The sequence below is a fragment of the Equus przewalskii genome, chromosome 26 (assembly GCF_037783145.1).
Source record: "Equus przewalskii isolate Varuska chromosome 26, EquPr2, whole genome shotgun sequence".
Lineage (NCBI taxonomy): Eukaryota > Metazoa > Chordata > Mammalia > Perissodactyla > Equidae > Equus > Equus przewalskii.
The window spans coordinates 22622585-22766763 of NC_091856.1; the positions used below are offsets into that span (position 1 = coordinate 22622585).

The 144179-nt window shown below is 38.0% G+C and overlaps 2 long non-coding RNA genes across 8 annotated transcripts; one reads left to right on the plus strand and one right to left on the minus strand.

The window, feature by feature from the left end:
* Positions 1-7966: 7966 nt before the first annotated feature.
* LOC139079725 (uncharacterized) lies at positions 7967-93044 on the minus strand. Of its 7 annotated transcripts, none has more exons than XR_011533610.1 (7): positions 92887-93044; positions 90650-90831; positions 49376-49575; positions 47702-47782; positions 45947-46212; positions 42138-42240; positions 7967-8540 (listed from the first exon to the last, which is right to left on the minus strand). It is a non-coding gene; the product is annotated as an uncharacterized lncRNA (long non-coding RNA). The 7 variants fall into 7 exon arrangements; XR_011533609.1 differs by lacking the exon at positions 7967-8540 and adding an exon at positions 29687-29838; XR_011533606.1 differs by lacking the exons at positions 45947-46212; positions 47702-47782 and adding an exon at positions 29751-29838 and having other exon boundaries at positions 7972-8540.
* LOC139079727 (uncharacterized) lies at positions 29743-96242 on the plus strand. The gene is made up of 5 exons (XR_011533613.1): positions 29743-29903; positions 40334-40463; positions 68002-68112; positions 91049-91161; positions 95419-96242. It is a non-coding gene; the product is annotated as an uncharacterized lncRNA (long non-coding RNA).
* The last annotated feature ends 47937 nt before the right edge of the window (positions 96243-144179 follow it).

The window sequence follows — 144179 nt, forward strand, 5'->3', positions numbered from 1 at the left end:
TGGGAGAGTTCTTCCCCATTTACTCTCACAAGCATTTCCCCTCATAAATTTCTTACATGTTTAATTCTATCTTAGCATCTGCTTCCTAATAGGCTCAGTCTAAGACAGGGTCAATCCGTTAAGGTAGAAAGCAAGATCTCTAAGAGGAAGTAATTTAAAAATACATATATATAATAATAAGGCAGTTGTATAAAGGTCCAGGGGAAAAATATTCCAAGAAGAGGGAAGAGCTAGTGCAAATGCCCTCAGAAAACACTCTCAAGTGGTGGAAAGGAGGCCGGTGTAGCTGGAGCACAGTGGGAGTCGAGGAAGGTAAATTCAGATGAAAGTGATTCTGGGAGGTGCATATGAGCAGATGGCTGCAGCATCTTCTGCTCTCTGAAAGCAAACTCCTTTTTGAAGTCAGATGCTTGTTCTTACATTATTTAGTTTTCGAATTCTAAACTTTTAGGAAAGACAAATCTGAGCCAGAGGAAAGAGAGGTGACTGACAAACTATGAGAAAAACTGCAGTTCAGAGTCTGTGGTCAAGCTTGGTGGTGGAGCTCCTGACAGCAGCTGAAGGGAGTCCCAGGGTGTTTTACATGCATTGGCTCTCCTCTGATCATCCTCATCTCTCTGTTAATTAATTGCAGTCTCACCTCTGGGGTTGCAATTCTGGGGCTACGACCTGAGCATGGCTGTTCCTCTCTATCCACTGCAGTCTATCATTAAACCAGCCTTTGATTAATATCGGGAATTGGAGGCTGGCACAATCATAAGATGAAGCTGTAATTTCAGGACTCCATGTAGATCACTAGGTAGATAAACAAGCAGAAGATCGGTTTCCTCCTCTATATGTTCTGGACTTTAATTGTTTGAGCATCAGATGTAAGTGCTGGAGGATCAGTCAGGGAAATGAAGTATAATGGGGTGTGTGTCTGCAAATCTGCATTTGCATATACTCAGGGCTTTATTTTTTTGCAGGAGAAGGACATCCTCCACTTATTACATTCAAGGCTTGGTTTTCTCTTCTGTAAAATGAAGCAGTAATAATGCCAGATACACTTGTGTCAAAGTTGTTGGGATATTTGATGGAGCTTAAATAATAGACTAAATTACAAATGCTTACCAACTCCCTTTCCCTAACTTCAAAAGAAAAATATGTTTCCCCACTCATTTTCTTACATATTTTCACTCTCTAAGGTGAACTTTGTCTTTGTTGGCCCTTTTCCTACTATTAATCCTGGTATGTTTCCTGGTATCATGATGAATTTGGATTGGAGGCAGCTAAAATTTTACCCAGGACAGGGATAAAATAATGAAAGGAAAAATAATAAGAAAGATAAAACCTGTGCAGGCTGGAAGAAAGAAAATTCCCTTTGATCTTCTTTGAGGTCCTCCAGGAAATCTTTTAAATTGTGTAATTATCTATCATTACTATACTATATTTCTTTGAATGCAGTGCTGTGTCAAGATTGCATCATGTAAATTCCAGTTTGATGAGTCACAAATAAAATTACAAAACAGATGGGACATTATTTTAGTATTATAAGAACAAAAGCCATGGCTAGCTTGAGGAGCTAGTATGTTTGATGGTAAATTGTAGACTTTGGATCAGATAACAAGTTCAAATCCTCCACTTAATCATTTTGGAAACTTGACCACCATGAGGATTTTCCATGAGAAAACTGAATCACCAGTTTCCTCATGAAAGAGCAAATAATATAAAATTTGCCTACTTCCCAAGTTTGTTATGAAGATCGTAACACTATAAGAGTTGCTTTGAGATTGTCAGTCACTGTGAGGATGTGAGCTACACACATAGACACATTCATAAAACCCTCAAAATATTCTTACTTTACATATTTCTTAAAGAGTTAAATAATGTTTTGTGTTTTTCTGTGCTAGTTTAATTTATTTACTATTTCCTTATCTTTGTTATATATTCAAAACTACATACAAAGTTGATAAGTGATCGGCATTTACACACTCACACATCTGTAGCTCCTACAAACATGTCTCAGGTCTTTTATCTATTTATTTATTTATTTATTTATTTTTTGTGAGGAAGATTGGCCCTGATAAAGCATCTGTTGCCAATCTTCCTCTTTTTGCTTGAGGAAGATTGTCGCTGAGCTAACATCTATGCCAATCTTCCTCTATTTTATGTGGAATGTCACCACAGCGAGCCTTGATGAATGGTGTTAGGTCCATGCCCAGGGTTCCCAATCTGTGAACCCCAGGCCACTGAAGCAGAGAGTACGAGCTTAACTACTACACCACTGGGCCGGCCCCCCTAAGGTGTTTTATTTTGTAGTTAGAAAAGGAGAAAGATCAATTCAATTAAGAAAGGAGCTGAAGAGAGCTATTGGAAAGAAAACCAAAAACATGTAAAGTGATGGAAAGTTGGGCATCCTCCAGGATTTGAACTACACTGAGCTCAAAGCATTAATGCTTTGCACACCAGGTCCTATAGGTTGTTTGTGTCCCTCAAAAATCATATGTTGAAATCCTAATGTCCAATGTGATGGTATTAGGAGATGGGTCCTTTGGGAGGTGTTTAAATGATGAGAGTTGAGCCCTTGTGAATGAGATTAGTGCCCTTATAATACTCCATAGAGCTTGCTGGCCCCTTCTGCTATGTTAGTATGCAATGAGAATTCTGCGACCCTGAACCGGGCACTCTGATCTTGGACTTCCACCCTCCAGAACTATAAAATAAATAAATAAATTTCTGTTGTTTATAAGCCACCCAATCTGTGGCATTGTGTTATAGCAGCCCAAACAGACTAAAATAACAGGAGCCAAAATTTGGTGCAGAACTTGGGAAGAAGGTCTCTATCCTTCCACCCCAGTCCTTCAATATCTGTTCTCTACTTGTGGTTCAAAGAACCAAGCTTCTGTCAGCAACACAGGGATTGACAGCTTTGGGAGAACGTGGAGACACTAGCCTTGGCAAGAACACTGGCAGTCCCTTGGTGGAAAATGACAGCAGAAAGCAGGTCTTCTCCTAGTGCAGGTAGCGGGAGAGACACTCAAGAGTCTGAGCAGGAAAGAAAGACCATGGAAGGTAAATTATGGGAGTGAATGCATCTCACGGGCAACTCTGTGTATTTACGTGAGGCACCCCTTTGAGAACCCATTTCGAGAGTGCAGTCTTAATACTAATACTACTTGGGTGATATTTATCAATGCCGTAGACGTCAAGGCTACACTGCAGTATAATGTCTATGAGAAGTGATGCACATGAGAGATGGAAAGAGATAGAGGGAGGGAGGGACAGGAAGAGAGAGACGGAGTGAGAAAACTGTGGAAATTCAAAAGAGTGAGAAATGAAAGGTCAATGACAATAGCAAATACTCCCTATTTACCAAGTGTCATGCACTGTCCTATGTATATGTGTGTGGCTGTGTGTGTCTACATAAACAGATAAACATAAACGCACATATAGACACACATACACAATCATCTATTTTTCACACCACCCTGAGGTAGGTGTACTAGTATCCACATGATATCTTGCCTCTAGAAAGTGGAAACAAAGAGAGGTTAAGTAACTTGCCTAAGGTCACACTGTTAGTAAGTAGGGAAGCTGGAATCTAAATGCCAGAAGTCTTTCTCTTAGGTTCACACTGGAAATCATTATATTCTGCTGCCTGGGTTCAAGAAGAGAGTTTTTTTTTTTTTAAGCTGGATCTTAAAAGATGAGAAATGGAGTGATGAGGGGTTCATTAAGCAGAAGAAAGACTATGAGCAGAAGTATGGAGGTGGACAGCTTGGTACATATAATAGAATAGTGGAAGATAATGATAAGTGGTTACATATAGGCTACACAGGACAAATGGTTTGAAAACTCAGGATCTTTTTTCTTAGCCTGTCATCTAAGGCTCAAGGGGTTATGTCACTTGGCCATAGGGTAGTTGAAATTCCAATGATGAAAAATTTCATCCGTCCCTACTTTAATTACAAATGATGAGTTTGGGAGCCAAAGGGCCTCTCAGCAGAAGTAGTCATCTGTGATAGTTGTTACTCTGAAGTTGTATCTGCTCACATTTGAATTCCCCATGGCAGTGGCTCTGGGCAGAGTTGGAGTGCCCAGACAGTGAGGGTACCTTCCAATATCTGAGATTTCCTGGGAGATCAAAGTCTTATCTAGCATCACCTCTCTTCTGCCTGCTGCTCTGAGGATTCCCTGCCATCATTTGTCCTTGATCAGAGGGTGGATCATCTTTTCTCTCATTCCCTAAGCACAGGGCACAGGACTCTAAGGCAATATGACAACATGTGAGTTGCCAAGTTTCCAAATGGCCCCTCTCTGTGGACTCCTTGTTCTCACAGTTTCTGGGCTTGAAATGTCTCTCCTTTGCAAGGGCAGATGCCAAAGACTCAATTTCCTGCCAACTTAGTTAACAAGCACTTATTGATCACTTACTGAGTACAGAATGCTAAATAAGTTATATTGGAAGTTGCAAAAGAAACAGCAAACATGGTACCTGCAGAAATATAGACATTAATGGGAGCAGAAATCACTCTAGGAACCAAAGTAGGATGGTTATAATTCAACAAGATGCAAATGCAAAATGCTTTATTATATTTCTTTATATTTCTGTGCCATTTGTAATGATGAGACTACAGGGGATTGTGATAATTAATGCTTTCTAAATGCTGCTCTTGGGCTAGTAAACATCCACCACACAGCCACTACGGCCAAGAGCATAATATGACCTGTGGTAACATCAATGTAAGCTTGATCAGAGTAAGCACGTTTGCCTTTCTGAACTGTGGGAAGAGGTAATCATTCCCGCATCATCCATGGCTCAGACTTTAAGTTTAATGATTCCTGACGCAAGTCTTCTAGGAGGAAAATCCATAGTTTTATTTTAAAGTCGAGATTAGCAGAACTTTTAGGAAAAGTCTAAAATGTTCAGTTGAGTGCTTGTGTAGAATGTATGTATGTGGAGCAATGCAGTATATACATGATTGGGGTAGTGTTGATCACGGGCAGCTTCTTGGAAAAAGTGTGTTTTGCGTTCCTTCCTGTAAGTAGTGAAGGGTGTACAATAACCCAAAGGTGGGAGGACATTCCAGGAAAAATTCCCGAAAATCTTGGATTCCCTACAGGCTGATTTGGCTACAGAGAAGGGTTAGCAGGTTTAAATATGGAGGCAATAAAAATTATCTATAAAATATGTGTAATTGGCAGATGAAGGAAGACCTTGGATGTTTGGATGATATTTCCCAATTAATCATATTTACAAAAGTAGATAGTTATGCAGAAATTAACCCTGGTTCCAAAGTAATTTAGAATGACAAAGTGAGATTTGTTTAATTAATAGATATGAAATTGTTCTGATCTCTTCTGTCAGATCAGAAGAGAGAGAGGGAGAGTTAAAGAATAAGGCTGTTTTTAAATAATCACAAAACAATTGCTATCTTTTATGTTGAACCAGAGGAATTAGATTTCCCAGTTAAAGAGGGAGAAAAAAAGTAAGACAAAATGGTGAGGGAAAGAAATGGAAAATGCAGGAGAAAGAGAAGAAGGTTTGAAAGAAGATATAGATGGTAGAGGAGGAAAAGGACAAAGGAGAGTGAAGTGGGGCAGAGGTAAGGACACGTTTAGAGATAAGCTTTGAAAAGAAGACCTTTGTTTCAAGGAATTGTGAGTGAACCTGAGCTATCTCATCTAGAGAAGTCACATGTGGCATTTTGGATATGTTGAAGACTTTTTTGGAAAGCAGCAGAGAAGCTATGAATTGAGAGGCATGTGTTGGCTATACACACTGTTTCTCCTTTTAAATTCACCATTTAAATAATCCATTTTTCCTTCTGTTGGGAGAATGAGTCAGCGGCTGAGAGAGAGGTCATGAAGTGGTGCTAGTGGAAGGCCTTCCATGGACAGATCCAAGAACAAGAAAATGGAGACTCTGCTAACAACTCTGTCTTGCGAAGCCGTTCTAACAATGAGTTGATCACCTTCACTCACCATTTGCTCTATTGGTTTGAGGTGGAAGGAAATGGGAACCAGGACCAAACCCTAAGAACTTCAGGCATTATGGCCTCAGGTGCAACAAGAAGTTAAAATAAAAGCGTGGACACAAGAAAATTTAATTTTGTCACCTTTCCAGTCCTAGGTTCATGCTGTTCTTTGTTCTTCATTCTTCTAGAAATTAATTATGTGAAGTGCCTGCTACAGAATGCTCATCACAGACACAGAAGCATCTAATCCACATTCTACAGGATGCTAGGAGATTGATATTGAGACCTAGGCATCACCCTTGACTCCCAACTTCCACAACAAAACAGTCCCTAGGTTTATCCTACTTTCAAACTATTTGGATTTGTTCAGTTATCTCCATCTTTAATACCTGTGTTCTTGTCCACACCATCATTATCACTCACCTGGATCACTGCAAATGCCTCTTAAGTGGTCTTTTTACCTCTACTGCCAATTCCCACCCCCAATCCCATTTCTATAATCTCTGATCTTTCTGCAGCCAGAATCTTCCAAAATACAAATCTGATCACATCCTTCCTCTGCTTTGCTAACCATCATTGGATGGTTCTCCATTGCCTTCACACGTAGACTTCAAGTACCTTATAATGGGCCTATAAAACCTAGCCCCTGCTCAATTCTCTAATTGAGAATTTTTTAACTCTGTAGCTTATCCTTCCCTTTGCAATCTGTACTCCAGCAATGTTCAATTTCTCTCATTTCCTTGAATACACAAGGCCTTGTTTCCTGTCTACGTTTTTGCACATTCTGTTTCCTCCTCTTGGAACACACTCCTTCATTTTCCTCTTACCTTGCCTTGCTTCTATTTATCTCCACCATTTCCTTCCAAAAATCTCCCCTGCCCCCAGGTCTGGATTAATTGTCCCTATAATGTTTTCACATTTTTGCTCTGTCACTTCTTCTCTATTTGTTTTGTCTCTATCTTTTCTACATGCTCATATCTTTCAGTTAATTCCAAAGTAACAGACTGTATTTGACTTATTCATCATCATGTGTCAGAATTTAGTACAGTGTCTAGCACAAAGTAAGAAATTAACGCTTATACATGGATTTAATACATTTCAACCGGTCATTTCACAAATTCTCTAATGTCTTGAAGATAAGCAAGGATTGTATGTCTAGATTAATAACTAGTTGAGTTGCTATCCCTTAAGAAAAGAACTTTCCAGAAAAAAAAAGGGCCAGCCCAGTGGCATAGTGGTTAAGTTCATATGCTCTGGTTCAGAAGCCCCAGGACTCCCAGGTTCAGATCCTAGGTGTAAACCCACACACTGTTCATCAAGCCATGCTGTGGAGACATTCCACATACAAAATAGAAGAAGATGGGCACAAATGCTAGCTCAGTGGCAATATTCCTCAAGCAAAAAGAGGAAGGTTGGCAACAGTTTTAGCGCAGAGCCAATCTTCCTCACCAAAAAAAAAAAAAAAAAGTATATATGTGTATATATCTACATATATAGATAGATAGATAGATAGATAGATATACATATAGATATATATATATATATATGAAAACTCCCAAAAGCCAAAGATCATTGTAAATGATGGTGGCTTTAAACATATCTTGAATGTAGGATATCATTATCTTATAGAGTAGATGAGCTGTGGTTTATGGCAGTCAAAATATCATGTTATCTGTGGGGGAGGGATAGAGTAATCATTTAGCAATATAGAAACAAGTTTCCGTTGGTGCATTTATCTCATTACCACTACATAAACCCAAATAAATAGAAAAAAGGGGGTCTGAGTGATTTTGGAGTCACTCAGACCCAGACTGAAATCCTATGTTTGATACATATATCCTGGCAAAACCTCAGCTAAGTCTTTTTAAACTTGCTCAGTTTCAGTTTCCTTATATGTTAATGGGAGTGAAAGCACTTCCTCAAAGATCTAGGGGAAATATGTATCTCCTACAACAGTACTTGGCACATAGAATTTTTAAATTAAATAAATATTCTAAATGAAAGTGGATGGAAGTGATGGAACAGAGCTTAATTTTTATTCAACACATTTTTACCAGGTTTGTATTTTGTGATAGGGACTTGACTAGTCTGGAATACAAAAATAACTGTGTAGTTCCACCCATACAAACACAAGCTAAAAGGAATGACAGAGTGGTGACCTGATAACATGAAGTGCTGTATGATGTATGTGCCATAATGTGGAAAGGGCACTGAGAAAAAGTCAAAGCTCGATAATGGCAAATGTTGCCAGGGATATGGGGATATGAAGCAGCCATGCACTGCTGGTTGTGGAATAGATGTGTACAGGCATTCTGGAGAACAGACCAGCTATACCTAGTCAAATTAAGTATTGGAATAGTCTTGTCCGACAAGTTTATTCTCTGGGTATATGTTCGAAAGGAATTTTCATATATGTATATAAAGGGATGAGTAAGAGAGTGTTTATTGCAGGGTTGGGTACAAGGAGTGTAAGAGACCCTCTTGGGAGCTCTAGGTAGGTAAAATGTGGCAGCTGCACATCGTGGGGCACCAGAAGGTCATGCAACACAGCATACTAGGTGTGCAAAAGCAACACGGGTGGATCTGGAAAACAGAAGAAACATAACAAAATTTTACTTATATGCATTAAAAATATATTAACCACAAAGTGACAACATACATACAAGAACTCATGTAAACAAAATGGTGCTGGTTAAACACATTAGACTAATTGCCTATGATGTGAGGAAGAAAATGGGGATAAGAGAAAATAAAATAAATAAAACAAGAGCGGTCCTTGTGTGGACAAATCATAATAATTTGTCTTGAATTGAGGAGTATGAGTGAGCCAACCCTATCCACTGAGGGGGAGAAAAGTGATAAGAAGCACATAAGGATTCTTAGAGTAAAGAGAAAAATACCATAGAACAGCGTTCATTCTTTTAACAAATTTTTATTTTTGTGCCAAGCATTATTTGCTAAGAAAAAGCAGAGAACCAAACAATCCAAATCCCTGAACCTAATGGAGCTTAGGGTTTTTTAGTGAGGAGGCAGAGTGTAAAGAAGTACACACAGGAATACACACTGGGATTTCACATGGCAGAAACTCTATGAAGAAAGATAAGTCAAGGTAAGGCGTTAGTGAATGTACGGAAGAGCAGGGGATACTCAGAATAAGGAGGCCAAGGAAGGTCTGCCTGAGAAGGTGACATTTCAGCAGAGATATAAATAAAATCAGAGAGACCCATCTGAAAATCCAGGTGGGGGAATAAAGGGGTTCTGGTATCAATTCCAATGTGGATTGGAGGCTTCCCCCACACCAATAAGCGATGCTCAGACACCAGTTGGTTGTCCTACAATTCAACTTAATTCTGACCCTATCCACCCAGAGACAGCATCAGATTCCACAGGTTAAGGAGTCAGTCCTATAAGACTGCCCCCTCCCCCTTCAAATTCAGTTGCGAGCCCAGGTTGTCACCTATGGTTCTGACAAACCCGGGTGTAGATCGAACTGGCTATAGATGGCAGGTTCCCATACCCACACCGCCCCTGGGTTTCAGATGCCAGTCACAAGTCCAAGTTGTCATTTGTGCTTCTGACCAACTGGCTATAAATCAGAGGTTCCCCCCCTTGGGTTCAATAAATTTGCTAGAGTGGCTCACAGAATTCAAAGAAACATGTTACTTACTGGATTACTGGTGTATTCTAAAAGGATAAACACAGGAACAGCCAGATGGAAGAGATACATAGAGCAAGGTCTGGAAGGGTGCGGAGCTTCCTTGCCCTCTCCAGGCATGCCACTCTCCCCAAATTGCCACGAATTCACCAATGTGGAAGCTCTCCAAACTTGGTCTTTTTGCATTTTTATTTTTGGAAACTGTAGTGTTTTATTATTAAGGAATCCACTTCTATGACTGACACGAAGCCCAGGCTGGGTTAACAGTGATGAGTTATGGAGACGCAACACACCACTCTGGACTTTCTGGTTATCACTGTCCTCTCTCAAATGAACGCTCAGACTTATGAGGCCTCCATCCTTGCCCTCCTATTTCCTGGAAGACGCCAAAGCCAACTATCTAGGAGGATTTTTCAGACGAGAAGACGGCTTGGTCTTCCCAGAAGATAAACCCTCTATTTTGCCTTATGAGGCAGATAGCGACCTCAAACCACCCACAGAGTGGGAGTTGTGGAGGCCTCACCCGTTTGAGCTTTTATGGAGGCTTCATTGATTAAATCACTGACATGATTGATTAAATCATTGGCCATTGGTGACTGAGCCCCTCTTTTCTTCCAGGAGATTGAGGGGTGGGACTGACATTTTAACCTTCTAATCACAGGGTTGATTCTGCTGGCAACCAGCCCCGAGCTTAGGTGCTTCCCAAAAGTCCAAGTCACCTCATTAACACAACAAAAGGCACCTTTTTTTTTTTAAGGTTTTTTTTATTTTTTCTTGAGGAAGATTAGCCCTGAGCTAACTACTGCCAGTCCTCCTCTTTTTGCTGAGGAAGCCTGGCCCTGAGCTAACATCGTGCCCATCTTCCTCTACTTTATATGTTGGACACCTACCACAGCGTGGCATGCCAAGCAGTGCCATGTCCACACCGGGTATCCGAACCGGCGAACCCTGGGCCACCAAGAAGCGGAACGTGTGAACTTAACCACTGCGCCACCAGGCCAGCTCCCGAAAGACACCTTTATCACTCTCTTCATTTAAGAAATTCCAAGGGTTTTAGGAGTTCTGTGCCAGAAACAGTATGAAGACCAAGTATATGTTTCTTTTTGTAAATCACAATATCACAGGGATTGATTGCCAAGGCAATGATAGTTGAACAAGAAGTGAGCTCATGATCTTGATGCAGAAAGAAGGCCAGCATGGCTGAGGTGAAGGAAGAAGTGGTGTGTGGAAGGGAAGGTCAAATGCATGGCAGGAGCCAGACCATGTAAGATCTCAGAGAGCAAGGTGAGGGGTTTTGATAATATTCTGAGTATGATGAAAAGCCAGTCACAGGGTTTGAGCCGGGCCATGACGTGATTTGACTTCCTTTTAAACAAGTTCCCTTGGTCCGCTGTCGGGGACTCTTTGGGGAGGGCAGGATCAAGAACAGAATCAGAAACATCAGGCAAGGGACTATTTCAATCATCCAAGCAAGAGATGATGGTACCTTGGTTTGGGTGTGATCAAGGCTTCAATGGAATATTTACTTTTTTTCAGCAGACAGGGTCAGGAAAGGACATTTTAAGATGAGGAACATAATTAGAACTGGCTCAGAGATGTGAACTTTCCAGGCGATTCAGGGCATGTGGTAAATGAGGAAGAGAGGAAAATACAGATGCAGGAAAGACTGAGGCCAGATTAGGAAGTGCTGGATTAATTAACTAAGGGGTTTGGTCTCTTTCCTCCAGAATATGGGACCACCAGGGGAATGGGCTCATGCAACCTCAGCTTTTGTAAGCTAACTACAGGAGCCTTGTAAATGATGGTTTAGAAGAGGCAAAAAGCAAGAAGTGAGCAAAACTTAGACTAAAATCATGGTGTTTGCAAGGATAAGAAAAGACATGTTCATGTAATTAAGTATGTAAGGTCCTTAAATGTTCTGCGCAATGGATATGGTAATTATTCCTACCACATTGGTTTCTTGTAACGCTATGTGAATTCGTGCAAGAAAGGTGCTTGGAATAGGATCTGACACATAGTAATCCCTCAAGAACTATTAACGATTATTTATATATGATAAGTAGTAGCAGTATAATTTCTATGTTCTACTCTATGTTTAGTACTAGTTCTGTGTACTAGTACTAATTCTATGTGCTTGGCCTGCAGGAGATACACAGAATATATAATTGTCTGTCATTTGGTTGGAGCAGAAATTATTGAAGAAACTAGCGTCCCAACTAACTATAACTCACGGCAGACCTAAATGCCAGACTGGTGGCACATATACATACACAGGGCTTGGGGAGGCTCTGGAGAGGAGAGAGTAATTTAGAATAGGTTATGTAGAATGTTTTTGATGGGGAAGAGAAGGATTTGAGAGGGAACTGGATGAACATGAGTAGGTAGGCGCTTTGAGAGGGCAAGATGTGATGTGATTTAAAGTGAAAACATGGACTTTGAAATCTGCCGGTTGTGACTGAATCATGACTGTGCCATGTTAGAGCTTGGTGATTTTTGTCTATGTTCTCCCTCTAACCCTCAGTATCCTTGTCTTGAAAATTATATTGAAAATCGTATGCATCTCAATGAGAAATCTTATGATCCATGATGAAAGAACAAGACGATGCAGGTAAAATGGTTAGCCTGGTGCCTAGTAAACTTTAAGAGAACAATCAATGTTGCTATTATATTTTGCTTATTATTGTGATTCAACCGACTCATATGCAGAGCACTGCCAGCTTCCACCCACTGATTTCTGTTTTCCTTGAATGCTAAGTCCTTCCCTCTGTGTGAAGGGCAAATTCTGGCCTGACATTGCATTTTATTCTCTTGGTTTCCTCCGTGCCTTTGCCTGGATATCACGGAAATCTCCCTTTCAAATTAAGGAGAAATTTAATGTTTTTAAGCATAGCTGCCCTCTCTTGCTTTGAGTGTGGCCTTTTGATGTGATTTGCAGGCTTTCAGAATGGAAGATGCTCTATAGCATTAGTGCAATATCCAGCACTCATGTGGCAATGATTCGGTGTCAATGTCCCAAACCACTAATGAGTCAGAACATCTGCATCATACGTCGAGATGTTCAGAAATTCTACTGTGCAGGTGTGTATGAGGAACACATGGTGAAATGGAGATTTGTTTTTGAGGTAACAAAATCAACTTCCTTTCCCCACCCCTCTGTCGTCTCACATTAAGGTGGAGTCAGAGCACATCTCTGCCCAAAGGAACATTCCTATGTGGCTATTTAATGGGATGTTAAGAACTATAACCACAGAAGTTTGGAGGGAGCTTGAAAATATTTAATTCAACTCCTACACATTATTGTGCAGTGTAACTTTAAAAGACCCCTAGAGTGAAAAGCTTACCACCTTCTGAGGCCTCCCATCCCATTTTTGGACAGCTCTGATTGCTCAAATTTTCTTTCGTTTTTATATTGTTCTTAAAATGTGTCTCCCTATAGCCTATACCTATTTGATGGGACCCCAAGTTCTAAGCCCCTCAAATATTTTTAATAATTGAGCACATTGTCCTGAGTCTGCCCTGTCTTAGGTTTCCTGCTTGGCTTCTCTTAGTCAACCATTTTGTTATTCTCCTCCAAAATTCTCACTGACTGTGTATTTGGGCACTTATTGTGGACACTGAACTGAGTGACTCTCAGGTGACACTCATTTACTTCTTTCAGTTACTCAGAGTAGATAAGGAAGTAGAGACAGAGACAGGTTAAGTAGCCTGTGTAAGCTAATACAACTAGTAAGAGTGTATATGGGATTCGAGTTCAGGTCTACCTGACCTCAGAGTGCACACTGCTGACAGATATACCAGACTTCCTTCTCATGCTCCCTTTGATTGAAACTAATTATGCAAAATTCAAAACAGAAATACTGGAACAGTAATAATACTAGTCTTACTATTATGACTAATAATAATCGCTAAGATTTATTGAGAACTAACTGTTTTAGCACCTTGACTCTACTAACTCTTTCAATCTTCACAGCAACCTTGAGCTAAGTTCTCATTTTACAGATGAGGAAACCAAGGCACAGAAAGATTGAGTAACTTCCCCAAAGTTATGCAGCTGCTAAGTGGCAGAACTAAAATTCCAAGCTTGAAAGTCACCTCAAGAGCCTAAACTCCAAAGTATTATACTGTATCTCTGTGTTCCTAAATCTTGAGTTATACCTCTTAATGGAGTCCAAGTCAAGAAACATTTGTGTCAGCAATATCAATATCTCATTCATGATTCCTTTTGAAGCATCAATGAAATTTGTGTGTGTGCTTTGTTTTACAGGAAAAAGTCTCATGCTGTTAAGCCCTATCTTTCCCGTACTGTAATTGTTCAGGGGAAATTTTTGCAGGCCTACCATTTATCCCTATTAAAGGCCAGATTTAGGGATTCAGTCCATTGACTCAGCCTGATGAGACTTGTTTTATTCCCTCATTGATCATTCTGTACCCACTTTTCAAACTTTTGTGCCAATTACTAAAATGATAAACACGTCGTCAAGCCTTCATCTAAGTCATTAACAAAATCTTTTGCACAAGATTGAACTTATATATTCAGAGAGGAGGGCTGCTTAAACTTCTAGGAGGATCGTCATTCTTTAAACATATGACAGGTATTTACTAAGCAACCATAATGCAGCAGACATCATACGAGCCAAGGCAAATGCAAGTTTCGGAAAAAATAAACTATTTCTTCATGGCATTTTCAGCTTCAAGTGGAAGAAACATATTAATCAGATAATGCCATGAATTAATGCTAAGTATCTTGAAAGAGCTATACAGGGTCAATGGGTTGAAAATTGAAAATGGTTGTTCCTCTGAAGAAGTGGTGGTTGCACGGAGATCTAAACAATGAGTTGGACTAAGTAAGTAAACAGGAGGGAGAGACACTGACCAGCCTTTGTAACAGATACTCTTTGGCTATAGGTGACTGTAAATTGTTTGAGCCATTGTCTTAATATACGTGAAATTAACAAAGACAAAATGTTAGTGTTAGAATAAACATTAGCCAATATTCTAGTCCACAGCTACCCAAATTTGGTGTTTGTGTGATGCAGAGATATGTCATAAATAAATAGTGCCCTGTTTTTAAAAATTTCTTGTAAGTAAACAACTTGGAAAATCCTGATTGAACCAAAGTTAAACTAATTTGTTAACTATAGAATTTTCCAGATTCTTTATAACGTTTAAATATATTGTGAATCTTTAAGAGGGAGTTATGGAATATGGTGTTTCCTAAATTTATTTGAATAGTATTTTTTTTTTCTGTACCACAGCTCTTAATTTTCTTCCAGTTTCCAGAATATATTTTGAGAAACAATGATCTAGTTTAACCCACCCCTTAAACCCCAATGCGTGAAGTTTCTCTAAAACATTCCTATAAAATTACTATTTAGTCCTTTTTTGGAATAGCCTCAATGAATGAGAAATATACTCAATGATATTTTCAAATAAATGAAATTGTTAGGACTCTGCACAATTATCTTTGCTTTTTGAACTTATATCAATTGCCTTTGCTTAGTTGCTTGGTACCCAGAAGCATACAACTTGTAATTGTATTTTATGATCCAGAAGAAGAACTGTATATTCCAGAGGTGAACACTAGGTTGAAGCAGAACCATTGGTGCCTGGATTAGTCATATTTTATTTTATAAGAAAGCCACTTGATGATCTACAAGAACCATTTTCTAAACTTCATTAATAAATAAAAAATAAAGAGCCTGTATATGAATAAATGATGAAAGTACCTCCCTTGGTAATTTTTTTAAGTTTCTGAAAATAGTTCCCATCTTCATCTACAAAGTTAATGCAGTTAGAAGAGCCACTGAGAATGTCATTATGTTGCACGTTTCTTGGTAGAAGTGGAGAGACAGGGAACGCCATCCTTAAGATATAAGACATCTTTGAATATGTAGATCACTTATGCAATGCAAATTATTTACAGTATTTTTCTTGATTGTTCTGGATTGTGTAATGTCAAAAAGGGGCAAAATTTATAGGCAAATTGTACTGAAGAATCAGATGGCCTTCTGGAGTGGAGCTGATCACTTTAATACGCTAATATATCATCACCGTTCTTAGGATATGCCTCTGTTATTACTCATATATCACATTAAATTGTTTACATGCCATTCTCACTACTAGCATGAGAATCTTTTTTTTCTAGGTCAGGACCATGTCTGACTTCACTTTGTGTTTCTAATATTTAGCATACCTGCTGATATGAAGTACATATGTTCAAGAATTGTTTGTTAATTTTTCATTGTAATGAATATCATATTCCAAGAATTGGACCTCTAAAACCCAGTAGAATTTCAGTCATGAAAATTTAATAAAATCATCCTTCATGATGTTACACACTCAGTCAGTAGGTTGTAATCAGCCTTCGTGTGGGAGTATTTTCACCAGGGAGATTGGTAAACACCACAAATGACAACCCCCCCATTCCCACACATACCCAGTGGGAAGCTGGTTGTTAAACATTTACCACCACAACACTTCCTGTGCCCATACATTTGCTCCCCTTTCCTTTTCTCTTGCTCTCTGATGCAAACAGTTGGAGGATCTTGTGAGTTTAGAGCTTGCCTGTTTAACGTTGGCTGACTCTGTGCCTGATCTTAAAAGCAAATTCTCCTTGACTCTTTTTCTTTTGCGAAAGATCAGCCCTGAGCTAACTACTGCCAATCCTCTTCTTTTTGCTGAGGAAGACTGGCCCTGAGCTAACATCCATGCCCATCTTCTTCTACTTTATACGTGGGATGCCTACCACAGCATGGCTTTGGCCAAACGGTGCCATGTCCGCACCCAGGATCCAAACCTGTGAACCCCGGGCAGCTGAAGCAGAACGTGTGCATTTAACTACTGGGCCACCGGGCCGGCCCCATCACTGACTCTTTACACACTCACACATCTCTCTCTCTTCTCTGTCTCAAACTTAGTGAAAGCAGGGGTCATTGAGACATTGGCTTTAACTGAAGAAAATCAATTTTGGTAGGAATCTTGTAATTAAGGACAACAGCATGGGGCATAGGGAAAAGCATAGATTTCATAATTAGAGTTGGAATCCTCACTCCACCTCTTTGCTCTGTGTCTTTGAGGGGGTCACTTAACCTCACTAATCCTCTGTCCTGTAATCTGTAAAGGAGACAATAAAACCAATTGCACAAGTTTGCTATGAGGATTATATGAGCTCATGTATCTAAAATAATCTAACAGAGTGCCTGGTCCAGGATAGGTAGACAGCAAACACAGCTATCTTATTATAACATGTTTTTCTTTTAGGATTAGAACTGAATCTTTACTCTGTCAGCAGCACATCTGTGTTTAAATATGAATTGGAGACAAAGGACCTGTAATAGATGCCAGGCTTTGCCACTTAAGGGTCGTATGATCTGGGCAAAACTCTCTGAATCTCAGTCTTCACACTTGTGAAAGAGGATAATGATGTCTCACTTGGCTCCCTCACAGCACAATTGAGAGAATCAAATGATATAATAAATCTGAAGGAACTTTGCAAACAAATATGAAAACGTGTACCAAGAGGTGACTTAAAAATGCATGTATCATTAACAAACAATTCCACTTTTTAGGAATTCAAATGGAAAAACTTCTTCGAAAAAGAATATACATGGAATATGCATATAGCTGATAATTTCAGAGGTGTTATTGATAAGAAAACTGAAAATAAGCTAAATACTCAATTAAAGGGAATTATTAAGTAGATTAAAATACATTCATGCAGTAGAATGATCTGCAAACATTAAAGCCATTTTATAATAAACCTGAAAGAATGTATAGCACATTGTTTTTAAAGAAGCCATCACTGTGTGGTAGGATTCTTGGTGACTTTTCTTTTTGCTTCTTTGTATATTCTAATTACTTTATGATTAATATACAATATATGCATAATAATAGCGAATGTTTTAGAAGAACATAATTTTATGGGGTCCACAACATATCGTTAGGTGAAAATAATAATAAAAATAACAATGAAGGTTACATGACAGTACACAAAGTATGAAGAACTCAGTGGCAATGCCCATGTGGGAACAGAGTGGGTCATGAGTAAATGTTTTTATATTTTGTACATTTTAGTCTCTTAACTTTTCTCCATTGACTATATATTACTTTTATAATTGGTGGAAAAGCATTAAAATACATCAATGAAGTAAAGGATCGATATTTGATATTGTCATTGTTACCATTTAAGCAGTAATATTCACCGCCCAAGCAAATTTTTCTGATCGCCTCCAATACAGCTGATACTCTAAAAGGAGGCTCTGAAAGGATCATCCCTTGATCTTTAGAGTCTTATATTTGAAAGACCTTGCTCAACATCTTGAAAGTTATCTGATACATGTTAATATTTCTCTTTCTTTTTATATTAATTACGGAGAGTGGGATAACAGTAAGAAATTGGACTTTTCACGTCAAATCAATTCATGTCAATTCCAGAAGAAACCAAACTTCCTTCCTTTGGACACTGCTATTCTTATACATTAAATGCAGTGGTGAAGAAAATGTGGCCATGAGGGTGGGGAGAAGTGGGGGGTGTAGCTGACGTGTGGATTTTGTATGGCTACTGAAAGGAAGCATTCCATACATGCTTCCAGAATGGGAGTGCATGTAGTAGACTGTCCTATTCATATTTTTCTCTGGCAAGGTCCTCAATACAGAGGGACTAGCCCCCAGAATCTTGTTTCTACTGCGTGATCCTACCTCCTTGGCCACAACTTATTAATCAAGGTGGAGATATACGTCCTGGAGTGACTTGTATGCAAGTCAGATTCTCAAGACCACAGTTCTATGCATCTCAGAAATGTAGTCATAATATTGGCAGTGTCCTAAGAAAAGATCCAGGAGCTACAATTGCTGAGGTCTTGGGATCTGCCCTGACTCCTAACTCCTAATGATACCAAGCCTCTTAATCTCATGTTCGCATGCTTGATGCACAGCAAGCCAAACACTGAGACATCAGTGCTTAGAAATGGAGAAAGATTTATTCAAATTGGCCAAAATGAGTAAGTGGGAGCTTGGGTTAGCTCAAATACACCTCCCTGTGGGGGATCAAAATGGCCACCCCAAAATGTGTCTCTTTGCCTTGACAGAACAAAAGACTCTGAAAGAAACTTTGACCTCCCCACTAACTGCCTAAAAGAAATTAAAGATAAAAGGCCTGTCCCCAGGACAGGCCATCACCATAGATAACTCTGGGTATCGGTACACTGTGAGAGTTCTTGCTAAGGCCACTCTTATGAAATTTCTGTCTACCAAACATTTACTTTTTCATTTCCATGTGAATTGTCTTTCTCCCCTTTGAAGTCCCAAACCACTACCCCCAACATCCTCCTTTGTCTTTACCTGAAGATGATATTTAACCTGGCAACTCGGCCATTTTGCTGAATTGCTCAGTTTTCCTGAGTGTCTCCCATGCATACATGTTATAATGCTTTGTTTGATTTTCTCCTGTGATTCTGGCTCATGTCAATTTAATTTGTATCCCAGCCAGAAAGACCCAGAGGGTAGAGGATTTGTCTTCCTTCCCTAGATCACCAGGAACAGAAAGCAGGGGGTTTTATGGGGCTAAGGCACTTGGCAGGAGGAGCTTCAGGGAAATAAAGGGGTCACTCCCAATAAGCCCCTGGGCAATCTGACTTCTGGGCCTCAAGGGCTGCTGAGGGCCAGCCCTCTTGTGATGGCAACCTCCCCAAAGACATTCTCTTTCTTCTGCAAAACAAGCTCACAAATCCTCTGGGAAACAAGCTCAGAAATCCTCGAGACCCCTGAGTCACCCCTCAAGTTAAACAGGAAAACAGCAAATTGGGTCAATATCTATAATAATCTTCAGGTACCCGGCTTCACCAAGGCTTCACTATCCAGTCTCTTCCTCCATTTTGTGAACGACCTCATTTCCCTTCTAATCTATTAGCCCCCTTTTATTCTAATGAACTAGGCAGAGTCAGTTTCTGCTGCTTACAACCAAACAATGTTAACTAATGAAGTATGTGTCTATTAAAAGAAAAGAAAGCCATCAGTTGGATGAAGAGTATGACATTCCTCAACCTACCATTAACTATGTCCTTGATAATGGACGTGAACATACTTGTCCCAATCTGCTTTTAGGAACCGCTATAGCTAAATAGAATGGACTGAATCTGAAAGCGAACTACCCAAAGTTGACTGCGAGGGAATTGCTGGAATGGGGGACTATGTCATAAAAGAGGAGCCAACACGCATTAAGTGTGAATCATGAATAGAAATGGTCTTGGAAGACAATGAACAGATTTGGTGGCTAGTGAGAGGCATAGATTAGATCCTGAAGTTTTGTAACTCTAGCTGAGCAGATAGAGAAAATTTTTATGTTCTGTGGGGTGGGATATGTATATATGTATGAACATATCTTCTTAAAGAAACCATACAGAGTTAAGCAATTGCATTTTAAAGTACAAAGAAATATTAGTTAACATTGTTATAATGTTTCCATGTCCTGCACAGATATTATTTCTATGGCTAATCTAACATCCATACTAGTGATCTCCACCCCTGGTTTTTAAATAGGCCATGCCATCTTCAGTTATCTCAAGTTACACTGAAAATTTATCAAAGGTTCTTGAAACAGAATTAAATGTCATACCTGCTAATTATAAAAATAAATGCAAGTAAGAGATAGTTTATGTCATGGAATTACACTGATGGCTTTTAAATGCTGCTTTTTCATGGAGGTTTGGAACTGCTGATTTGGGAACCGCAGAATAAGGCAAATATATCAAAGAATGCAGGCAGAGAAAGCTGTGCTTGTGATGGGGAGAGATTGAGAGCTGGTGACAAAAGCTGTTGAGTTGAGAACACCTTGCCACTTATTATAGTTAAGATAGCTTGCTTTACCTTGGGCTCTTTATTTTAATGTAGATGTCTGAGAGTGAGTGGGTGATTGAGGGAAATGGAGAGAGGTTATGCGTCTTCACAGGGCAAGATGGCAATTGAATGACTACCAAACCCATCCCCTGTGATGTTAATATATGCACTCATTGTTCCACCCTCTTTTCTAGTAACAGTAAACAACATTTGTCACTTGCAATAGACTGCTTTTCACTTCCAAACTGATGGTGAACTGACATTTGTATTTTAAGTACTAAAGCTCAGGCTGCAGAAGCAGGAGGTCCAGAAAAGATGTATGCAATGGGTGGAAAGAGAGAACAGGACAAGGTTTGCATGTGCAATTCAGCAGATCATTCATAAGTCTGGCCTCCATGACAGGAGATGGCCTAATGCCTCATTAATTCCCACAGAGATGACGATGATGTATCACCCCCTTTCAATCTGAAACTAAGTAATGCATTCAAAAAAAACCTAATTTGCACATGTTTAATGCGTTCATTAAGCTATTAGTCTTTCAACAAGAGATTTAACAGCAAATTAACATTTCTTTTAAATAAAAAAATATCATCCCCCAAAAGTCACCGGTTAATACAATTATTTTGTGTTTTGAGCACAATGGGCTACAGGAAAAAAAATGCTTGGCAATAGATTGAGGGTGGAAAGACCATGTTGGGTTCTTCTCATTTATTACACAATTAGTCACCCTGAGGCATTATTTTCTCTGAATAACAAATATTTCTGGGGAACAAAAGGCCTCTTGGAAGGAGATGTGAGAAGGTCAAAGACAGAAAAGACTTCAAAAGGGCTAATTTTGTGAACTGAATCATGATAAATTGAAAAATGTCTTATCCTAACCATAAGGTTTGTGCAACAATGGAAATCTACTTTGTTTGGTCAATATTTACCTAATATTCATTTAGCTCCTGCTATGTGTTAGGTACTGGGCTAGATGATGTAAGAGGCTTAATACAAAGAAAAAAAACATGTATTCTTTCTCTCATTGAGGTTCTCTTGAACATCTACTATGTGATGTGTGCCATGTTGAGCAAGATGAATAAATCACAGCCTTTTCTCTTGAGGAAGTTACAGATGGATTTGCAAGATAAGCATGGAAACAAAAAATTCATATTCACTTTACTAAATCTCAAAAGTATAGGAATAGACAAAGTGCTTTGAGAGCGAAGATGAAGGAAGTTCTAACTCAAATGGGAAATTTGGAGAAAGCTCTACAGGTAGAGTGCAATTTAAGTATGAAGTTTAAGATTGGCACACATTAGACATGCAGAAATGGGTGGAAAATGCACTCCACATTGAGTGACAGCTCGAGAAAATGTACAAAGGAAAACATGTAATGCACAATGGAAAACAATTCCTTTGGTTTGGCTTCTGCCTTAGTTTGGGCTGCTATTGCATAGCATATACCATATGATACACTACCATAGAGTTGGTGGCTTAAGCAATAAAGATTTAGTTTTTGCAGTTCTAGAGTCTGAGAAGTCCAAGATCAAGGGCTGGCAGATTCAGTGCCTGGTGAAAGCCCTCTTCCTGGTTTCCAGACGGTTGTCTCCCAGCTGTACCTTCATGTGGCAGAAAGAGAGCAAGAGAGTTCTCTTTTAAGGGCACTATTCCCAATCACTAGGTCCCTCTTGTTGTGCTTTCCATGTTGCAGGCTGAAAATGGCTTTTAGAAATCTTTTGAACATCCCAGTGACTCAGTTTTCTACCTTCTACCAACACCAAATTGGATATATTTTTTTCCAGGTTATAATAAATGAAGGAAGAACATGAGTCTGCAATCACAAAATATCCAATAAATACTAATCTTTCGACAAAACCATTCACACTTTAGGTGAAACACGGAGAAGGTGGTGAGCAGAGCATTTGGCCTCTGAAGGCCAAGTCTGAGTTTCTGCTCCACCCTTTCCTAAATAAGTAAATTTGGTTCTATTTATGTCCCCAAAGCCCTACCTCCTAATCTTATCACATTGGGAGTTAGGATTGCAACACATGGATTTTGGGGAGACATAAACATTCAGGACATAACAACTACTCTACTGGCCATTACCCATATTCTTTCCTCTCTGTCTTCCAAAGCATTTTACTATATGCCTTAAGATTCATTTCTTCTCTGTAGAAGCGAAGAAGACATGAAGAACACATTCACTGATTAGTGTCCACAAAGAAATGAATACGGTATTCTAAAAACGAGCTCTAGCAAACAACGTAACTATTATGTTCCTGTTGACAAGAAAAACTTTTTCACTTTCAGTGGTTAACTATCTCAGGGTAAAACAAATTCCAATGTATTCCATTAATTAAATGTGAGATTTTATAGTAGTCTAAACAGATAAAGCTCAGGGACATTGCTTCATACTCTTCTATGCCCACCCTCATCGAATTTCCTATTTGTATCATCCATGGCACATTATGTGCTTTCTTTAATCATAGATTATTATATTGTACATATTCTCTCCCTTAAGTATATGTATTTAAAAGGAACCCAATTAAATTTTCATTTTACTTTAATAAATTATATTTAAAATAAAGTAAAATTTGCTGTATTAGTCAATCTATTAATAGCAGTGTGTGTTATTCTTTTGTTGTTGTATCCATACTGCTTTGGTTTGAAGAAGATCCTTAAATTATTTCTGAGAAAAGACTCTATGCTGATTGACAGTTGCACAATACTAGTTTTTAATATTATTCCACATCTGATGGATTTCTCCCACTATGATATACTTTGCAAGTTCCTGGGGTGAACTTTGATTTGTCACCTTGGGAACCAAAGAAAGAAGAAATAAATCTTGTAAAAGCTCAAAATCCATCTTTTTGGAAAAGAGTAAAGAATCAAATGAGTAAATAACATCAACATCAATATTCGATGTCTACATGAACACCCGAACTTTGAAGAACATCTGTCTTCCTGCCACTAATGATTTTGTTCCAGATGTAATCCAAATATGTTTGCAAATGGGGAGCAGAGGGTTAGCACAATTTACTTTGCAAGCAGTTGGTGGTTATTATAGCTATTTTTTTGTTTCTTTTTAAAAATATATACATTTCAAAAGTGATATGGCACCCTGCATTGATGTGTTTGAAATGCCAGTAAAATAAATCTAAAATTGCCTTTGGCTTTGCTCTGCTGTTCATCTTCTTAAAAAGAGAGACAATATGGTGTAATGGCAACAATGTGGATTTTGGAGTCAGACATGAATTTGAAGCCTAGTCGATCAACAGCTTTTTATGTAGTAATATGAATAACTCCCCATTTACACTTCTGATTTCCGATATGATCTTGAAAAAAGCCGTTGTTGGTAATAATCATAATAATAGTAAAAATAATAGAGTGTTATGTACTGTATACTGGGGGTTCTACTAAGTGATTTACGTGGAATAACTTTTTTATAGTCTTCATATCTGCCCTATTACACTGTGAGTTATTAGTATCCCAATTTTAGAAGTGAGAAAACTAAGGCATAGTGAGGTGAAGTGATTTGCCCAAAGACCCAGAGCTGGAGAGTGGAAAAATCAGTTCATTTAACACAATTTCACAACCTCAACTCAAAGCAGCCACATTCGATTGTCTTTTCTTAAGCACTATGTCTGAGACATCGCAAAGGGTAGCAGCTACTAAGCAGCAACAATTATCAATAACAGTAATAACACTGACATTTATTAGGTGCTTACCATGTGACAGCCGGCCACAGTCCTGAAAACTTAATGGTTTTAATCTCATAAATTTTCACTAGAATAACCCTATGACGTAGATCTTCTTATAGAAAAGAAAGCAGAAGTCCAAGAAATTAAACTCTGGGTTACATAGTTATTAATGAGTAGGACAAGAATTTGAATCCAGGCAGTTTGACTCTAGATGTCACATTTTTTTAAACTACTAAGGTTCATCTTAAATACTTGTCAAATGAATAAATAAATTTTCCCTTTCTTAGTCCTAATTCTTCATTGCAAAATGGTTGTGATTAATAATAGCTCCCAATTTAATGAAATATATATATCACAATTTTGGGGAGGGAAGTATGGTTATCATTCCCATTTTATGAGGACACTTAGGCTGGAAAAAGGTTTGGAAGCTTCACCAAATTTACTTACTTAGGAAAGGGTGGAGCAGAAACTCAGACTTGGCCTTCAGAGGCCAAATGCTCTGCTCCTCACCTTTTCCATGCGGCCTCATCTAAAGTGTGAGTGGTTTTGTTGAAAGGTTCTTATTTATTGGATATTTTGTGATTGCAGACTCATGTTCTTCCTTCATTTATTACAACCTGGGAAAAAATATATCCAATTTGGCGTTGGTAGAAGGTAGAAAGCTGAGTCACTGGGATGTTCAAAAGATTTCTAAAAGCCATTTTCAGCCTGCAACATGGAAAACACAGCAAGAGAGACTTGACACATTGAAATTCAAATGTATCTTTCTGGCAGCAAACTATCACTGGGTCCTGGGAAGCCCGAGTCTGGGTGAGCTGAGGAGTAATGAAGCCCTGCGTTTCATGTCATTGACTCTGGCATTTCAAGCACCACATTCATAACAGAAGACGCAAACGGCTGGGTCCCTCTCTACTTCAGTAAATTGAAATGGTTCCGCAGGGGAATATGGCAAGAGGGATAAAAGAAAAATAACATTCCGTTTCTGCTGTACAAAGAGAAGATGCTGACAATGTTTATTCAGAAGAGTAACATCTGGAAATGGTGCTGGGACATGGTGACATTATGCCTAGCCATGCTTCAGTAAAGACATCCACCAACATCTTAGAGTTGGAGAAACAGTGCTATTATTATGACCTTTTTTTCCCCCCCTGAATGTAAGCAATGAGGAAATTCAGGACTAAGTAGTTTCTCCCATTCCCCTCAATTCCCTCTGTGCAGCAGCTTGAACTTTCTGCTGTTAACAGAAACCAGATGCAAATTAGCTTAGGTTAAAAAGATTTAATGGATCCCATGATAGAAAATCCAGGGCTGCTAGCTTCAGACAATGCTGGATATAGGGGCATAAATAATACAGTAAGGACCCGTTATTTCCCTCCCAGTCATGTTATCTTTGCTTCCTCTGTTTTGACTCTAAGTATTTCATGCCACATGGTTCCAATGTGGCTTTCAGTATCTTCCGAGGCTACTGCTTTCTTTGTTCCTGTCTAGCAGACAAAAAAGTGGCACGCCTTTTATGATAGTTTAAAGGAAGTCCCAGGGTTTAGTCCCTTAGTTTCTTACTAGCTTGGCTTGGGCCATGTGTCTATGTCTGAAATAATCTTGCCATTGGAACACAGCATTGATATCCTTAAGCCACCCTTAGAGTTACAGATAAACTCAACTTCAATGGAAAATATAGATTCAGAGAGGAAGAAAGATGTCCTTTTCCAAATGAGATCTGGAATTTTTACAAAAGGAGAGTGAACGGAGGCTGGGTAATAAAAACAAACTATCTAATGCACCTGCTCTTCTAATACACCTCAAGGAAATAAAGACCAGTTAATTTCTGATCAATCATAGACCTGAAAGGGCCTCTACATCTCATCTGATCAACAATGCATATGCATTGTCCAAGGAATGGATTTAGCCCAAAGGTGCTTGTCTAAGGCTTACAGAGGTTGTTTTGTACAATAGTAATTTGAGTTAATATGTAACATCTGAAAAATAAAAGAAATCTAGATTTTCACAGTTTCTTCAAAGAAATTGGAAAACTGAACACCACTGAGGCAACATTCTGGCTTGGCAATTATCAGCTGGAGATGAGCAATTGCTTTCTCTTTTAACCAAAGATACATGTTCCAGGTCACCATAGTCTCAACTAACTATTCTATATAGTACCATCAACACTGAAGCCCAGTCTAAGTAATCAGAATTCACTACACTTGCCCTGCTGATATCCTTGAGGCAAAAATATGTTTCCCTATGAAAAGGAAGAGGATTGAATGAGTGGTTCATGTGTATCAAAAACATGTGAGCAGATCTAATCATTGGGGAAGCACAGAATAGCCCTAAAAGTTTAGTAAGCTAACATTTGATGCACATAATTTATTTAAATTAAGAAAAGTAGGCTTTTCAATTTGGAACTCAGATCAATTTCATTCACCATCATTTTACAGGTGGTGAAATTGAGACTAATGGTAGAATCTTGCTAAGATGCTGTAATAAGTAGTGGAGCTACTGGGTCCACGTCTTCTGCCACCTACCCTCATCTGCCACCCACAAAGACACACCCACAGATACACACACGTCATAGAAAATTGGGAAAATAGAGCGAAAAATCTTTTATTTGTTTAAACTGTAAAAATAACGTAAATATTTACAGGAAAAACACATCTCACCCATAATCCTATCACACTAAAACTGAGAGATTATTTTTTTGCCAGTTTTAAGTTAATACCCATTATTTTACATTGTAACTATGATATATATGCCAAACTATGCTCTGCTTTGCTAAAGCATCTCGTATTTCTTTTGTTATTATATAATGTTCATCATTATTAAATGCATAGACAATAGCCTAAGAAAAAATGTGCTGTAATTTTTGTGACCTTTCGTAAATTTTTACACATTCCATAAAGTTTTCTTGCTCTTTTATATGGTTCTCCATTCCAAGCTATCTTCCAATCAAAATGCAAAATGCTTCATGGAACCCTCTTTGCTTCCTGAACATTCAGAGAAACAGAGAGTGGGAAAGCTTGAGGAAGATTTCGTACTAGGGGTGGGGAATCCTAATCTAGGTTTCATAAATTGGTAAATTAAGAAGGAAAAACCAAAGGGAACATTTTAGATTGTCAGCAGCTAGAGAAGTTTAAAGGAATACTGTTTCTTATTAGGAATAGTTTCAATAGCATGTAGAGGGATGCAAACATTAAGCCAGTTTCTGAGATTCCCATAAATAAAGTACAGAGGAAAAACGGAGAGCAGGCATGTCTTGATCTAGGCCCCAAATGATTTGTCCAACATATTTATTCTCACATTTGTTCTTTCTCTATGTATTGACTCTTCTACATTTTTAAACAGGTTCCATCCATGGAGTGCTGGAGAATGCAACCGCCAGCCTGATTTGCATTCTTCTGGTACCATGACAACCAAGGACAGAGACAGTATTTCCAAGCTGAAAAGTCCCAGGGAAGCAAGACTATGTTTGGTTCATGCACCCATTCCCAAAATAATTATGTGGTCAGAAAGTTAAAATATTCATTCGTTCATTCATTTATTCATCTGTTTGCTTGTTGTATTCAGACTTGTGTCTTGATCACTCTTAGCATCTGAGAGCAAGCATTCCATTAGCAGAGAAAAAACAGAGAAAGAAAGATGCTGGCATCTGAAAATACTAGCTACCCTAATAGCTCAAAGCTGAAATGATGAGAATGAGTTAGCATTTGAGGGGGTAGGTAAAGGCAGAGGATTAGAAATGGGTCCACCATTCAACAATTGTTTATTGAGTCCTTAATGTGTTCTAAACTCCTTCTAAGAATTGAAATAATATGCAAATAAACCAAATGTCATCCTGGTCCAGAAGGAATTGTTTGCTTTTGGAAACAAGAAGAGGGAAAATGCAAGTGCTAGAAAACTGGATCCTAAATAAAATGGTATCATCTCTAAGCTCTATGAGAGGCAGTGATGGAGTAACTCAACTTGGGCTGGGGACAGTCAGGAAAGCTTTATGAGGGAGACAAGCCCATGAAGGAAAAATAAGTGAATATCAAATGTTCTGATGAGCACACTATAAATAACCACAAAAATATGAAAATATGTTTGGCAATGCTAATAGGAGAGTGAGAAGGGGAGAGAGGGTGGGAGAGAGAGAGGATGAGGAAGGAAGGAGAGAAGGAAGGAAGGAAGGAAAAGAAGTTGAGTTTCTGCTTCTCACATGGCTGACTGCTAGAGTATTGTATAATGCCTTGCAGAAGAGCATGTGGAATGAGAAAGATCATTGTGACCACCTTTGTATAATGCAAACTCTTATCTATACCTAGTCAGAATCAGATAGATAGACAGACGGTACCTCAGAATGTGACCTCATATGGAAGTAGGATTATTGCAGATGTATTTAGTTAAGATGAAGTCATACTGGAATAGGGTGGGTTCCTAATCCAATATATCCTTGTAAGAATACAACTATGTGAAGACAGAGACATCGCAAGAATCCCATGTGATGACAGGTGATTGGAGTGATGTATCTACAAACCAAGGGTCACCAAAGATTGAGGGGAAGTTGCCAGAAGCTAGGAAGAGGCAAGGAATTATTCCTGACTGATTTCAGAGGGAGCTTGGTCACCCTACCAATATCTTAATTTCAGACATCTAGATTCCAGAAGTGTGAGAAAATAAATTTATGTTGTTCAAGTCACTTAGTTTGTGATACTTTTCTCTGGCAGCCCTGGGAAATTAATATGCCATGTTACCACAAATGGGAGTTATCCTGGGAGAAATGGCAGGTCAGTAGAGAGTATTAGAGGGAAGAGAAAAAAGCTGATGCGGCTAGTTGAGAGGTTTTTGGGGTGGTTTACATGGGGAATACTAAAGGTAGATTCTGATAAATGAGCAGAATAGATGTGTGATGTTTAGTCAGACAACTACCAGGACTCAGTCATGATAATAATAAAAACAACCTCCCCAAAATGATGATGATGATAGAATAAGAAGAAGCATTTACTTAGTGCTTGCTCTTTGTCAAAACTGAGATAACGATGAATTATTTCATTTATTTTATAAAACACATCTATAATGTAGCTACTATTTTTAAATGTACTGTTATTATTATGAAAGTGAGTCTTTAAAAAGAGAATTGTCCAAGGACAAATGGAGATTAAATGTTCAAAACAGGATTCTAGCTGAAGTAATTTTTTCCCAGAGCCTATGGTCTGAGCCACTTGGCTGCACTTGTCTTGATCAGAAAGAACAACGTGATGGTGAGAAAGTGGAACAAGGTAGACATTTATATGGAGAAATCAAGATAAAGCTTAGACGATCAGGTCAAGGAGAAAAGCATGGTGTCATTCACAGAAACAGGAATGTTGAAGTTTGGAGCAGGTGCAGGCCAATGCAGAAGGAAACTGAATTCTTTTTTGTCAGGGACAGAAAATTGCATCATGTTCCCAGCCCTGAATGAGCTTGGTCATTTCCTTTGAGTGCTGCCCCCCATCCTGTCACAGCTACTCCATGAATGACGTGCAGCTGCACTCCCTCCTCTGTGTTCCAGGAAAGCGTCTGGAAGTAAACAGCACTTAGCCCTGTTGCCAAGACAAAGGCATTGTTTCTTTAATAACACGTTTCTTTGGAAACTGTCTCCAGACCTACTTCAGAAGCCAGGCTGTGCTGACCCTGACATGGTGTAGCTTGCTCAGTTCTGCTGGGCAGAGGAGTATGCCGGAGCTGTGGTGGGCACCTAAAGAGAAAGGAAATGGATTTGGAGGTGACTTTGGTGAGAACCTCTTAGACTGCAACAGGCAGGTACTCATTTAAGAATGCAAATGGTGGGACCCACAGTTTATTTAATTGCAGGTGTGTGTGTGTGTGTGTGTGTGTCTGGAAGCATGCTGTCTGGAAACGCAGCAGAAGTGAAACACAACCCCAACCAGTGTAATAATGGCAGTATACTCTGAACTGATACCTGCTGATATTTACATCACATAGGTGGCAGTGGTGGGGAGAGGGGGCTACCACTTATTGAGCACTGAGTATATGCTTGACATTGTTATCCCACTTACTGCATATGCATCAGTTAGTTGCTGCTACAAAAACTTTTGTGGAACAACCAACCACAAAAACCTCAGAGATAAACAAAGTAAACAGTAATTTTTGTTCATGAGTCTAGAGTTGGTCAGTTCTGCTGTTCTGAATGACACTTGGTGGGTTCACTCAAGTGTCCATGGTCAACAACGTGTTGGCTAGGCAACTTTACAGATGTTAGGAGGGCTGTCTAGCATATCTGTGACCTTGCTGGGAAGACTGGGCTGACTCAAATCTTCCACTTGCCTCATTCTCTAGCAGACTATCCCAGGCATATCTTCATGGGGAAGGCTGAGCAGTAAGAGAGAAAGCTGAAACTCATAAACACATTTTGGAGTCTCTGCTTGTGTTGCATTCGTTACCTCTCTATTGACAAAGAAAGTTACAGGGTCAAGTCAGAACTTAGAGTGGGACATAAAAGTTACTGAGTGAGAGGCAACAGCAAAGGGTGGGGATACAGAGATGCCTTTAGCAGAGTCCGTCAATGCAATTGATCTACCACAGCATACTTTTTCCATTTAATCCTCATAAGAATTCTGTGACCATTGTAGAGATGAAGAAGCTTAGGGGTCATTTAATGTCACATCTTGTTTACATCACAGAGATATAAAGTTAGGAAGCCAGGACTTGAAGTCAAAGTAACTCTTGTCAGTCTATTGTCTGTGTTGGTTTGTCTGTTTCCTTTCCATGATCAAAGCTAGACTTCAATAGAATGAAGGCAGAGACTTATGAAAGTGAGGAATGTCGTGGCAGTCCAATGAACTGTAACCCAGGGAATGGTCAGATAAGAGCCCATATCAGGAAGTCTGCGTCAGCTGTGGGTACAAGAAGATAGGTAAAATACAGAAACGATGTGAGATTCAGTTAGAAAGTCAGAAAGAACCTATCTAGAATATTGTTATCAAGAAAGCAACATCAAGGTTGCTGAAAGAAGAGTTTGCAGGATCTAGGCATATACAGGAACCATAGCCAAGCAGTTAGGGATCAGGGCAGAGTTTCAAGTCAAGGAGATAATCAAGAAGTGGGCAAGGAAACTCAGCTTAAAACTAGTCATTGCCTTCCCAGTGCATTTTTTATGGAATCAACACTCTTAACATGGCCTCATATTTTCCTGAGTTGGCATCATTTTGGGCTTTTCTTCTACTTATTCTCCTCTCCCCAGCTTAATGTCAGATGTACCACGTTCTTTCCCATCTTATGGCATTTACACACAATCTTCCTTCTATCTCAGACACTTTTTCTTAACCTCTCACATTTTCTTTATTTGGCTAACTCTTACACACCCTTTAGTTTTTGGTTATGTTAGATTAGTTAAATGCTATCCTCTCACTCTAAGACACTTCCAGGGAACTCTGCAGTTCTTCTTCATAACACTTTTCATATTTGTACATATTTATTTCATCTTCCCTCTAGAGTAAGGGTTGGCAAACCTTTTCTGTAAAGAGCCAGATGATACATATTATAGGCATCATGGGCTATACGGTCTCCATGGCTACCAATTCACTCTGTTATTACAACCTGAAAGCAGCATTGGAAATGTGAGTGAATGGGCACGTCTGTGTTCCAATAAAACTTTATTTATAAAAACAGGTAGTGGACTCACTTTGATCTCTGGGCTATTGTTTGCTGACCCTTGCTCTGGAGTATAAACACTATGAGAGTTGATGGTTTGTCCATGTTGTTCATCATTGGGTTCCAGTAACCAGCATAGAAATGGCACACAGTAGGTATAAAAAAAATTTGTTGAATGAATAAAAAGTATAGTCTTACAGATTGGGCTATTCTTAGAGAATTAATATATCTGGGGTCTGTGACGTAGAGCTCAACACTTGAATTCAAGACTAGAACCACAACCTTACCTGCCTGCATAGCCAAGTATGGGGAATCATTCTCTAGACGTGTTTGGTTCAGAATCTGGAGTATATCTAGTCCTCAAGGTAATGCCCATCAAAATGTAAAAATAAACACAACTAGGGAAGGTCTGGATGGAGAAAATCAAGAATAGGCCTTGACTAGTCCAAGTGTCTAACTAGCACTTATTAGATTTGTACAACTGCCACAAAAAATTACCTCAAACTTGGTGGCTTAAAACAACACAAATGTGTTATTTTACTGTCTGTAGGTCAGAAGTCTAACGTGGGGTCTCAGTGGGTTAAAATCACCGTCTTAGCAAGGCTGCATTCCTTTCTAGAGGCTCTAGAGGAGCATCTGTTTTGAGTTCTCCTACATTCCTTGGTTCATGACTCCCTTCCTCCATTGTCGAAGTCAACAATGCTGCATCTCTCTGGCCATTTTTCCATAGTTGCATCTCTCTCTTGTTAGAAAATATTCTTTACTTTTAAAGACACATGTAATTAAACTGAACCCAGATAATAATCGGATATTCAATAAAAGGGTATGATTTAAAAATTTCCATGAATATCTAATTACTAGAAAAAATCTTACTTTTCACGTAAGCAATTTTATAAAATTGGCTGAAAAGAACAAAAATTATTGAATGAGAAGCTACTGTCTTCTTAATGCATTGAACATGGTTCTGAATTTTTTCCAGTTTTATTGAAATATAATTGACATAAAATGTTGCGTTACTCTAAGGCGTATAGCCTGTTGATTTGATAAACTTATATATTGCAAAACAGTTGTGACTGAAGCCTTAGATGACACTTCCATCCCATTAAAAATTGCCTTTTTTCTTTCGTGGTGAGAACATGTAACGTCTACTCTCTTAGCAATATATATTGTTACCTATAATCACCATGCCATGCGTTAGATCCCCAGAACTTATTTGTCTTAAACTGGAAGTTTGTACCCTTTGACCAACATCTTCCCATTTTTCTCATCCTCTAGCCTCTGATAACCACCATTCTACTCTGTTTTTATGAGATTCCATATATAAATGACATCATGCATTATTTGTCTTTATCTGTCTGACTTGTTTCACTTAGCATTAATACTCTCATGGACCATTCGTGTTGTCAGAAATGGCAGGATTTCCTTCTTTCTCATGGCTGAATAATATTCCCGTGTGTGTGTGTGTGTACGTATGTCTGTATATATCTCACATCTGCTTTAACCATTCATCTTTTGACACACACTTAGGTTGTTTTCATATGTTGGCTCTTGTGAATAATGCTTCTATGGACATGGGAGTGCAGATATCTCTTTGAGATCCTGTCTTTAATTTCCTTTGGATATATACCCATAAGTGGGATTGGTGGATCATATAGTAGTTGTATTTTTAATTTTTTTTTTAAACTTTATTTATTTATTTATTTATTTTTAGATTTTATTTTTTCCTTTTTCTCCCCAAAGCCCCCCGGTACATAGTTGTGTATTCTTCGTTGTGGGTTCTTCTAGTTGTGGCATGTGGGACACTGCCTCAGCGTGGTCTGACGAGCAGTGCCATGTCCGCGCCCAGGATTCGAACCAACGAAACACTGGGCCGCCTGCAGCTGAGCGCGCGAACTTAACCACTCGGCCACGGGGCCAGCCCCTGTATTTTTAATTTTTTGAAGAACTCCCATACTGTTTTCCATAGTGCCTGTATCAACTTACATTCCCACCAGAAGTGCACAAGTGTTCCGTTTTCTCCACATCTTCACCAACACTTGTTATCTCTTGTCTTTTTGAGAACAGCCATTCTAACATGTGTGAGACAATATCTTATTCTGGTCTTGATTTGCATTTCCCTAATGGTTAATTATGTCAGGCACATTTTCACATACCTGTTGCCCATTTATATATCTTCTTTGGAAAAATGTCTATATAGTTCCTGTGCCCATCTTTTAATTGGATTGTATTTTCTGCTATTGTGTTGTATGAGTTTATTATATATTTTGAATATTAACTGTTAATCACATATATGATTTGCAAATATTTTCTCTCATTTTGTAGGATGTTTTTTCATTCCATTGATTGTTTCTTTTGCACTGCAGAAGCTTTTAATTTGGTGTAGTCCCACTTGTTAATTTTGCTTTTGTTGTTTGTGTTTTAATATAATATAGAAATCCACGGGCAATGTAAGAATAAGAGAACAGAGAGACCACTAGGAACTTAATTCCTAAGAAAGCTGGAATATTTTTTAATCAGAAAAACCTGGGTTCAAATCTCAGTTTCTATCTTTTTATGACTGAGGCTTTATTATCATTACTGACTTCTGTGGATCTCAGTTCTTTCAACAGTAAAATGAGAATGATACTAACATTTACCTATAGATTTGTTATAAAAATTAAATAAGGTCATGTCTGTTAAGTATTTAGCATCAGATAATTGCTTTATAAATATTGGTTATTCTAACTACATACTAACTGAAGGACACAGGACACCAAGTTGGCCAAGGAGACATCAAATTCAGACATTCATGTTTCTCAGGGGTGGCTTGAAGGTATTAGCATTACAAAAGTAAGCCACAGAAGGAAAACACTGAGAAAGTGGAGTAAGCACGTTGATAAATGGTTCTAAGTAAAAGCAATTTCAGCCTGAGACCCTTAGGCTGTCTTCCCTCTCTTTGGGTGACTGTCAAATTCCAGAGATATGGCTCCTTATAGCAACAGACGTAGAGACAAATTATACTCTGGATAAGGTAGGATTTTCTTTAACTACACTTGAAGTCCACATGGGTCAACTTACCGTCAAAATAAAGCACAAGAAATCTTGATAAATTTAAAGCAAAAGACAGATTAAGGTGTAAGCATGTGTGTGCATGTGCATGTGTGCACAAATGAATGAATATATGTGTACACAGTTTAAGTAAAACAGATCTATTCTCGGAAGATAAATCCTGCTCTATCTTCCCCTTCTAGTATTTATGAAGTCAACCAGGCACTTTTCCAATGCACTTCATTCTCCATTGCCCATTTATTCCATTTGTTGACTCCTTGGGGGATCTCCAGAGAGCACCCATCAGTTGTGCCGATCATGCCTAGGGCTGCCCAACTGTCTATTAAGAATTTGATAGCATAAGCTCCTTTCAGATCCATTAGAAAGTAGTTCTTTCTTCCCAATGACTTCTGGTGGCAACTGGCTTCAAGAAACAGCTTAGGTGAGGTATTAGCCAATTTGTGAGATTTAAATTTCAAACAATAAAGGAAGTGAAAGAAAGCAAAAAAAAAAAAAACGCAAAACGAGAAAACTATTCCTAAGATAAAATACTATGCTTTTAGTGTACACTCTAACAATTTATCAAGTCAATTAACACATTTTTATTTGTAATAGTTCTTTGAATTTCACAGTGTTTCCTTCACATACATAAACCAAACTAAACAGCACAATAACCCAGACTCTAGGTAGAGTAGATTATATTGCACACATTTAATGGATGAAAAAAATTTGTAACCACATCTATCTAAATATTCAGACAGTACTTTCTACTGACTTTCTTTCTAAACTCACTTCTACTGAGTGTAACTTTCTTGAGAACAAGACAACATAAGAATTGAATACGGGATACTTGGATTTTAACCACAGTCCTGGGAGTTACTTGACTAATTTGAATAAATCACTGCAAGAATGTGTTAGCAATGATTCTCAATTTAGGGTATTAAAGTTCTCCTAAGTGCATATGACAAGGTGTAGGGGTGCACATTTCTATATGAATGCATAATATTTAACAGGAAATTTCTGCCTGGGGGCTGAGGTTGCTAAATTCTGTGCAAAGTATGGATAACACAATACAACCAGGAGCTACCCTGCCAAATTTGCCAAAATCTCACTTGTTGAGAGTCACTAGAGCAGATTATGAAACAGGTGCTTTTGAATAGTGATATATAGTTCTGTGACGTGAGAACTCACTCTCAATAATAGACAAGGGTCCTTTGGAGGAAAATGAACCCAGAAGATAAAAGAAAAGGTCAGGCTGTGAAGTCCAAAGAAAATATGTACTCAGAGTTCTTTCTTGATAGAGATGCTAATGGTAAAGTTCACAGAGATTAACCCCCACATATTAACACAGATAGATGTTAATTAGCACATTTTGATTTTAATAAGACTGTTACTAGCAATGTTATTCTGGGTTTTGTAAGTTTGGAGGAGTATGTGTGTGTGCATCCAGAAATTAAAAGTTAGAGGAATATCTGGAGAGAAGAGCTTATTCAAATCCTTACAAATGCATATGGAAACATGTCATGGAAACATATCATGGGAGCCTTCTGTGACTATGCCATCATGGAGGAACAAAGTGCTATGGTCTCCATGGTGGGAGGCAGTGGATTGACAGACTGATTTAGAGCCTGTTAACATAAATGAGAGGAGACAAGCCTGACCTATGCGCAACAGCCTCTCCACAAAGTTTAGACAAGGCAAAGATGTTTCTTTTCTCTCTGTCATTCTGTTTCTGTAGCCAACAGATGAGTATTTCATAGTGGAATAATTCAAAGTGAAAGAACCCATGGGTAATACAGCAACAGTCATCAAACATTCCTTAAGCCATTTGATCTCACTGGAGCATCCACATGCCACGTCTACCTTTTTGCAGACAAATTCCATGCATTCAGTTGGATTTAAATCTTTCTCTCCATTCTGCCTTTCTCGTGTCCCTAGATACTGATAGAATTATCTAGCATTGGGCAAAGCACTAGCATAAGTTTTAAAATAGGCCCTTTCATAGTCTGCATCAGCGTCTCCAGTCAGAACCTGATTAGTCCTACACCCAGAATTCCATATCCCTTTATTTATCAATGCCTAAGTAGTTTTATATAGAGTTAAGGATCTTGTAGTTGTATGCGTTTTCCACAAATTACGTTTTTTAAAAAAAAAATTAGCATTGACATTTATTGTAACTTTCAAATATGTGTCCCCAAAATATACAATATATGATCTTACATATATTAGGTCCCCAACAAATGCTTTTGCCATAAATAAAATCTCTTTGAATGTATGCTCTATTTGACCAGGAAGTCTCAGAATCTCAGGGGCTACCCTTGGAACTTAATTAATGGAGAAAAGCTTGAACATTCAACACTCATGAAACAACATTTATCCCAAATGATGGAAGTCAAACATAATATCTGTTTGCTTCACCTAAAATATTTCCAATTAGAGAGGGAAAAAACAATGAATAAAATTGTCACATACATCTTAATGCTATAAAGACATATACTCCACTTTTAATCTTTGTATGCATTCAACTTTCTGTTATACATTCCAGACTGGTTCATGTGGTTTGTAGAAATCAAATTCTGTTTGGATTCTTGGACAAATGATTAATGCTTTGCCATACCCTTAGAAAATCACATTCAGCACCACGGACAGAGCAGAATTGCTCCTTTCTGAACTACAGCTGTTTCCTGAATTATTTTTTCCTCTACTAACACATCCAGACACACGTCTGTCTCTTAATTGCAGGAGGGGTTGGTGCAAGACGTCTTGAATTTTAATGACGTATTTTAAAAGGAAAGAAATAGACTAAAAGCAGACTAGGGGAAACCTTAAGTACTTTTGCAGGATTCAAAAATTAACACCCCTGAAAGTATGTACAGACCTTCAGAGGCAAACATTGGTAAGATACAGATGAACAAATGGCCGGAGAGAGTATTAATGATTAACAAATAGAAGATATTAAATGAGGCACACAGATAACTATCAGAGAATAGGAGGATAAGACTGAAAGCGTTGTCATCGTATATGCATCAAGGCCTACTGGAGGAAGTGAAATTTACATTTGTGGGTAGCAAAAAATTGGAGAATTTCGTATTCTGGATGGAAAAGGAATTCTCAATATCTCCTAATACAGAAATGATAAACAATACCAGAATTGTGATTACCCTTTTTGAACAGACACAGAATTTGACAACCACATAGTATTGTTTTCATAATGCCTTAGAATTATGAATTATAAAATTTGGCAGACTAGTCTGTGACCAACATGTGAACTTGATTATAAAAGTGTATAATTTTCACCTATGTTGTGCATTTTTTATGGAGAAAGCAGTCACTTGGTTTTAGACTTGTGCTCATTTCTTTATGAACACTTGCATTTGTCATATATTTATTAAATTTCTAGTATGTTTTATGAATAGAAAATACTGTTTGACCACTGTGTACAAGATATAGTACTATGTGCTGCCCTTGGTTTATCTCATTTAATTTTTATTTAGTCACTCTTTGTGGGACATACTTTCTTCTTTCTGCATGTCATAGATACAAGAACTGAGACTTGGAGGGGTTATATACTTTCTCCAAAGTCAAGCAGTTGTTATGTGTGTGTATGTTTTTGTGAATTTTAACAGACACTTTTGTTGTATTTGCTATTTACTAAGAATTGTTTAAAACAATTTATAAGAATAAAATGAATCATTTTGTTAGTATTGTTATTACATTCATTTTTATAGATGTGGAAATGGAAGTTTCATAAGGTCAAGTTAACTTACCTAAGATCCCACATTTACAAAGTGATAAAATCATGATTGGATCCCAGGCAACCTGAATTCAAAATCCACACTCTTAACCAACACCCTAAGCTTTTTGTAAAAGTCACTTTAACAAATACCTTAAACTATTCTTCTTAACTATTTCCTGCTCACATCCATCCTGAATATCCCTTGTAATGCAAGGGACTTCGAACCATCACTTAATCATTATGTATAATCAAGTTTTTGTCACGTCAACTTTTCATTTCTTTAGTGGCTTGGGAAGCCACTTCATTGCTTCCAAAAGTACTTGGAATCTCAGTTCAGGTGTCCTGAGAACTACAGGACAATCAATGTAGTTTTCCTGTAATCATGGGCATCGTTGTCTACCACCGAAATTCAAGCCCTCTAGCCTGCTCCCCCCCACAACCCCTATGCATACACACATGCAATTGTGTATCTTATTGTGCACTTTTGTTTATAATAATCTATGCTTCCTGTTTTCTAAAATTTCTCTTGACTCCTATTTCTGTGCCAGTGATAACTTCAACTCTGTTATAAATGCTTCCTTTATATCAGAAAGCTTCTCACAGAATGTTCCCTCACCTTCCTTTGTTTCTGAAACCAACTCTCCCCTGACAACACTTCTTCTCTGAAGCCTGTTTATTATTTCTCACCTGATGGTCTCTGAGGTGATGTCACCATTCTCTACCTTGTCTTTGCTTCTATTACAAATCTTTCTTATGCTGTCTTATAAAAAGCTCTGCTTTGTGTCTCACAATCTCCAGCTGTGCATTTTGTTGATTTATGGGCCCTTTATAGGATCTTATATAAATAACTGACCCATTCCTTTCCAAAATGCACAAATGTTTTTAAAACAGTATTTGAGTCCCTAGCTATAAATACATGAGTCTCAACAGTATCTGCATGAACCCTTTGACCAGAACTCCTGGTTCTAAGCACCCTTTGCTACTCGTAAATGTCATATATTGGATATGATTTCACTGCACACGTCATTTAGGACCTGGATTTTTGTCTTCCCCTGAACTCCACCTCTCTCCTTCAATCTGAGCCTGATTATCAATACAACCATACTACACTCAGCATTTCTCAATCTCTTTGAATCAAACAGACTTCAGAGTAATTCACTTAAGCATCCCACAGTAGAGCATACCATTATCCAAAAATATCAGCATCAAATATTTATTGATCTCCAATTATATATGGGAGATACGATAATAGTTAGCATTTATTGATGCAATATGATAGACATTGTACTAAGCAACTTACGTCTATTAACTCTTAACCCCCATCATAATCACTGTTAATATTTCTGGGGGGTTTTTAATGAAGAAAGTAAACTAATATTGGTTAAATCACCCATCCAAGTTTACATACCTATAAGTAGACGGAAGCTTGGACTTAAACCAAGAAAAATGTGGCTGTGGGGCCCATATTCCCAACTATATCACTTCTGTGCAAGCTTTGCTGCCTAATGAGAAATTCATGTAAGTAGACAAGTCAATTGTGCTAAATAAATAAACAATCTAATTGCTATTTGATATAGTTGTAGACTGCCTACACAGACCCTAAAATATAGAAGGCAATCATAAATATGAGTAACTTTTCTTTCCACGTTCTTCAGGGGAACTTCACAGAAAGATTATTCAGAAAAAAAGGAGCTTACAGCAACTATTTAGACACTGAAGAAGAGATTTTAAGTGTTTGAAGATTTTAGATGTGCATATTTTAGATCTTCAGCTCTACGTGCGGAGATTTATACACACTGTATCTTATCTTTGCCAGACTGAAATTTCTCATCCAAGCTCCATTTGTTGAGAACCTGAAACCCTGAGAATATTTCCTTTGACAAAATCCCAACAGCTCTTAAATCATCTATCTTCAAGGAAAGTGAAAGAGAAGAGACACATTGGAGGTATGAAGGAGAAATATCATTTTGAGAGACAGAATCTCCAGGGAAATTGGGCTGTTCTGTTAAAATGAATTTATTGGCCCCTCATGATGCCACCCTTGCTAACACCATGCATTGTTTACTCTGTTCTTTTATTCCTTGTCCCTGGGAGGAAATATGGTATTGTGCTTGCCTTTTAAGTGATTTCAAAACATCTATTCACTACCCACTCTTAACTGTTCTGCCTACTACTCCCTGATCTGCCATCTCTAAGTACCATCTTATGCTGGCATTTTTTTTTCACAACAACTCTCAAATATCCCAGAACATCTAAAGAAAGCAAAGTTACTTAGCCTGGCATGCAAAACCCTGAAAATCAGATTTTCTATATTTTCCAATTGTTCCAATAGGATCTAATATCAATTTACCATAGAAGCTGTTCTTGCTTATTCATTTATTTCCATCTATTTTTACCTTGCTTAATTAATCAAGATACGAAATTTTAAAGGTTTTTTTTTTTTTCCTGCTGATATTCTCTTTCTACCTTGCCATAAGATCTCCTGATCATCTAGACTCTATGGCTTACAAATTGACAACTCCAGTTTAGAACTGTACTCTGAATTACAGATCCATTTGTGTAACTGCCTGATTTGTATATACACTTCCATGAAACTCGCTGTTTATTCTAAGATAGGTTACTTCAATTCTCTTTACTTTTGTTTCCTCATTTGTAAAATGAGGAGACTGGTCCATCTCACACCCAGGGCTGTTCTGAAGATTAAAACAGCCAAGTTCTATAAAATGCCTAGAAGAGTGTCTGACACATAATAAGTGTTATATAAGTGTTACTACTATTGGTATTTTCATGTTTAATGTTGCAATCATACTATGTCCAACCTACAGTACTTGGCCATCACTAATAACACGCACAAGCATCGTTTCTTCTCACGTCTTTCCTACTTAAACAATACTTCTGTGCTTTAATTGTTCTGACCCAAACTTCAACATTATCTTGATGGTTCATTTTCCCTCACACCACTCATATTTAATTTATCACCAAGTTGTTGCTATTGTAACTCAGAAAAGAACATCTCAAGTCCATTTACTTCTCTTGTTTTCCACTTCTACCACCATATGAAAGTCATTATTATCTCTCACACGGACCATTACAATGGCTTACTAATAGGTTTCTTTGCTTCCGTTCTTTCCACTTCTGTTCATGAAAGAGCCAGAGTGATTATATAAAATATAAATTTAAACTTTGAGAATTCATTCATTGTTTCTAGAATACATTTTACCATGGCATAGAGAATATTCAGAATTTGCTTCTATGTTATTTCCAACTTCATTTGATAGCTATTTTCCCTGAATCTCACTGGATCCTATACTCATTAACCTTCTTTCTCTCTCTCTAACATGCGAAGGTCTCTCCTACATCTGAGATGTTGAAAATTATATTTCATTTGTCTGGAAAGTGATTTTATACACTTTTTTGTACATCTGTCCAATTTTCATAATGGCTCACGATTGTGTGATCTCACAATTATATCAAATCTCATATAAAATGCCACCTCCTCAGAGAGGATTTATCTGATCATTCTACTTAAAGCGAACTCTCCCTGTTAGACTGCATCTTATTATCTTATTGTTTTCACAGCACATTGTTTTTTTTAATGATCTTGTTGATTTATAATGTACCTTTTAATGAGTTCCCGCTAGAATATAAGTTCCATTAGGGCAGGAGTCTTGTCTGTGTTACTCGTTGCTGCATCTCCATCATCTTGTCCTCAATGAATATTTACTGAATGAATGAAAGACCCATATTATCTTTCCATTTGAACATCCTCTATGCCATTCAATTGTGAAATAATTTCTTATAATGTGTGATGCATTAAAATTTCCCTCAATTTGAACTTGTTGCTTACTTTCTTAGTCCTTATTCCTCTTCTAGATTCTATGTCTCCTCAAAAAATGGCTTCTTCATTTTTACCATTATATTCCAAGTGAAAAGCACATGGTCTGACAGATCATGATGCTCAGTAAATGATTAATCAGTGACTGAATAGCCTGTGTTTGGAATATAGTGTATGTGATCATCCAATCACTCATTTAATCAACATATATTAAACATACTCTATGTTAAGCAAACTCTAAGCCCTGAAGAAACAAGAATGTTTAAGACAGGCATGGTTTCTGCCTATATCATGGAGCTTATAGTCTATGCTGGGCTTTCTCAACTATTGACACTATTGCCACTTGGAGCTGGATAATTCTTTGTTAGGGGGTCTCTCTGTTGTATTGTAGGAGGTTTGGCAGCATTCCTGACTTCTACTCACTAGATGCCTGTAATATGCTTCCCCTCTCCCAGCTTTGATAACCAAAAGTATCTTTGGACATTGGCAAATGTCCCCTGGAGGGCAAAAATCACCTCTGGTTGATAACCACTGCTCTACTGAAAGAGACAGATGTTGCTATGTATGCAGAGATGCATGTAACTACAAATTTTGATTAATGCCATGGAAAAAGTAAAAGCTAAAATGCAAGATTCTAAATGGGGGGACTGATTTATATTGGTGGGTGCAGATTGTCAATGGATTAAATGTTACTGATGATAAGTGATATTTAGACTTTGGTCTGTAGGAAGACAGGTAAAGAGTTGGAAGAAGAAGTTTTAAGGCAGAAGGAAGAACATGTGTAGAAGCCTGAAGCTTGACAAAGTTTGGTTTATGCAGAGAACTGGTGCATAACGACTGAGGTGCAAGGTGGCATGGAAGGGAGCTGGGAAGTTAGGCAGAGGCAAGATCATGCAGGCTACTGTGAATCATTACGAATTTAGGTGTTTATGTTAAGATTAATGAGAAGAATTTAGGCTTTTAAGCAGCAGGGGTGGAACAGGGGAATCCAAAACCGAATTGGATTTCTGTAAACATATCTTGTGGCAGGATTTAGGGTGACAGAGAATGGTGTTTTAATTTGGAGGGATGGTGTTTGACATAGAGAAAAGTGGATGACTGATAAAATCAACTTGCGTATATGGATGAAGAATTAGTTGGATTCATAAATTTCCCAGGGGAAAATATCCTCCAATGTGAAGATGTCCTGGGTTGGGAAGACCAAGGGGATTTTTTTTTAGGAAACTTTGGAGCATATTTACCAACTTTCCTCCTTTGTCTCTTTCACACTCAGTCCAGCTCCTGTGTCAGTCTAAAGGTTTCTTTCTTGCACACATCACAGATGGTTCCCACTCTTTCTCTTCTCTGGAGAGACCACGACTCCTTGTTGCCCCAGGTGTGAGCATGTGTGTGTGTGTTCAGTATGGAGAGTGGGGAGCAAGTCAAGTGGAATGAGTTCCAGAGTCTAGGGACCTGAAGCACGAATGATCACAGGGTAAATTGTGGGTTGTTTCCGTTAGCCCTCCACCTGCTTTGAGTTGTGCTGTTAATTAGCAATGCGAGTGCAAGCTGACAGCTTTGGCAGGGAGCAGTAATGCAGTGGGAGGTGAGGGAAGGCAGTCTTGCCGGGGAAGTTGTTCCTGATTTATAAATACACCTGATTATTATGGTGGCGCCCATGTGTGATTTCATAGTTAAGGGTCTGTCAGTTGTCCTCATCCAAACCCTTTGTTTTCATAGATTTCTAACACAATGAAAGAAATTCACTCCATCTCCAGACTCAGCATACAAACCAAGTGTTGTTTTCAAACATTAAAAAAACCCTATTAGATTCACATTTACGAGGAAATAAAGACAGGTTACTGAGTTAGTTCAACTAAAAATTATTTATCATGTTTTAGTTTGTTGGTTTTTAATTAGACCAAGCAGTGTCTTAACTGGAATGGAAAACAGCAATCAATTGCTTCAGCCATCTTAAAAAGATGGGTACAGTGAGGCTTCCTCCTGAGAATTTAGAAAATGCTTTCATTCATTTGTATATCCAGCCAATGGTCACTTACTGGACATTTACTTAGCACTGAGCTCTTGGCAAGGAAAGGGGCAGACAGAACAAATAGCAAGGTAAAGTTGTTGTCTTGGAGTAGCTTAAAATTTGGAGGGACACAAATTTAATCATTACATCCATGGCAAAAAAACAAAACCAAGCAAACAAACTCAAACACAGAAATGTGAATATTGTGAGCACTAGAAAGAAAAGTGCCTGGCACTGATGTGCATCTAGAAAAGAAGAAATGGTAAAAAATATATATATGTATGTATGTATATGTAAAGGAAGAAAGGAAAGGTGAGAGTAATACACTTGTGTTTCTATGTTATTGAACCATAGTAATAGTAGTGAGAAAGGATTTGCATTTTCAAGCTGTTTTGATAAAGAACCTGTCTGTTTCCTTACTGCTGTGAAGTAAACATCACAGGGGAGTGGAAATGGGCAGGGAACTTACCTAGGACAGAATTCAGGTCTCCCTCTCTCACGTTCCCCAAGAAGAGATAAGACCTTTCTCTTTGTTTTTTTGCTTACGTGTAACCCTGCCAATCCCTGAATGAAGGGGAAATCACTTTAGCTGTTACTAATTATCTGAACTTGGTTTATAGGCAGGATCTTTCTAGATCCACCAAGGGCAATTTTGAGAAAAATTTTAAAAAATAAAAATAAGATTTTTTTATTATTATTATTTTTTGCCGGGGAAGATTAACCCTGAGCTAACATTTGTGCCAACCTTTCTCTACTTCACACGAATGATGTAGGTGGGGGCCCAGGATCCAAACCTGCAATCCCAGGCTGCTGAAGTGGAGCGTGTTGACTTAACCACTACGCCACAGGGCAGGCCTCAAAAATGAGGCTTTTTAATTAATAAAAGTGGTATAGACAAGAAGCCTGGTGAGGCTAGGGAGGGATATTTTAAAAGTCTGAATATCAGACAAGTGTTCAGAACTGAGAAAATAGACCCCAGCTGGGATGGCTGCTCGTGAAGAAATTAACACAGAGGCTGAGAGAAGGATCTCCAGAAAGTCCATGACTTGAGCTTAGCATCTCTATTGGCTCAACATCCTTGTCAGTTGGTGGCTCCATTCTCATGAGATTAGGCTATTTGCCACTCAAAAACCTGCTTCTTTTTCTCGTTAGATGTTTAAACTTCCCATACGAACACCTCATTCAATTAACATCAATCATTCTTACTATCCAACAGCCAAGAGGGAAAATGATATCCAGTCTATGAGCTTTTCTTTGCCTTGTAAGGATCTCTCCCTACAGTGCCACCAAAGCTGACAATAGATTAAAGAGAAACCCTGGACATAATGTGGGAAAGAGCTCCCACACTTGAACTTGGGGGCAGGAGGCTGAACTGAGCATGCCAGAGTACCTGAGACAGTGGGGAAGGTTAGAATTATCACAACTTTTAACATCAATCACACTCTTATTATGTGCAAGTCACTGTATTCATCATTGCATGCATTATCTTATTTAATAGGCTTAAATTCCTTTTTTATCATAATCATATACTTAAGAAAACTGAGACACACAAAGAAGAAATTTTCTCAAAGTCATATACCTACTTAGTAATAGATAATTCAAACTGACTGTTGAACTTCAACATCAACATTTTTTTCATTTTCTTTTCTGTAACTTATCCTTCCAGCATCACTACATCTTCTTTGTAAAATGAGAAAATCGAGCATCCTTGTGTCTTGTTTCTTAGTCTTTGTTACAAGGGCTTCTCTTTTTCTAGAGCAGTGTTTTCCCAAAGTGTATTCCTTAGAACATTTACTCAAAGGGATATTAATAACCATTCTCTTTGAGGTTGGAGTAGGTAAAAAGTTATCTGTGATAAAAAAAAAAAAAAGCTTAAAACATGATGGAGTAAAGAGTCACATTTTTGTAACTGCAGGATTCCTCAGAACATTTAAAATTCTAATGTGAACTGAACATCTATGGAAGAAGGAGAGGCTGTGAATTTTAAATGTAGGATTAGCAAACATAGTTGAGTCCACAGAATCTTTTTTTTTTTTTTATCATTTTCTTGTGTACTTATGACTTTTTTTTGCTATGGAATACATTTTGGGCCAGATTGGCAGACAGGAATCAAGTTCACATTTATTAACACAGACTTTAACCCCTCTTCCCTCAAGCTCCAGCTCCTGACAGCCTCTCTTGCCTGGTTCTTTACTGTACACAAATACACACATCTACACAGCCCTCCGTCATTTTTCCCCAGCTCTCAACATGGACACACATAGCACCTCTGGGTTCCTTGGAGACAATGGTCGGTTTATCACGTCCGAATGTTTTCAAAGAACGTAACCTTTTCCTAGATTGCCTTTTCAACCTCCTATTAGGACCCCTGTAACAAGTGTGTATTCAACTTTCCATGACTCTGCTCAAATGCTACCTCCTCTTGAACCCACTCCTGAGGAAATTTTAAAACACCACCTCAGCCCTTCCCTTCCGCGAGTGTGCCTTTCTTTATGTCTTGGTTAACACACCAATGAAGACCTTAACTCTGCTGGGAATTAAGGGCTTTCTTTTGTATCTGAGCTTTTTGGGGGATCTTGGTCCAGATCCCACATTAATTCTGGAGAACAGTATCTATTTATAATGGCATTAGAGTATTAGAAATGCTAAGGATACAAGTGAAGTCTGATTAGATTCTCGTTTTCTCATTGCCATCAAACACAGGACAATTTTTGTAAACCTATAACCCACCTAATGTGATCATAGCTAACCTATTCCCCAGTTTAATCCTATCCACATAACCTTGTCCCCAGCCTAATGCTATCCTAGACATTATATCACCAAACCAATCCCAGCCTTATAACCCATTGGCCCATTAATATACTTCTAATCATTCCTTTATAAAACACAACCCACCCAAACAACCCTATAACCTTTCTAATGGATTCAGAACCAGCCAATTACCAAACTTGATCTCATCTGCATAGTTCCCATCACCTCTTAATGAGCTCTAACTGGCCCTGCAAGTTTCAGCATGAACAAAAGCTATTTCATTCAATTTGTGGCCTTTTATTTGATTTTTTTGAACATCAAATACTGTATCTTTTTTTTTTTAAGTCCATTTTTTTCCAACCCGTCCAATTCTCTTTTTTCCTACTGGAGAAAGGTGGAATATTCCCTAACATTATAGTTCATTATCTTTCCCAAAAGTGTTTGAGAGGAGTTGATTAAAATACATATATTTTCAGGTTCCACCACTGCATTTACATTCTCCATTGGAATAAATGGGGGCTTTCTCATGTGTGACTGAGGACAGGCCCTGAATTATTTATTTCAGTAAATACTTATAAAAAACTCACTTTAGGGTTGCACGTAGACCCACGGGCCTTTCCTCATGGGGTTAGATGGAACTGAGCTCAAAACATTCCATGAGAAATATTCTTTCCAGTAAGTTTCCACAGCAAACCAGATAGAATTAAGAAAAAGAAAAAGCAAGGCACATATGAGGCAGATAACAAGTTAGTATCTTTCTTGAAAATTCTATTTCCCTAGGGTTTGCATTAAAACTACAGATCTCCACTTACGAGGATGGAGATTCCACATGTACCTTTTGTTTATTTTTTCATGTGACAGACATTTACTGAGTGCCTACCTTATGTTGACAGGGCTGTGTGGCCCTGGAGCAGAGAATTCTCACCTAAGTCTGTGGCACATCTTTATTACTTGACCATGTTTTCTATCTTCTCTCGATTTCGTGAGGGTATATATGCATATATGTAAATATTTGATTATTTGAATGTACACATATTGGTGTGTAGTAAACCAACATATAAAATTCAGCCATGCAGCAAATATTTATCAAGGGCTGCGTGCCAACTAACATGCTCAACATCCTGAAAAGAAAGTATTATTCTCCTCGTTTGTTTTCAGTTGAGGAAAACAATGCTCAGAAAGCTTAATAAATTTGCTCAAGATCTCAGAAGTGGCTGAGGAAGGATTTGATTCCAGGTCTCTCTGACTTAAAAGCCCAAGTTCTTTTTCTCATATCACACACCTGTCAAACAGAGTCATTTCAGAGACATTAGCCTATCTATTCCAAATTCCTTATATAATCAGTGAAGAAACTAAGGCCAGAGAAGAGAACTGATTTATTCCAGACTTCATATATACAACTGTATGTAATCCAGAGAAAGATGCTCTCTCTTGGGAAGAAGATGGTTGTCCCTATAAACACAGCATCCTGGCAATTCAGATTGGCTCTGTCCATGAGGACAAGAAGAAGAGAGAATGATACCTCCGTTGCCCAACCCCAGCAAGTGACCCTCTTGTCATTGATTCACTGAGGCATAGGCCTCCTGGCGGAAGAATGCATTGTTCATCATGCCATCCCAGCCACATTATGTTTATGGATGTGAAGAACCACATATCAAAATTAGCATTTGTGAAAATGATCACACAATTCCTTCAGGGCTGCTGTGTCCCCTTAATAGGCCCATCTTTCAATTATGAAGTGACAATCAGTCAGTGCTCTTCTATAATATCGTTATTTTTGTTATGTTGACAGTACAGAGGGTTTTTTCTTTTCCTTCTACTTGAAGCCAGAGCCATCAACATGAGATGGTTATTGAACTATAGAGGGAAAAATGGACATTTTAACTTCTTACTTATATCTTAGAATTGGAACACCTTTGATATATTCATGAGCAAGAATAAAAGCATCCATATTTAAGACTCTACCTCCTTGAGTACCTCAGATCGACCTAATTAATTTTACCTTCCATCGCTCAAGGACTCATAGATGTTAAGTATTTCAGTTTGAGGAGAATTGAAAAATCAGGCCCCATGGCCCAGTGGTTAAGTTCAGCATTCTCTGCTTTAGCAGCCTGAGTTCATGGGTTCAGATCCCTGGCACGGACCTACACCACTTGTCAGCCTTGCTGTGGCAGTGACCCACATATAAAATAGAGGAAGACTGGACAGATTTTATCTCAGGGCTGATCTTCCTCAAGCAAAAAACACATCAAGCAGTTTACCTTTTTCCTTAGGTCATTTACTTGTTCTGCCACATCCTTAACAGGTCATCACACAGACTTGGCTTGAACCGATCTTGCTATGGGGAGCTCACTACCTCACCAGGCAGTGCCTTTCTTTGGCAGTATTTATCATAAAGTCTTCTCTTATTGAATCAAAATCAGAAGCCTCACTCTTCCATCAGTTAGTTTCTTTTCTGTGCCTGCAGAATAAAAACAACCATTCTTCTGTGAAAAAGTCTGTAAAATATTTGAAGATGTAACCATAACTTCATTTCCAGCACACGTTAGGCAATCTTAACGATTTTTTGTTCTCTTTATTAAATGGCTTGCATGCTCAATGCACCTATGGGATGGCTCACTAATACTTATTTATACAAAATCAAACAAATTAGCAAAGTGTCTTGTGCATCTGAATTAACTTATACGTATGGGTAGTCCAAGGCAGCCGATCAATTGCCTATTGTCACCATTCTGTAACTGGATGCCAGACAAGGGTCTAGTTGACTTGGAACAAAATGTAATTGATATTATTAGAAAAAGTATCTGTGCAAATTTCCTCTATTTTTTTTTTTAAATTTAGATAATTTCAAACACAGAAATTTACAACAGTAGTACAAAGATTTTTTTTCACCTGTGAAGCACTTGAGAGTGAATTGTGGATGTGACGTCCCATCAACCTGAACACTTTAGTGTTATAGACACATAAGCCCTATGAACATGGACATCCTCCAACATACGCACAGTTCAATCTCCAAAATTAGGAAATTAACATTGATAGAGTGCTGACATCTAATTTCACAAATCCCTTCCAAGTATCTTTTATTTCCATAAATGTCCTTGATAGCAAAAGAGTCCAATCCAGAATCATGTGTCACACTTAATTGTCATATATTTTTAGTGTCCTGCAGTCAGGACCAGTTCCTTGGCCTCTCTTTGTCTTTAATGACTCTGTTGCTTTTGAATATCACAGGCTAATTATTTTGTAGACTGTCATGAATGTGGATGTTTGATATTTCCCCACGATCATATTTAGATTATAGATATTTGACAAAAAAAATAAGTGGAGATTCTGTTTTCTTTTCATTATATCCTATCAAGTAGTACATGATTTCAATGTGTCCCACTACTGGTGAGGTTAAATTTGATCATCTGATTTAGGTTGTGTGCATAAAATTTCTCCACTGTAAAGATATTTTTGTAATTAATAATATTTGGGGAGTTATTTTGAGACCTGACAAATATTCTATTCCTTATCAAACTTTCACCTACTAGTTTCAGCATCCATTAATGTTAGTTGCAGAAATTTATTATTATAGTTGCTAAATGATGATTTTCCTATCACCACCATTCCTTCTTCATTTATTAGTTGGCATTCTAGTATAAGGAAAAGTGTTTTATTCCTCCCTTTTATTTATTTACATATATCAAAAGAGACTCATGGATGCCTGTTTTATTCAATGGGTTATAATCCATTACCATCATTATTTAATTTAATGCCTAGCTTCTTTCAGAAGTTTCTGTGCCCTTTTTACACATCTATATTATTCTTTGTATTTATATTCTTTCTGGCACAGCAAGCTATACCAAGCTCAGCTTGTCTTTTAGCTTACACAACCCTGAAATCTACCATCTCTCTAAGATTCTCTGGTTCCTTTTAGTGGAGAACATTTTTAGAAACAAAGGTCTGGACATTGGTTGTGTTCATTGTTGGGGAGTGTCACTGTTCCTGGGCCTTCCCGGTGGAAAGGCATGGGATATGCATGTATCTAACTGCTTAGGCACACATACATTCTGCCACCAGACACTTTTGCAGACACTCTCCTCACCCAATCAGTCTCCAGTACACTTATCAGGCAGCAACCTTCTTCCCCAAGGGATGCAAATCTTGATCCATCTCACCTTCTGACTTTCCTATTAAATTACTTAGGAGGGAATGGATGAAGGAAGGTAGAAGGGAAGGAAGGAAGCAAGGAAGGAATGAAGTCAATTTCTCCTCTTCAAGTTTAATTTTACTAAAATTTCTTCATGAAATTGAGACACCTTGAATAGTTTCTAAGAAAAAAAGGGGAAAGTAGGGCTGAATCACTCAATATTCATGTACTGAACATAGGAGTTTTAAAGTAACCATTATTACAGTTTACAACAAATTTTGGTTGCCCTTATGTTTGTTTCATATGTGTGACCTAATTTCAAAGGAACAGTATTCTTCTGTGGCATCCTGCAGATTACCGCCGGGGCACGTCAAAGGAGGAAATATGATATCTTTATGGATTTTGCTCTTGCTGAACTTCCTCTTAGAAATAATTCCGTTTGCCAATGCCACTCTTAAAATGTGAAATCACAAACTACACACATATGTGTGTGTTTCTCTAAGAAGTGAGTAATATGGTGCAATTATAACAATTTCAGCTTTACTGTGAACACTTCCCTTTCTAACAACATGACTAAGTACTGTACAGTTGGCTCTCCCTATCTGTGGTTTTCCCACCAGCAGATACAACTAACAGCGTATTGTTTGTGCTTGGTTGAATCTGCGGATGTGGAACCTGCAGGTACGGAGGGCCAGCTAAGGGACTTGACCATCCTTGGATTTTGATATCAATGGAGCGTCCTGGAACCAACCTCAGCAGAAAATGAGGAACCACTGTACTATCAGCTTTATATATGTATCAGAATTTTAGAATGGAAATTTTGTGGAAGGATATTCTAAAATGAGATTCTAAATCAGCAAGAAAACATTTCAAAATAGTGGATGATAACCTAACAACATTCCAACATTTATCTCTGACTATAAGCATAACATGGTCATCAAGTGGAGTGTCAAGAAAGTTTTGGAAACAGCTCTGTACATGCTTTAAGTCTCACATCCTTCTCAAGCTACAATTGGGAAGGGCTTACCTGTTCTCTCACATCAAGACGTGGGACTTTAAGGAAACCAAGTGAAGAGTTTATTGAATATTCTTCTTATAATCTAATGTCCGAGTCATATCTGAGAAATATAAAAGTCGAAAGCCTGGATAAAGTGACCTACATTCTCAGAGTAGACAAGTGAGTTTGGGAAACAACCGTCCTCCCCATTTGGTAGAGCAAAGGATGTATGGCCTTTACCCTAAACCGGATATGGGCCATGCAATAAAGAAGACCAGTATGAGTCATCTAGTATTATCTAAGAGGTTTGCATGGAGCAGCATGAGGACCACAGTAGAGCTGAAGGCTGTGGACTGAGCAGCAAAAATTGGCATAGATGAGTCATGAAAATTCAGTGAGAGATGCTCAGAGTTAGGGGAGGTATCACCAGAAGAACCCATGGTGGGCATGGGTAGCATTAAACATCTTTCCAAGTACACAAAGAGCATCGATGCTAGATCACCAGCCAGTGCCAGTCAAGGAGGGACTTTCTTGCTTGCTCCCTTTCCTTTCCCCGTATCCCTTGCTCCAAACATGGGCTATTTAGAGCTCAAAATGAAGCAAGAGGAACAGACACTATCCACATACACTTTTGTCCCTACCAGGTGATAAACTGAAGCAGGCATGGACGAGGGGAGGAGAGAAGCTTAACTTTATATCAGTTTTTAATTGTGATGGTTTATATGGGACAGGGCATATGAATTAATAAATTGAGGCAGAGTTTTATAACTTAGTTAACTCAAAACTTTTCTTCTAGTGACCAAAATAGCTAAGGTGTCTGTCTGAGGCCAGGGAGCAACTAATGTACTAAGATAGATTGGAGGTTGCTTTATAATTATATCTCATAAGACATACTTAATCGATAAAAGATTATATATGCATTGTTTTATTGAATCCTCACAGAAACAATCCAATTTTATAGATGAGGCAAATGACTCCCAGAAAGGCAAATGACTTTTATTCAGAGTCACACAGCTCTTTAGGCAGAACAAGGATTTGAATTTATGTTTACTTGATACTTAAGTCCAAGCTCTTAACTACTGGTAGCCTTGTGAATTTGTGACATCCACACACAGATAAATACGATTTGATCACTTCATCAAGTATTTCAGTGAAGACTTGAGACAGAAATCTATGAGACCCAAGCCTTTTAGAAGCTGAGAAAGCCCTCTCTTCCTGTGACCAGAAAGCAAACAACAAAAATTAACAAAAACCGTTTATGAACTCTGCTTAATAAGGAAATGTTCAACTGTTTAGGAATTCTAAAGCTACTATACTAATATGTATTCTGATTTTTAAACCCAGAGGTTCTTTTTTTTTTAAAAAAAAAATGCTTCATTGAAATCCATATGTACCACTTCCTTGAACTCCCCAATCAATTAGTAAAAATCATTTATACTAACAACCAACCATAAAAACAACTGAGCATTGATCCTTTACTCAAACCAGACTCAAGTTTTCAGCGCCCTCTACTCACCATTTGATTTCCACCTCCATAGCTTGGTTTCTCTTTCCCTTCTTTCCTTCCTTCCTTCCTTCCTTCCTTCCTTGCTTCCTTCCTTCTTTCCTTCCTCTCCTTTCTTTCTCCATGTCATGCAAACATAAGCATTTTTGGGGAAAAGACAGAGAATCCTCTATTCCTCCACTTGGAAAATAATGTAATAGTGATTATTCAATCAAGTAATATTTATAAAGTACCTATGTGAGTGACTAGTATGTGGTAAAATCCTCTAAAAATTGTCCCTACTTTCATTACACAAGTCTTTACAGATATTAAATGACGTATTGTGTTTACCTGGTACTAAGTGGTATTGAAAAAAATGAAGAGTCCCCCATATGCATATGCATACATCCATCTATCATATCCGTCCTTTGACACCAATTTTAAATCTCCTATTCTCCCTGAGGCCTTCTCTAGTGAGTACTGTCCACACGAATTGGTCTCCCTCTTGATATCCACTCTCATACTCTTTAATTAGCACTTAGTTATTTTCTTTAAATAGGCTTTATTCTGTATTGTATTATTTTAAAGATTATGAAGAACTTATAGAACCATTTTATTCAACTCTTCAATTTAACAATTTAGGACCTCAGGCCAAAGGAATTAAGAAACTTACCCCAAATTGTAGTACACTAAAGGCAAAACAGTTGTCCTAATTCATCATTAGTCTTTAATTACTTTACTGAAAACTCCACAAGGACTAAAATTACACTACATTCTTTGATTATCTTTATTCCCTGAGGCTAACGACAGAGGTAAGATCACCAAGTGGGCACTAGATACATTCTTGCTGAGTTAAATTTTACTGGTTCTACATACACAAAAGTTTTCCAAATGTGGCTCTGCACAGGACTCATCTGGGACCTTGTTAACTTATGTCAAATCCTGTCTGTCCCTATCCCCAGGGATTGTGACTCTGAAAGTCTGAAGTGGCTCCCAGGAATCTGTATTTGTAAGAGATGCTTCAAGTGAGTAGATCTTAATGTTCCAAGAAGTAGTGCTTTGGAACTACCGCCAGCATATGTACCCTATTCTGGAATATTTCCAGGGAGAAAAGTCCACAATTTTGCTTAGTATCATGTTTTTGGGACTAATAGACCTTATAACCAAGGAAAAAAGAAGTTCTTCGATTGCTGTAACTAAATTTTCACTACTGCAATTTCCTCGCTACTACCTCGGGTGGAAATGGGTAACAGCTGGTCTTTTAATAACCCTTGAAGATTACTGGTAAGTTACTCATCCACTTTCTCTTCTCTCAGCTAAATAGTCCCAATCTTTCTAAGCTGTCCTACAGGCCCTATTTCCCAAACCCTCCTCTCTCCCATAGTTGCTTAACTTTTGAAGTAAGACTAACAGCCTACTATTATTCTGTGCTGCATGAGGTGTAATGAAAAGCCATTTAAAATTTTTGAGAAGAAGCTCTGTACAAGTGGTAGGACTTGGGTTTGAAAGTAACATCTTTGTATGTCTTGTCTGCACACGCTTTAATGGATTTTGATATCTCTAGGCAGATAGAGAGGCAGCGCGGTGCCAGGATTAGAACTTTATCTAGCCATGCAAGGCACCATGGAGTTCCAGACCAGTGCTTCAGCTAACTGGGTATATGACATGGAGCAAGCCATTTTCTTCTATTGTTTATTTCTTTACAAGCAAGACAATATAAATTCTACCTAAACTCCTGCAGTTGTTATGATGCTGCTATCAGCGCAGCACAAGGAACTTTAGAAAGCCTGAAGTTCAGTCTATATGTAGACATTAGGAGTTGATGCAGGGGAGGCTGGTGTGAAGGAAAGTGATAGAGAATCAGTGGAGTGTCAGTATCTTGGGGATAAAAATTGCAAGATTCCTCAACAAAGTCCAGTATCTCCAACACAATTGAGACAAACCGGCAGGGAAATTCATGGCTAGTTGAGCTAAACTTCAAACAGAAGTGATCCTCCTCCAGCAAACTAACCAGTTATTTTCTTGGAAGGTGGACACTTCTCTGAGCTCTAATTTCTGTCCCTGACCATCCTGGACCCGAATTCTCAGTGTGATCTTCCTCACGATGTCCCAGTGTTCTATCATTCCTGCTGTGATATCTCCATTGCAGTCCTGCCACAGCCATTATATTTTATACCATGGCAGTTTAGACACCAATTCATGCCATGGCAACATCCATTGATAGAGAAGAAATTGGATATAGGGTGTCAGCTATAGGATAAAGACAGATAAAGCATCATCATTACTAATCACCCAGGTCCATCAATTATTCAGTAGTAAATACAATATTTACTAGGCATTAACTCTTTGACTTTGCTACTAGGTGATGATGATGTCAAGCTCTGTCCTAACTGATGTATTATCTCACTTAATGATCATGTATTACTACTATGAGTTAAAGATCACAATTTTCTCACCTTACTGATGAAGAAACTGAGGTAGAAAGAGGTGAACTAACTTGATTGAGATCCTTTACTAACCCTAGCCTCAGAAACACACCATTGGAGATCAGGACCAACGCTCCTGAATGCCATGCTACTATTGCAACTTTAAGGTTAAAGATGGACTGCAACCTGATGAAAAGAATGGTGAGAAAAGAATGATGGCAACCTCATTACTAGAGATTGAAGTCCTGACTTACTAGCCTAGTGTGCAAGACTTTACAAAGTTTGGATTCAAACTTTTGTCACAGTCTTCTCATCAACAACCCCCATCTCCATATCCCATATTCAAAGGCAAAGGAAACAGTATTTGTTTGTCACTTGTGCTCCAAGCTTTCCCATTTCTCCACGTTTCTTTTTTTTTTTTTTTTTTTTTGAGGAAGATTAGCCCTGAGCTAACTGCTGCCAATCCTCCACTTTTTGCTGAGGAAGACTGGCCCTGAGCTAACATCCGTGCCCATCTTCCTCTACTTTATATGTGGGATGCCTGCCACAGCATGGTGTGCCAAGCGGTGCCGTGTCTGCACCCGGGATCCAAACTGGCAAACTCTGGGCCACTGAGAAGCAGAACTTGTGCACTTAACCGCTGTGCCACCGGGCCAGCCCTGTCCACCTTTCTTTTCTCTGTTCTTCCTGCTTATAGCAGTCTTTACAAATTAGCATGGCCAAATACTAACCTTTTCTCAACTTAAATGTTCCAACTTCATTTCCTCATTCCTGATCCAAGCAAGCAGATGTTATTTTTGAACACCCAGACCAATTCAAAGGCTATCTTTTTACTCCTAGAATTTTCTGTCTTACAATGATACGTGATAATATCACTCTTAAAATTCTGTGATGTTGAGGGAATGTACAATCTGCTATAGACAATGTCACATGCTTTCCTAACCTTCACGTCGGTCCTATGGTGTTGGCATTATAATTTCAATTTTACGAGGAGGGAACTGAGATATAGGGAACTCAAGGTCATACAACTGGATTTTACACGTAGATTTTTCTAAATGCAAAAACTGTGTTCTCAACCACACTATACTCCTTTTTAGTCTATAAACTTCTTGAAAACAATGTTTGCATCTTACTCATATTTGACTCCTAAATGCAATTGCACATGGTAGTCATCAGCATTCTTTCTTCCTTTTTAAAAAAATTTCTTTGCAAATTGATATAAATTGAACTCTGTTTCAGAGCGTGGGCTTTCATGAAGTTGCAAACACCCCAACCTGAAACTTTCTTTGCCTTTGTTCTTTGTTAATGAGTGTTTGCTTGTTCTTCCAGTTATGTTACTCTTTTATTCAAATAAATCTTTGCTTTAAACTGGATTTCATGTTTTTGCTGCTGAACTGGCAGTCCCTCATTTCAGCTGTTTGACAGCTTGCACGCCCTGCCTGCCGGCAGCAATATTTACTAATGGACACTTTCTCTTACAAAAGCTGTTTGCAATAAGGAAAGATAATGAAGAAATTACTTGACCCCAGACACACAGCTAGCAGTAACGATGGACCATGTCATTGGACCTCTCTGCCATCTGTGCCCAAGGAACGGGGCGGGGCAGGGAAAGGGTAGAGGAGCTGCAACAGTGGAGGAGAACCCCAAGGATAGAGAAGGTTGATGACTCAGAAGCAGGAAGGGAACAACGTTTTGTAAACCTGCTTCTTCCCTTTGCCATAGATTCCACGGCCCACTCATGATCCCATCTAGTTTTCAAAACAATGTGCTGAGATAACTGCAGCCGATCCTTTTGATTTGGTCTCAAATGAAAAAACTGAGAGTCAAAGAAGATAAGCAAACTGGTCAAAGGAACAGAGCTAGAAAGGAAGGGAAACTATGTATCACACTGTTTAAATCCTGAAATTTGAAATTGTCCAAGAATGGATTTTAATACAGACTTCTGCAAGAGAATTGTTGTGTGACTTTGAATAAGTTCTGTGTGTGTATGCATGCACACCTGCCTGGTATTCTCAATCCTCATTTTCCACGTGTAAAATGAGCATAACAAGAGGATCAACTTTGATGTGTCATTCTGTGAATTAAATGAGATAATGGATATAAAATTCTTAGCCCAGTCTCAGGCACAAAACAACTACCACGTACACGGTAAACATTCTATTTTTGTTCCTCTTCTTATTACTGCAATGAAATGATATGTCCAGCATTCAAATGCAAGCCTTCTGAATTCCATGCTATTTCTACTCCAGCACAAAGTCTCAACAAGTCAACAAATGAAAGGAAATAGAAGGGGCAAGAATAAAATATTGAATAGTTCTCTTCGTCGTTATAGTACATCTCCTTATGTTGATTGGGATACAGAAAGAGCCCCCTCATGCCCAGATTTGTCCTTTCAAATTTTCAGAGCCTATCATGCTTAGCCATCTTTCTGGGTGGCGTAATGATAACTTATTGCCATGCTCGGGTTGATACCTTTATATTCATACCACAGTTTTGTAGTAAAATTAACTCTTTATCAATAAATAGAATGTCATCCCAAAAGTGACAGAACGCAGCACACTTGAGTGAGAGAAAAGAGGCGTTTATTCATACTACTATGAATTCACAGATTCCTTCATTTTTATGATCTCCATTTAAAAATCATTTTCTTCCTAAATTTAATTGTTTGAAGATGAAATAATGTAAGACACCTAAAAAATAGAATCCTAAAATGCTGGAGCATCTGGATTCTAGTTCTAATTCTGCCATGTACTGTGTGACTTTGGTCAAATTGTTCAAACTCTCTGTTGATGTTTCTGAAGCTGCAGAAATGGAGAAAATGAACTCATATACTCATATATATATATATTTTTTTCAAGTGTGACAACATAAAGTGTTCTCTATCGGTCTAATTCATATGTTGAATGAACATGAATTGTTTTTTCTTTCTGCTTGTTTATGAACTTGATCAGATTTATTAGTCAAAACTGGTCTTAGTTTGTAAAAGTTGGAAGTTGTATGATCAGTATTTGATTACTAGACATGTTATTGTCATCGATCCCTGGAAAATCTGACAAAAAACACAAATCCTCTCTTTCTACAAAGATGCACATGGACACATGTTCATGAAGTTAGGCCTGAATTTTGGTGGAATCATGCAGCCCCTGAAACCCACCTGTATATGGAACCTGATGACTAAGACTCAGTCTCTCCCCACCTTTCTAATCCAGGCACCCACTGCGAGCGTAATATGGCAGTGTTATTCCACAATAAGTATGCCAGCCCCTTTTTCTGACATCAGATTTATAAAGAGCTGGTACTTTGTGAGTCTTTGAAAGAGTGGGTGTGAATTGTCTGAGAAGCTGGAAGAAAGCAAATGAGGTAGGAGAGCCTCAGTGGGTTGGTCATGAGAGGTCACAGCACAATGGAAAGCTCTCTGCACCACTCTTGTTAATGGCAGAGTTCTGTGACCTTGCTAGTCACTAACTGTGCCGAGTTCTGCCTACAGGAACCAAGTGTGATATTCTCAGTCCTCTTACTGGCAATTTCCCCTGAAGCACCACCTCCCTTCCCTCCCTCTGTGTCATGTACTTTCATGGAGCAGAGAGATTCTGAAACTGGGCTCCAGCCCTTTCTCTATGTTGAATTTCAGGATCTTTTTCATGATGTCTCCCAGATGAGATGTTTTTGCAGATGAAATGGCATCTCTGAATTGCCATGGAGGCTAGGTAAGAGTTATAGAGTCATTGGTGAAAAAAACGCTAGTTTTCTTCTGAGTCTTTTACTGACCATCCCTCAGGAACAATTTCCCACCCTCTTGAGTATTGCTTCATGACTCCCATCAGTCTTCATGACCTTTATTCTTTTAGACACCTGCGTCGCGTGCTCTACAAGGAGCTCCTTCATCAAGTGGACAGCCTTCTAGCAGTGTATGCAAAGAATGAGGCTGAACATTGGGAGTATAGTTGCTACAAAATAAATAAAGAATGAATAAAGGAAAGTATTAAAAACTAAGTGAATAAATATACAATGTATGCAAATATGCCTTATATCATGCTTGGGTAATAGAAAACTCTTGGTAAATGTCCATTCCATGTAGAGGTCTACCATGACCATATAATGTAACATTTACAGCAGGTTATAATTATATTTTGGGGTTTATTCATTTATTTAATATTTTTCTCTCTTATAGACTACATGGAGGGGGTTCATTGTTGGAACAAATACAGTACCTGAAACAAACATCGGTCCTCAATATACATGAATAGAAAAAATGAGTCAGTCATCTCTCCTTCCTTTCTTCCCCTCCTCCTTTTTGTCCTTCTCTACCATTTCTTTTATGCTTCTTATTCCTCTTACTTGAGTTCCCAGGCTTATTCATCTCTTTCTTCTTTACTCATTCTTTTTTTTTTTCTTTTTTATGCTTCCTTTCTTCCTTCTTGCAAAAAAAGTTACACTTGATGATGATGATGATATTAATAATAATCACTTATTTGGGGTGTGCTATTTGCAAAATACTGTTCTAAGCATGCTACTTAAATAACGTAATGGTCCCCAAAATCCTATGAAATAGGTGCTACTCTAATTCCCAGTTTGCAGAAATGGAAACTGAGTCTTGGAAGGGTTAACTTGCTATCCTAGGTTGTGGAGTCAGTAAGTAGCCAGAGATGGCTGCAAACCAGGGGAGTAATTCCAGAAATCATGATCTTTGACCCCTGAGATGCACTGCCTCCCAAAATCTTCAATAGCCTCAAGTAATATCTTATAAAAATCTTTGGAGAGCTTTGGATTTAAAGATTGAAATAGGATCAGATGGTTTTTGAATTTTTCTTTGTTACTCTTTCACCAGTTTCTTAGAAAACTCACTTCAAATTGTCAATCTGAAAACGGATCTGACTGGATTGAAAGTCTGAACCACTCTGGCCTCCCCTGCTGTCACAGACAATCTGACAGCCTCCATAGTTCTTGATCTTGAGAATTATGGGAGAATCTTGAACCTTTCAGGATGCTTGAGCAGTCCCTTGTCCTGTGGGTGAATGACAACAACACAGTTTCCATCTCTACTTGATTTTCTGTCTGTGAGCAGCCAATTCTCAGAGCTCTATGCAGAATATCTGCAAGTGAGGCCCCATTATATTACTTATGTTGTGAAGGAAAGCAGGCATAGGGTCAGAAAGAGGGCACTGGCTTGGAGTCAGCATACCTGAGTTTTAGGGCTTCCTCAAGATCCCCAGCTGATATGAGGCAAGTCACTAAACATCTCTAGACCTCCATTTTCCTGATTATTATCTAAAGGGCTTGCCATCCTTCAAAGTCACATTCAGCTATAAAATTCTCTGAAACTCATTTAAAACAACACACAATAGAGGAAAGCAAAAGAATGAATTGCCTGTTCAGGCAGTTTGGCTGCGAGGTGGATAGCCACAACACTGAAATTTAAATCAGAGCCTATTTGAGACCATCTCCTCCCCCTAGCCAATGTCCCTACTGAGTGTGAGAATATGAACAAGAGTAATAAGCCATGGCTCATGCAGGGCAGTAAAACAAATGAAAATCAGCTGTGAAGAAGGTGAGTCAGGTGCTGCCAGGTGGTGGAGTTCTGAAGGGAGTGGCCATTTAAGTAAGAACAGTGAAGAAAAAAATGGGCCTGATGTGATCTAAGAGACGGAGCCAGTCTTTATGTAGAGAGCTGGTAGTGAGCGGAACAGAACTTACTCAAGTTAAGCCTGGATGTACTGTTGCATTTGGCTTTTTGTAACAGAAAATTCTTCTCAAATTGAGTCAAATGACAAAGAGGATTTCTGAGCCCATAAAATGGGTATTCGGTCATAGGAAGCTCTCCAGGTGGGTTTGATTCAGTGGCTAAGAGATTTCTAAGAGCAAGTTCTTCCATCTGTCTGCTCCGCCTTCTTTTGTGGCAGTTGCAGCTTCCTCATAAGGCTGGCTTAGCTCCTGCGGTCAAAATTGTTAAGCTGTTTCTCATACCATGTTGGCCAGGAAAAGCTCGAAGGATGGTTTTGGGTAGCTCTCCTAGAAGAGTAAGGGAACTACTTCTCAAATCCTCTTAGAAAAGCTCCTTTCGTGACTACTGACCAAACTTCAGTCACATATCCATTCCTAAATCGATATCACTGGCCATGGGCACGGAATGCCTGTGTTACCCAAAGAAGTCACTGTAGCAATGAGGTGGTGGTCCTTTATTGGGTTAGATAAATGACGAATAGCACAAAACCTGGGGTGCTTAATCTCCCCTAAACTCTTGGCTTCACAGCAATGGAGGACAGGAAATATCAATGTTGAAAAGCCCATACTGTGAAAATAAGAACACTTAGAAGAGATGGCAACACATTTTTTAATTGAGAGATAATCAACATAGAACATTTTACTAGTTTCAGGTGTACAACATAATGATTCGATGTTTCTTATTTATTGCAAAATGATCACCACAATAAGTCTAGTTAACATCCATCACCATACATAGTTACAAAAAAGTTTTTTCCTTGTGATGAGAACTTTTAAGATGTATTCTCTTAGCAATGTTCAAATATGCAATACAGTGTTATTAACTATAGTCGCCATGCTGTACATCCCCATGACATTTATTTTGTAGCTGGAAGATTGTACATTCTGACTAGCTTCACCCATTTGCCCACCTCCTATCCCCCTCCCTCTGGCAATCACCAAACTGTTCTTTGTAACTATAAGCTCAGTTTTTGTTTGTTTGTTTTTTGGATTCCACATAATTGAGATCATACAGTATTTGTCTTTCTCTGTCTGACTTATTTCACTTAGCCTAATGCCCCAAGGTCCATCTATGTTGGTGCAAATGGCAAGATTTCCTTCTTTTTTATGGCTGAATAATGTCACATTTTCTTTATCTATTCATCCATTAATGGACACTCAGGTTGCTTCTATATCTTGGTTATTGCAAATAATGCTGTAATAAACATGGGGGTGTGTATATCTTTTCAAGTTAGCATTTATTTTTGTTTTGGATAAATACCCAGAAGCGGAATTGCTGGATCATATGGTAGTTCTACTTTTAATTTTTTGAGAAACCTCCATACTGTTTTCCATAGTGGCTGCACAGTTTACATTCCCACCTATAGTTCACAAGCGTTCCCTTTTCTCTACATCCTTGCCAACACTTGTTATTTTTTTCCTTTTTGATAATAGCCATTCTAACAGGTGTGAGGTTATATTTCATTATGGTTTTGATTTGCGTTTCCCTGTTGGTTAGTGAGGTGGCACATTTTATCTTGAGAACCAACTCCAGTTGATTGGTGGTGGTCTCCAGGAAAGGTGTATTGAGAAGTCTTTTAAGACCTTATGAGAATGTGCTATATTTGATTATAAGTATTTGCTATGAGCACTGAAAGAGGCAGTCTGCATGTCATGCTTTTACCATTCTTGATCTATCAGGAGATTATATTAAAAAGAAGAAACACTGTTGCCTAAATTCTGAAGTCTAGTTCATTCAGAATCCAGAAGAGATGAAGGTATTGCTAGGTAGCATTTAGTCCTGTATCTTGTACCATGGACCCTGGCACTACTAAAAGTGAAGCTCACTCAAGGAGCTTTTCAAATTCTGAACATTTTTGCCTGTAGACACACTAGAATGAAGGAAATGAAATATATTTAGCACAGCAAATGAAGTGAGACAGAACTAAATTTCATACATAAAATCTTTATTACATCTAGGAAGCAAGAATATTGCAAGCAAGCTGCTTAGAAAATGAGCTACAGCCCATGATCAGCACAACTCTCTCTTCTGGTCATTGATACCTTGGTGTCTATACACCATCAGAGAGTAGATGGGGATATTGCCCACCCAACTTCTAGGCTTAGACCTAACCCCCAAAGTAGGATGAGGCACTTGATAGTAGGAACAGGCAGAAGTTGGTAAATCACTGTGTTCAAAATATTGAATTTGATAAACATGTGTCTGGTACTAACTGAATACATAATTTTCTATAAGGAAACCCAGAAGGTATAGACATAACCTCTATTTACAATAAATTAACAGTCTACCTGGGGTGTAGCTGGAGTGGGCTATACCAATCAGGTCTAACCAGGAAAACAGAAACAACTCTGAGAAGAAATGTGGCGCAGTGAATTTATTACACAGGTGATGGAAGAGTCTAGAAGCCAAAGAGGGACAGTGATGCAACTCAAGATTAGCAACAGTTGAAATCCACCACCATCCCTAAGCTTTTGAGGGGAAAGAGAAGAAGTTGGGCTACCAGAACCCTGGGCCAAATCCCATGAAACCACAGTAAATCTTTCCGGAGGATAAAGGAACATAGAAGGAATTAGAGGAACATAGGAGACCCAGTCACTAATGTAAACACCACTCAAGGAGGAGGTGGAGGTAGGGGTTGAGGAGGAAATACCTTTCTTTCTCCTTTGCTTTCACTTTCCAGTTTCATTTTAATATTCCTATTGACTGTATTTATCCATATATCAGTTCATATGAGAATCTTGAGTAAGTAGTGTACAGCGCTCCGTCCCACAGAGGAGGGGCAAAAATGCCTATGCTATCCAGGGCAGATGGCAAAAGTTCTCATTGGGCAGATCTAAAAAATAATCTTGGAGGCTGAGGCATTGGAGTTATTCCTTCAAAGATGAGAGAACAGAAATGACATAGGTTAAAGGAGATATGGTGCTTATGGAGATAGGGAGGTACCAGAGAACCTAGTGCAGAAGAGAGGGACAGCACAGGAACAATCGACAAGAAAATGCAGGGCATTTTGAAGAATGGGTATATGTGTAATCTAGCTTAGCTGTTGTACAGAACAACATCCAAAATATAATTTAGAACCTAAGGGCCTCTGATTTAGACTGGAGGTTCATTTTAGAAGAAATAATTTAAACACACGTCTTTTGTAATAATCTTCCACATTTGAAAATTCATAAAACTCATTATTCATAAAACTCTTCCTAAATCCATTATTCCCAGACAGCCTCTGAGGTAGCTCAGGTAGTTTTTTCTGATTATAAATGATGAAATTGAGGTTTAAGAAAGGTAAGCAACCTGCCAATGATCACATCATAAGTATTACGAGAGAGTACAAGACTAGAACTCATGTTGCTTAGCTCCTAATCTCAGATCTCCTCTCATATAATCAATATGGATTTCTGAAGAAATTATGTAGTTTGTGTTAAGCCACAGAAAATACCTCTCAGAATTTAAAATGAAAAGAAACCTTATTAGAAGCATAAGAAAGAGATGAATGGGCCCTTGAGGCAAAGATGCAACCAAGAATTGGCATAATACTGGGACTCAGGTGGAGGAAACTATCTTAATTCTATCTTGATATGTTTTGTCTTCTCCGAGCCCAAAAGTTTCCCTTACATTTCCAGTCCACTCAGAAAGAGAAAGATACCCACATCATAGAAAGAAGCTGGGCTTACATGTCTAATCACTCAGAGATCCTCTCTCTCTCCCAAACTCTCAGGAAGGAATTATGCTTGGGTCCATTTTGATCAGGTGCTTCTGTTGGTCCAATCAGCAGAGAGAAATACATGCAAAAGATCACGCTATTCAAGTTAGTTGTCAGGGACTCCCACTGTGAGTGAGAGCAGAGGTACAGGACAGCATTCCTTCAAATGATATTTACCACAGTACAACTGTGTTAGTATAAGAACTGCTGTACTGTGGGACAGAAGAAAAGGCCATGCTTCCATTTGTCAGCAAAGGCTCAAGACAGCACGGAAGAGAAGCAGGATGTTCAATTTTTCTGTTTACCTGTAGCACAAACCATGCCTCCTCCTGAGCAAGACTCTTAAAGCAGTAAACAGAGGGATTGCTGTAGGCCTCCCATCAGTTCACATCCTATCCTGGACACTTTTAACCCTCCAGAGTCTTTGCTCAGGAAAAAGGAGGGCTACCACACAAGAGTGTTAAGAAGACTCATTTACAGGTTATAATTTCATTCAGAGACCTGGCAGCCTGGCTCTGTGGGATGCAATGCTCTATAATAAATTTAGAATTGCCGCCATTTCAGTCATTCGGGAATAACATTTTGTAATAAAAATAGCCCTCATGTGTGTACAGTTAACAAGCCACCTCCATTGCCCTCATTTCATTTGATTCTCACAGTAACTTTTTATAATAGGAAGCATAGGAAAGGCTATTTATTTCCCTGTTTTAGCACCTGAGTCTACAGAGGTTTGTAGCTCACAGAGGTTGAAGCTCACAGCATCACAAGGTAGTTTGTTACCATTTTGATTAGATGCCAGGTCTCTTTATTCCCAATCCGATGTTCCTTTCTATTATACCATAGTTCCCATCTTACATCTCTCTTCTGTTTCCTTCTTTTCCTAAATTTCACCATCTGCCCTCCTTTGGCTTCCCGTTATTCGATTGTCTTTTTCCTTCTAGAACTTAAAATTATGTGTTGTCACCGAGTCTCTCCATTTACCACCATGATTTCCCTTTCATTGCTCACAGTTTCCCTCCCACAGGTACAATTGGGGATGGAGGGTCAACTTTACAACAGGTACCTACTTGTCAGTATGTGAGAAGAAGCACACCGGATGCAACCACAATTTCTAGCTTAAACAAACAACCAGAAGAAAATATACACTAAAGAGAGACAACTTCTGCCCTCCCACAACATTGGATTATTTTAGTTCCTTCTTAGAGCATTATTTCCCAAACTCTTTGTTTCCCTCACTTTCCTCTTGATCCTAATTTCTTCTGTCTATAAACATCCTTTAGAAATTTTTTTTTTTTTAAAGTTGAGATCTGAAGGAGTGGTACCCAATATTTTTCTTTTCAAAAGTTGATGGCTTGGTCTTTACAAGGAGAAAAAAAAGTATGACTATTCTGGGTAAACTTCAAGTGAAATGGGGGGAAAGAGGAAGAAGGTTTTGAAAATGTCACTATGGTTTTTGGCCATGTGTAATTCTCAGTCCAATATGGCAAGAGAAAAGAGAAATTTCTTCATCCCAAATGAAAATGCACAGCAAGGAAAAAAGTAAATTCATAGTAGGCTTATGGCATGTCTTGGAAATCCATAAACCAAGAAACAGAAATAAGAGAAAGAAAAAGTCTTTAATATATGTTTGGAAGAAGAAAAGAAAAAGGACCTCCAATTTTCCAATTTTTCCAAATTTTGCCCACATTTATGGAACACAAGAAGAGATTTATTTTAATAATTCCACTATATTCAGAAAGTCTCACTTTTATGAAGTTTGATGCTAAATTAAAACCTCTATTCATTTCCTTCTTCAAAGATGCATAAAAAATATACAGTATACACAACTCTAATAAATATGCTATGTTGATCATTTTAAAGAAAATAATAAAACAATATTGGATGGGTTTTTCTTTCCCATTTGCGACTTCGTGGTGACCCATGGATCTCTTTGAAATCTGTTAAGTCAATAAATGCACCTTTCCTAAAATTTTGAAAAAAAAAAAAAAAGTTGATGGCTTGGCATTGGAGAGAGCCATCCCTAATTCACAAACACACAAACGGCTACGATGTCCCATCGTCAGGAAGGCGGTTCTTCTCCATGGCCCTCTTCAGACATGCATGCTTTTGGAATTTGTGTGTCATGATCTGAGGAAACAGGATAGGAGTGGTGGTAATTTTCCAAAAGGTATATTACTATCCACGTAATACATATACAAAGCAGAAATAAAGGCTCTGCTGCTATCTGTCTTAATCAGAATCGAGTTTGGAATTCTGAACGCTAGAGTCGGAAGCAATTGCAGAGATCCCTTGGCATTGTGCCATGAAGGAAACTGAGGTAAAGTGTAGCAGAGAGACCTGCCAGGAGTCAATCTGCAGATAAGCAACTTCAGTATCATGGGTCGGCAGGATATCCAGTAAACCTCACTGTCTCCTTTTGGTTCACAGGCTGGCTGCTCCATTGTGTTGAAATGAAGCATTCAGAAGGACTCAGTGAAATCATCTTTGGAAATTTCCAGCTGGGCTGCACCCTCGTAATACCAGGGTTAAAAGCATGGGGTGGGTGTAAAGAGCATTTCCAAAGGGCAGGCTCCGGGGGTGGTAAAGTCGGGGGTGGAGAGGAGAGAGATGGAAAGAAAAGGTTTTTGTGATAGGACTCTCACCGGAAGCCAAAATCATCCACTGGGGGGAGTTTGTTTGATGTATATTTAATTACGGATGTCTATTTAAGCTGGGAGTGGTGAATTCATGGGGTGGGCTGATTCTCCTGGGAGATGGTTCAACCTTTCCCTTCTTCCCCCAGCAGGAGCCAAGAGGAAGGGAGGGTGTGGGAATGGGTGGGTGTGGTTGAATGCAATTGTGAAGTCTGCCAGAATACACATCTTGCTGCTGAGCAAATCATGGCCTTTCCCAGGCACCAATCTAGGAAAGTTGGCCTCATTAAGGAGGGGAAATATATAGTGCAAGGAGCACTTGTCTATGAAGGAAGGCTGGGCAGACAGTGGGTAATCCAAGGAAGCTGATCTCAACTTACACTGAGAGAGTGGTAGACAGTGGCTCTCTGTTAAAATATTGATAATAACCCAACAAACACTGGCAGAGCCTGACTATGCATCAGGCACTTGACCTCAATGATCCCGTTTAATCCTCACAACTTTATCTATGAGAGCAAGTAGTATTATCCCCGTGATAAAGATAAACAGGTCCAGAACAGTTAATAAATTGCTAAGGTCACAAAACTAGTAAGAGGAGAAATGGGCTTGTAGCGCAAGTCAATGTGTTCCAAGTCCTGTGCTTGATAATAGGAACAGGTAATTTTACATAATTTCTGCATAACAGAAACAATTTGATTTTTAGAACCAAATCCCAAGTCTCTCTAACTCCAAAATCTGCGCTTCTATACACTATGATGCATGGTTTCTTTCTAAACACTTGGCTAGCCCAAAGTGCCCAAGAACATAAATCAGCAAATGAGAATCAGACAGGGTTGGGTAAATAGCAAAGTCTGGTGAGAAGAGAGGAATCAAACAAAATTGTTAGAAAAGAACAAAACAGCATTGAGAAGCCAAGCAGGCAAGCTGAGAATAAAAAGCTCATGGTTATGACAAGAATTCACTCTAACAGTCTTGTTTTTCCATTTTCTCCCCCCGGCTGATCTGATGACAATCTCATTCCAACTAAATTCTCTTGTGTCATACATCTCTGTTTTTCCATCTCATTTTCTCTCACCTATTTTATTTCCATTCCGTTAAACACCACCTCCTCTTCCTTCTTGACCACTCCATTTTCTGACTGGCCTCGAGATGCTCCCCAAGCACCAGACTCCCTCAAACAGCTTGTCTTCTTCCTTTGCTGGGTGACTAATAGCTTTTTGCTGATCTGCTAGACATCTAAAGGGCAAGGCACCCTCTACCCAACACGGAGCTTGGAGGGGACCCAGTGTAGGTGATGAGAAAAGGAAGAAAGAAGGAAGAATAGGAAAAAGGGACAAAGACCAGGCACTATAGCAGAGATGACAGAATAAAACCAAAATGAGAAGAAAATACGATGGAAGGGGAAAAAAAAATAAAGATAAAAAAGTTTTCATTCCAAGAAATAAAGGAAGGGATATAAGACCAAAAAAAGAGAACAAGAGGGAGAAAATAAGAAGAGACAGGTGATAAAGCGAAATAGAAAGGGAGAGATAAAAAAAATAAAGACAAGATAAGGCAGAGGAGAGAGAGGAAAAAATATCGAGAAAATAGTAAAGGTAGGGAGCCAGGGTTGGGGAGGAGTGAAGGGAGGCTGAAGGGGATGAAAAAGCAAAATGAAGTAATCAAGCAAGTTGGGAAAGCAGTGAGAGACATAGATAGCCAGCAGAAAGAAATACGGAGAGAAAAGGAAAACAAACCCAGCGGGAAGAAGATAGATGTAAGCAAAACAAGACTGAGAGAGCTTCTTAGATAAAACGAAAAGATTATTTTTTTCAAGGCTATCTTTTCCCTTGCCTCAACAAACACACCGTTTTATTTAACAACAAATGAGCACATTAAAATAGCTTAAAAAACAAGTCATGCCATGGAGCTGCATATGTAGGGGATATTGCTTGGTCAATGATGGCTCCCGGGAGACCCCAGGACTTCATTTAAGCTTTAGGAAATATGCAACCATCATCATAATAGCTAATATTAACTGAAAATGTACTATGTGCTAAGCATTTGGAATATATTGTTGCATATAATTCTCACAACAAGCCTATGATGCAGTTACTCTTATGATCTTTGGTTCTCAGATGAGGATACAGAGGCTTAAAGGGGTTAAAGGAACTTACCCAAGGTTGCATTGCTTTACATGCTAATCCCAGCGTCAAACTGGGGCAACACAACTACAAAGCCCATGTTCTTAACCAGCAAGTTCCAGAAAAGGCAACATGGCATCTGGAAGCAGGGCTCAGAACTGGACAAATTCGAACAATGTTGACTGAGCCTCTGCTGTGTACCTGGTACTATCCACATGTCCAGGGGATAATCAGAGATAAGTAAGACACAGCCTTGGCTCCCAAGAAAGTAATGGGATAGCAGTGGGGAGAAGATGTGTCAATGCAGAGCTCACATTAGGTAGGAATAATACTTTCCTGGAGGTAAAAACTAAATGTTGTAGGGACAGAGAAGTGGAATGGTCCTTTATGGGAGGGTTTGGAGGAAAGGTAGAGTTCTAGACAAATGCTTTCTGTAAAAAGCCAAATTGTAAGTACTTTAGGCTTTGTCGACCACAGGTCACTGTGACAACTACTCAGCTCTGTTTGGTGGCCCCAAAGCAGCCACTGACAGCTTGTAAAAGAATAAGCAAGCATGAATGTGTTCCCAAAAGACCTGTATTGATGGCAATGAGATTTGAATTTTGTATCGTTTTCATGTGTCACAAAATACCATCTTAAAAAAATTCCCTTTTAATCATTCAAACATGTAAAAAAGCTTCTTAGTTCACAGGTGGTAGGATGGATTTGGCCTGAGGGCTGTAGTTGACCAACTCCCCCTCTAGGTAAAAACGAGGGAAAGTATTCCCAATAGAGAAAGGCGTGTACAAAATCAGAGTGGCGTGAAAACATTTAGGGTTTCCTGAGCATTTCTATTGTCTGCCTCAAGTGCCAGGTGTAGGCCAGTTCATGACTGAGGCGGGGCTAGAGATGTGTGTTGGGGTTGGATTATGAAGCACGTAGAACCCATGAGCTTGGATTTTACAATAACGGGGAGCCTTTGAAATACATTTTAAGTAGGATTTTACCACATCCTAATTTAATTTTAGATACAAACAACACATGGGGGAAATTTGGGGCTCCAGCAATATTCGAGGCCTTTGCTGATAACGACGCCAACTAAAGGAGGTGCAACAGATGTGGAAGCAGGGGCAGTTCTGAATATTGTTCAGGAAGTAGAATCGACTGACTGGTGGTTGAACAGTTGAGAAAGAAATGAAGACTCGGAGAGGCCTAGCATGTCTCACTTGGTGGTTGTTCTTCCAATGTGAATCAAAATATTTACGTGTCATATGGATACTGAGCTATCTTATAGAGCCAAACAAAAAGGTGTGTGTGTGTTTGAAGTTTTCTGACTACAAGGGTAATATATGCTTATTCTAGTTAAAGTAAGGTTAGATACTGTAATGATTCAATCAGTGACTGCTAGCAAACACCTCTTGTGTATCACTTCAAATCCTTCAGACCTCACCTTTTATTCCAGCCATGACAGTGGTGAACAGCCTAATTCAGTTATAACCTAGCAATACCTTGCCTCAGACCTGCATTAGGCACCTTTAGCTTTTTGCCCCAGGGCTTCTCTGATGACACATCAAGGGACACCTACATGAAATATTTTGCATGCAAACATGTGCAACCTGGAAGCCAGAGAGTCAATGCCCCAAGGATCAGCTCTTGACCAGCAGGAGCTCGGAACAGATATACCGATTGTCCTCCTCTCTACCACAGGTAGTTCTGAGCTGAGTGTATAACTCTCCTTTGAAGTCCTGGTGGGATCGAGCACCAGCTGTCTGCAGTGATAGTCAACTCAATAATGCGCCCTGGTCTCCCCTTTTCCTCCTCCTCTGATCACTTCTCTGACCTCTCACCCTTGCTCACTGAAGGAATTCCCTAAAAAATACCTGTCTAAAAATCGGGGTTTTCTGTTTTTTTAAAATTTTTGCTGAAGAAAATTGGCCCTCAGCTAACATCTGTGCCAATCTTCCTCTACTTTGTACGTGGGTTGCCACCACAGCATGGCTAACTTTTGGTGTAAGTCTACACCCAGGATGCAAACCTGTGAACCTGGGTCCCCGAAGCGGAGTGTGTGAAATTGACCACTGTGCCACTGTACCAGCCCCTAAAAATATTTTTTTAAAAGGTTCTTTTCATAGAACTCAGGAAAAGGAAATTCATCAACAATAGCTTAGTTTTTGCCTAGATAATCTGCCAATTTACATGTTCTTGTTTAGCGGGCAGCTTCCAAGTGGCAATTCAGAGAAATAGAGTCTTTCCATTGTGTGGCTCTGACATCTCTTAGGACCTCAGTGGTCTCTCTGAGGGAAACAGTGAAAAGAAAAGGCTCACCTGCTTCTTTAACTACCATGGGCCTCATGTGACATGTGTCCCATCCTCTTGGATTCCATAGGCAAACAAGGAGCCACATGGCCCCACCCAGACACACGGAGCCCTGGGAAATGTATTTCCTGCTCAGTAGCCTCTTCTTAGCAAAACTCTACACTATGGAAGAGCAGCACATATTTGGGTGAACAGCCTGCTTTTTCTACCTCAACGTTCAATGCATAAAATTTGGAAAATATAGAAAAGTGTAAAAGATAAGTTGACATCATTATGACTTGACCATCCAGAGATAGCCACTATTTCATTTTGAAGTATTTCTATGTGGCCCTTTTTCTACACAGTTAATCATATTTTAGAAATATATATACCGTATACATAAATATATACAGTATATATATAGAGAGAGACAGTAATTAAAGTACATATATATATACAGTAATTATATATACAATAATATAGATACACAATAATTACAGGTTTGCATCCCGCTTAATTCACTTAATATTTTGTTCTATTAATATCATAATGTTAATTAATTAATGTTATAATGCTAATATTAATGTTATAATATTTAATGAAAAATTTCCTCATTTCATTTATATTCTTCTTGAGATGTCAGGAAGGCTGCATTAGAGTTGACCGATCATGTACAAATTAGAGATAAACCTCAACGGGCACAGAAGCATCTCACAGTCTGCAGGAAGATAAGACCCAGACACAAATAAACATATGTTCTTCTATGTTCAGTGTCAACTCATGAATTGGTGGGCTGCTGGAATGTGGCCACCAAAGACTTTGTGTGTTCTAACTTTAGCCACTTAATCTTTTTATTTTTCCTTTGAGAGCTTAATGAAAATAATGAAATACTTTGTTGATATTGGATATTATAGAAATGAAAGTCCAATTTTTAAATTAATAAACATAACTATTATTGCTACCAGCCCAAAGTCTATAAGGTATCCCCACAGAGAATAGGACAAAGGAATGGGAGGCAAGAGTAATGTCCCCATTTGGACACAGTGGTCTCATCCGAAGTCAAACATTCAGGCAGTCATGGGATTCAGGAGGATGAGGGGTTGGCCTCCATGGGTTAGGGAGAGGATACACAGAACCATATCAATAGCTAGCAATATCCAAATTCCTAAAGATGAATAAACTATTTTTCTTGGAGCAATCATTTCTTTTTCCTTCTTATACTCTTACAATCTGTGAAATTTAAACATTAATACTCATCCCACTGAATTACATATCAAACTCAACCAGAGCCAACCCGACTCTAGAGGGGTTTATGTTATCTGTTCGATTTATCTCAAAGCTGTCATGCAAATAAATATTCCAAATCTTCACACGTGGACACACGACCTCAAAGAAATTTTCCACTTTTCTTCCACTAGGGAGCAATATAGATAAAGAGTCATGGAAGTTCCAAGGAGGAAGCTATGACTTCCATTAGGGGTAAAAGAGTGTGGAAGTGTTGATGACTGGCTTCCTGGAAGAAATGGAACCTACTTTACAGGATTTCAAGGTCCAATTAATGTCTAGTTACCTGAAAAACAATATAGGGCTAAGAACTTGCTCTAGAATCAAACAGATGGTGTTGAATCCCAAATGTGATGCTTTCTAAGAAAGCGACTTGTCAAAGTCCCTTAACTTTTCTGTATGTTCTTTATACAGGGCTAATAACATCCAGTCATCATGGAGTTTCTTTGAGAAGTGCATCAAATAAAGCATGTGAAACATTTTTCACAGTTTCTGGTCCATGGCAACTGCCCCCTCCATGTTATCTAATTTTTCCAAACATCAAAGAGATGCTGAGTGGCATTTGCAAAATTGTCTCTAATCCTGAAACACTTAGGAAATTTAACATTATTTTAACATTTGTGAAGACATTGACAAACTTTCTAAAACGTACATAGAAAAATAAAATTTTCACAAAGACCTAAGTGAATTTTGCAAAAGAAGAGAAAAGAGGGAAGATTGTTCCTACCAGATATGAAGACAAAATAATAGTCACAAAAAGTGATGTATTTAAGTAGTAACAGTCAGACTAGTGAAAGGAAAGAATTTAAAGATTCTTCATAAAAAGTAGAAAGAACTTAAAACCTGACCCATTTATATACTGCAACATATATGGTGGAGATGATACTACAAACCAATAGGGAAAGGACAAATTATTTAATAGATGGTGCTGGGAAAACTGCATCAGTATATAGGGAAAAATATTCTTAAAGCTCTGCCTTACACAGGATGGATCAAGGGCTTATCCATAAAAGAAAAATATTATATAATCAATAGGTCACAATATCAGAGAATTTTGACCTTGTGGTAGAGAGATCCTTGTTAAATATGATCCCAAATGTATAAACTATGAGATTTTAGAAAAGGCATGTAATTTTACATCAAAATTAGAGATTTTCACTCAAAAATTGGTACTGCAGACAAGGCTAACAGATGAACTATATTTTAGGATATGGTATTTGCAATGAGAAAATATGACAACATCCTTGCCTTGTTGTGATCTTAGGGGAGACTGTCCAGTTTCTGATCATCAATTATGATTTGAGCTATAGCTGGTCTTGGTTTTTTTCTGTAGATGTCCTTTACCAAGTTGAAAAATCTCCCCTCTATTCTTAGTTTACTGGGAGTTTTTGTCATGAAGAAGTGCTGGATTTTGTCAAATGCTTTCCCTGCATCAATTTATATGATCATGTGATTTTGCTTCTTTGGTTTGCTAATTAGTGGATTACATTGTTTGGCTTTGGGACCAACCTTACATACTTCGGATAAATTCCACTTGGTGATATTGTTTAATTCTTCATCTACGTTGCTAGAATTGGTTTGGCAATGTTCTGTTGAGGATTTTTTCATCGAGTTTCATGAGAGATATTATCTGTGGTTTTCCTTTCTTGTAATGTATATCTGGTTTTCTTACTAGGGTAATGGAAACTTCTGCATCCATTTTCTGGGAGAGATTGTGGAGAATTGGTAATATCGATTTTTAAATGTTTGGTGGAATTCACCCATAAAACAACCTTGGCCGTGATGTTTTCTGGAAGTCTATTAATTGTTGATTCATTTTTTTAAATAAATATAATTCTGTTCAGATTTTTTTTTGTATAAGTTTTGGTATTTTGAATCTTTCAAGGGCTTGGTCAATTTCATCTAGGTTATTTGTGGACATATGGTTTTTCATTCTTTTCCTTTATTATTCTTTAATATTCGAGGTATCAGTAGGGATGACCCTTCTTACCTTCTAATCTCCACAATTTGTGATTTTTTTTTCTCCGAGTTAGCCTGGCTAGATATTTATCAATTTTATTGATCTTTTCAAATAAATAGTTTTGGATTGCATTGATTTTCTCTATTATTTTCCTGTTTTTAAATTCATAAATTTTTGCTCTGTTTTTTATTAATTACTTTATTCTGCTTGTTTTGAACTTAATTTGCTCTTCTCTGTTTTCCTGAGGTCGAACCTAATGTTAGTGCTTTTGCATCCTTCTTCTTTTCTAAAATATTATTTAGTGCTAGAAATTTCACTTTTAACACTACTTTCATTGCATCTCGCAAATTTTAACCAGTTGTATTTTCATTTCTATTTAGTTTGAAATATATTTTAAAATTTCTCTTGTGACTTGGTCTTTGACCAATGTACTATTTAGAAGGATGCTGTTTAATATCAGAATATTTGGTGATTTCCCACTCATCTTTCAGTTGTTAATTTCTTATTTAATTCCATTGTAGTCTGAAAGCATACTTTGTATGATTTCTATTCTTTTAATTTTTTAATGTGTTATAGCTCAGAATGTGGTCTATCTTGGTGAATGTTCCTTGTGAGGTTAAGAAGAATATGTATTCTGCTTCTGTTAGTGCAATACTCTATAAGTGTCAGTTAGATGAAGTTGATTGATAGTGCTGTCCAGTCCAGCTATATCTTTGCTGATTTTTTACCTACTTTTTACCAAGTGAAACAAATCAGTATTAAAATTTTCAATTATAGTACTGGATATGTCTCTCTTTCCTTTCAATCCCATCCGTTTTGGTCTCATGTATTTGACTCTTGATTGTGCTTGGCTCTATTGTTAGGCACATAGATATTTAAGTTTGTTATTTCTTCTTGAGGAACTGATCTCTTTATCATTATGGAATATATCTCCTTATCCATGATAATTTTCCTTGTTTTGAAATCCATAAATCTGTATTTTCTTTAATCTAATGATCAGAATGTTTTGCAATTACCACAAGGTCTCCAGTATTCTCCTCTTGAATACCATCTGACAATCTGCTTCTTGTATCCTATTGCTCTACCCTTCTCTGTAGAACTCCAAAGTTCTCCCTGTGAGTTCCCACTAAAGGACTTTGCGAGTGTCTCTATCTTTCTTCAGTAACCACAGCCAGCCACCGGCTGCGCTTCATTTCCTACAGAAACTCAGCTGCTTGGGTACTTATCAGGATCAGCTGTTAGACAATCTGGAGGGGAAGCCAATGATGCTTTACTTAGGGGCGGGCTGCTGATGGAGGGAGAAAGCAGAGGCATTGGAGCCATCCAGAGGTCTTGGATGGAGAGTATTTAGGGGGATGTCGGAAAGGAAAAAGATATGACCAGAAGTCTCACTGCCTGGCAACTCCACCCCTTGGGCTGAGGACTACCATGGGCTGTCTAAGCCTAAAGGCCCAGAGGCAGTGAGGGTCAGTGAGTTGGCCATAGACATCAGTCATTGGAGTCACCCCTGTGAAAGCCACTTGCCTCCAAGAAGAGATGTCACTTCCTACTGACCTGGGCCACATTCCTACTCTCTGAATCCACTCCTCTTCTCACACTGAGAATGACTTTTCGCTCCCAGAGGTGAGATGAAAGCAGAAGAATTTAAAGCTGTTAAAGCAATCCCTGTGAAACTGCAGCATGAGAAAGAGCACACTTGGTTGAAAGCAGCAGTGGTCTGGGGAGCTGGCAGACTTGCTTTCTGGACCTGAAACCTTGGCCCAACCTTGGCATAACATTGGGCAAGTAACAGAATCTCTCCTGGCTTTTGTTTCTTCATCTTGTTGGATTTGATGAAATATGTTTTAGTAACAAAAGTTTAAGAACAAAGAAAAGCAAAGCCCTGCGTAATTAGTGGACTGTAAACTCATTATTAACCTGTGCCGTAATGTAACTCTGATGGAAGTAAGGTGATATTAGACAGCTCAAGGAGGGAGATGTCTGTTCTCATTTGTTCTGCACTATTCAGATTGTCCGAAATGCAAAGACTAACTCTGAATGATACTTTTAGAAGGTGTATTCAGGGAAGAGAATCTGGGAGAGTGAATGAGAAAACTGAAACACAGGGAGATACGCAATCTGGAACAAAGGTGATCAGGGGTGAAGATTAAATTTATTTAATTATAACAATGGTTAAAACATGGCTACAACTTCTTAAATACTTGTTTTGTGCTATGCACTGTCTTAGGAACTTTGAATGTACCATTTCATTTAATTCTCATAATGTGGTCTGAGGGAAGCAGTGTGTGTATGTGTGCATGCAAGTGCACACACGCATCCTTGTAGTGAAACTGAGATTTAATGAGTGACATAACTATTTTTAACATCACAGTTCAAGAATAGAGGGTGCCTTGGTTTTAAACCATGTCTGTCTGACCAAAATCCTAGCCCCTAACCCATAACTGCCATAGGATAGGGCAACTGTCTTCAAGTCTTTACATAGTGTTCAGAGGTGCTAGGCTTGTATCTAGCAGCAGACCCAGGACTTACAGGTGAGAGTCATATGGCAACAAAATTCACCTGCCATAATTATGAACTTCTTAACAAATGACATTTCAAGACAATTGGATGGGCTGCCTCACTAGAGTTAGTGTTCCCCCAATTCATTGGAGGCATTGAAACAGAAGTAAGGCAAAAATGTGCCTGTGATATCATTATGGCCATTCATGAGCCATACAGAGTGGGGTAAATGATCTGCAAGATGCTTTTCAACCCTAAGGATTTAGGATTCTTTGGTTGCCAAGTGTTAGCAAGTTTTAACATTTGGTGCTCTTAAGACTTCGCAAAGCATGCGGTATTTCTCTTGATTAAGACTGTTTGGGATCAACACTCCTCAAACTCTGAGAAACATAGTAAATAAAATAAATAAATAAATAAAACAGAAACAACGTTTATGGATCCCTTACATGGTTCCAGGCACTAAGTGTTACTTGAATGCTCACAACTTATTGGAAAGTCTGTTTTATAGTCATTTTATAAAGGGGAGGAGGAACCTGAGATTCACGGAGGTTATACAGTTTCCTCAATTTCACAAGGATAGTAGGTGGCAGAAGAGGAATTGAAACCCAAGCCTGTCTGGTTATAAAGCTTTGTTCCTTACTTTTCTATTATACCAATGCCCTGCGAATGGTAAAATTTCCCTAATTGATGATAAATCTGAGGCTTAGATTAAAAGAAATCTCTCATGGGCTAACAGTTTTCTAGGTGCCCTGTGCTCTCACTGCACCTAAAAATCCTCATTTAATACTCACAACAATCCTCTTAAGTAGTTACTATTACTCTTATTTTATAAAGGCAAAACTGAGATGCAAAGAGACTAAACACATTTCCCTTGTCATTCTGTGATAACTGGTGAGACCAGAATACATTAATAAACCTGGATGTCTTTGCAGTGACCCACTCTGGCTAGGCACATAGGACTGGACAAGCCCACAGTTATAAGGCTAAGTGACTTGCTTGGACCTCAATATTTGACAAATCTGAACCTAGAATCCATTTTTTTAACCATAATTAATTCTCTATCTTTCCACACCAGCAATGTGGATCATAAAAAATTAGTAAGCTTATCTGGGTCTGTTTATTGCGACTATTTTCTGATTCATTCATACTATCTATGCAAGCGTAATAAGCGTTTTCTATGTGTATTGTACAAGTTGCTAACATAAAGCAGTTTGGGGCAATTCTATTTAAGAGAAAAGGGAATCTGTTCCTGGGCTCTCATACAAGAATCAAGTCCACAGAAGGTCCCTTCCCACCAACCGAGAAATTGATAGTGAAAGACGACTTTCTTCTGCTGAGTTCAGACTCAGCTCTTGAACTCACCAGAAGAAAACAAGAGAATGAGCTGATTGCTGAGGCACATTTTCAAATAGAATAGTTTTCTCTCTGGATTTTTTGAAGCATTGAAAGAATTCTTAGACATATAGGAGAGACAGGTCAACCAGCTGAACTCCGATGATTTGCTTCTATCTTCTGCACGTCTCATAAGTAAAGAGTTTCTTTCAGAAACTGGAATAGAGCACAAAGCAAGCTCAGCAGTCCAATGTGCTGTCGTTACAGGTGGGTTAGCTTCATCCTCATGGGCCAGAGACTGTGGAGGCTGTTTTCCCCTCCACAATGTTAAGAGAAAGCTGAGGGTCAGGACATCTGGTGATTTTCATATTCTAGCGCAGTCCTTCCCAAAAGGTGAATTTGTATCCTTAGGGTCCTCCAAATCTTCATACATAACACTTAACGGTGATTGAAAATGTTCTCAAAATGATTGCAGGTGGTACATAAATCCAACATGAAGAAAAAATGAATCACATGACAAGAAGATTATTTTTATTTTAATTTTCTTCCAATCCTTTGGGTTAAGTCAAGGAGGAACTCCCAGTTCAGGGCTAAGATGTCTTTAATACCTCATTTCACCCTCCTTTTTTAACAACAATAATAGGCCTTGTGTGGAGAGTGTTGGGCCAGCAAGATTATCTAGCTTGGATTCAATCAAATTTAATTGCTTTAACTGGATTTAATTTTAAAGATACAGTCAATACTCATTATTTGCAGATTTCATACTTGCTAATTTACCCATATGCTAAAATTTATTTGCAAACCCAGAATCAATATTTGCAGTGTTTTGCAGTCCTTGGTGGACATGGGAAGAGATGAAAAAAATTGTCACCCTACACGTATGTTCCTAGCTGAGGTTGAAGAAGACAACGCTCTGCCTTCTTGTTTCAGATTTCATACTGTAAACAAGTGTCCATTTCATGGTCTATTTGGAGCCACACTTTTTGCATTTTTGTGGGGTTTTTTTGTTAGAGATTTTGCTGTTTAAAATGGCTGCTAAGCATAGTGCTGAAGTGCTATCTTGTGTTCCTAAGCACAAGAATGTGCCTTGCAGAGAAAATGTGTGTTAGGTAAGCTTCATTCAGGCATGAGTTATAGTGTTGTTAGCTGTGAATTGCATGTCCGTAAATCAACAGTATATATTGAATCAACAAAATATATGAAACAAGGTGTCTTTAAACAGAAACACACATAAAAATAGGTTATATATTGATTGGTTGATGAAAACGTGTGACCAGAGGTTCCCAGCAACCTAACTCTATATTTCTCCTAGGTTCAGCATTTGCTAATTCTGTGTTTGCGGAAACTTTATAGAATGTAACTACTGAGCATAATGAGAATCACCTATACTGTTATTTTAGGCAAGTGATTTGAACCTTCCATTTATGATGGTCCTATTTAAAGGATCTTTTAAAATAATTTAAGTAAAAAAGCAAGCTTATTGAAATTTTTTAAAAAGTAAGTTAAAAGTAAATAGTACAGGTTGTTTGCTGTTATAGCCAAAATTTGAAAGCAATAAGGGAAAGTCTGAAGTTTTTGAGTCACTGTTCTGCTTTTTGGGTAACTTGCCAAAATATTTTACCTATCATTGAGCCTCTGAGCCCTTATCTCTAAAAATGACTAAACCTTTCCACATAGTGAAGTGCTTCTGGGGAAACAAATGGAGGAACACTTTGAAACCCATAAACAACCTTACCAATACGAAAGAGAAATCATCACAATCATTGTTATTGCCTCTTGCTGACAAATTGTGAGGATTACTAGCTACTCTGAGCTCCTCTGCTACTGCAGTTCCATCTGTCAGGAAAAAAAAAATGATATTTGATATGCCCCCCCCCACCTTCATTACCCACTAATGATGAAAAAATAATGACCTTTTTTCCCGTGTTGGTGAATATTTTCCCTGTCAACTCTGATATGCTCATAATGTGGGCAGACAGATTATTTATGACCAGGGAAATTAAATATTATTTCATTTCTCCTAATACAATCTGTGGCGTCTCCCAGCTCCCAATTCCTTCCCATTAAGGTTATTGTCTTTTCTGCTCCAATTGGCCGCGTGCTGTTGGGTTGTAACAGCACTGGCAGAACGCTCGGAGCATAATGGAGGTGGGAGAAATGGTGTAATTTGCAAGGCTGCCTTTCCTATCTCTTCTAAATGAAGACATTTGGTTCCTGCGAGTCAAAACTCATTTTGATGAGTCTAGATGCATTTGGACTAATGGAAAAGGACAGCTATGGCTGTAATGGGTTTCTTGAACTGGGTTTTCTTACTCAGAATCACAGAATTTCAGAATTGGGAGGGTCATTTAAGGTCATCTGTTTCATCATCTCTAATTTGCATATGGGGAAACTGAGGAGCAGAGAAGGCGACTCACTTAATGAAGTCTTTGATGTGAAAACACGTTTTCACTGCCAATAATCATTCTAGTTTTTGACTTAAATCCTTTTCAGTGACCCAATGCCTTTTCTAAGCACTCAGAGATATGATCGTGTCTTATAAGGTGCAGAGACAAGAATCTTCCCCAAACATGGAATGTCTTTCATGACTCGGTGTGTTTGCTCATTCACTTCTTTCAGGCAGTTTAGGTGGCAGTGCTCCTCAAGGAGTGGGCTGGGGTTTTGTTGGGTTTGCACGGCAGCAACTTTTCCCTCTGGCCAAACCTGCTTTCCTCCACTCCTTTCCATAGGTGTTGGTTCCTAATATGGAACCCCCACACGTCAAACCCCATCTCTGTGCCTGCTTTAGAAGAACTCACCCTGTAGCACATGGGAGATAAAATGTAAAGTGAGTTTCTTTCTTTCCTATTCTTGTGTTTATTTCTCAAGTCCAATGTGCCCAAACTGATCGAAGTCCATTGTGTAAAATATAGTCCCTGTCAACTTAGAGATTCTAGCCTGGTAGTAGATATCGACAAGTAGAAACAATTATGTTACACCACTGCTTAATCCAGGCCACGGTTATCTCTTGACTAGACTACTGCAATATAGCCCCTGTTTGGGTCCCGTTTTTCTATCTTGCTCCCATTTATTCACCCAAGTAAAAACTCAAATCTGATTATGCCACACCTTGGCTTAAAATTTCTCAGTGAAGCCCCCTTGCAACTCAAATGAAGCCCCAACTTCTTGTTTAGCCCTGCGTATTTTAACAATATAATTTCTTTCCAATTTATTATGCCTTAGTAGCATTGACCTGTTTTTAGTTTTTCAAACCCAAATGTTCTTCCCCATCTCAAAGTCTCCATACTATCTTATTCCTCCACCCAGAACATTCTTCCTCTGCCTTTTCTGAGTGGCTGACACATTCTCATCCCTAACAACTTATTTTATTTGTCATCTTCTCCAGGCCTTCACATACAGCTTTGAAGATTCTATACTACAGATCCTGGGGGATGGGGTCATATTGCTAGTTGTCATTGATTTGTGTATTTACTATAATTATTTGATGGTAGTTGTCCTAAAGGACCATGAGAAAGGGATATCTTTTTCTAATTTTCACAAAGGTCCAAATAGGCATAAGTAGCGACGGAGTTCACCTCCTCTGCTGCCTACTTTCACCACTGGGTAAAGTTTATTCCCTTCATAATATTGTCAGTTTAATTTTATATTCATTTGCTTGTTTACTTTATCTTTTGTCAACTCTGTTAGATTATAAACATCACATGGTTAGGAATATAGTTTTTTTTCACCCACAAGTAGACTCCCTGCCTTGCACAGTGCCTGATGCATAAAAAGAATTCAATAAATATTTGCTGAAAAAAAGTATTTTTGAGTAAATTAGTGAAGGTGGGTGGGTGGTATTTGAGATGAACTGTGAAGTAAGCATAGGATTTAAGTACTGCTCTGTGATGGAGAGGCATTATTGTTGGTGGAGGGGACAAAAATATCTGTGAAATGGGCCAAAAAACACATATTTTAAAGTAATGTGCTCACAAATGTAGAGTGCCAGCACAATACCTGACATGGCAACACTCAAAAAACATTTCTGTTAGCACTTTCATCATTTCTTAACATTAGCAAATAGCATTAGCATATATCATGCGTATAGTAAATGTACTAGCATTTTACTGTAGTTAATGGATAACAGAAACATAACTCTCATCCACTGATTAAACAGTACAGTATTATAAAAAATACAAAATCAAAGTTTATACTTGTGTATGGTTTGGAGACTTCTCCAGAGGAATTTGGATTTTATAAGTACTTTCCAGTCTTGTAATTTACATTGAGACAGTGAAAAAATAGACTTTGTAGAAAATTAAGCACATCCTATAGCTGAGGATGTTGGGACAGGGACTGAAAATAGCATTGGTCTTTCTCTTTCTTACGGGATTTTGCTCTCCCCACCATTGCCATGATCTACTGAACAAATGCACCTGGGAGGCCGAAGGAAGTCAGACAAAGTCTCCATCCCCTACTGTAGTGGCTCTCTTCAGACTGCCCATACCAAAGGAAGAATGTTCAATGGCAAGTTTTCAGCATTTCCCCTTTATATCTCCAGAGGTAGGAAGTCACTGGTGCCTCAAAAACACTTTTGAAACATCCTCTGCTTTAAAAAGAAAAACATTCCTGACTTCAAAATTCCCAAGTTTGTGGTGAGGACTCAAAGTTGAGGTCACTTGCTATTTTCTTCCAAGTAGCTAATCACCCTCCCATTTCTCACTTCTTTTTAGGTCAGTGGATTTTTTCTTTCATATCAAATATATTCTGTTAATACATTGTGCTTTCCAAAAAGAAAAAGCAAAAAAACCAACCAAGGCCTTAACATCTTCAATCTATCCACAAGAAAATAAAATGCTATTGGCAAAGTTTTGAGTTGTTAAGTGATTTGGGTATTAGAGAATATGTGGTGGCAGAATGAAAAACAAACAAAAATTTAAAAGTTATTAAATCACCTCCCCTTTGCATCACATTGTGTTGAGCTATGTATTGTCTTATGATTAGAGTAAGTCATTGAAAATGACTAAAACATAAGAATTTTACCTTTTCGCTACAGGAAAACTCTGTAACGTGGTTGAATAAATCTTTGTCCATAGGTAGCTTTCTATCTTTTTTTCCTGACAGTTCTTCAGGATCCTAACAAGAAATCATTCTACCTGGAAGCACAATGCAATCTGTAGCAACACTGGTTCTGCTAGGTCATAAGTGCCAATTAGGATGCTATTATCGTTATGGTCTAAATAATCCTCTCTTCTACCAGAGGACAGACAAAGTGAACCTAATTCACCTAGTCAATGAGTCATAGAAGCATACGTAAAAGCAGTCTATTTTTGACTTCAAAATCCTGAGAGGTTGATGAAAAAACCTGCTTTTCTATATGGTATAAAGCACAAGGATCCCTAACCAAACCAGTCTTTATTCTGCTGGAGATATCCCCAGAACTCCAGAAACTATACTGAGGTCCATGTATTTCTTAGGGTTTATTGTGCATTCTCTGACATGCATGTCTTTTATCACGACAAAGTGGTACCTGCTACTTCCTCCTCAGCAAATCATATCAGCATAATGTCATCAATGTGATAACAGTAACAATGGCCATTGTAGCTCTAGCTACTATCTATTGAGTGATGACTATGTTCTAGACACTGTTCTGATAATCTCACATATATTTACTAATTTAAAAGCCACAATAACTCTATGAAGTAGATACTATTACCATTCCTACTTTATGGATGGGGAAATTGAAGCAACAGGATATTAAGCTACTTGCTCAAATTCACCCTACCATCCCATAGTGGAGTTGAGAAATGAAGGCAGGTAGTCTGGGTCCAAAGCTTGTACTCTTTAGTCACTATACTATTGGACTCACCCAAGGTCTGACAGCAAATAAGAACAGAGACCATTTGAAACAAACCAATGCCTAGTTTTCCCATAAGAGAAATGTAAAGATGTTAAGTCTACTGATGTTGTAATTTGATATCTCATGATATCGGCTATTTGGTTGTCATCAGCTTTAGTTTTCTGCCTGCAGAAGAAAAAAGGTTTCTTTGTTCCGTTTTTGTTTTTTTTGTTTATTAATTCATAGAAAGTCCCTAGATTTCAGTGAATGTTTTGAATTATGAACTTAGGGATTTGTGCTTTTCATTATTTATCTTCATGGTCTTAAAGTGCCCTTGGGAGTAGACACCTCACCCTGCTGCTTCTGTTCTTCACACTATTTTATGGCCATGACAATGCAGCTCCCAAAGCTTTGACTTTGATGGGTACTTCATTCCAGGCACATCCAGATGATACTTTAATTAGCTGTTCCGCTGCTTCCTGCCATGGGCATCCAAATTCCCTTCCTTGAATTCAGACAGAATTATTGCTGCCTTCAGCTCCAAATAGGTCAGGTAGTCTATCACAAGTTTCGCCCTTCTTCTTGGGGACCATTGCCTGTAACCCACTCCCTGGTACTAATCTCTGTTACCGTCATGGCTTTTCGTTGACAATAACAGAAAAAAAATGGATACTTTGGTGATAAAAGCTGTTCATTGGAAGGATATTGAGTACTTTACAAAATCAACAGTAGGTTAATCAATCAGGCTCATAAAATATGCAGAAACCAAGAGAGGCTAGGCAGCAGGAAATGTGTCTGTGAGCCACACACACTGGCAAATCAGAGCTGCAGCCAGTGGAGGGACTCTGGATATCGCTACTTGCCTCTGAAGCATCACCACCATTGCTATTGCAGCATTCTTTGTGCTACTGCCAACATCAATAATTTCTTTAGCATCCCTGTATCTCTGCATCTCTGCATCAACCCCTCAAGATTCAAAGTGATGGGTGGGACCATCTGATTGACCTATCCTAGGTCAACCACCTGCACCCACATTCTCGCTTCCAGCAAAACTTAACCAGCAGGAGGGCAGGGGGAAGGGACTTCTCCCTAGTTTTTCCCAAAATGAGAAGTTTTGAATACAGAAAAGTTGAAGAAATGGCAAATCTCAGTGTCAGAAAGTAAGTAATAAGTTTCAAAACTTGTTCACATATTTTAATCAAGTCCTCTGTCATAGGAAAAAATGAGAGTTGAGTAAATAACAGGTTCTTCTAAGGGACAAAGTAAATGAAGATAAGACAACCAACCCACAAAACCGCACACAATAATCTCTCACAATTCATCATAAACCACAGTTGTATCAAAGGCAGAACTTGTATTCATTTATTACAAAAGTACTTGGGAAGAGCCTATGATCTAGGCAGTGCTGTGTTAGGCACTGTGGATTCAGTCCTTAATCTCAAGGAATTTACCATATCATTGATTACCTTTGCTGACTCAACAGAATGAAATCATTGATGGCCTTCAGTTTTATGTACATGAAGTTGAAATTCACTATGTCTTTTTCTACTATTGTGCTGACAAGGGAAATTTATCCATCCTGCACACTCGAAACCAAGAGGAGAAAGCTTTTGAGCAAGAAAGGCAGACCAAAACCAAAAGTGGTTACAAGATTGAAATTTGGTGTAAAGGTGGAGATTTGGGTGCTAGATCTTTTGTTAGACCACTGAGAGTCCTCCAATAGATAGTGAATCTCAGCTTCAGCCTCTTGACATGTTAAATGGGGTAACACTTGATTCCACTTGTCTTATATCTTTGCCAAAATAAGGTGGGACTGTCTACCTGGACTGGGTTTCATTTTGGTTCTTCCTAATAAACAATGAAATCTACTTTTAAAGGCAACAACTGAAAGATATTGACTGACAAAGTATTTTGCAATCACTCATCATTCTCTACTCCAAGCTATCTGATAACCTTTAGGTATCACACAAGCTTCAGCCCATTTCTTTAAGTGCTTTCATCTCTCTGTCCAATTTTTTTTTATTAAAAACCCAAGTCTTACAGTTGTTCTCAGCATCCATAGACACAATTTTTTTTAAATGTTAAGTTGTCAGTCACAAAGGGTTCTATTGCAATTCGATAATTACCTGAAAGTTGAGAAATTTTCTCTCCTATTTGACTATCTATTCTGTAGACAGAAACTGAGTTCTGATTGGGGTTAATTTTAATTTTCTTTGCTAAGGAAGAATACAGATTCCTCATTCCTCACATTCCCATATGAGAGCAAATTTTCTTTTCCTAAGGAACAAAACTTCAAAACATTTCTGATTTCTCTGGATCCTTCCTCTCTCTTTATCAAGGGTAGTAAATTCCCTAATTGGCAGAATTAAGAGAAAGAAGTCAACATGATCAGCTCAGGATCTTTGTGGAGTTCTCAGAGTATCAGAATATAACCTTCTTTGTTCATTTGTGTCCTGAACTTGTAGGAGATTGGGTGACAGAGTAGACTCAGAACTTCCAAGGAGATGGTATACATTTTAGAGAATAAATTCTCAAGACAACCTAGCTGTGGTTGCAAATGTGGTTACGTAGTCTAATACAACTTTTTCTCGAAGAACAGTGACACTTTGACATCTGGTTGATTCCTCTGTCTATTTCTTAATGTGGCCACACTCAGGAAAATAGCAGGATGTTACTTATGGGATCCCTGAAAACTCCAACTTATTCCCTGTGTGGCAGCAGTTTCACTGAACAAGTCCCTGTCTACTCTCTAATAGCCACATCATCAGCGCATACTAAGCATAAGTTCTAGAAAAATAGTTCTCACATGAACATGGTAAACATTACATATTCTCTTAAAAAATACATACAATTTACACTTTTAAGGATAGAACATGCAGATCTTTCTGCTTTCTTCTTAATAAAGAAGACACTTTCGTCGTCTCATCTTATTCTCTTCCTCCAAAGGCAGAAAACCAGCTTTAATTGTGTGACAAGTATCAGCGAGATCTTTTAGAGGAGACATAAACAAGACTTAACTAAAATTCCCCCAGCGCCCTATGTTTCAGATTGTTTGAGGAATAAATTAGTCATAGTAAAATACCAGGTTGTGTCAATAGGGGTCCCCAGGATAATCTTCCTTCTACGATCTGGAGCCTCCAATGGAATGATACATTGAAATGGGGCTTTCTCCCTGTGGTCAATAGACCATTTCCATAAGTATATTTAGCCTGTAGACACTAGATTATACACAATATAATGTGATTTTGCTATAGCACTGTAGTTTGGATTTCATTGCATATGCTATGCTTGAATAATAAGAGGGAAATTGGTTTTTAGGGATGGTTCTTAAGAAGATTGATGGATTATTTGTGCATGGGCCGACTAGTCCTTTAATCCCAGGTTGTTCTTGCTAAAAGCCCAAACCACATTAAATTAACCTCATTTATTCATTCACTCATTCATTCATTTATATATCATCCATCCATCCATTCATTCATTGCAAAAAAATATTTATTGACAGTCGACTGGTTTCAGGCATTTTTCTAAGTACTGGAAATACACAAGTCAACAAAACAGACGGGAGTCTGAAATTCTAGTGAGAGAGACTGGCAATAAACAAAATTGATAGGTAGATGATATAGTACTTTAAAAGCAATAAGTTCCAAAGGGGAAAAATATAAAACAAGAAAGAAGTGTGTGGATTATCAGAGGCAGAAAAAGGGGTTTAAATTTTTAAAGAGTGGTCAGGCAAAGCCACATTGAGAATAAAATATCTAAACAAAGCTTTGAGAAGGAAAGGAGGGAGTCATGCACCTATGCAGCAAACGACATTCCGAGAAGAGGGAACGGCAAGCTCAAATGTTTATTTAGAAGCAAGTGTGGAGTGTTCAAGGAACACTCAGAGTCTGCCATGGTTGGCATTGAGTGAGCAGAGAGAAGATTAGTAGGAAATAAAATCAGAGAGAGTATGAGAGGCCAGATTATGCGTGACTTTAGGGCCATTGTCTTTGGGATTACAAAGACTGAAATGGAAGCCAGGGTAGGAATCTGCACTTTAACTCTAACTGATGTGAGAGAATAGACAGATAGGGCTGGTTCAGTCAAGGATAGAAGTTTGGAGACCACTTAGGAGGATAATATAATAATGCAAATATGGTAACTTGGACAGGCTTGGTACCACTGAATATGGTAAAATGCGGTCTGGATATATTTGGAAGATTAAGACAGCAAAGTTTGCTAGAAAGGGTAGAATAGGAGATGTTTGTACCAGAAGATTAGGAGTTTTGGTATAGACTTGATAAATTAGATATCAGATATACAGATGACTATAGAAAGCTTGATTTCAGGAAAAAGGTAAAAGCTGTCAATAAATGTTGAGAATATCCAGCCTATAGGTTGGATCAAAACCAAGCTACTAGGGGCCAGCCCAGTGGCGCAGCGGTTAGGTGTGCACGTTCCGCTTCAGCAGCCCGGGGTTCCCCGGTTCCCGAGTGTGGACATGGCACCGCTTGTCAAAAGCCGTGCTGTGGTAGGCGTCCCACGTATAAAGTAGAGGAAGATGGGCATGGATGTTAGCTCAGGGCCAGTCTTCCTCAGCAAAAAGAGGAGGATTGGCAGTAGTTAGCTCACGGCTAATATTCCTCAAATAAATAAATAAATAAAATAAGTAAATAAATAAATTAAAACAGTTTAAACAATACAAAACAAAAACAAGCTACTGAATGTGATCACCAAATGAATGAGGTTAGATAGAGAGGAGAAGAAAACCATTGATATTGCCTTGGGGCACTGGAAGATTAAGAGGTCAGGGAGATAAGGAAGAGCTCACAAATGAAACTGAGAAGAAAAAACCCATCCGATAAGAGAAAAACCAGAAGAGTGGGTTCACCTGGAATTAAAGGAAATATTGGGGTGGAGAAATAGAGAATGTAAACAGTGCTCATAGATAGACAAAGATGAGTGCTGACTGGCCAGTGGATTTAGAGATGTGGAAGGTGCTGATGGCCTTGACGAGAGTGGTTTTGCTGGAGTTGTCCGTGAAGCCTTATCAGAGTGTGCACAACAGAGAACAGTGGTAGATAAATTGGGGACCATGACAATAGAGCTCCAGGTGGCGCCCTTTCCTTGAAAACCTGATGTCTCAGGTATGGTAGACATCAGTGCCACTCACCAATAATTCCGATGACATCCACCTTTGCGCACCCAAGAAGACCACCTCTCCTCTATGTCTTGAAATGGAAATTTGTCTTGCTTTGATAAATGAATTGTCAGCAAAGTGGCATGTATTGATTCTGAGCAGAAGCATTAAGATCCAGTGGATGATCATCCGTCTCTTTCTTCTTTCTGCTGCTGCTAGCAATGTTCAATAAAGTGGGAATTTCATCAGCTTTGGTCCAATATGAACATAAATCCTCCACAAATGTGTGATATTCATACAATGTGAGTGAAGAATAAACTTTGTTGCTTCAACCAGTGAACTTTTGGGCTCACTGGTTACTGCAGCCTGATCTAGCCTAAACTGACTAATAAAACCGCATGCATCCTGCTTTGTTTCTGTTCGTGCTTGCAGGAATTGTTGTACCTATACTGACCGACTGACCATAACCTGCTCAACACTTATTGGGAGCTCACAAGCTCTCTGGAAGATGAAAAGTATCTGCTTTCCTTAGCAAACTTGGAGTGGTAAGAATTGGCCCTTACTCTGTCTATTCTAGACGTGGGGTCTTCATCATTCTCCCCAGTGAAGTGGTGGGAGATGGCAGTAAGTCGTGCTTTAGGTCAACATACCTGTGGGAAGGATGGAATCTATGGATGCAATGTAAGAGTCCACTGGATTAGAAGGAAAAAGCATGCTCTCATTTCACTTTGGAATTAGGAAATGAGTTTTATGCAGCAAAAGAAGCAACCATAAGTAATAAGTGTCTGGTAATTGTTAGCTAATATTTTTGTTGCAATAATTGTTCTATTGTTACATTATTGTTCTTGCTTTTATTATTATGTATCTAGGTGGTTATCCTGTCATTGAATGTCAAAGTAAAATTTTATTTAGCACAAAATTTATTTTCCACCATTCTCTTTATACCAGGGCATAAATGAAACAGAAAACCTGAATTCATTGAACATTTGTTAGATGTTTGCTTCATAATGGGCTTGTACCCAGAAGACTGGTGTTGACCAAGCTATGTTCAGATTCATTCTTCCACTTCAGCTCCTTGGAGCATGAAGTCATTCACATTGGAAAGGAAAGCTCTCCATCAAGCCCATTTATCTTGGGGGGAGAATAGAATAGAAGACCATATTTTCTGATGTCAACACAGTGATGGCGCTTCTTCCATAAGTTTATGGCCTCCTAACCACCAATCTGCACATGAGGAAATTGAACTCAGTTGGATTGGGTGATTTGTAAAGGCCAAAACATTAAAAGACACAGACAGAGAAAGAAAGAGAGAGATACAGAGAAACAGAGACAGAGTTGAGAAAAAAGACAAAAACAAATACCTATATTTAAAAAATGAATCTATTTCCTATTAAATATTTCTTCATTGTCCGAATGAATTTATGTTGCTTATAATACATTGAATTTAAACAATGGCAATATTACAAAGAAATTGTAGCTAGTGGAAAACCTGAACAGTATGCCAAATGACTCTGCATTCATTTTTGTCCCTCTTTTTCTTCCATAAACTGCACCCAGACAGACCATTCAACTCCACAAGCCATCAAGGACTGTGAGATATTACATCATTATAATGCTATATATATAATTCATTCACCATGTCAATGAAATGGTGATAAATGCTAGACTTACTCACAAGGATCATATCACATATTTCATCTCAACCCTTTTTTAATCATTTTTATTTTTTAAATTTCCATTATAACTTCCATCAGCTGACCAGCCTCATGATCATCAAAAAAATACTCAGCTCCCAAAATTGATATGGCATAGTGAAATCTGGGAGAGACTTGGTACCAGCCTCTGGCCTCTCAGGCTTGTTAATTTACTGGGAGCAAAAGGGTAAGTGGAAGCAACATATATGGAACCTTAGTTTCTTCACCTAAACATTGGGCATAGCAATGTTACCTTCCAAGATGTCTAAAGGGCTAATTCATTAAAAGAATATAATATTTTATTTCCAAAGTTAATTCTAACTAGATACACGAGGCTGGCAAAAGTTTTATTCCTCTTTTATTTAATTCAACAGCTATACATTGAAGAGATAAATGCCATATAATCCCTGACCTCTAAGAGTTTTCAACCCAGTGGAAGAGATTGCCAAGAAAATCATGGATAAACAATTCAGTATTAATCTTTTAACAGAGATCAGGAAACTTGCTCTGAGAAACTCAGGGAAAGAGAATTTGGTTGAAGCTCTCCTAGAAGGTTTCTTTGAAGATGTAGCTTACCTACTGTATCTTGAAATATGTTTAGAGGATTTCCACATATCGACAAAGGGAGTAGTTGGTTCAAAGTCATGGGTCAGTGAAAGGGGCTGGCATGTCCATTGTACTAATCTCCTAGAGCTGCCATAACAAAGTATCACAAACTGGTGGCTTAGAACAACAGAAATTTATGATGTCATAATTCTAGAGGCTAGAAGCCCAAGAATATGGTGTTGTCAGGACCATGCTCCCTCTAAACCCTCTAGGAGAGGACCCTTCCTTGCCTCTTCCAGCTTCTGGTAGCCTCAGGCATTGTGGCAGCACAGCTCCAATCTTTGCCTCCATCTTCACACAGCCTTCTTCTCCCTGTGCATCTCTGTCTTCACATGGCATTCTTCTCTCTGTGTCTAAATTTTCCTCTTCTTATAAGGATGCCAGTCCTACTGGATTAGGATCCATGCTTATGACCTCATTTTAACTTGATTATATCTATAAAGACCCTCTGTCCAAACAAGTTCGCATTCATAGTTACCAGGAATTAGGACTTCAACATATCTTCTTTTTGGAGAGGACATGATTCAACCCATCATATTCATGGAAAGTTAAGGGTGGCATATAGATAGCATGTTGGGAAAGGAGAGAAGTGGGTTGGAGCCAGGTTGTGAAAAACACAACATGCCATGTGGAGGAGACCTTAGGCATGTTTCAGGAGCAGAGTGGATAAAGCAGCTTTCTCTTTAGAAAGATAACTCTTATGGCAATGAAAAAAATGGACCAAATGGAAGTCACAGTCTTGCATTAAGGCCACAGCAGTTGTTGAGTTGAATAGTAAGGAAGCACAGGAGATACCAGAGCTAAGGTAAGTTTCTCGAATGACATGAAAATTGAGCCTGGTTGGGAGAATCAAGAAGGAAGGAATAGAGAATGACCCCGAGGTTTCCAGCTTTGGGCACTAGGTTGCTGGTGAGGCTATCAACCAATAGGTGAACCATAGGTAGTGAAGCTGATTGGGGATTCTAAGAAGGATGAGGCAGCTGAAAAGCTTAATTTAGTACATGTTAAGTTGATCTGGCAAAAAAAAAAAAAAGGAATTTTAAGCAAAATTTTGAGGAATACAATGATGAGTATATTTTGCATTGCATTAGTTCTTACACATTTCAAAATTTTAGAAGAGGTTGTATTCTTGACTCTTTTTATAGTGAGGCCACAATGGTAACAAATTATCTAAGGTGTATGAGTTTTCTATTGCTGTATAACAATTACTGCAAATTTAGTAGCTTATAACAATGCACACATTTGCTCACAGCTTCTGTCAGTGAGGAGTCTGGGCGTGAATTAGCTGGTTCTCTGATCAGAGTCCACTAGGCTAAAATAAAGTCAAGACTGTGGTCTCATCTGAAGCTCAGGATCCTCTTCCACCTTTGGAAGAGGTCTGCCATGGTTGTTGGCAGATTTCAGTTTCATGTGATTGTAAGACTGAGGCCCTCTGCTCCTAGAGATTGCCCATGATTTCCTGCCACAAGACCCTCTCTGCAGCAAAGCACTTCGCTACTTCAAGGCCAGAAAGAGAACATTTATGCTGCTTTGAATCTCTCTGACTTCTAGACCATCTTTTAAAACCCTCCACTGATTAGGTCAGACCCACCTAGAATAATCTCTCTTTTCATAATCACAAGTCCCACCCACATAAAGGAAGAGAGGGAATTATATAGGGTGTGTAAACATGGGGTGAAAATCTTGAGAGCCAGGTTAGAATTCTGCCTACTATACAAGGTAACACAGTGAGTGTTGGCAGAGCAAGAATTACACTTCATCTTCTGGCTTCAATTTTCATGTTATTTTCCAAAATGCTATTTCACTGATGCCACACATCTTATTCTCTTTGGGTAATGAAATGTGTATGTAGGGCCATGATTTTGGATTCAGCAACTATCATTTGTTCTCTTGTATAAAATTTATGGACATTCTTAACCATCACATTGAATTTTTGTCACATACCTTACTAGAGATAAAGATTCATTTTCACCAACCAGTATAAACTATCAAAACAAGAAAGTTGGCACATATTGTAGAAGTTTTAAATGAATTTAAATTTTCTAGGTATTCCATATTCCTCTCAGGTAACAGTAAAAATCAATCCCACAACTGTAGCAATTGTAATAACAGTGATGATGATGATAATTCTTGTAATTTGTACTCGTACAATTTCCTCAAGTCAACCTCACAACAACCCTGTCTATTCTATTCAGTAGACACTAATTTATCCTCAACTATTTGTTTGGTAGTGGGCTCTGTGTATACAAACATCAAGCAACTACAATCTTCATCCTTACCTAACTCAGAGTCTAGTTGTGTGAAATATATAGATCATGTTATTTCATTTGAGAAAAGAAACAAGACTCAAGAGGGGAATTGTTGAGTAGAAACCATCCAGTTAGTTAAATGGAAGAGATCACTTGTTCTAACCTGTGGCCAGCTGTCTTCCAATTGCCTCATATTGTTGCATGTTTTAGTGACAATATTCAAGTAATTCACATACATCCATTTATACTTTAGAATAACACTTTAAGGTGAAGATAAATAGTGGAAGGAGAGACAACGCTGAATGCAAAAATGCACTGGATTTCTTGATGGATGCTACTTTTCCTAAGTACCTGAAACTTCCCAACACACCTGAGCAAGGAAGCATACGACATTGGCCAATGTGTTGTGTGGCTGTCTTTGTTGTTTCAAACCATCTGGAGCAATCTCTGGAAATGAGACAAGTGTAACCCTTTCTCTGTGCCATGGACCGGATTGTTCCCAAAGACCAGAGGAAATTTCCCAGGGAATAAAGCTGGAAAAAAGACAAGTTTACCTAGTTGCTTTGTTGATTCAGAGGGACAAAAATGCTCTGAAATCAGTGAAAAAGAAGTGATTTTGAGGCCAGAGCAATCAAAGTAGGAATCCAGATTCTTCAAGGAGGCCTCTCAAAGAATGACAATACTCTATGAGCAGATGCCACAGAAGGGCTAAATAGTTTTGAAAATTGCTTACCTAGTATTTAGAGGAGAAAATCGTATTCAAAAATGAATAGAACAGCATTGTGCCCTAAACAACTGTGTTACTCTAGATAAGCTCCCTGGTATTCTTTATTTAGAGCTAGTTAAAAAATTCTCATCGAACTGCATTGTATGTTTATACCTGACTTCTGATTGGCTTGGGCTTCCATCACTTGGGTCCTCCATCACAGTAAGCTGGAGAGGTTAAAAAACAGAAGAAAAGGCCATAGTTTCTATTCTGTACACAGCATTTGAGAAAGTTTCTTTTTTTCCCTTTTCATCAAGTTATTCAACTTCACTAATGATTAGGCAAAAGGAATAAATTGCTGGCTAATTAAATTTGCAGATGGTATTCAATTGTGAGGGTGTGTGAGGATAAAGGAATAATGTAGAGGCCTCAAAAGCTTTGCATTCTATGCACGAGAGAGTGGAAAGGCATGAGTCAGTGTGTGCAATTACAACTAGCATATAGAAAAGAGGCAGAAGGGAGGCTACTGGAAAAAAGAGCTATTGAATATCAGTGAGAGGACATTTGTAGGAGAAGCAATGGATGGACTCAAATAACTATGAGATATTATGAACAATTATTCCTGTCTAGGTTAGCTCCTGCATAAGTTTATAGGAGACCTCCTATGGGTATAATTCTAGAGAGAAATCCCCCAAGCATCATCTCCAAATGAAGTTTTGATATTTGGCAGACCACCTGGTCTACATCATATCTCTGGTCACAGCATGGTTTCTGAGTTAGCCATTGGGGTTTCATTGGTTCTCAAAGTAAAATAAGCTTATTGGCAATGGTATGTGGCCATATGCCAGAAAGTACGCAAAGCCAGGTGATATGTATGGCATATATTTCTCAACGATTAGTTTTGCTCATGGCAACTAAGGTAAACTTATTTTTATATTAAAACAAACACAGATACATTGCGGTATCGAATAGAGGATTTGCATGGATTTTGAGCTATAACTCAAGACTGCAAAGAGATTTCTTCCTTACAGGGTGCCATCTAGGCTTACACCTCCAGATCTTCTAGGGGTACATACTCACTCTTGCTTGATGTTATGGGTATTTAGGTGGAAAAAGTTAAGAAACTCTATATATTCCAAATATGTGCATAGCACGATATAAAATACTTATTTTAAAAGCTCATTAATTTATTAAATATTAATGGAGAGCCTAGCCTGTACCAGACACTTTTGTCAGGGTAGAGAGAGGTACACTGGTGTACAGAACAAGTTCGTGCTCTCAGGAACTTGCATTCAAAGTCTATATTGTATTTATGAACTCCTTCACACAGCAATTTAACATAATTTTATGAAAGTGTAATTAATTGCTATTTATTTCTTAGTTTACTTTGTACACACTTCTGGAGCATTTTCCATGTACTAAACTCTGTGCTACGCAATAGAAAAACAGAAGTGAATATTGCAGACCTGTACTCTGCCTAAAACAGCATGAATTTTAATAAGGAAGACTATCAATTAAGCAATTAGTTCTAATGTTCTGAGATGAGTTTTCTGCAAGTGAGGTAGAATTTGGAACAGGATAATTTGGCAAGGATGTCTCATCTGCATTGGGACACGTAAAAGTCTTCTCCACGGAAATATATTTAAGCGTAAACTGGACAGATGTATAGGAGCTGGTCAGATGGACAGAATGGAAAACTATATTTCAGGTAGAGGGATAGCATGAGAAAGGCTGAGGGGTGAGAGGGAACATCAGTTACTCTAGGGCATGAATGAAATTCATAATGGTGAGAGTGAGCCATGTGGAGTAGAATGTGAAAAGATGAGGCTGCGGACAGAGATGTGAGCACAGAGATCACCATAGGCCATGCTAATGGATTTGTGCATCATCCTAAGGATGGTGGAAAGATCATGAAGGCTTTTAAGTTAGGGCAAGACATGACCAACATTGCAGTTTCTAAATGGTCACTTTGGCTTCGGTGTGGAGAATGGATTTGAAGGAAGCAGAGTGGAACCAGGGAGACCATTTAAGAGGTCATTGTAAAATCAAGGCAAAAGAAGATGCTTCTCAGGCTGCACTCAGGTGGTGGCTGTGAAGACGGACTGCAGTGATATCCAGGAGGCAAGTCCAGAGGGATTGTCATTTGGTTAGAGACGGGTCAAAGGTAAGGAGGTGAAAAGTGAGGCTAGGATCAGTAATAATTTGTATGTGGTTGCCACAGTGCTTTGAGGAAGAGAAGGATACAGCTATGTTTGGATATCTTGAATGTGAAATGACTTGAAATATCTAAGTGGAAGTAATCAGTGAGTAGAACAGGAGCCTGGAAAGAAGGAAGAGAATAGCCTTTACCTTTTCAAACAGGGTCTTGTTGATCTTGAATTGTCACTCTCGTGGTTGGCAAAGTAATACCCTACATATCCTGCCTATTGGACTAGATTTCCTTCGAGGAACTGATGCTGGGACTCTTCCCATTATACCAGAGTGGGGCCAGACCCCACTCTGTCTTGTCATGGTTTGGGGAATAAATCCAAACTGGTCCTGAGATTTGTCTAAAGTGACTTGTACAACACCTTGCAGCCCACTCATGGAAGGGTGGGGACCTGAGCCTAGGGCTCCATACTACGCATCTAGTATGGGTTTATTTATTCTAACTCTCCATCCACCTCCACCTCCCAGATCATGAATCCCCACCCTACCTTCAGTGTCTGTGGTGAGTGTCTATGTCTTACTCTACCTTCAACTGATGAGAATGCTCATGGTTTTGTTTTTTTTTTTTTTCCTGGGTAATGACACAAGTTCCCATGTGGGAGCTCGTTCTCCTGCTAAAGGAAGCCAAAGGCCTATTTGAACATGAGCCCAATTTCTCCCCTACCAAACATCACTGTCACAAACTGACCACTCTGGCAGTGCTGCCAGCTACGAGCAGACAGGTTGACTGACAGGAAGCACAGATCTGCCGCTCACACAAATCTAGGCAGGCAGGGGATGGAAAAGAGGTGTGCTGGGCCTGTCTGGCACCGACAGCTTCTGCCACACCGACATTTCAATCAGCACCGTGTTAAGCCAGCCCTTGTGTCACTCAAAAGTAGTCCAGCACTAGCTCCAGGGGTGGGCTCTAGGGAGCCACCTGAGTCCCTGGGTTGCTTCAAAGAGAGGGGTTACCAGGTCCATCAGCAGCATCTGCCACACCTTCTTCTCTTGCCAGATAATTAGGATATAGTCCAGTTGGGTGACTTTATCCTGCCTGAGGAAGTGACAGCTAATACTGGGCTGGCACTGGAGAGCACTCCATGGTTCATAATGACTGTCCGAATCGGCAGGAGCTGTCTGGTGCGTCCAGGAAAAGTTGAGTTCTGTTTATTCTTTGGAGAGAAGGAGGAATAGCGAGCCTAGGTGTGCTTTGAAATGCCTGTCTAACTACATAGGGATTTACATACACCTATTCATATGGATAAACACTTGCATAAGCACCTAGACACAAACCTCCCTGTTCCTCCATAAGCTAAATCATGCACAGATCACAAGCACACAAACAAGCATAGATGTATGCAAAATACTCATTTGCTAAGATGCATGCTTATAAATATGCATATTCAAATTTGCGTTAGGATGCACACATATGGAAAACACACATGCACAAATAAATGAATTTGCTGTATATGTGAGTGCATACAAATACAAAGACGTTGATATACAAAAGCACATGTACAGTGCATGCAGATTGATGAACTCATATAAACACAGGCAAATACAGATATGAATATATGTGAAAAGACACTTGTAAAAACACATGCACTTGCACACACACCCACATGCATTCTTTTCTAAGGGATGAATTTAAAGAGAATGGAAGAATGGATGCAGAACATTTATGTATTGGAGTTTCTACCTGTCATCACTCAAATCACTTTCAAGTGTGTAAAACAAAAGAGAGAAAAAAAATCAATTCCTGATAGGAGAGGTTCAAGGAGCTGTTAAATCAATTATATTTTATTTTCAAATATCATTCAGAGAAGTTTACACTCTTTCAGAAAAGTCTGGTCTCGCCGGGGGGCAAAGAACCAGCTGGAAATGGTAATGTGGAAGGCACTGCAAAGTTCAAGGCAAAGGCCAGTGCTGAGGTCAGAAATGACACTTTCATCTTCTCTGGCAGGAGAAGGGGTTTGGGAGGGTTTCAAGTGCCCCATTCAAATAATGGCCACAAGGGCTTAACTGATGTGACACCGGTCACTTCATTGATTGCTAAGTTTGACTTGGTCAATTGACATTAAAAAATAAACGTTTGTGAGATCTGGTGGGAGCCTTGGAAAGCTACTTTTTTTTGAATTTTTTAAACAAAGAGACAAAGAGGCTGGAAGAAGAGGTGTGACTTGCCCAACATCATCCAGGAAGAGAGTTCAGAGCCTGAGACTGATCCCAGCCAGCTGGTTTCCCAGCTCGGAACTTCCTGCTTCTCCCATTAGACATCTGCCCTCAGATCACCCTCCCTATCAGGTAGCATTTTGATTCCTCAAAGACCCTTATAAACATACAACGAATTAACTCATGTAGTATTGAGGGTGTTTAATTAAAGACACCAGGCTGAGGGCTGGTGACTGGCCGGAGGTATCACCAGGACCAGACCCAGGTGGTATGTGCTGAAGACTAGAAGAGCCCAGTTAGTGTTTCGTATGAACATCCTGCCTGTAGGACCACTTTTATCCCTAAGATATGCTAACGTTGCCTGGACCTTGATCACCAGATCTGGGCTCTAAAGCACATAGCAAGATGCTGTGGGAAAAACAAAAAGACGATACAAAAAGGAGAAACGCCAACCTTTTGTAAAACTTGCCATGTTTTTATGGTACTTGAACACTAGATTAAAAAAAAATAGTACACGCTGAAATGCGGAAACCTTAATAAGCAACTAAGCTCAGCACAGAGTGAAGGGATCAGGCGAGAGAGGACAGAAGAAGTGACACTAAGAAAGTCAGATTCTGCCATTACAAGCTTCAGTTTTCTCACTGAAAAAAATAACAGTGGAGAACAAAAAGCTACATCTAGGTTGCCAGGGGGTTTAAATTAGTGAATATCTGAAAATGTGTTGTAAGTTTGTTGGAGAAATGTTAAGGTATGTTGCTGTCTACAGTCTTAGTGAAGGAAAACGTTATCCCAGAACTTTTCTTTATGTTGTTATCCCCACTATGAATGCCCTTGCTGTTCACTGAGTTGAACTTGAGTCTCCTTTAAAGACTGATCAAGTGAGCTGCCAAACCTCTCAGAACCATGTTGCTGGAAGAGACCTCAGACATACTTTCTGTCAATTTCCACACTGATTCTGGGACATGTTAAGGGATGTTACTCAGCATCATATAATAGTAGGCTCTTTAATAAAATAATCTTATGAAATGCTACAAATAATATTCTCCTCCTATAGATTCACAAAACACAGAAGCCTTGAGAGGTCTTGCAGGAAACAACCTGCTCAATTTTGTTGAACATGTTTCTAAATGTTTTCATCTTCTGCCACTTCTCTCAATCTTTTTGTTTAATGTTACATATCTATTAATATCCTAAAGAGAAATTTTCCATGGAACACAATTTTGGGATGCACTCTTTTGGTTCAATGCCCTTGTGCTAGGTAGGAAACATCTGATGAGGGAAATGAGTTGGCCAAGATCATGTAACAAATTAATGATAGAGCTACAATTCCTGGTGGTCTTTCCCTGCTCAAAATCCATATTGGATACAATTTAGTACCTGGCTATACTCTGTTTTATTATGTTATCCTTTATTTGTTAATTCATGTATATTTTAAAATGAAATATGTGTAAAACCATTCAACATAGCTTCTGGAACATTTCAAGCACTCAATAAATGTTAAGTCTGAATACGTCTGTTTATGTGGCTTTCCCAACTAGATCATGAGCTCCTGGGAGGGGCCGTGTCTCACACACTGCTGTATATCCCTATGGCTCATACAGTTCCTCTAGACACACCCGAGGCACTCACTAACTGCTCTCTCACTTACTGATTAATAATCAGGGGTGAGCCCAGTTTTATGCCCACTGGAGGAAAAGAGAAAGCTTGACATTAAAGCAATAAAATGAACCATTTCCCCTACAGAGTTAGTCTAACATTAATAAAAGCTTCATGTTGCACTATTATCTTCTCCTCTTATTATTTTCATGTATTTCCTACTGGATATAAATGTCAGGATGCTTTATCTATCTGCATTTTCATGGGATTTATTGCCACTGAAGGAAAACATGCTGTGACTTCTGGCAAGGGAAGCCTTGTCCTCCGTGGCCTTCTCTCTCCCATGCTGCCTAAGGTCCCCCAGTGACCACAGAGCTAAAGAAACTAGGCAAGGAGCACTGTGTCTATTGGCATAAATCAGGATGAAAAACCCACTTTTTCTGTTTTGCAGTTCTGAGATTTGGTGCAACTGGCTTTGCTCTCCGGACATCCCTAAAGGGAAGCAGAAATGGTGATTTTGAAGCATCTATTGTCCCACCTCAACTCACCTAACTCTCCTTAATAGAACCATAATTTTGTGCAGATATCTACACATCCTCCTCATGATCAAATGATTCATGAGAGGAGATTCTTCCCTCAGAACCCAGGATATATTCTGATTAATCTAAACCAGTGATTTTTAAACCTGCCATGTGCCAAAATCATCTGGTGGGCTTGTTATAAAACACAGATTGTTTGGCTCCAGCCCCAGAGAGTCTGATCCCATAGGACTGGGGAGGAACCCTGGAATTTACATTTTTAACAAGTTCCCAGGTGAGGCTGATGCTTCTAGTCTGGGGTCCACACTATCAAACCACCCCTCTAAGCCAATTGACACATTCTCATTCTCCAGTTGGTCTGGTTGTGATATTTGGACTTGTTTTAACTCATTCTCTCAAGAACAGAACCTAAGACAAGGATGTGGGCTCAAGTCTTTTACTGGGACATGATCCTAGAAATCACTATGAAGGAATCATGATGTGAGAAGGAGACGCAAAGAAAGCCACCAAGGGTTAGTTGATGGCCAGTTTCCTCCATGTGCCACTGGGAGTTAATGCTGCTGGAGACCTAGTGCAGGACTCAGAGTTTGCCCCCTAAGGAAGGAGGAGGACAGGATTTAGTTTCCATCACTCACTTGTTTAAGATTGCTCCTTAGGACTTCAACTCTCTAGCATTTCCAGCCTGTGCACACTCCAGAGGTGGCCCTCAGGCTCAGAGATGCAGTTTCCAGACGAAGAAATCAAGGGCTTATGAGATTTGCCCAATAAATTGCAGGCAATCTGTTTATGGGCTGAGGGCATAAGGTAGAGTACCTACAGAGTCTGCTACTGAGGAACACGTGATGCAGATTTGACTAATAAAATGTGAGCAATGTCTGCCAGGGGACTCTTGTCAAGGTTTCTTTGGTCTTAAGAAGAAAACGTAGAAGAGAAATATTTTCCTCTGGATGTTGTTATATCTGAATAAGACATTGAAATTGCTATATCCATATTAGAAACAGGAGAAGTAGCCTTAGAATGAAGGCACTGAAGAAAGCAGAGTGGAGAGATTGAAGAACTTGCATCTTTGATGAAATTATTGAGATACTGACATATCATGCCTGGAGCCATTCTAGCACTGGGTTTCTTGGGTGAGAGATAACAAATAGTGTCATTGTTAAGACTGTGGGAATTGGGGTTTTCTATTGCTGGTTGCTGAACCCTGAAATGCAAAGTGGAAATGGTGCTTAACACCGTTGCTGCTCAAAGTGTAGTCTGAGGTCTGGAAGCATCACCAGGGAGAAGAATTTCAGGCCCCGCTCAAACCCACTGAATCAGAATCTGCATTCAGCCAGATCTCCAAGTAATCCATGCACATATTGAGATATCAGATGCCCTGCCTTACAGAGCTGTGCTGATTCAAAGAGCTGACATATGGAAATCACACTGCAGATGTTGAATTTATTATTTTATATTGACATCTTGGTACCTCCTTGTAGTCCTCTTATTCATCATTCCTTATTTAAGAATAAGTTTACATCAGCCTATGGAAATATACTCAAATGTGAAATTCATTGCTGGTTAATTAGTCTGGAAGGTCATTTTTTTTTTAACGTAGGAGTTAGTTTTCCTAAATATTAATGAGCAATTAGAATTCTATTCTGAAAACAGATGACATTGTGAATTAAGAGTGAGTAGAGGGAGGTGAGAAATAAAAATATACACAAGTAAACATGGTGATATATTGGGATTACTTCCTGGGCTTGTATTTTTCTAAACCTGACACCTGGAAATTCAAATGAAAGTAAACCAGCTAGCACCAGGGTGACCCTTATAAACAAATGAATCATCGGCTGGAATGAAGAAAATAAATGAATAAAGCATTCCAAATCCAGCAAATGGCAAGCTCTGTTACCATTTTGAAGGGCCTAGAATGACTTTAACTTGAGATATCCCACAGCAGCATTTCTTAAAATGTATTATTCAGAATGTCATGGAGTAAAATAAGTGTTACCTAAATAGTGATTCCATGGTCAAATGAGTTTGGGAAGTGTTGTGCATAAATGATAAAGAGTTAACAGTTTGTTTACTTGATTGTTTTCTTTTTATAATAGGTCCATACTCAAGAGGCCATTTTCCCTGTTCTGGAACTTTATCAAAATTTTCATAACAGTTTCCTGTGTTTGTATTCTTAACACCCCGGGTCCCCAATTCTGTCTTCACAGAGCAGCCAGTGTAATATTTTCAAAATGATAATGACATTGGGTCATCCTCATGCTCAAAATGCACCAATGCCCTTTATGTTCATATTTGTATTTTTTCCTTTAACATTGCCAACAAATCCCTTCTTTAGCTCTGAGGTGTTCTTCTCAGGGTCATGGCTAACAATCTCCTTTATTCTTCCATTTTGTTGAATATGTCAAGATATTTCTTATCTGAGCTTTCTTGCATACTTAAATGTCATTTTCTCATATAGGCCATTTCTTATACTCCTTCTGTCTGTTAGAACACACTAAATTGTTTTTCAGAGCAAATTAAAATTCATAGCAATCTTTCTATTCGAGTAATTGGTTATTTAATGTTTGTCTCTCCCCTTAGAAGAAAATTTATAAGAGATCTTATTCACTGTCATATTCCTGTGCCCAGCACAGTGTCTGATATTTAGGGGCAGTCTGTAAATATTTACTTAATGACTGAATGAATTGTGAATCACTAATAAAGCAATACATGAGGGTTTTCAAATGCTTTTGAACATGGGGACATTTTTTTTCAGCCTAGAAGTAATATTCTGTGGAATGTATTTTGGGAAATGCTTTTCTAAAGTCAATTCCACTCCTCCTAAGTGTGAAAAGGAGAATATAAGTTATAACTACATTTCAAGCTCTGACTAGCTGTGTGACCATAGGCAAAGTTATTTCAAGCTTGAGACTCACTTGTGGAATGATGAGGCTGGATGAGATAATCTCTATAATCCTTTACAGCTCCTGAATTCTGAAGTTCTAAACATACAGAAAGAGTACCACTTTCCCTTTGGTCTTGGTGTGAGCTCTCCACGAGTAAGTCAAATCAGACTGACCTTCTTTCACTCTAGAGTATTTATAGCCTAGGATGGGAGATCAAGGAAAGGAAGTTGATACAGCATATCTAGCTTTCCACGAGCCATTTCACAAAGTCTTCCCTGATGATATCTTTGTAGAAAGGAGTGAAGAATGGAAGCTTGATGGAGGTATGATGGACTGGTTTTGTAACTTTGTAACTGGTTGAAAGATGGTCCCCAGGAGTGCTAATTAATGGATCAATGCCAAAATTGAGGACAGGCACTGGTCACAGCCTGCAGGCTCTGGCCTTTGTCCTGCCCTGTTCACTATGTCTATTAATGTCTTGGATAAAGAGTGAGAGCTCATGATCATGAAATATGTAAGTGATATGATGGTGGGAATATGTTGAATGGCAGAATCAGAATTCAAAGTGATCTGAACAGCCCAGAGAAATGAACTGTATCTAAAATGGAGAAATGTAGTAATCAAAAAAGAAAGTTGTAGAAATAAAAGCAATTGTAAAAATTTATAATTATAAAAATGTGTGCATAAGTGTGTATTTGTGTGTGTGTGTGTTATGTATGTGTACCTGGGAAACTTTTGGGGTTTTAATTGAAGGTAAAATCAAAATAGTTAAGCTTATTGTGGTGATTATTATGCAATATATACAAATATTGAATAATTATGTTGTACATTTGAAGCTAATAATGTTATATGTCATTTATACCTTAATAAAAATTATTTTAAAAAATCAAAATAGGGTCCAACCCCGTGGCCGAGTGGTTAAGTTTGCATGCTCAGCTTCAGCTATCCAGGGTTTTGCAGGTTCAAATCCTGGGCACGAACATGGCACTGCTCATCAGGCCATGCTGAGGCGGCATCCCATATAGCACAACCAGAGGCACTCACTAGAATATACAACTATGTACTGGGGGGACTTTGGGGAGAAGAAGAAGAAGAAAAAGAGACAAGATTGGCAACAGATGTTAGCTCATGTGCCAATCTTTAAAAAAACAAAATCAAAATAATAAAATAATGAAAGATGGCTACCCAATATGAATGTTTGCTACCAGTTAAAATTTCATAACTACAAATGTAACGTGTAAAAACAGCCAGATGATAAATACTTTCTATTCAGCTGAGGCTCACAGTTCTACTTCCAATTTTTAAGAAGAGCAGACAGATAGAACATGATCACAGAAGAGTGAACAAGATAGGGAAGAAAAGAATTGAAGGACTTGAGATTTAGTTGAAAAACGAGACAACAGAATTTTGCACACCGGGATTATGCGATTTACACTAATCAGGATTATATGTCTCTCTCAGGTAATTCCTCAGTACCTGAAACTCTCTCATCATGCAACCATCACAATGTGTCTCCATTGCTTATGTGTGGACTTCATGAGGCCAAAGTACATACAAGAGCAAATTTCGATTTGTTTGATCATTACTGACCACCCAGTGATTAGTTCAGAATGTGTAGCAGGGAATCAATGAGTTGATGAATAAACAAATAAGTTATTATCTTCCTTAAATGTCTTTAGAAATGTAAGGAAGGTCCATTATGTTTATTCTTTGTGATTCAATGAATTAACGGAAGTATCAACTGCAGGTGAAAATTTATTCCATGTAATAATCATAGATTTCCAAACATACCACGGACTGTTGGGACAGTTAGTGAGTTTCCCCTGGTGGCAATCAAGCCACATTTGGAATTAGGAGGACATTTGGCTGGTGGTTCTGTACAGAGGACTCAAACCGCATGTTCTATTTGTCCTGGGTGACTTCTTTATCCCTTAAAACCTGACTTTGATTCAGAGGCTTGTTCCACAAAGATTGTTCTGATCCCACAACTTATTTTCTGAATATTGGCTATCATGTTGAGACTCTGCGCTTTTAGTCTCACTATTCTTCCTGTCTATAGCTCACCCAAATTTTGTGTATAAAAATCCTACTCATCTTCTCACATGTGGCTTTTATAAAACCTCTCACATTGGATTTTACTTATAACATTTAATGATCAAACCCACGAAAACTAACCCCTTCTTCTTCTTCATAGCTATAGGATAATCGACCCTCTCTTATAGCTTCACCATCTTCTGCCTTATATTACAGAGTTGGTTGCCAATTTGACTTACTACCAATTCAAAACAGAGGAGACATTAACATGTGCAGGTGAATGCATATAGCCATCCATTAAGGAGTTCCCTTTTGTGTCACATTTCTGCTAAAATCTCCTAATGAATTATATTGGTTATTCAGGTCTTTTAAATGTGAAATTATGTGCCTATGAACACCAGAACTCCTCCTGGCATTTTTTTTTCTTCCTCTAGAAATATGTGTAGAAACAAGTGTCAGACCTATTTTCGTTTGCTGTACAATTGGAGAACAAAATCTACCTACCCTGAAGGTGTTGTTGAAATACAGGTGAGAAAATAAAACACAGACCAACAGAAGGGAAAGAAAAACTGAGTGAAAGTGATTGAAATGCACGTTAAGACTGTAGGGTGGTGGAGAGAAATCAGGATGATCATATCTGTCACTTCATTTTGGTTGACAAGTTTGTTTACCAATATGCAGTTTCTTGTCTGGCATAAAAAAAAGCTTTCTAAAGACTCATGTTGTGATTCTTTCATATTTCTCTTCGGGCATCAAATAGCTTCATCCAACAATATTTGGATGATTAAGAGTAAATGAGTAAATGAAAAGCATATGGATTAAATTACCCTTGGAATATGCTTTGGTTTTAGAGGAGAAGGCAAAAATTGTTAAAGGAAGGTTCTGCTAGGCATGTGCTTGATTTGGGGAATGTTGGTCATCATCTAAGAATTTCTCGTGCTGTGGGGTCCACCTTCCCCATTCTCCCAACAACACCGGCTCCTTTTTTATTTAAGGGCGTTTGGTAGCAAATGCTTTGCCCACAGCACTGGGCTTCATGCCACAGAGAACCAGATGGGTTTCCTATCCTTAGAAAACTATTATTTATTAAATATCAATAATAAAAGTCTGTGCCAGTTAGGGTTCCAAGCTCTTTGGAGATATCACTGTATTTAATATTTACAATCACCTGATGAGAAAAGTACCATGTTATTCTCACACTGTATCATGATGTTTTCATTTGTACCATGAAATTCACATTTTCCCTAGGGTATTCTCATTTGAAGATGGGGGAAACTGAGGCAGAGAAAGGTTAAAGAATTCACTCAAGATTAAAGAGCTAACAAATGTGTCAACTTGAATTTGAACCCAGGCGGTATGGCTCCAGTATTCTTACACTTAACTTCCACACATCTCTGCTGTGCTACCCCGCTACTACAAACTACTTTCTCTCAGCCAGGAGTTAATATACTGTCTTGTTTTATTCTCAGGGATACACCATGAAGGAGAGAGTCTTCCAATAGTTTTACAGGTGATGCAACTGGGTCTCAGAGGCAGTTTGAAAAAGTGTACTAAGTTCATAGAATTAGCGAATGGCATGACCCAGGATTTGAGTTCAGATTTCTTCTAACACCTGCCTCAGGCTATTCTGTGTTCTATGAGTGGCCCCTGAATTAACTGTATCAGAACTGCCTGTATTGGAGAGGTGGGGCTGCGATGGTTAAAAAATGGTCCAGATTTTGGACCATCCTTGTAACCACTAAATCGGCATCTCTGAAGTAAGGCCTCAGGATCTTCATTTTTAGAAAGTGACCAAGTGAATTCAAACTCAAAAAGCTGAATGCCTCATGCTGCCGTTAAAAACCTCTTATGAGGGAAAGACACCCACCAACCAACGTTATTAGGGAATTTAAAAGGAGAAAGAAGATGAAAATGTATCGAGTGTAGACTGACAAATGAATGAAGCAGCTTCAAAAAAACAAATTGGAAACTCGGGTGATTCTATAGACCATATTTTTCAGATTCATTTGCAGGGCTGTGGTTGACAATCGATTCTGGGGGCCTCTTGGGGCCTGGGACCATGGAAAACAGGTGAGAATTCAGAGTGGTAGGCCACAAAGAACATAGGACTGGAGTCAATTCCTGCCTCTCTTATTCATCCTTTGGCTTTGGGTCACTTATGTATTCTCTCTGCATTTTAAATTCTCTACCTGTAAGATATTTGCCTCATTGATTTCTATGCAAATTAAGTGAGCTATAGACGTAAAGTAGTTGACACACTGTAGATATTCAAGTTTTTTATTTATTTTTTTCCGCTTATGATGCTTCATGACCAGTCCCATTTTTGAGGTAGGTTCAGTTGCCAGCTCTCTCCCTCCCCAAGCCTGCACTACTCTAGCAGCCATTACCAATGTCCAGGTTGTCAATTATTTCCTTTCCCTCAGTCCATAAAAAGTCTCCTTAGGAAAGTATTTGCCTGTTAATGTGAAGTTCATTGTTAGTGGTAAGTGATGACGGATCATCTACTTGTATTTTCATCAGAGAAAGATGAAGGCATGCAGGATTACACCAAAGGAATGACTGTCTAAAGGGAAAAAGAGTCAGAGACTATTATTGATTGGTAATGGGAATATTTGGGACAAAAGTCCTTCAGGAATATCATTTAAATTCCAAGTTCCAGTACCTTCTCTAAATCTACTTGAAATATCAGTTCAGAGATCACATCTTTTATTTATTTATTTTTGGTGGAAACATAAAATTGCCAAGTTGCAGAAGACTTAGAGGTCATTTATAACAGCTCTTAGTGCTTCTCCTTGGAGGAAAGACAGCATCTTGCTCATGTTATGTAGTGTAATACAGTTTACATTTGATACTTGCTAAACCCAATGAGGCAGAAAGCCAGGCAGCATTTTGCAGATGGGAAAAGTGAGGCTCAGAGAGATGAAGATGCTTGCCAAGGTCATTTGAATCACCCAAGACAGGGCCTCAAACCCAAATGCTAGACTCCTTGTCCTTCCTTCCCTTTCCTAAGCCATAGTACTTCTTGATTCCAGGCCGGCAAAATATTACGGATGAATTCCTTTCTCTATCTCTTTCAATCTCTCTTTTTAGAAACTTTTAATTAGTCCCCAACTCTCTGCCATTATTAGTATTTGCTATTAGGTATTAAGAGCCCTCCATGTTCCCTTCTCCTCTCCTGTGCCCCTCCCAAAGCTTCCCACTCTGAAGCTTCTGGTTTTAATTCTTATATTTTTTCACCAGTGATCAGTGGAGCTTCCCTAATGATCTCAACTCATTTAGAGGGTTTATAGCTCCAGCACAGAACTCCAATAAAAGGAAAAGAGAACCTTCGCTGGAATCCCCCATGGGCTTTGCTTCTGCCAAGAACAAAATCCTTTGCTGCTCACTCCTCACCTCCACCCTAAGGCACTGTCTTCGGTGGAAAGACCCCTATCTCCTATATGCGGGGGCTGTTCTCCTTTGCACCCTCTGATCACTGAGCCCTCCTCCTCCTCACTTTCCCAGGATATCATCTGAGATTACTGCACACAGTAGGCAGGCACATGATACTATTTGTTGAAAGGTGCAATAAATAAACGCATTAATGAAGGAAGAGAGGAGGATAAAAGGGAAATTTATGGGCTCCTTCACTTTGCCAGGGAATGTGCAAAGTTCTTAGATGAGCCAAATGCTCCCAAACATGTGGAAGTAGTTTTATATACAAGGAGACAGTCACAGAGCACTATCAAAATACTACCCATAGCCAGACACATACGAATGGGACACAGGTAGCATTACTGAGCATATACTGTTTGCCAGTCCTAGGTCCAAGTGCTTTACATATATGAACTCTTTTAAGCCTCACCACAACTGCATCTTGCACTTGTTCTTAATATCTTCATTTTGAACGTGGGGAAATAAGAGGGTCAGCCAAGATTCTAAGCCAGGTGGTCCAGCTCGAGTGTGGTTCTTTAATCTTTATCTTATAGTAGTTCTGTGATCCTAGGACACCTCTCCCAAGGACTAAGCTTGATTCCTATGCATTTAAACCTTTCAAAGATTTTGCCTATCTATTATCTAAATTAATCATTATGAAAACAATGATGTGGGAGAACATACTACTCTTATCTGTCTTTAATTTTTGGGAGAAGTGAGGACAAGAAGGGGTTGTGGCCTTTCCTCACACCTAATACCCTGCAAGGATAAATGCAGGACCACAACTCAAGTCCATGAGCAGTGAAAGGTGACAGATATGAAAGGACTGTGGAAGTTATATGCATGACTCCACCCCTGGCAGTACTATGCGTTAGTCATGTCATGAGGTTTATGCTGTTTAGCTTCTCTGAGCCCTGGTTTTGTCACCTGCAAAATAAAGATGAGAATGCCTATCTCACAGGGTTTGAGCAAGAATGTTATTAGGCTTTTTATCTACTAGAATAAGGCAGGCATATTATGCATTTGAATTTCCGTCCAAACCCATGAGAGATATTTTGTGACCAGGTGAGTCCCTCAAACAATCTAGTAGGGACGGACGTCCTCAGAAAATACACATGAGGCTTTACCTTCTTATCTGCCTGTTCCATGTTGCTCATGCACCAAGGAAAGAAACAAGGAACGTCATCATGTATATGTATGAATTGAATGACTTCTCTTTGCTAACTCATGGATGTCTTAACTCTCTTGTTCCTGGATAAAATACCAAAATGAGGTGCATATCAGGACAGTGACTACAATAATTCAAACATGTCAGACTCCTAGAAGCTCTAGGTTGGGAGGGCTAAGGTTCAAATCCCTCATCTTAAAGAGAGGGAAAAAGAGATGCATACAGAGGAGACAAATCACCCATGACCACATGGTTTGAAACGGCAGAACTGGGACTAGAACTCAAGTCTGGCTAAAAATCATACCTTTTTATCTTATACTGCTATTGAGAGAGACTATCTGGAGAATACAGTCTGGCATGGCTTCTAAGCCAAGGAGACTCAAACAAGAAACTTCCAAGGTATATCTCCCAGTGAAATTGTTCATACCAAGAGCAAGGGCTTCTAAGGCTGTCCCAGCAGTCACGCCAGCTGACAATGATGGAGCTCTTCAGTTCCATGTCTAATTAATGACAAACATCTAATAAACACGAGGAGAAAAGCCAAGAATCCTAATACTTGATTATCTACCCGATGATTGAAAGTCTAATTTCATTTGCTTGCTCTTGTTTGTGAAGGCTCCTATATTTCCCAGCAAGGAAAGAACTTCAGAGTTCAGGGATTTAACGTGGGTGAATTCATTAAAGTGTTTATTAATCTACACATCCTATTAGCTTAATATTCAATCAGTCATCAACTCCTCTCAATTCTGGACATGGAACCAGAAAACTGGGAAAATAATATTATCAGTTTATCACTTCAACCCAAACTTAACATATTCATTGACCATCAATTGTAATCCCAAGAGTTAATTTATTTTATTTTGTTTAATTATATTTTGTTTCATTATGGAATTGGACACACTGATCTTATAGTTCTTATGGAAGTAAAAGGCTGAAGACATATATTTTTGGGAATATGGCAGACTAGATGGCCAGACAAGCCTCAGTCAGTACACAAAATTTAGTACATTGAGTTAAAATAAAGAAATTTAAACTCTTAATTTTTATGCACCTTAAAGACATCAATAAATCAGAGGCAAGAGACTATATGAAAGTATGAACATGAAAGGATAAATGAGAACATTCTAGGTAATTTTCTGCTGAGAGTTTGAGTCGGTTACTGGGTGGCCTAAATCCAGAGTTTTAAGGAAACTTTTGAGCCAAAGGAAAGAAAAAAGCCTGGGGCCTATAATGTGTTAAGCCAAGACCGTAAACTGTAGCAGTACCCCTGGATGAATGAAAAGGAAAAATGCCCATATAGGTCTGAGGTTCAGAAACATAAGACCTATTTTGACGTCTGAACCATATCCATCAAAAGCTGATAAATCAGGTTTGACGTGACCAAAATTAAAGTTTATCAATATGCTTCAGTGATTTTTCTTTTTATGGAGAGGAGAATCTATTGATTAACTCTATAGTTTATTGACTTAAATATGTATGTAATAATTTCTTGGTAACCATTAAAAGAACAGTAGAGTGTATACTTTCCAAGCTAGTAAATATTAGGAAAGAAGAAACATTAATTCATTCCAAAAGAAAGGGAAAAAAAGAAATAAAAGTAAAATTTTGAAAATTGGAATAATAGAAAATCAAATAGATACAAATCCAACTACGTCAGTAATCAGAATCAATGCAGATAGATTACTCTCTGCATTTAAAAGATTAAAATCTATATTAAAAAAATCCACCTATAGACTATTTACCAGGGAAAGCCTAAAACACAAATCTACCCACAGATTGAAAAACCACAATGGGAAATATAAAAGTAAAATACCGCCTTAGAGCCAACATGGCTATTCAAATTTCGTATAACCTGGATACTAGGGTTAAAAAAAGACCTTGAGGCAGCCTGTAGCCGAGTGATGAAGTTGGTGCACTCCGCTTCGGTGGCCCAGGGTTTTGCTGGTCCAGATCCTGGGCAGGGACCTAGCACCACTCCTCAAGCAGTGCTAAGGTGGTAACCCACAGAGCAGAGCCAGAAGGACCTACAACCAGAATATACAACTATGTAGTGGGGGAGCTTTGGGGAGAAGAAGAGGCGAAAAAAAAAAAAGATTGGCAACAGGTGTTAGCTCAGGTGCCAATCTTCGAAAAAGAATTTAAAAAAAAGATCTTTAGAGGAGGTAAAGAATATCTTTCTGTAGAGAAAACAGATTCAATTTACAAAGAAAATACTATATTTTAAAACTAGTAACCACCTAATAGTGTAGTTTATAATTATGTAAAGCAATAAAATATGGATTTGCAAGGAAAAAATGACAAGTCTACATCATAGTGAGAAATTGTAATACATTTCTCAGTAATTGATCGAGAACATAGATGATTGAAACAACATAAATAACAAGCTTCATAGTGGAATACTAACAATTATTTTCTGGGCAATTTTAAATAATTAATCATTTTCTACATCAAAAAACATTTCTCAATAAGTTTCAGAAAATTAATGTTATACCCCTATGTTTTCTGACCAAAATGAAATTGTTAGATATCAAAATATAAAAAATAACAAAAGTAAATTTAAATGTGTACTTATGCTCACACATATATATCAGAAAAAATGCATTTATATGTATATTCAGAAATTTAAATAAAATGATGTTTTAAATTATCCATGGGTAAAGTAAGAAATAATAATGGACATTAGAAAATATTTAGATCTCAATAACTGTGGAAATCCTATCTATCAATAGTTTGTGTTGTAGCTAAAATGATAACTAAAAGAAGTTTACAGTTCCAAAATCTCTACATTGAAAAGCAAAAGGGGTAAAAGTTAATTAAAAAAATTAGTAAAAGACCGGCAGGAAAAATCTAAAGAAATGAGGATTTAATAATGAAGACAAAGATGTGTGTGTGTGAGAGAGAAAAAGCGAGAGAGAAAGTGGGCATAGATAACAAGGTTGAGAAAGGAAAGGAAATACAGTTATAGTTTGAACAATAATTAATGGAAATAAGAGGCAATATGTATTGTAAACAAATATTCTAATAAATGGAAATAATTTATGTATATCAAATCATCAAAAATATAGTTTACTAAACCGGACACAATAAGAGGTAGAAAATCTGAATGATCTTTACATACATTAATGATATTGAAACAATGTTTTAGTCTATTCCCAGAAACAAAACTGGCCTGGGTGATTTTACAGGTAAATTCTATAGAACATCAAAGAGAACAATAATTCCAATCTTACAAAATGTCTTTCAGATAACAAAATAAAAGAGGAGTTGGCTTCCCAACCCTTTTTTTTTTTTTGAAGGATAGCATAATATTCCAACCAAAACCACACAGAAAGAGTATACGATGGGAATATAACAGATCACTACAACTCATAAACATGCAAAACTTCTAAATAAAATATTAGCAAACTGCATTCAATAATGAATCAAAAAATACATCATGATTAATATGAGATTGCTCTAGGAATGATTAATATTAGAAAAATCTATAAATTTATTCAACCATATTGACTGACCAAATAAGAAAAATAAATCTCAATGGATGCAATAAAAGCTTTCACTGAAACTTGGCAATCGTTTGTAATGAAAACTCCTACTGAACTATGAATAAAATACAATTTGCTTGACTGGGTAAAGGAGAGCTAAAAAAAATCTGCAGGAGATACAGAATAGAAAGAGACCCATACATATAAGGAAACCAACTACATAAAAAAAACCTGGCAAGACAGATTAGTAGGAAAATTATAGTCTGTTTAATAAGCAGTGCCACTGTGAAAAGCAGTCTCCACATGGGAAAAATGAAAAGGGTTGCTCATCCTGAATCATAAACAAAATTTATTTCCTGATAATTTAAAGACTTAAGTATGCTAACCAAATCAATAAAACAAAAAAATAGATAATATTTTTGAGTTTTCCGTATAGGGAAAGTTTTCTTAACAAAATGCAAAAGGAAAAAGCATAAATAAAAATGTAAATTTGACTTCTTTAATATTAGGGGCATCTGCTCATAGTGAGACCCCAAAAAGAGATTGAAAAGACAAGCCACAAAGTGAGAGAAGATATTCACCACTACAGAAATGACAAAGGTTTACTTCACAGAATGTATAAACAGCTCTTGCAAATCAATAAAAAAAAAAAAATCAACCGCAAATTACGAAGCGGAAAAAATTGGAAAAACCACAATCCTGCTTTTCACTACAAAGAAAATGCAGCCAGCCCATGATCTTTGAAAAGATGGTCACTGTATCAGGAATAGGGTACATGTACAATGAACTGCTTTTTCATACCCGCAAGATTAACAAGATCTAAGTAGTCTATCAATACCGAATCTTAGCAAGGATGCAGAACCAAAAGAGTTCCCATTCATGAGGAGTGGGTGTATAAACTGGTCCTTCTACTTTGGAAAATAGTTTGGCCTTACCCAGTAAAATCAAATATATGCACAGCCTAATATCTAGCAAGTCCACTAAAGCTATAAAAAGGCAAGTGGCCAATTAACAAGAAATTTAGTATAGTGGTCGTTTTGCTGGGAATAGAATAGAAACATAGGAGGAAACAAAACCAAGGGTAATACTCTTTCTTAAATTCTTGTGGGTGTAAAGGCCTAATTTATTACATATGTTGCACTGTACTTATATATTCTGCACTGTTGCTTATATAAAATATATTTCACAATATAAATTAAGTGTATGGTTAAAAGAGAAAATGGTCTAGAAGAGCCAAAAAATGAATGAAAAAAGAATAGATGAGTGATGTGCCTTACCTGATAGGAAAAAATACCACAGAGTCCATGTTAACAATCAACACAGTGGTGGCATAGTCGTGAACAGATACTTCAGTAGACCAGAATGTACATGTTTTATGAGAACTTAATATGCAATAAATGTGGTAGCTTAATTCATTGATACAATGGTGAGTTATTTAAGAAATCGTGCTGGCACAACTGGTTATCCCTATAGAAGAGAAAAAAAAGGTTGATCCTTATCTCATACCACATAAAATTAATTTTATATAAGTAGAGAATAAAATGTAAAAGAGGTACATCTTATAAGAGAGTCTAGATGATATTGTATGTATTTCTTGGAGTCAGTGAAAATCTTCCTAATGATAATGAATTCAGTGATCAAATGCTGAAATTGAAGTCAAAGACAAACAATTGAATTAAAAAATGCAACAGAAATGACAGATGGTTAATATTTATTCAATAGAAAGATTTCTTTCAAATATTAAAAAAAAAGTCAAAGCATCCAAAAGAAAAATGTTGTACGCCCAAGTGTTTCTCATAAGACCAATGTAAATGGTTAAAACCATGTGAAAAGATGCACAAAATCCATGGAAGTCAGAGTAATAAAAATTAATATGTAGCGATGACATATCATTTCAGGCTCATTAGCTACCTCTGCTTCTAATGCTATAAATTGTTTAAAAAAAATCGTGAAAACAATATAGAAACAGTTATTAAAATTTAAAATACACTTAACTTTCGACACAGCACTCCTTCCCTGGGGTCTATCCCACAGAAATACAGTCTCAGGATATAGAGATCTATGGATACAGATGTTTATGGCAGTAATATTCATAGAGGCAGGAAGTAGTAACAAAGCAACAAACAAATAAATTATAGCTTGATCATACCAAGGGACTATTTTGCAACTGTTAAGAATAATGAATTAGAACTATGCTACCTGACAAAGAAAATCCCATAACGTACTATTGATTAGAAAGCTTAGAAGCAGGAAGTGTGTGTAATAAGAAAAATAATGTGTAAGTTAAGGTCCTGTTTTGGAAATTAAAACTGGAAAAAATTCCCATCTAGTTTTGCATATACGCAGACACAGATGTATATTAATACATGTATATTGGTCCCTGATACTTCAGCATGGGTAAAGTATGGAAGGATAACTTCCATGTTGTTACGTATGCTATCTTGTGAGAGGGAATGGGGTGTGGGGCATGTAAAGAAAGACAAAGGAAACAAGACTGCAGAAAAATGCCTGTTATAATCCTCCTTAAGTATAATAATATCTATGTGTGTATATAGATAAGTAATTATAAAAAAACCCACAAATAGTATAAATTTATATTGACTAACTTGTACTTTTGTGATGGATTACCAAGTGAAAATAAATCAAGTTGCAGACTAACATATATAATTGCATTCTGTGTGTGAAGCAAAGTTCCATGTATATTTTTAAATGTGTATGTTTAAAAGAGAAAGGCAGATAAATTCATACACCAGGCTGTAAATATTGGTTACTCAGGGTGGCAGAGGTGAAGTTGGTGGTGCTGAAGGATAGAGGTGGGTAGGAGGGAGGTGATATTTGTCTTTATACATCTTTGCCCTGCATTGTTTTACTTTTCTTTTTAATCCCTAAAGCCCCAGTACATAGTTGTGGATCCTAGCTGTAAGTCATTCTAGTTTTTCCGTGTGGGATGCTGCCACAGTATGGCTTGATGAGTGGTGTGTAGGTCAGTGGCCAGGATCCAAACTGATGAACCTTGGCTACCAAAGCAGAGCACACAAACTTAACCACTTGGCCACGGGGCTGACCCCTGTTTTACTTTTTACAACAAGTATGTGTGTATCCATAACCTTTTGGTGTGTAACAAACCACCCCAAAACTAAGTGGTTTAAGGCAAGAAACATTTATTCTTCTCATGATTTTGTGGGTTTGCTGGTGGCTCTTCTGATCTGGACTGGCTCAGCTGGAGCTGGCTCTGTCAGGGTTGGCTCGGCTGGAGTCTTGCTCAGGTGTCTAGTGGGTGGCTCGGTGTCACTGATGTGATGGAGATCAATTGGCCATGTGTTGCTCCTCATTTAGCTGGCTAGCTTAGGCAAGCATCAGAGTGGTCACAGGGCTCCAAGAGTAACAACAAGGCAATCTCAGACATGAAAGCACCTTATAAGCCTCTGCTTGTGATACCTATGTTAATATTATATTGCCAAAAGCAAGTCACAATGTCCAATGAAGAGTCCTAACAGAGGGCACAGACAGAGAGAAAAGAATAATTTGTAGACACTTTTGCAACCTTTCACAAAGTATTGCCAAACTTATTTTCATTATTATTTTATTCGTTTCTGTTGTTTCCCATTGAAATCATCCTAATCCAGGCTCTCGTTATCTTTTAAGGATGGACCTTCTTAGAGGGATCCCCCGTGAAATATTTTTTATTCTCTTTTATGCCATACTGCATCTATTATTTTCTATACCCCCTATTTTCCTTTGGGGTATAATTAAGTAATCTACGACTACTAGTTCACATGGGATAGTCATAGTTTATGCCTGTTGCCTTGTTTTCCCATCAGATTTAGAATTTGTTCTGGATATTCTTTTCATTTATAACAAAATATTATTACTTATTTTTTCATTAAAAGAAGCCAGGATGGGTTTGAGAGCATCTACTTTGTACTTATAGTTTCTGCCATGGTCTCATCTCATAGCATGTGAGATGTACATACAATTAACCAAATTTTCACCTTAACAAATGCCTATATGTGGAGAATGACCAGCAATAACCTACATCTCTTTTTTAGATTATCTCCAAACACTATATTACAACACCTCTCTTCAGGGACTTGAAGCAACGCACTTAGATTTAGTGTTAACTGGTGGTAGAAGTACTACTGCTCGTCCTGCTGGCCACTTGGTGTGCTGGCCACTTGTGCTGTACCCCACACAGTGACCTACAAGAAAGACATGAAATTGCCCAGGTCCAGCAGCCAGCATCAGTGGACAATTCGGGAAATTACAAGTTACATATACATTAAATATGATAAAGAAGTAGTGACTAAACATCTATTTGACCATAATGACTACAGTGATTCTTTTCAAACATTTATTGATTTTAACATCTGGTAATCTTTTTATTTATTTCTTTTGTTGTTGTTGACAGAGATTGGCCCTGAGCTAACATCTGTTGCCAATCTTCCTCTTTTTTGCTTTTTGTAAGGAAGATTGGCCCTGAGCTAACATCTGATGCCAATCTTCCTCCATTTTATGTAGGATGCCACCACAGCATGGCTTGATAAGCAGTGTCAGGATCCAAACCTGCAAACCCTGGGCCACCGAAGTATAGCATGTGAACTTAACCCCTATGCCACTGGGCTGGCCTTGAACCAATTTTCCTCTTTTTGCTTTAGGAAGATTGGCCCTGAGCTAACAACTGTGTCCATCTTTCCTCTATTTTGTATGTGGGTCTCTGCCACAGTGTGGCTTGATGAATGGTGTAGGTCCATGCCTAGGATCCAAACTAGTGAACCTGGGCAGCTGAAGCAGAGTGTGCCAAAATTAACCACTACATCACCGGGCTGACCCCTATTTGTTTCTTTTTAATGAATCCTTTTGGACATCATGAGCTTTAAAAAGTGAATGCTTCATTAAAAATTCGTACTGAATTCCAGTCACTAAAGAAGGTTGATGATGAATGTTATCTTTGAAAAATATTTGTCAACATTTACCATCCACCATGAAGAGCGTAGCAAATCACTGACCATGGAAAAACAGAATACACAACTTTGCCGAAGAAAAATTGGATGGGCTTCAAGCGAGCAGGTAATTTATGAAGACTGTTTCCCCAAACAACTATTTAGCCCAGGAGACTGCAGCAGTAAAGGTTTCCATATCCTTCTGCAAAACATGACTTTTCATTTAGATCAAATCCTTGTTCTAATTTCTCCCATTTTTATTTGAAGTTTTCTCTTGTAAATACAAAAAGTGAAGTGATTGTTGTTGATGTGTTGGTTCCATTAACATAAGAAGAATTCACAGGAATGTAAATTGAGCAAGTTTTGTATTGGTATTACCAGATGCTACAAGTAGAAAATTAGCAAATTCTAACAAGATTTTTTTTTTATTCTTCTTAAAATCAAAGTAAAGCTTTTGGAAGTTCACTAGTCAAATGTGAAACGTCTGACAGTTTGGAGACTGATATTGTAAATTCTGGTAAAAGTACAACGTTGAAAACAAAATTAGTTGTTTTCCTAGTGGTAGCGTGAATACAAACTTTGGTGGAGTCTATGATGATAAAACCTATGCTTTTACTAAACTTACAAAGAAGAAATGTGCATGGACTTTGTCTTGGTGCCTTTTATAATCCATAACTATGCTCAGATAAGCAGCAAAACAAATTCACTAGACTAGCAATGCCCACTTTCTTCTTGTTGCCCAAATCAGATTTTAGACATATCTGAGCTTTGGAAGAACTATTTCATCAATCAACCTAAGCATTTCAAAATGATAGTAAACTATTTTATTTTTAAAACATATCCTCTAGATTTTGGCTAGATGTTGTTCAAAATCTTTAACAATGTAGTCAATGATATGAGTGCCAGAATGTCTTCAGATATTTCTTTTTTAAAGAAGATTAGCCATGAGCTAACTGCTGCCAATCCTCCTCTTTTTGCTGAGGAAGACCGGCCCTGAGCTAACATCCATGCCCAACTTCCTCTACTTTATATATGGGACGCCTACCACAGCATGGCCTGCCAAGTGGTGCCATGTCCGTACCTGGGATCTGAACCAGCGAACCCCAGCCCACCAAAGCGGCAGGTGCACACTTAACCGCTGCACCAGCGGGCCGACCCCATCTTCAGATTTTCAACTTTCCGGAAATTGAGTACCTATTCTGTACTGGAATGCAATGACATTGCCAACATCCTCGATTTTGCAGCAATTCAATTGAGGGAAATATTAAAAAGAATCATGTATGGAGCAATATCTTTGACAAGTCTTGTCTTGTAAACATACTTATCACAGTAAGATTCTCTGAATGGAGGGAAAAGGACAATAGCTGTGAAAATATTCAGACTGAAATATTTACTCATTTCAATACACAAAACATAAGAATATACTCCATTGGCAGAATTTGCCCTTAGCTTAGAGTTATCTCACACGCACAGAGAGAATATTTTCTCAACTAAAATTGCGAAGTGTAGAGATCAGAGTCCAAGATGATGGCAATAGCTTTAAATATGTCAACCATAACATGAAACTTCGAAAAGGAATGCAGATAGTTTTATGAAAAAAATAGGCCATAATGAAAAGAGTGCTTTCTTCAGGGAAAAACAAACAACAGCGACACATTATTAGAAAGAGATACAGCTAAGAAACTAACTAAAGTACATGAACATGTGCCAAAAATAACTACTCTGCTTGTTAAATTTGAATATTCAGATAATCAAGTATAAAATGATTTTTAAAAATATTTTCCCTATTATATATGGGTATATATTTTAAGGCATTTTATCTTTTGAAAAGTTTTAAATGGAATTAAATATGTACACTAATATAATAAAACTGGTCAGTCAATAAATGTATGCATTTCTAAGCTTTGTATGATTTTTTAAATCAAACTTTACTTTTTAGAGTAGTTTTAGGGTCACAGAAAAATTGGGAAGAAAAAGACAGTTCTCATATACTCCCCAGTCTCTGCACGTACACAACCTCCTTCAGTATCGACCTCCCACACCGGAGTGGTACGTTTGTTATAGTCGACGAACCTACATTGACACGTCATTTTTACCCAAGGTTCATAGTTTAGATTAGGGTGCACCAGTGGTGTTGTACATTCTATGAATTTGGACAAATGTATAATGCCATGTATCCACTATTGTAGAATAATATAGAATAGTTTCACTACCCTAAAAATCATGCGTGTTCTGCCTTTTCCCCCACCTCCAACCTCTGGCAACTGTTAATCTTTTTACAGTCTTCATATTTATTCCTTTTCCAGAATATCATGTAGTTGGAATCATATAGTATATAGCCCTTCTAGATGGACTTTTTCCACTTAATGGTGTGCATTTAAGGTTCCTCCATGTCTTTTCATGGCTTGATAGCTCATTTCTTTTTCATGCTGATTAATATTCCGTTGTCTGGATGTACCTCAGTTTGTTTATCCATTCACCTACTGAAAGACAGCTTGATTGCTTCTAATTTTGGGAAATTATGAGTGAAGCTGCTATTAACATCTGTGTGCAAGTTTTCGCGTGGATGTAAGTTTTCAACCTATTTGGGTAAATACGAAAAAATAAGTTTGCTGGATTATATGGTATGAATACTTTTAGTTTGCAAGAAACTGCCAAATTGTTGCAGGTCTACCAGCAATGAATGAGAGTTCAACATCCTTGTCAGCATTTGGTGTTGTCAGCATTTTGGATTTGGGCTGTTTTAATAGGTGTGTAGTGATATCTCATGGTTGTTTTAAATTGTGTTTCTCTGAAGATATATGATTGGAACATCTTTTCTTATGCTAACTTTCCATCTGTATATCTTTTTTGATAACGTGTTTGTTTAGGTCTTTTGCCCATTTTTAAATTAAGTTGTTCACTTTCTTATTGTTGAGTCTTAAGAGTTCATTGTGTATTTTGGATAACAGTCCTTTCTCAGATATGTTGTTTGCAAATATTTTCTCCCAGTCAGTGACTTGCCTTCTCAGTATCTTGTCATTGTTTTTTGCAGAGCAGACATTTTTAGTTTTAGTGATGTCCAGCTTATTATTTCTTTCATAGATCTTGCCTTTGGCATTGTATCTAAAAAGTCATCATAATACAAAATGTCATCCAGGTTTTCTTCTATGTTATCATCTAGGAGTTTTTATAGTTTTGCATTTTAGATCTATGATCCATTCTGAGTTAATTTTTGTGGAGGATGTAAAATTTGTGTCTAGATTCATTTTTTTGTCTGCGTATGTCCAGCTGTTCCAGTACCAGACTCTCTTTGCTCCATTGTATTGTATTGTCTTGCTCCTTTCTCAAAGATCAGTTGACTATATTTATGTGAGTCTATTTTTAGGCTCTTTGTTCCATTGACCTAGTTGTCTATTCTTTTGCCAATACCACACTGTCTTGATTACTGTAGCTTTATAGCAACACTTGAAGTCAGTTAGTGTCAGTCCTCCGACTTTGCTCTTCTCCTTCAATATCGAGTTAGCTTTCTGGGTCTTTTGCCTCTCCATATAGACTTCAAAATCACTTTGTCAATATCCACAAAATAACTTGCTGGGATTTTGATTGAGATTGTGTTGAAACCATACATCAAGTTGGGAAGAATTGACATCTTGACAATACTGAGACTTCCTACTCATGAACATGGAATACCTCTTCATTTATTTAGTTATTCTTTTATATCTTTCATAAGAGTTTTGTAGTTTACCTCCTATAGATCTTGTACGTGTTTTGTCAGATTTATACCTAAGTATTTCATTTTTGGGAGTGCTAATGTAAGTGCTAATGTGTTTTAAATTTCCAATTCCATTTGTTCATTACTGGTATATAGAAAAATGATTGACTTTTGTACATTAACCTTGTATTCTGCAACTTTGCTATAATCTCTTATTAGTTCCAGAAGCTTTTTTTTCTGTCAGTTCTTTTGGATTTTCTATTTATATATGCATCAAAACAATATTATTTAATATTCAAATAAAAACAATGTTGCTTCTCCCTTTCCAGTCTGTATACCTTTTATTTTCCCTTCTTGTCTTATTGCATTATTTAGGATTTACAGTATGATGATGAAAAGCAATGGTGAGAGGGGATATCCTTGCCTTGTTCCTGTTTTTGCAGGAAAACTTCAAGTTTCTCCCCATGAAACATAATGTTTACCATGAGTTTTTTGTAAATGTTCTTTATTGACTTGAGGCAATACTCTTCTATTGCTAATTTGATGAGAATTTTTATCATGAATGGTGTCAGATCTTGTTAAATACTTTGCATCAATTGGTATGATCATGTGATTTTTCTTCTTTAGCCTATTGATGTAATAGATTTCATTGTTTTTGAATGTTGAAGTAGCCTTGCATACCTGGGATAAATAAACCTGATCCTGGTGTGTAATTCTTCTTATATATTGTTGGATTCGATTTGCCAATATTTTGTTGAGAACTTCAAACTTTAATAATTTTAACTCCGCTTTATCTCTCAAAAATTTTCACAGTTTGGACAGTAAGTTGTATTATCACCCTAAGCATCGTGGAACAAGAGTGGGTTTTGGAAATAGCAAACTTGGGTTTTTATCCCTGTTCTGACACTTGCTTTATAACCTCAAGGAACTATATTTTTGCTCTTGAAGGCTCATAGTTTTCATTGGCAAATTTTGGTTATTTAATATTCACTCACTTTTTGCCTCTTAGTGCCTGACACTGTTCTAGATGGCGAAGATAAATAATAATTAACACAGATAAAAATACCTGTCCTTGTGAAACTAAAATTCCAGAAGGGTGAGAACAAGCAATAAACATATTAAGAAAATAAAATATGTATGTTATACACTAATTGTCAAAGATAGATTAATCAGTGAAAAGGAATAGGGAATTTGGGGATAAGGAAGATTGCAAGTTTAGGTAGGATAACCAGGGAAAGACTCAATTCTCAGAGTACGATTTTAGCAAAAAGACAAAGATGTGAAGGAGCAACACATGTGAATGCCTGGATACACTCAAGCATTCCCAGTGGAGGAGGAACCAGGCAAAGTCTCCGAGGCAGGAACTTCTCCATTCTCTTTGAGGAAGAGCAAGAGAGCCAGCATGGCTGGAGCTGAGTAAGGGGAAGCACAGTGGGAAATGAGATCAGAAAGGAAGGATGAAGGAATGATCGTGTAGAGTCTTGGCAGTTATGGTAAATATCTTGATTTTTACTCTGAGCGAGGTGAGTACAGAAGTGACATGATCTGACTTAAATTTTCGCAAGATCACTCCAGCCATTTTATTAAAAATAGGCTGAAGAAAGGCAAGCATAGAACAGAGAGACCATTTATTATCTTTAAAAGAGATGTGATGATTTGGGCCCTGTTGGCAAGAGTGTAGGTGGAAAGAAGGGGATGGATTCTAGGTAATTTTTGAAGATAATGCCAAAAGGAATTGCTGTTCAACTTGATGTGACTTAGAGAGAAAGAGGAGAGACAAGGATAACTCCAAGTTTTTAATCTAAACAAATCAAAGGACAAAATTAGCAGCACTTCTTGCACAGGGTTATAGAGATTCAGTGAGAAAATGTAGATAAAGGGCTTGATTTATACATCTTCCCTTACTCCAAAATCCTTAAGATGAGTGTATTATTTGTGCTACTTTTTGACTATGCAGGGAAATTTAAAAGATTACACCACCAGTCTTGATTTATTTTAATGCCCTTTGTCAAAAAAGAGAGGCAGCACTCGGTAGATAGAGTCTAATGAGAGCTGAAGTTGAGGAAAGAGCTTGAGTTCAAGATACAGATTTAGCCAATGTATGCTGAGCACCTGCTTAAGTCTGGAGTTGTGCTAGATGTCAACATGTTAACTCAGTTAATCCTCACAAAAATCCCTTTGAGGTTAGTGTTATAATCCTCACTTCCTAGGTAAGAAAACAGATTTAAGGAGGTTACGTGGCTTATCCAGTGTCACAGAAAAGCAGAACTGTGATTTAGACACACTAAAACTTTATCCAAATCTGTTCATTTCTCAGAGCCCATTTTAAGAAGCACAGATCGATTGAGGTGCGGAGACACTGTTGCTCTACATTTTCCATCTGGGTTTGCTTATTTACCATTTTTATATTGTAACAGTGCTGAACCACGTATATGGTTGTCCAACTTTTATGCCATCTCTGGTCTTTTATGTATCCTGTTTCTTCTCTATGGAATGCCCTCTCTTTATGCATCTGGAAAATTTCTGTACCTCCTTCAAATTTCAGCTTAAGGAATATATTTTTCTGTAAATTTCTCTGATTTTCCCAAGAGGAATTATGATCATGTGTACCTAGTTTTCTGTTTCATCCTACACTGGAGCAACAATAGCAATTGCCATATTGCGCTGTCTCCCGGACAAGGATGTGAGCTTGCTGTAAGCAGGAATTTTGTCTTATTTGTTTCTGAAGTTATAGGTCTGACATACTTCTAAGCACACAGAACCACAGTAAGGGTATTTGGTGTATAAATGGAAGAACTTCTCAAAATTCACATGGCATGTATGAAACTATATCACAAAAGCTTTCCTTGAAACTTAAGGCTGGAGAGGAAGAAAATCTTGGGGCCCCATGTAGCTTGTCTCGGCCAAGTAGAATCACTCTGAAATAGTTGAGTCCAGACTTTAAGGTCTTTGAGGGCAACATTGCTCTCTCCCTGGGATTAGGAAATTTTAGAACATATTAAGGAAAATGACTCTGAACCACCCTTTCCTATCCCCACCCCCACCAAACGCAGTCCACTTGGAGACTTTCCCTCTGCTGCATTGGATGACATCGTGAAAAGCCTGCTGCTGTCTGCTTTGAGAACTCACTCTGTGCTGGGGCAGTCCTCCAACAGGTACTGTACTTTGCTATTCTATCCCAGGGTTGCATTGGACAGTAAATACTTCTGATATTTCAAAACCCACTCACCGAAGTGACAGATTTGCTACAGGGGACTTCCCCGTAAAGATCTGCTGCTTTTTTTTTTTTTTTGACAAATGTATAGAGTATATTAGCTTTTCCTGGTCTAATTTATGGTGTAATAAAAACTACTATGCTCCAGCCCTGTTAGGAGAACAGAAGTAAAGGGCTCCTCTTGCTGGCTCTTGATAAATCCTACCAAATTCTTGCCATGAGCAGAGTGATGATGAAATTTAAAAGAGCAGAGTGGAAGAAAGGACGCTGAGTTCAGGGTGGAGAGAGAAGAGATGGACTACTCCTGAGATTTGATGCAAAGTCTTGGCAGGCCCCATATTTCTCCAGCAGCAATTTATGCCTTCAAGATGTCACTTCATTGTGGCTAATCTTTCTTCTGTCACACACACATGCAAACCTGCAGGTGACAGAGGCCCCAGTATATGGCCTAAAGGAAATGCAAAGGACGTAACTATGCTTCTTACTTTGCCTCTACATGCCCATTGAAAATTTGCATGTTGAAAAGGGAGAACACGATTCTCCCAGATTGGAATTCTGAGGAAAGGAAATCAACGTTGGGCAAGTTTTGTCTGTGGGCTTATGAACTAAGGACTTATTTGCAAGGATATGTTAAAGGAAGTCTCCTAGCACCTGAAAAAAATCTTCCATTGAATCAAAAACAGATTTCTTCACTGCAAACAACGAACCCACTCAGATGCTTAATGACTTTTTTTTTTTGAGGAAGATTAGCCCTGAGATAACATCTGCCACCAATCTTCCTCTTTTTGCTGAGGAAGACTGACTCTGAGTTAACATCCGTGCCCATCTTCCTCTACTTCATATGTGGCATGCCTGAGACAGCATGGCTTGACGAGTAGTGTGTAGGTCTGCACTCGGGATCTGAAGGGGCGAACCCTGGGCCGCTGAAGGGGAATGTGCAAACTTAACTGCTGCACCACTGGGCCGGCCCCCATAAATACTATTGAATGAATTAGAAAATAATATAATTGTTACTTTAACAAAAAATAATAACTAACATTTATGAAGCAATGGAGCACTTATCAATTGCCAGGCACTTCATTTTTGTTAAGTACTTGGATGCACTCAGACTAATTAAGGTCATTTTATATTTTACCTTAATCAGTCCTCACCATAAGGCTATGTAGTAGTGTTTAATCCTCATTTTACATAGGAGAAAAGTAAAACTTAGAGAGGTAAAATTATTTACTGAAAGCCACACAATGGGTAAAAAGATGTGCAATCAGATTGCTCATTACCCGATTCCAAGTCAATTTCAGTCATTGACAGCTTGTTCTAATTCAGAAATACTGTTATGAAGTTGTGTAATTATCTAAAACATCTTTTAAAACTTTAAAATAACTTTATTGCTTTAAAAACAATTAATATATAGTTATTATAAATAGTGGTTGCTAAAATGTAAAGAGAAAGAAATTAACATCATCTGAAATCCACCATCTGGAGATAACCAGAGATAACGTTTGGGTGAGCACACCATTAAACATTTCTCTCTGGATAAAAACAGAAATATGCACAAATTTTATATATGGAATAATATCGAACATACTGTTCTAAAACCTGTTTTATTTTTCACTCAGTGATATGTCATGGGCATCTTTCCATGTCAATAAATATAGATTTGCATCATCATTTTTAATTGCAGCTTAATTAGAAATCACAATATTTTAGAGAGGAAAATGTCAGAAACTGTCTACTCCAACTCCCTGTCCACTAAAGAAATACTCTGTATCACTTTCCTGGCTGAAAATCATGCAGAGTTTGCTGCATATTGTCATTCAAAGATGACAGTTCTAGTGGAAATGAAATTAAGCCAAATTTCCCATCTCTATCTTTCACATGCTAAAATATATATCTATATTATTAAACTCAGCTATCATCCCTACTTTTTCCCTTTACAATCAAGGCTTCTCCAAGCTAAACATCCCTAACTCTATCTTTATTCCTTATGAGCAAAAATTTCTAAGTTTTTGCCAGTCTGGATACCCTCCCCCAGATAACTTCAATGAGTTAATGAACTGAGCACAGTTCTTCATTTGTGATATTACTAGCATAGAATATAATGATGTTTTCCAGTCCAGTGATTTGGACATCTTCCTTCTCCCAATATAGCCTAATACTGAGTGCCTTTAGAAAGAGGAACAAATGGATGGGTGTTATGTAGAACTGGAATCATTATTAAGGATGTGCATGGAATCATTGTTTCACGAGGCCTTCAGAGAATGAATAAAAAGTCATCTTTTTCTAAATTGTTCAGACATGTAAAGGCAGTAAAATGGAACAAAGGACATTTGAATTTTCTTACTTGTTGAAAAATCAATGCTGTGAAGTAAAGAAAAAACTAAAGATACTATGGAAACCTCCATGGGATTTGACCAAAAGGCATTCAATACTGCCTCTCCCAATGTTTTTATTATCTCACATGATTATCTGTAGGCCCAAATGTTTGTAGTTTTGCCCAATGGCATATGGTAAGGAAGAGAGAAGATTGCCTTTCCTGGAAATTGTGTGCAAAATAGTGCTGCCAGCAAGTTGATAACCTGAGCACTTGATCAGGTAGTTTACATGGAGAGAGACAGACTAAACTTGAGTGACTGTGTGTCAAAGTCAGGGGCCACGTTCCTTTCTCAGAACTAATATGATAACTTACTGTTGAGTTTTCTTGTTATGTTGAAGACAGCTGAGAGTCTGGCTTGAGTAATTAAAATGCTAATTGGAAATTCACCATTCATCAGAGGAAAGCACAATGAGTCAATTTTCTTTTCTTTCTTTTTTTCCTCCAAAGTGTTTTCTCTGGTGATGGCAGATGTTGAGGTTGTGAATTCATTGTGTGCCCTAGATGTAGAGAAATCTTCTATTCAAGCTGAGTTTTTCTCCTGTATTTTTGTTGATTGTCTACTTAAATTAACCTTCCCTAATGAGACAGAGATTCGTTGGCTATGTCTGTAATTTACTGTCTGTGAAATTAGTTAGTTTGGATAATTTATCCCATGGGTGACAAGAGAGAGATCACATAGTGAACTATCAGGTGAAAAAGGAGAACATAAAGAATGGCTCTTCTGCTATTGCATTCATAGTCTTCATGTGGAAGCTATAAGGAGAACGTGTTTCATAAGCCCAGCCTCTAAGTAACCCCAATTTATCACCAACCCACCTTCATGACCAAACATCCCCTTGGGAGTTTAGCTGGGTCAGATCTGCTACTTAGAGTATGAAACCACCAGATGTCAGTATTGGTGCACAGTAGCCACAATAAAACTTCCTTCTTGGCCAAACCATAAAACTTAGCTTTGAGAAAGACCTAGACAAGCAGTGGGAAAGTAAAGTATTTGAATTGTGAAACATTTCCTTTTACTGAGCTGGAGCTTATTTACTTTAGAAGATCATCATCTTAACTCCTTCCCTTGAACCTCTGTATAAGACTTTTGGGATTGCATTATTACCAAATTAGCCATGTTTTGTTCTAAGAAGTTCTAAATAAATATTCCTGACGGCATAAGAAGGAAGGGATTTCATTCAGTAAGAAAATGTGTTTGTAAAATACTGCCTTCCATTATATATATACTACAGAGATTCTTAAGAATTTATAATACATTCACGTCTTTCAAGTCTTCAAGATGGGATAAAGGTATGCATTGCTCTCAATAGTAGTTGGCCATGTTGTTAAAGGAAATAATCTCCCGAGAGTACCTTTGTAAATATTGACTGGTGGGATCTTCTTGTATTACAAATAGTGAGTTCAAGGTACACAACAGTTATGTGACCAAATGACAAGCTCAATACTGCTTTCAATTTAACAACAGAGTTTTATCCAATTTTCTCATCCATGCTCTGGTGAAACATCTGTGGAACATCTGTATGTAACATTCAAAGAGCTCAGGCTATGAATAGAAATGGGAACTGGGTTAAAATGAAATCTCTGCAGGCTACTGAAGGATTAACACTAGGGTGCTCCCATTTTCGTTTTTGCCTAACTGGGAACTCAGGCAAGAAAAGTTATGAGCATTGCCAGGAAATGCTGCAAGGTGAACTAACAACTCACAGGTGCCTGGGGCAAAAGATTATGGTAAAGACATACAATAGACTGCCTAAGGCCTGGAGAGAAAAGCTAGAGGAGATTCTTTGGGAAATTAGGACATTCAATAACAGCTATCTATATCTATATATATAAAGTCTCATGCATACCCAGGCAACATGAATGCTCAAAGACGTGAGATTACTCTAAGATTTCACCTTGGACTGATCCCTAGGCCAAGTGCAAGCCACTGGCTAAGTGTTAGAGTGCAGCATCAGAGGCAATCAGCAAAGACTGGGAGAGGTATTTCATTGTGTTTACTTTTTGTGTGTGCTTCCTTTTTCTTTTTTAAGCTCCTGGCTTTCAAGAAAATCTCGGTCAAATTATTAGCTGAACATAAAATAAGAAACAGAGACTTTAGTGACCAGACATGACAAGGAATACAGTCTTTGCAAAAATAACTTGGAAACTTGCCAAATAATGGATTGCTGTAGACTTTTGCAATCCAAAAAGAAAACCACAAAACCCAGGCAAGAAGTATCTGATTCCAAGAGTTACCAAATAATTCAAATGTTCAGTTTGCAAAAAAAAGTCACAGGTCATCAAAAAAACCCAGGGAAGTATGACCCATTGAAAGGAACAAAATAAATTGATGGGAACCATTACTGAGGAAGCTCAGACATAGAACTCACTAGACAAAGAAAACCTGCCATAAATATACTCAAAGATCTGAAGGAAAAGACAGATAAGGAACTAAAGTAAATCAGGAAAATTATGTATAGTAAATATAAACATCAATAAAGAGATATTAACCTATAAGATTCAGCAAAGACATTGCTCAGAGACAAATGTATACCTATAAATGCTTATATTAAAAAGGAAAAGCATCTCAAAATCAATAACTTAAATTTACATCTTGAGGAACTAGAAAAAGAAGAGCAAATTAAAGCCAAAGCTAGCAGAAGAAGAAAATAATAAATATTGGAGCAAATATAAACAAAATAGACAATAGAAAAATAATAGAATCAATGAAATCAAAATTTAGTTCTTTGAACAATCAACAAAATTGACAAAATTGACAATTACATAGAATGACAAAGAAAGAAATGCAGAAAGCAAATAACTAAAACCAGAAATAAAATTGATATATTGTTACCAACTTTACATAAATAAAAAGGATTATAAGAAAATACTATGAATAATTATATGGCAACAAATCAGATACCCTAGATATATGCATTCCTAGAAATATGCAAGTGATCTAAACTGACTCAAAAATAAATAGAAACTCTCAACAGACTTAAAACAACTAAAGAGATTGAACTGGTATTCACAACCTCAGAACAAGGGAAAGTCTAGGACCGGATGTCTTCAATGGTGAATTCTACCAAAGTTTTAAATAACATCAATCTTTCACAAACTCTTCCAAATGTTAAAAAAAAAAAATAAAAACAAAAGAAGAAGAGAAAAAGGGAACACATCCTGACTCATTATAAGTCTAGCATTGCTCTGATATCAAACTAGATAAAGGTATCACAAGAAAAGAAAAGTACAGACCAATATTCTTTATTAGTATAGATGCAAAAATTCTCAACCAAATACTAGGAAACCAAATCCAACAGCTTATCTAAAGGATTAGCCACCATAGCCAAATTGGATGTATTCTGGGAATGCAAAAGTGGTTCAATGTAAGAAAAATAAATCAATGAAATACATGACATTAACAGGAAGAATGGAAAAAGTATGATCATCTCAAGCACTGCAGAAAGGCATTTGACAAAATCCAACATTCTTTTATGATAAAAACACTCTGAAAACTAGGAATATAAGCAAACTTCCTCAACTTGATAAAGGACATTATTATTATTTTTTTTTTACAAACCCACAGCTAACATTATACTCAATGGTTAAAGATTGAAAACATTATCCCTAAGATCAGGAGCAAGACAATGATACCCACTTTACCACTGCTATATAACATTGTGCTGGAATTTCTAGTCAGATTACGTAAGCAAGAAAAATAAATAAAGGACACTCAAGTTGGAAATAAAGAAGTAAAACTCTCTCTATTCACAGATGATATAATCCTATATTTGGAAAATGCTGAAGAATTCAGAAGGAATCTTCTAGAACTAATAAACAAATTCAGCAAAGTTGCAGGGCATAAGATCAACATGAAAAAATCAGTTGTTTCTGTATATCAGTAATGAACAATACAAAAAATAAATTAGCAATTCCATTTCTAAAAGCATCTAAAAGAATAAAGTACCTAGGAATAAATTTAACCAAAAATATGAAAGACTTTTATAATTAAAATTATAAGCATTACTGAAGAAAATTGAAGAAGACATAACTAGATGTAAATATATCTGTAATTCATATGTAGAAAGACTTAATATTGTTAACATGTCAGTACTATGCAAAGTGATCTACAGATTTGATGCAGTTCATATTGAAATTCTAACAGCCATTTTTCAGAAATGAAAAAGCTGACCTTCAAATATATTTAAGCTGCAAGGGGCCCTAAAGAGCCACACCAATCTTGAAAAAGATGAAGAATATGGAAAAATTCAAACCACCCAATTTCAAATGTACTACAAAGTTATAGTAATCAAAACAGTGTGATGCTAGCATAAGGATAAACATATAAACTGTGAAGGATAATTTTATGTGTCAAGTTGACTGGGCCATGTGATGCCCAGATATTTAGTCAAATATTATTCTAAGTGGTTCTGCCAGGATGTTATTAAGTGGCATTAGCATTTAAATCTGTAGAATGAGTAAAGTAGATTGTCCTCCTTAATGTGGGTGGGCTCATCCAATCAGTTGAAGTCTGAATAGAACAAAAAGCCTGACCCTCTCCCAGATAAGAGGGGATTCCTCCCGCCTGACTGCCTTCAAACTCAGACATTGTTTTGTTTTCTTCTTCTGTGGATTTGAACTGAAACATCAACCACTTATGAGAAACAAGGATATGGTGACTGTGTATATGATACTTTCAAACATTTTTGTCAAACTAACAAATATGATAAAAATACGTTGACTGGTTGTTCCTAATGTCCTTGGACATAGTAGGGAAAGAAAGAGATGAACACAAGTATTCAAATTTCAGCTAAAGCACCACATAAAGGACCTGAAAGTGTCTATGTTTGACCTGAAGGAGACCTTTATCTTCTGTAGCTGCAGGGCTGAGATTGCTGACAATCAAACACAGAATCTCATCCTGAAACTGGCTGAATTACAACAGAAGCCCAGCCTCACAAGTTGTTTACTGTTAAAATGAGGGCATTGATTGAGAAGGAATGGGATTTTGAAAGTTAGAATGGGGACATGTGGGAAGACCACGATGAGCTGGAGACACTGAGCCCCTAAATTTTGATGAATCTTCTTTGTCAGTGGAAGCAGCCTCTGTACCCACACTGGAAGTAGCCTCTCCAACTCCATCTGAGGGGAATAACCCTGCATTGCTTGAGAAAACCATAAAGACCTCCCCTCAGGTAGTTAGTGAACAAGACAATGCTGATTCTCCTCAATATCCACACAACCATCTTTCTTTTCTTCTAGACCTATAACTAAACTCAAGTGCCAGCAGGCCCCTAAAAGTGAGGTACAAGTGTGACCTGTGAAGACATATACTACCTTCCAAAAGAACTACCTTACTCTTCTAATTTAATCAGCCATAAATCTAGGGACCATGTATGGGAATGGGTACTAAGGGTATAGGATAATGGTGGAAGGTACAGAAAGTTGGATCAGGCTAAATTTATTGATAGAGGCTCACCTAGCATTGAATATTGCAGCTTGAGGACTTACAAACGGCTCTTGTGGTTGGTTGGTTTGGTTAGTTCTCTGAAGCATGAACCAAAAGCTGGCTCACTGTGAGTGAACTAGAAATGCTGGAAATGCCTTACCTTAATGCAGAGAAAGGGATTCACAGATTTGGAGAGATTGAAGTGTTAGAGTGGATTTGTCATTTAAGACATACTCAGCCACCATGGGATGGTGCAGAAGACACATCTTTCCCTTTGACTTGAGAAATCAATTTATGAGGGGAGTTGCAGCACACTTGAAGAACTCTGTGATTGCACTTCTCTGTAGGCAAGATCTTACAGTGGGAAATGTGGTTACTAAATTAGCAAACCTAAATGCAATGGGAGTAATTGGATCCCAGGGTGACAGGGACCACATGGTACCACTCAAACACCAAAGGCAAGGTAGATGTGGTTACCATAATAGACAGGAGAGTCAAAGCAGTTATCAGAATGGCTTGACTTACTTTGACCTATGGTGTTGGCTTGTTGATCATGGTGTTCGTAGAAGTGAAATAGGAAGCCTAAGAAATTCTTACTTGATGCATATAAGCAGAAGAGCTATAGGTCAAGAGAACAAAATTATAATCTGAATCATTAAAACAGAGAGTCATGGCCCCTCAATCAATTCCAAGACTTGAGCCAGTTTAAAGACCTAGAATCCCCCATATAAAGAGGAGGCTGGATCTCCTTGAGGAAGGACCCCAGTACACTGCCAAAGATTTATACTGCTAATTTTTCTTCTAGCTTTCCCCAAATAGACAGATGGCCTTTTACAAGGGCAGATGCATTGTGGAAAAGGAAATAATCAAAATTTTCAGAGACTACTAGACCTTGGCTCCGAATTGACACTCATTCCAGGTATACCATTGTGGTCACTGTGGTCCATCCATCAATCAGAGTATAAGGTTTATGGAGGTCAGGTGATCAATGGAGTTTTATCTGAGGTCCATCTCACCTTGGGCCCAGTCGGTCCCCAAAACCATCATATGGTTATTCCCTAAGTTCTGGAGCGCATAATTGAGACACACATGTTCATTAGGTGACAGAATTTCCACATTGGTTCCCTGATCTGCGGAGTGAAAGCTTTTAGGGTGGGAAAGGCCAAGTGGAAGCCACTATAACTGACTCTACCTAAGAAAGTAGTAAACCAAAAGCAATACTACATTCTTGGAGGGATTGCAGAGATCAAGTGCCACAATTAAGATGCAGGGATGGTGATTCCCACCACATCCCTATTCAACACACTTATTTGACCAGTGCAGAAGACAAATGGATCTTGGAGAATGACAATGGACTATCATAAGCTTAACTAGGTGGTAACTCCAATTTCAGGTGCTGCAGATATGGTTTCTTTGCATGAGAAAATTAACACATCCCCTAGTACTTGTTATGCAGCTATTGATCTGGCGAATGCTTTTTTCTTCATATCTGTTAATAAGGACCACCAGAAGCAATTTTCATTCAGCTGACAAGGACAGTAATAACCCTTCACTGTCCTATCTCAGTTTTCCAGGCATATCTCATAATTTGGTTTGTAGAGATGTTTTTTGTTTGTAGAGATACCTTTCTCTTACCAAAGCTATTACACTGGTACATTACATTGATAACATTATGCTGATTTGACCTAGTGAGCAAGAATTAGCAACTAGTCTAGACTTATTGATATGGGATTTGTATGTCAGAAGATAGGAGGTAAATTTGGCAAAAATTCTGGAGCCTTCTACCTCAGTGAAATTTCTAGTGTCTAGTGGTATGGGACATGACAAGATATCCCTTCTAAGATAAAGGATAAGTTGATGCATCGAGCCCCTTCCGTAACCAAAAAAAGAGGCCCAATACCTGGTGAGGATCTTTGGAGTTTGGAGGCAACATATCCTTCATTTGAGTGTGTTACTCTGGCTCACTTACCAAATTGCCTGAAAAGATGCTAGTTTTGTGTGGAGTCCAGAACAAGCAATAAGACCAGGCCACTGTGCAAACTTCTCTGGCAGTGGGGTCATAAGATTCAGCATATCTAATGGTGTTGAAGTGTCAGTGACAGTCAGGATGCTGTTTGTAGCCTTTGGCAGTCCCCTGTAGAAGAATCACAGTGCGGGCCCCTCGGGTTTTTGAGAAAAACCCTGCCGTACTTTGCAGATAACTACTCTCCCTCTGAGAAACAGCTTTTGGTAGAGACTAAACACTTAAACATAGATTGCCAAGTTATCAAGCGACCTGAGCTGCTTGTCACTTAGTGGGTATTATCTGATGTACAAACTCATAAAGTTGGATGTGCACAGCAGCATTCTATCATCAAATGGAAGTGATATATTTTTGTTTGGGCTCAAGCAGGCCCTGAAGGCACAAGCAAGTTACATGAAGAAGTGGCCCAAATGCTCATAGGGCCTCCACCTTCTGCTACACTCTCCCAGCCTGATCCTGTGGTCTCAGTGGGAGCTCTCTATGATCAGTTTACAGAGGAAGAGAAGACTCAGGCCTGGTTTACAGATGTTTCTGCACAATATGGAGGCAGCACCTGAAAGTGGACATCTGCAGCACTATAGCTCCTCTCTAGGACATCCCTGAAGGCCAGTGGTGAAAGGAAATGCCTCTCATGGGCAGAACTTTGATCAGTGCACCTTGGTTGGAAGCAGAAATAGCTAGATATGCGATTATGTGCTTATTTATGGGCTGTGATCAATGGTTTGGCTGGATGATCAGAGACTCGGGTGATTGAAAAATTAGTGACAGGGAAATTTGGGGAAAAGGTATGTGGATAGACCTCTCTGAATGTACAAAAATTGTGAAGATATTTGTGTCGTCTGTGAATGCTCACCAAAGAGTGACCTTAGCACAGGAGAATTTGCATAATCAATTAGAAAGGATGACCCATTCTATGGGTACCAGTCAACCCCTTTCCACAGCCATGCCTGTTATCATCTCTGAATGGGCTTACGAGCAAAGTGGCCATGGCGGCAGGAATGAAGGTTATACGTGAACTCATCAACATTGACTTCCACTCATCAAGGTCTTCCTGGCTATGGCCATTGTTGAGTGCCCAATCTGACAGCGGCAGAGACCAAAACTGAGTCCTCAATAGGGCACCTTTTCCCAGGGTGATCAGCCAGCTACCTGGTGGGAGATTGATTACATTGGAGCCCTTCCACCATGGAAGGGTCAGTATTTTGTCCTTATTGAAATAGACACTTACTTTTGATGTGGATTTGCCTTCCTGGCATCAATGATTCCAAACTAACGTCTGTGGACTTACAGAATGTCTTATCCATCATCGTGATTTTATACAGAGCATTGCTTCTAATCAAGAAACTCACTTCACAGCAAATGAAGTGGCAATGTGCTCGTGCTCATGGAATTCACCGGTCTTACCATGTTTCCTATCATTGTGATAGAAGGATGGAATGGCCTATTGAACATTTGTTTACAATGCCAGTTAGGTGCCAATACCTTTCAGGGCTGGAACAAGGTTCCCCAGAAGACTGGGTATGCTCTGAATCAGTGCACCATATATGGTGCTGTTTCTCCCACAGCCTTCATCAAAATAAAAAAAACCTTTGTGCATCAGATGAAACAATCAAGAGAATTAAAAGACAACCCACAGAGTAGGAGAAAGTGTTTGCAAATCTGTTAGGGGTGTAGTATCCAGAATATCTCTATAAAGAACTCTTATAACTCAACAATAGAAAAATTAACAACTCAATTAAAAAATAGGCAAAGAACTTGAATAGCGATTTCTCCAAAGAAGATACACTAGTTCCCTCTTATCCATGGGGGATATGTCCCAAGACCCTCAGCAGATGCCTGAAACCGCGGATAGTACCAAACCCTATATACACTGTTTGTTACTACACAAACATACCTATAATAAAGTTTAATTTATAAATTAGGTACAGTAAGAGATTAACAACTATAATTAATAATAAAATAGAACAATTATAACAATATATTGTAATAAAAGTTGTGTGCATGTGGTCTCTTTCTTGCTCTCTCTAAATATTTTATTTTACTGTACTCACCCTTTGTCTTTTTGTGATGATGTGAGATGATAAAACACCTACATGTTGATGAAGCGAGGTGAATGATGTAACCATCGTGGTGTAGACATCGTGACGTAGCATTAGGCTACTACTGGCTTTCCAATGACACGTCAGTAGGAGGATCATCTGCTTCCATACCGCAGTTCAAGAGTAATTGAAACCACAGAAAGCAAAATCATGGATAAATGGGGAGTATTGTATACAAATAACCAACAAGCACATGACAAGATGCTTAATATGACCAGTCATTAGGAAAATGCAAATTGAAAGCAAAATGAAATATTACTGTACACTTACTGGAATGGCTACAATAAAAAAGGAAGTGTTGGTGAAAATGTGGAGAAACTGGATCCTTTGTACAACGCTGTGGAAATATAAATGGTGTAGATGTTTTGCAAAACAGTTTGGTAGTTCGTCAAAAAGCTAAACATAGAATTGCCATATGACGCCCCCAATTCCACTCCTAGGTATATATCAAAAAAAATTGAAAACAGAGACCCAAACAAGATACTTGTATGCCAATGTTACTTGTAGCATTATTTGCAACTGCCAAAGGTGGAAACAACCCAAGTGTCCATCAACAGATGGATAGATAAACAAAATGTCACGTGTCCATACAATGGATATTATTCATCCACGTAAATGAATGAATTTCTAATACATACTGCAACACGATGAAACTTGAAAATATTATGCTAGTGAAGTAAGATAGCAACAAAAGGACAAATTATTGTATGATTCCATTTATATGACATATTTAGAAAAGGCAAATTCACAAAGAGAGAAAGTATATTCAAGGTTACCAGGAAGGGGAGAATGGGAATGCTTAATGGATACAGAGTTTTTCAGTTTGTTTGGGGTGATGGAAAAGTTTTGAAAATATATAGTGATAATGGTTGCACAACATTGTGAATGTAATTAGTGCCACAGAATAGTACACTTAAAAATGATTAAAATGGCAAATTTTGTATGTAGTTTACCAAAATAAAATGTAAAATAATAATTATAATAATAATGTGTTTATACTAGTTAATTAATTGTAACAAATGTACCACACCAATGCAAGGCGTTAATAATAGGGGAAATTGAGGCCAAGGGGAAAGAGAGTATTTGTGAGCTCTCTGTGCTTTTTACTCATTTTTTTCTGTAAACATAAAACTCTAAAAAATAAAGTCTATTAATAAAATATTCAGTTAGATCCAGCTCTTTTTTAATCAACTGGATTCTTACATATAATTGTCCCGAGTTTCAATAAAATGAAATCAAATTTGGCGAAGTAATAATTTTTATCCAAAATAAGCTTAGCTAATGGTATGGGGATCATTATGATATACCCAATGTTTATGTTAAATAGAAGATTAGATCTGTTGTGTTCCTCGCTCTTACCCTAGTCTCAGATCCATGTATCTGTTATGCCTCTTTCTAAGTTAATTTACGAACAAAAGTAAAACCAACTGATTAGATATTATGCTTCATGCTTGAGATTTAGGTAAATTGTTTCAAAGTTAAATCTACCAGAATACTTATCATAAAGGGTTTAAAAATAAAGAAGAAATATCTATGCCTTCAAGCACCCATAACTATATTCAAGATTCACTTGATTTTCAGGCTCTGTGCCCCACTGCCTAGCCCCATTTCCCCACATGCACATACACACATTATTAATGATAAATATGCTTGTGTGCTGGAGTGTAGCTGAGTGATTTGTCCTCAGGGGTGTTCTTAGGAAATAACTTTAGTGAGATGTGGTCGCTATTTTAATGGAGTGTGTGGGTAGAGGTTGACTCTTGGTGGACCCAGGAGGAGCTTGGGATGATTAAGTTCAATTAATGAATTGATATGGAATATATAGTTTCTTCCATGATTCCCACAGATACGTGTGTACAGTAATTTATTTATTTAACAAATATTAAATTAGTTAAAATAATTGTGTTAATCATTTCAGGGATCATAGAATCTTAAAGGTAAGATTCTAAAACTCACAATATACGTGTACATGAAGTATGTTTGTATTTATATGTAAACATACATACACACATATAAAGTGAGATATAGGCATTATATATATTCAACATATTTCAATCATTCGATCCATGAAAACAGTTTAATATATAGTAAGTAGATTATAAAGGTTAGCTATTTTTATTAGCTATTTTACAACAAGATCTGGTTCAAGGCCTGTAAATACTTTGATCAGTGATCTATAATCAGATTCTAGATTGTTTTTTTCTTACATATGATGTAAAAAAATAAATTCGAATGTCCAGGTCTTCTTTGAGGAGTCAGAATAGAGCAAGTATATCACTTTCTCCTTCTGGATTATACACACACACATGCTCACATATAGTATATAGCTTTATGTATCTATATCTTCCTTCTCTTTATCCTATATACATACATATATGTATACACATACATATATGCATATATATCATATAGATGTGTATATATATGATGTAGCTTGTAATATTTCATTAAAAGATCTAGAGGGTGTATGGTACTCAGATTAAGTACCCTTGACTAATGGAAAATGGGTCCATCCTTTGAAAGGTGAAGAACCTCCAGTCACTGAAGAAGTTCAAGTATCAATATGACAACTCATTGGTAAGGATACTGTAAAGAAGAAATTCGCCATTCTGGGCTCACTGAAACTGCAATATCCTATAAGGTATTATTGGAGTTTCTGGAGCTATTTCCAACATTCAAGCACAGAAACAATACTATTGGAAATTCTTCATTTACTCAGCTTAAGAGTATATAGGTTAAACAAATAGTTGTTTTGGGATTTACAGGACCTATAAGACCTCAAAAGTCATTCTTAATGGGGAAACTTGTAGGTAGTATTTCCGTAAAGAAATTCAAGTGTTAGACTGAAAATCAGAAAAAAAACAGTGACCAAAATTCCTTCTGATTCTGAGACTTTATGATTCCATGATGAAGAATTTATTGGGCTGTTAAAAAACGTTTAAGCAAAATTTTATCGATCATGCCTGTAAGTGCCATGCTTTCTGTGAGACAAAGACGTAAAAATATAGACTGTGTACTATTGGGTCAGAACTTCTTTTATAACATATGCATGAAAAATGCTGTTAATGATTACAATGGTGATAATGAACATGACTGAACATTTACTCTATCCCACATAGTATGATTAACATTTTGCTTACATAATTTAGTTTTCATTTGAACTCTAAATATAGATTTCATTATTATTCTCTTCTTAGAAATTAACAAAAATTATGGCTTTAGATATTTTTAAGTCATTTGACCAAGATAAAGTGAACAAGTTGTAGAGAAGAGATTTGAACCTGGATAGTCGGCCCCAGAATATGCATTCAAAAATATCATGTTGACCACATTTCAAAAATCTGTAAGGTTTTTAGAGAAGAGATTTAGCAGTGTGGGCAATTAGAGGACACTTGAGTCAAATTAAATTGAATAGAACATTTTTAAGCCATAAATAGATTATATGACAATAATATAACAGAAACAAATTAGTTTGATATAATAATCTAAAGATTTCCATTGAGTTTCATTATCTTGATGAACTATCACAATAATTATAAAATCAGAAGGTATGATTATTCCCATTTCATAGATGGGGAAACTGAAGTTAAGACAGATAAAGTAACTATCAGAGTTGATACTCAATGACAGATTCAACACTTAAATTCATATCTAAGCCCTTTTTTTTTGTTTTTACCATGCCACAGTGCTTCTCATAAATGGTATTGGGAAGATAATTTGATACAACTAGGATAGAGAACTTAATATTATAGAGCCCTCTATCATTCTCTTCATCTCCACTGAACTCTGTGACCTATAGTAATGTTCTGAGATCTCATCTATAAAATGGGGATGATGGGGCCTGCCTCGTCGCATAGTGGTTAGATTCGTACGCTCCGCTTCTGCCGCCTGGGGTTCACAAGTTTGGATCCTGGGAGTGGACATAGCACCACTAGTCAAACTACGCTGTGGCAGCATCCCACATAAAATAGAGGAAGATTGGTGCAGATATTAGCTCAGCAACCATCTTCCTCAAGCAAAAAGAGGAAGATTGGCAACAGATGTTACCTTAGGGACAATCTGCCTCAACTCCCTCCCAAAAAAATGGGTATAATAACACAATATCATTATTATTCATGGGGTTGTTGTAATCAACTGCAAAATGCATAAACAATTCATTCTTATATATTGAATATATGTTAAGCATTTAATAAAGATTAACTTTTATTGTTACTATAGTTCTATTTTCAAAGATAAATCAGAACCAAGCATACAGAATGTAGGCAGCTACTAAGAAAATCCACTTTGATGTTCCTTAGTCAAGTATTGGGGAAAACAAAACAAAACATAATACCATGAAAAGTGATTTGGTTTGGGCACACACTCCGGGGGATACCAGCACATAGAGCCATAGTATTGAATCAGAGGATCATGGACTTAGGGAATCAGATGCAGTTTGGAATCAAGACTCAGACTCACAAACTATTAAGTTACAGCTTCCCTCAATAGCACTAAGAATCGACTCTTGAAATCACCAAGTTCCTGTTAAATGTGTCTAAAAGACCACCTTGTTTCTACTTAAATATTTCCTTGACCAGGAACGCTTAGTTTCTTTGAGCATCCAATTTCCGCTCTGAGTAACTGTGAAAGCTAGAAAAGTCATGCATAAGTTAATCTAAAATATGTCCCCTTGGACCAACTCACCCTGACCCTAGTTCTATCTCTTGGGGTGATATAAGAGAAGACTAATCCATGTTTGAATGATGAAGGATACATGGGGACAAATGCCTACTCTTTTTAACCACACTTTTAACTTGTCAATGTGGAATTATGTCTTTCAGAATTATGTCTTTCCTTCTCCTTCCTGTCTCCTTCACCAACCTTCCCCAGCTTTTCTTTCTTCTCCTATTCCTCCTTTAAGCACTTGAATCCTTAGTTAGAACATGCAGTTGTAAGTTATTAGAACATAAGGAAAGTTAGAATATATCAAGTCATTCCTCAACATCGTATAGATGAGGATGCTAAAGTCTAGAGAGGTGAAGTGATTTGTCCAAGGTCAAATAGCCAACTCAGCATGAGA